Source organism: Diaporthe citri (genome assembly GCF_014595645.1).
Source record: "Diaporthe citri strain NFHF-8-4 chromosome Unknown scaffold_3, whole genome shotgun sequence".
Lineage (NCBI taxonomy): Eukaryota > Fungi > Ascomycota > Sordariomycetes > Diaporthales > Diaporthaceae > Diaporthe > Diaporthe citri.
The window spans coordinates 3261288-3367168 of NW_025064848.1; the positions used below are offsets into that span (position 1 = coordinate 3261288).

At 54.4% G+C, this 105881-nt stretch overlaps 31 protein-coding genes and 1 non-coding gene across 32 annotated transcripts; 17 read left to right on the forward strand and 15 right to left on the reverse strand.

Moving 5' to 3' along the window:
* Positions 1-6077: 6077 nt before the first annotated feature.
* INS49_008466 (uncharacterized protein) lies at positions 6078-8974 on the forward strand (the record flags this gene model as incomplete). Its single annotated transcript, XM_043169208.1, has 4 exons — positions 6078-6165; positions 6394-8311; positions 8360-8883; positions 8940-8974. The coding sequence occupies 4 exons, from the start codon at positions 6078-6080 to the stop codon at positions 8972-8974; spliced, it is 2565 nt and encodes an 854-aa protein (XP_043026888.1).
* A 1573-nt stretch (positions 8975-10547) lies between these two features.
* Positions 10548-12244, forward strand: INS49_008467 (uncharacterized protein; the record flags this gene model as incomplete). Its single annotated transcript, XM_043169209.1, has 4 exons — positions 10548-10726; positions 10842-10905; positions 10962-11374; positions 11572-12244. The coding sequence occupies 4 exons, from the start codon at positions 10548-10550 to the stop codon at positions 12242-12244; spliced, it is 1329 nt and encodes a 442-aa protein (XP_043026889.1).
* Positions 12245-13081: 837 nt separating this feature from the next.
* INS49_008468 (uncharacterized protein) lies at positions 13082-14767 on the forward strand (the record flags this gene model as incomplete). The annotated part of the gene is made up of 1 exon (XM_043169210.1): positions 13082-14767. One exon carries the CDS (start codon positions 13082-13084, stop codon positions 14765-14767), a length of 1686 nt encoding a protein of 561 aa, XP_043026890.1.
* An 829-nt stretch (positions 14768-15596) lies between these two features.
* INS49_008469 (uncharacterized protein) lies at positions 15597-17346 on the reverse strand (the record flags this gene model as incomplete). The annotated part of the gene is made up of 3 exons (XM_043169211.1): positions 15597-17000; positions 17106-17122; positions 17208-17346. The coding sequence occupies 3 exons, from the start codon at positions 17344-17346 to the stop codon at positions 15597-15599; spliced, it is 1560 nt and encodes a 519-aa protein (XP_043026891.1).
* A 713-nt stretch (positions 17347-18059) lies between these two features.
* INS49_008470 (uncharacterized protein) lies at positions 18060-19638 on the forward strand (the record flags this gene model as incomplete). Its single annotated transcript, XM_043169212.1, has 2 exons — positions 18060-18117; positions 18269-19638. 2 exons carry the CDS (start codon positions 18060-18062, stop codon positions 19636-19638), a joined length of 1428 nt encoding a protein of 475 aa, XP_043026892.1.
* A 188-nt stretch (positions 19639-19826) lies between these two features.
* Positions 19827-21206, reverse strand: INS49_008471 (uncharacterized protein; the record flags this gene model as incomplete). Its single annotated transcript, XM_043169213.1, has 1 exon — positions 19827-21206. The coding sequence occupies one exon, from the start codon at positions 21204-21206 to the stop codon at positions 19827-19829; it is 1380 nt and encodes a 459-aa protein (XP_043026893.1).
* Positions 21207-22776: 1570 nt separating this feature from the next.
* On the reverse strand, positions 22777-25072 carry INS49_008472 (uncharacterized protein; the record flags this gene model as incomplete). The annotated part of the gene is made up of 3 exons (XM_043169214.1): positions 22777-23362; positions 23419-24105; positions 24162-25072. The coding sequence occupies 3 exons, from the start codon at positions 25070-25072 to the stop codon at positions 22777-22779; spliced, it is 2184 nt and encodes a 727-aa protein (XP_043026894.1).
* A 1617-nt stretch (positions 25073-26689) lies between these two features.
* On the reverse strand, positions 26690-28689 carry INS49_008473 (uncharacterized protein; the record flags this gene model as incomplete). Its single annotated transcript, XM_043169215.1, has 3 exons — positions 26690-27235; positions 27318-27963; positions 28331-28689. 3 exons carry the CDS (start codon positions 28687-28689, stop codon positions 26690-26692), a joined length of 1551 nt encoding a protein of 516 aa, XP_043026895.1.
* A 690-nt stretch (positions 28690-29379) lies between these two features.
* Positions 29380-30964, forward strand: INS49_008474 (uncharacterized protein; the record flags this gene model as incomplete). The annotated part of the gene is made up of 5 exons (XM_043169216.1): positions 29380-29506; positions 29627-29701; positions 29766-29834; positions 29893-30251; positions 30311-30964. 5 exons carry the CDS (start codon positions 29380-29382, stop codon positions 30962-30964), a joined length of 1284 nt encoding a protein of 427 aa, XP_043026896.1.
* A 986-nt stretch (positions 30965-31950) lies between these two features.
* On the forward strand, positions 31951-33446 carry INS49_008475 (uncharacterized protein; the record flags this gene model as incomplete). Its single annotated transcript, XM_043169217.1, has 7 exons — positions 31951-32165; positions 32234-32348; positions 32420-32454; positions 32516-32547; positions 32606-32663; positions 32725-32791; positions 32841-33446. The coding sequence occupies 7 exons, from the start codon at positions 31951-31953 to the stop codon at positions 33444-33446; spliced, it is 1128 nt and encodes a 375-aa protein (XP_043026897.1).
* A 338-nt stretch (positions 33447-33784) lies between these two features.
* INS49_008476 (uncharacterized protein) lies at positions 33785-34738 on the reverse strand (the record flags this gene model as incomplete). The annotated part of the gene is made up of 1 exon (XM_043169218.1): positions 33785-34738. One exon carries the CDS (start codon positions 34736-34738, stop codon positions 33785-33787), a length of 954 nt encoding a protein of 317 aa, XP_043026898.1.
* Positions 34739-36639: 1901 nt separating this feature from the next.
* Positions 36640-37635, reverse strand: INS49_008477 (uncharacterized protein; the record flags this gene model as incomplete). The annotated part of the gene is made up of 1 exon (XM_043169219.1): positions 36640-37635. One exon carries the CDS (start codon positions 37633-37635, stop codon positions 36640-36642), a length of 996 nt encoding a protein of 331 aa, XP_043026899.1.
* A 381-nt stretch (positions 37636-38016) lies between these two features.
* INS49_008478 (uncharacterized protein) lies at positions 38017-39272 on the reverse strand (the record flags this gene model as incomplete). Its single annotated transcript, XM_043169220.1, has 2 exons — positions 38017-38552; positions 38675-39272. The coding sequence occupies 2 exons, from the start codon at positions 39270-39272 to the stop codon at positions 38017-38019; spliced, it is 1134 nt and encodes a 377-aa protein (XP_043026900.1).
* Positions 39273-40416: 1144 nt separating this feature from the next.
* On the forward strand, positions 40417-43903 carry INS49_008479 (uncharacterized protein; the record flags this gene model as incomplete). Its single annotated transcript, XM_043169221.1, has 4 exons — positions 40417-40445; positions 40511-41530; positions 41594-42787; positions 42844-43903. The coding sequence occupies 4 exons, from the start codon at positions 40417-40419 to the stop codon at positions 43901-43903; spliced, it is 3303 nt and encodes a 1100-aa protein (XP_043026901.1).
* Positions 43904-44754: 851 nt separating this feature from the next.
* INS49_008480 (uncharacterized protein) lies at positions 44755-47529 on the reverse strand (the record flags this gene model as incomplete). Its single annotated transcript, XM_043169222.1, has 3 exons — positions 44755-45228; positions 45284-47198; positions 47282-47529. 3 exons carry the CDS (start codon positions 47527-47529, stop codon positions 44755-44757), a joined length of 2637 nt encoding a protein of 878 aa, XP_043026902.1.
* Positions 47530-50416: 2887 nt separating this feature from the next.
* INS49_008481 (uncharacterized protein) lies at positions 50417-51802 on the forward strand (the record flags this gene model as incomplete). The annotated part of the gene is made up of 3 exons (XM_043169223.1): positions 50417-50540; positions 50609-51576; positions 51623-51802. The coding sequence occupies 3 exons, from the start codon at positions 50417-50419 to the stop codon at positions 51800-51802; spliced, it is 1272 nt and encodes a 423-aa protein (XP_043026903.1).
* Positions 51803-52429: 627 nt separating this feature from the next.
* On the forward strand, positions 52430-56186 carry INS49_008482 (uncharacterized protein; the record flags this gene model as incomplete). The annotated part of the gene is made up of 4 exons (XM_043169224.1): positions 52430-53443; positions 53544-53934; positions 53993-54143; positions 54266-56186. 4 exons carry the CDS (start codon positions 52430-52432, stop codon positions 56184-56186), a joined length of 3477 nt encoding a protein of 1158 aa, XP_043026904.1.
* Positions 56187-56291: 105 nt separating this feature from the next.
* Positions 56292-57984, reverse strand: INS49_008483 (uncharacterized protein; the record flags this gene model as incomplete). Its single annotated transcript, XM_043169225.1, has 3 exons — positions 56292-56346; positions 56532-57540; positions 57612-57984. 3 exons carry the CDS (start codon positions 57982-57984, stop codon positions 56292-56294), a joined length of 1437 nt encoding a protein of 478 aa, XP_043026905.1.
* Positions 57985-58766: 782 nt separating this feature from the next.
* INS49_008484 lies at positions 58767-58852 on the reverse strand. Its single transcript has one exon. It is a non-coding gene; the product is annotated as a tRNA-Arg (tRNA).
* Positions 58853-60811: 1959 nt separating this feature from the next.
* Positions 60812-61479, forward strand: INS49_008485 (uncharacterized protein; the record flags this gene model as incomplete). The annotated part of the gene is made up of 2 exons (XM_043169226.1): positions 60812-61320; positions 61374-61479. 2 exons carry the CDS (start codon positions 60812-60814, stop codon positions 61477-61479), a joined length of 615 nt encoding a protein of 204 aa, XP_043026906.1.
* Positions 61480-67428: 5949 nt separating this feature from the next.
* On the forward strand, positions 67429-71240 carry INS49_008486 (uncharacterized protein; the record flags this gene model as incomplete). The annotated part of the gene is made up of 3 exons (XM_043169227.1): positions 67429-67574; positions 67655-70143; positions 70735-71240. The coding sequence occupies 3 exons, from the start codon at positions 67429-67431 to the stop codon at positions 71238-71240; spliced, it is 3141 nt and encodes a 1046-aa protein (XP_043026907.1).
* Positions 71241-72086: 846 nt separating this feature from the next.
* On the forward strand, positions 72087-74212 carry INS49_008487 (uncharacterized protein; the record flags this gene model as incomplete). Its single annotated transcript, XM_043169228.1, has 2 exons — positions 72087-73573; positions 73624-74212. The coding sequence occupies 2 exons, from the start codon at positions 72087-72089 to the stop codon at positions 74210-74212; spliced, it is 2076 nt and encodes a 691-aa protein (XP_043026908.1).
* Positions 74213-75097: 885 nt separating this feature from the next.
* INS49_008488 (uncharacterized protein) lies at positions 75098-76634 on the forward strand (the record flags this gene model as incomplete). The annotated part of the gene is made up of 3 exons (XM_043169229.1): positions 75098-75230; positions 75296-76376; positions 76556-76634. The coding sequence occupies 3 exons, from the start codon at positions 75098-75100 to the stop codon at positions 76632-76634; spliced, it is 1293 nt and encodes a 430-aa protein (XP_043026909.1).
* Positions 76635-78195: 1561 nt separating this feature from the next.
* On the forward strand, positions 78196-78794 carry INS49_008489 (uncharacterized protein; the record flags this gene model as incomplete). The annotated part of the gene is made up of 3 exons (XM_043169230.1): positions 78196-78283; positions 78340-78424; positions 78488-78794. 3 exons carry the CDS (start codon positions 78196-78198, stop codon positions 78792-78794), a joined length of 480 nt encoding a protein of 159 aa, XP_043026910.1.
* A 995-nt stretch (positions 78795-79789) lies between these two features.
* INS49_008490 (uncharacterized protein) lies at positions 79790-80974 on the reverse strand (the record flags this gene model as incomplete). The annotated part of the gene is made up of 1 exon (XM_043169231.1): positions 79790-80974. The coding sequence occupies one exon, from the start codon at positions 80972-80974 to the stop codon at positions 79790-79792; it is 1185 nt and encodes a 394-aa protein (XP_043026911.1).
* Positions 80975-81349: 375 nt separating this feature from the next.
* INS49_008491 (uncharacterized protein) lies at positions 81350-81928 on the reverse strand (the record flags this gene model as incomplete). Its single annotated transcript, XM_043169232.1, has 3 exons — positions 81350-81439; positions 81603-81708; positions 81780-81928. 3 exons carry the CDS (start codon positions 81926-81928, stop codon positions 81350-81352), a joined length of 345 nt encoding a protein of 114 aa, XP_043026912.1.
* Positions 81929-83114: 1186 nt separating this feature from the next.
* Positions 83115-84740, reverse strand: INS49_008492 (uncharacterized protein; the record flags this gene model as incomplete). Its single annotated transcript, XM_043169233.1, has 3 exons — positions 83115-84267; positions 84335-84551; positions 84608-84740. 3 exons carry the CDS (start codon positions 84738-84740, stop codon positions 83115-83117), a joined length of 1503 nt encoding a protein of 500 aa, XP_043026913.1.
* Positions 84741-88136: 3396 nt separating this feature from the next.
* On the forward strand, positions 88137-91484 carry INS49_008493 (uncharacterized protein; the record flags this gene model as incomplete). The annotated part of the gene is made up of 3 exons (XM_043169234.1): positions 88137-88835; positions 88895-89923; positions 90021-91484. The coding sequence occupies 3 exons, from the start codon at positions 88137-88139 to the stop codon at positions 91482-91484; spliced, it is 3192 nt and encodes a 1063-aa protein (XP_043026914.1).
* A 1669-nt stretch (positions 91485-93153) lies between these two features.
* Positions 93154-93885, forward strand: INS49_008494 (uncharacterized protein; the record flags this gene model as incomplete). Its single annotated transcript, XM_043169235.1, has 2 exons — positions 93154-93192; positions 93262-93885. The coding sequence occupies 2 exons, from the start codon at positions 93154-93156 to the stop codon at positions 93883-93885; spliced, it is 663 nt and encodes a 220-aa protein (XP_043026915.1).
* Positions 93886-94318: 433 nt separating this feature from the next.
* INS49_008495 (uncharacterized protein) lies at positions 94319-96238 on the reverse strand (the record flags this gene model as incomplete). The annotated part of the gene is made up of 1 exon (XM_043169236.1): positions 94319-96238. One exon carries the CDS (start codon positions 96236-96238, stop codon positions 94319-94321), a length of 1920 nt encoding a protein of 639 aa, XP_043026916.1.
* A 408-nt stretch (positions 96239-96646) lies between these two features.
* Positions 96647-97304, reverse strand: INS49_008496 (uncharacterized protein; the record flags this gene model as incomplete). The annotated part of the gene is made up of 2 exons (XM_043169237.1): positions 96647-97039; positions 97068-97304. The coding sequence occupies 2 exons, from the start codon at positions 97302-97304 to the stop codon at positions 96647-96649; spliced, it is 630 nt and encodes a 209-aa protein (XP_043026917.1).
* Positions 97305-100059: 2755 nt separating this feature from the next.
* Positions 100060-102417, forward strand: INS49_008497 (uncharacterized protein; the record flags this gene model as incomplete). The annotated part of the gene is made up of 3 exons (XM_043169238.1): positions 100060-100333; positions 100884-101789; positions 101861-102417. The coding sequence occupies 3 exons, from the start codon at positions 100060-100062 to the stop codon at positions 102415-102417; spliced, it is 1737 nt and encodes a 578-aa protein (XP_043026918.1).
* Between the last annotated feature and the right edge of the window lie 3464 nt (positions 102418-105881).

A 105881-nucleotide genomic window follows, 5' to 3' on the forward strand; every position in this document is an offset into this window, starting at 1 on the left:
TGCGGCGAGGTGGTTGGAAGACACCGGGCAAGGATTTGGAACGTGCAGATGTGCGAGAGCGCCGCTGGGTCGGGGCGCAGGGTCACGGAGTGAAGGTATCCCAGCTGGGGCGAGAGATGGTGGTGATGGTTGTGGTGGTGGGATGGTCAAGGAAATAAAGGGCACAAGAGCAAGGAAGACCGGGTAGGAAGAGCCAAGGGTGGCAGTTGAATGACGGGCGGCGAGCAGTGCCGGGGATGAGGGCGTGAGGAGCAAACAAATCAACAAGGGAAATGGGGTGGGTGATGCAAGGTGGAAGTTGAAGGAAAGACGTTATATCGGGAGGGAATGGGAAGAGTGTGGAAAAGGGCGAGTCGAGGTATGGGTGTGGATGGGCATGGGTATGCATGGGTATGGGTATGGTATGGGTATGCGCGCAATGGGCCATGGGCCATGGACCATAGGCCAGCCCATGGGCCATGGGTTTGAGTATGGGACGTCTTAGGTAAGGCAGGCAGTCAGGCAGTCCGGATCTGTTAGCCTGGTCCTACGGGTACGGGCAAGGTGTACACGGAGCAGGCGATGCGATGGGCAGCGGGAAAGTCAAAAAATGATCGAGGAAGGCCGGGACAGCTACAGAAAGAACCGGTACGTGGGTAGCGTGGGTTGACAGCTGCGTGGTCCGGTCCCCTTGGCCGTCTGGGGTCAGGGAGATGGACATGTACATGCAATAGGTCTCGCAGGCTGCGGGAGAGGAGCTCCAAGTTCTACACGGTACGGCAGAGCCTATGCACAATAGATAGAGCAGCGGCCGTCGGGCAAGAGAGAGAGAGAGAGAGGGCGTGAGAGAGCGGATGCGTGTGGGTGTGGGTGTGTGAGAGTTAGTGCGCTTGTGTGTGCGTGTGGAACAGGCCCTCATTTGATGGCTTGCTATACCAAGTACTCAATTGTGTTGTGTTGTCCCGGCTTGTGTGGGATACTGGGAATCACGCAACGAACAACCTGGGCCGGACAGAGACGGAGTGGGAGCGCGAGCGAGCGAGTTGAGTGGAATGGAATGGAATGGTGGACGAGAGCGAGTGCAAGATGTCGCGGTGGACTGCTTGACATGGGAGGGAAGACGAAGGCCGTGACGCCTCCGCTGCACCAAGCCCACCTAGCCTGCAGGGGTCTGCAAAGTACAGCCCACGTAGCCGTGACTTCTCCGGCTTTGCTCAAACCTAGACTGGGCTTCCTGCGTTGGGCCACTTCGACGACATGTCGTTGCATTCAGCAGGACGTCCAACCATGTCCGGATATAACGAACCACCAGGGTCCCAACGAGTCTGAGGCTCCTGCAGTCGCAGTCGCAGTCGCAGTCGCCAGGCCTGTCTCTCGACTGACCAAATGCCACATGGCGACCTGGGGCCTCCTCACTTGATGCCGACACCGAAGCAGCGAAGCTGGCACTCATCCCCATGATGGTGGCCTTGAATGAGGCTTGGGGTCACCAAACATATCTGCCACCTTGGGTGAGTAGGCCCAGGGTGGCCCTCGCGGGTCTCTGGCGGGCAAGGATGCTGGGCGTGCTGGCCCGGCGCCGCCTCTCGTCACCTCTCGTCTGGCGCCGTCTGCCCATCTTGCCCATCTGGCTGGGACGGCCGAGATCTGACCTGCACGCGCAGAAACGATTGTGCCAGCCGTGCCTGGGTACCTGGGCGCGGAGGTACCGGCTACCTCACCTCTACTTGGCCAGATGAAGTGGACCCGCCCCAGGTAACTTCGGCATCCTCCCTCACCAGCCCAGCCCAGCCCGGCTTCAGGCTGCATACTGCTGCTACTGCAGAGCAGCAGCAGCAGCAGCAGCATCCAGTACTGTACTGTGGGTGAGATGAGGCGAGCCAAGGTGAGGTGCGGTGCGAGAGCATTGCAAACCCCGACCATGTTGGCTTCAAGATGCATGTTGAGGTCTCACTGGCGCTGCCTCTCTGCGTCTAGGCAATCCACTCGACAGCCCGACGGTTGACGCATGCCAGTGTTTTGACTCGCCGGCAGACGGGCAAATCTAGCCACGGCACCGTGGTACGTATGACCCTCGGAATCCTCGTTATGCTCCGCTAACTCGTGCACAGAACTACCTATGCATCTGGCAGGATGCCAGCAGTTAGTCTGTGGACGAGGAGGAACTGCGTGGCACCAGATACATTGGGGGGGGGGGGATCGACTCGCCGTGTCACTCACCCACGCACTCACACTCTGCCCGCCCATCGGCAGCAGCCAGATATGCAGCGTACCAACCAGTCAACTGCCCAGACTGCAGTAGCATCCAGACAGACTTCACTTCGGTTCTGGAGCTCGACAGCTCGGCCAACTTGGCCCGCGCCTCCCATCGTCACCATCCTCAGGTCGGCCCCGTGCACTACACCTACACTACGGCAACGCCCTGATCTCATCTCATCTTCTCACACTGTCCCCCCGAGTCCCCTGTCTGGCTGATATACATGTACTTGTGCCGCTGGGCATGAAACACCGCGGCCAAAGTTCTCGGAACAGAGGCAGATCCACGCTGCTCCCACTGTCCCAACGCTCCCCCAAGCTTTTGCATGCACGCAATCGCGTGGATCACGGTTGCTAATGATTGGGCTAGCCCACCCACACAAGTCAAAGTTGAGAATCCGTTCGGGTTAGCGTGTCATGTCCAACCACGGCCTTGCGTACCGATCGAGTCTCTCCACACGGCGCTCGCCTTGACTGTATTGTGCTTGAAAATGCCTGCCTCTGCGTTCAGAACTATCTACCATCAGGCAAAAATACCAAGACTCCGGGTTCAGGGCTCTCAAGAATTGCTGAGCGATGTCGCCGGACTCACGCACGAAGCCCGGCACTGCGATGCTGTCGTGTCGTCAACGGCACCGGGATCGCCACCCCGTTACCCACAGGAGCCAGGGCTCGAGCTCGCTAGATTTCAAATGTTCAATGTGGTCGCCAAGGCTCCCAAGGCAGCCCTTGTCGCCATTTGACCTCAACCTGCACTTCTGGACTGCCTGGCCTTGTGCCTGAGCCTCGCATCCAATTCGATGTCTCCCAGCTCGAGCCCAGCGACAATGAGAGACATCGGAAGCCTCCGAAGGCCAGACCATAGACGATAGTCGAAAGCAATGTGAGGACAGGATTCGCGCTTCTTATACATGAGTCCGTTGATACAGGTGAGACTGCCCCAGTCGGCATTGTTAGAAGGATCACCGGGGCTGAGGGTGAGAGGGCACGTCGTTGCGGCAGCCCCTTATTAACCACTGTAGAGAGGGGTTCGCTTTGCATGCCCTCCCTCCTGCGCAGCAGTCTCGAAGGCCATTTTGCTCCCGCACAGATTCGCCTCCCACGACAGCTCGGGTCTCGGGATGCCGCACTGTCGCAACACCCGCTCGCTCTAGTAGAAGCGCCGCCCTTCCCGCCCAACACCCAGGGAGAAGAGAAAAGAAGCAGCACGCTTCCCTACCTATACCAGAGCAGGTAGGATATTCACCTGAGCATCTTGTTCACGGCGGACTTGCAATTATTTTTGGACTGGCAATGGATGGACGGCAGGCTTTGTTTCAAAGGTCAAACCGGCCACTGGTCATCGCTTGGCAGCCTGGGGGTGGCTGGCCGCTGCCACGCTGCTTGCCAACGGACCCATGGTTCCAAGTTCTAACCACACACAGCCGCCGGATATCAAAATGCTAAGCCGGACCGGTCAAGCTTTAGGGCTTCAATGGGCTCCGTTTGGGGAACCGCAGGTAGCAATGGACTGCTTCTTGCTCACCGACAAAAGATGCACAAATTCAAGGGCGAAGGGCCGACATCGCCAGAGTAGTCGTGCTCGCCTGACTCAGCATGACGACCTGGGTCAGGGCCGACACCACCCAACGCCGTTCAAGGCGGTGCTTGTCGGCAGCCCGCGGGGACACTGGAGCTGGACTTGGGAGCGCGCCTGATGAGCCGCTGTCAGTTGGCGATCCTGGGCCATTGTCTCATGTGCCCTCTGGGCTAGAGATGACGCCGTCTGCAGCGATCAGCCGTGGCGGACCAGACGGGTCAAGCTACTGGGCCTAACGCCCCGTGAATAGCAGCGCCACCTACCCACCGCACACGTTGTGCTACTATCATGTGTTCCCTCACCGAAGCCCAGGGCACGCCCGAAAGCTCTTTCTCGTGAGATCACCACCGCGGGAGTCGCGGAAAGCCAGGCAACCCGGGCATACAAGTTCGGGGAGCCTTCCGCCCAGAAGCCGTCAAGCCTCTGGCAGAGCATTGCTGCGCCTTCACAGTAGTGGTCCCACCCTCTACATGCACCGGATATGATGGACATAGGAGAAAGGGACCAAATGTAGCAACCATATCCCGTCCGCCTTGACCAAGTTACACGGGCGAGGCTTCCATGCCATGCCGACTCCCAGACTGCCGAAGGGGACCTGCTGGCTTGTTCGGAAGGATAAGCTCGCGCGTCGAGCAAGCCTCGAAGCCAGAATGATGGTGAAGCCAATGAACAGTTGGGCACTATCTGGGTACCTAGGTAGGTACCATGCAATACCAGTGCCTGGCCCGGCAGTGTGGTCAAGGCCGTGAGAGGAGAGTTCCCCAGCACGGCAGCAAACGACAATGGTGTGGTGGTAGTCGTGGGGCATGCAAATCAAATACTGTGGAGGATCCATGGCGGTGCTAGTGGAAGGCGCCCAGCTGCAGTAATACGTGTAAGAAGCAGGCGCGCAGAGAAAGGAGGAATGAGGAATGCAACGGCCACAAGAATAACTTCAGGTTAGCACCATCGGGGCTTCGTCACAGGGGAGAGCCTGCCGTTCAGGGTTTCGCAGCCCAGGGCCGGTGATGTCGGCCTGCAATGCACGGGGGCCATGACTGGTCAAACGACATGACGGGGACATCATCACGCCAATCTCGCATCGCTGGGTACAAGAAATGCTCTGCATCCCACACGAAGTCATTTCAGAGAGTGGCGAACTCAGCAACAGGGCTGCAAATCTCGAGGAAGTGAGGATGTGTGATTTCTTAAACATGACATGACGTTTCGAGATGACCCCCGGGTCGGGGCTCTCGGCCGCCCTGGCCTCACAAGGCTAATAAAAGTAGCGAGCGGGTGGAAAGGCACCAGTATGGGCTGGCTGACTGGACGGCAGGGGAGCAGAGCACAAAGCATCGGGGCAAGGGCGGGGGATCCACCTTCCCGGAGCTTCCTGACCAATTGCGGGGGTGGCTGCCCTTTGTGGAAAATTTGCATCCCAGATTTGGCAGATTGGCAGATTCCAGCCGCAGCCCCAAGTGCAGCCGCAGTGCGCTTCTCACTCATCCGTCGGTCAAGATCAATCAATCACTCTCAGTCAATCAGCTTGGGGATGAGGGGGGAGGGGGGAGGTGGTCAGAGGGGGTCTGAGAGTCTGGGGGTCTTGGGGGCATTGGCCTGGATGGACTGGACTGGCCTGGATGGACTGGACTGGCCCGGCGGGCGGCTGCCGCAGGTGCAGGCACAGGTACAGGCACAGGTACAGGCACAGGCAGATGTGCACGTGTCGGCCAAGAACCTTGTCCCTCCATGCGCCACCCCTCCACCCTGCACCCTGCACCGCGGAGCCTGGGCAACCTCTCTTGCTCCTCCCACCACATCAGCCAGACCACCCTGGGCACCCCATGTTAGAATCTTGTCATTGTTAGGCAGGGCCCGGCAAACTAGGATGCAGAGGCATCCACCTTCCCTGCAGCTTACCTAAGTCAACATCAGATTCACAAGCCCTGGTTCAGCATCGCCACAGCCGCCAGAGGGACCATGCTCGTCCTTTTCCAGGCTCCGCCTGTACTATTGTGCGCATTGCTTTGCGCTTCCCAATCACTAGGGGTACTATAAATGCCATCATTTTCGCAACTCAAACGCCCAACCATTGCAGGTGACCCGCTCATTGCAAATACATTGTTGCCCTCCATCGTCAGCGCCATTGCCCCGAGTATCGTTTCCTTGGGTAGGAAAAAGGCAATGACTCGGCAGACAAGAGCTCAAATATGAGTAATATCGCTACATCTCTCATGCTGGCCCTACTCCTTGACTCTGAGAATAGGCCAATCCCAGAGTGATCATGGCTACGAACAATGGCACATGGCACAAAACAACATTGCAAGCGGCCAGAGAACAACAGGCCGAGTACCAGACAGCAACGGCCCACGGTAAGAAGCGTCAGGTTGATGCTTACCAAAACGGTGATATTGATCACAATTTACCCTCCGTTAAACGCGTCGCTCCATTTCAGTCTGCCGCTTCTCTCTCCAAAGGCCTGCCATCGCTTGCTGCGAGCCAGATAACAAGACATCTGCCGCGAATTTCCCAGAGCGGCACAATTAGTGGTCTTTCGGAATACTCCCAGAGAAGAGCTTTCCCGGCTACGCCAACCCCAGCTCACGATGCGTTGCTGAAGCTGTCACATCCTGCCTACAAAATCCCCAACCCTCTGGTTGCCAACTTCGAGGCCCTTGGCATACTCAGCATCTATCCTTGGCAAAAGCAGTGTCTCATGGGTCCAGGACTTCTCAAAGGCGAGAAGAACCTGGTCTATAGCGCACCTACGGGCGGAGGCAAGTCTCTGGTTGCAGATGTGTTGATGTTGAAAAGGGTCTTGGAAGACCGGGAGGCCAAAGCAATCCTCGTGCTGCCTTACGTGGCGCTCGTCCAGGAGAAAATTGGATGGCTGAGGAAACTGGTCAACGGTATTTCCAGAGAATCTATCACTGGACCCATCCAAGAATCTGACCAGAAGTTCTGGCGTAAACGGTCCGATGAGGACACGGTCAGAATTGTTGGGTTCTTCGGCGGCAGCAAGATCAAGCAGACGTGGGCTGATTTTGATGTCGGCGTTTGCACCATTGAGAAGGCAAACTCCCTCGTGAATACGGCCATTAACGATGGCTCAATCACCAGTCTGAAAGTTGTAGTTCTTGATGAGCTTCACATGGTCGACGACGATCACCGAGGCTACCTGCTGGAACTCATGGCCACGAAGCTTCTTGCTCTTGACGATCATGCCGTACAGATTATTGGCATGAGTGCAACCCTGACAAACATCAAGCTATTGGCGACATGGCTCCAGGGTCACTTTTACGAGACCCAGTACAGGCCAGTCCCGATCGAGGAGCACCTCGTCTACGACAGCCGAATCTACGCCGCCGGGACAACCAGCCGACTGGTCAAGGCCGCCGCAACTCAGGCAAACGGGACGCAGGTCTCCCAGGCTCCATCCACTGCGATAGGGACGATAGCGGCATCGGATGCCAAGGAACTTCAGGACCCTGTTCTCAATGCGGTCGTAGCCCTGGCGAACGAAACGGCGCGTGCTGGATATGGTGTGCTGGTATTTGCAAGTAGCCGCGCGGGCTGCGAGTCGGATGCGCTCATCATCAGTCGGGTAATGCCGCCTCTCCATGAGTGGGACACGGACATACAGGAGAAAAGAACAGACTTGCTTGGTGATCTCAGAAGCCTGCCAGGGGGGCTTGACCCGATCCTTGAGCAGACGATCACCAATGGTGTTGCTTTCCATCATGCAGGGCTCACTACTGAAGAGCGGGATCTCATCGCGAACGCCTACGATTCTGGCACCATCAAAGTTTGCGTAGCCACTTGCTCTCTTGCAGCCGGCATAAACCTCCCGGCAAGGCGGGTCATCCTACACAACGCACGCATGGGCCGCGATATTGTTGGACCGTCCATGCTCCGCCAGATGAGAGGCCGTGCCGGACGGAAAGGCAAGGACGAGGTTGGGGAGACGTATCTCTGCTGTCGCCAGAAAGACCTCGAGGAAGTAACCGAGCTCATGCAAGCAGAACTGCCCCAGCTCACAAGTTGTCTCACAAGCGACAAACACCGTATTCAAAGGGCGCTGCTTGAAGCTATAGCGGTGCGGCTGGCCACTAGTCGTGAATCACTCGATGAGTTTGTTCGGAAGACGCTGCTCTACCAGTCCACTGACATTGTGAAAATCAATGAGATCGTTGAAGCCAGTCTCTCAGATCTGGAAGCCAGAGGCTTTATCTCGATCGACCCGTTCTCAAGCTTCGAGGCCACTCAGCTGGGTAAAGCGATTGTAACCTCATCTCTTGACCCAGACGATGGAGTTTTCATACACAATGAGCTGAAGAGGGCTCTTCAAGCTTTTGTTATGGATGGCGAAATGCACATTCTCTATACCTTCACGCCTGTCCAGGAAATGTCGGTCAACATCAATTGGAAAATCTATGCAAACGAGATGGAAAGCCTGGATGAGAGCGGACTGAGGGTCCTCAGCTTCCTTGGCTTGAAGCCTACCGAGATCAACAGAATGTGAGTCTTCGAATCACCCACCGGGGAGACCTTTACTGACAGGTGTAGGATGCGTGGAGGGGCGATGAAAACAGAAACAACCACGGAGAAGGAAGTCGCCCGTGTCTACCACCGCTTTTATCTCGCTCTTCAGTTACGCGATCTGTGCAATGAGATGCCCGTACACCGCGTGGCGCAGAAATATACCATGCCACGAGGAACCGTTCAGACGCTAGCACAGTCCTGTCAAGGCTTCGCCGCCGGCATGATCAAGTTCTGCGAGCAAATGGGGTGGGGAGTCATGGCAGCTGCTTTGGATCACTTTTCAGACCGACTGAAGGCCGGAGCCAAGTTTGACCTGCTAGCCCTGGCGAAGATCACCTTTGTCAAGAGCCGGACTGCACGCGTCTTTTGGGACAATGGCTTCCGAAATGTCGCTGCGGTAGCGAATGCCGACCCACAGGAGCTCGTGCCCGTGCTCCTGCAAGCGCAGCCGAACAAGATCCGTCTGGAGGCCAAGGACGAGCAAAAGTACAAGGAGAAGTTGCTTCTGAAGGCGCAAGTGATCGCTAAATCGGCGAATAGGCTGTGGGGTGAGTAACTTGTGTGTGCGCTTGCAACTGAGCCGTTTTGCTGACTACGATTTTAGAGTTCGAGATGCAGCAAGATATGGACGAAGAGTAGCAGACACCGAATGAGACGGCGGTGATGCTGGTATCAAAAGAGCCGAGCAAAGTGAATGAGGTGCCTCTGTGGGTAACAATGCCCTAGGCATCACGGAAGAGTGATAGGAGCCTCTCAAAGACCTGTTCAGCTCAAGCAACCGAGCTGACCAGAGGCAAGTCGCGTCACTGGGAAACATTGCGATGAATATCCCAGTTTCCCTTCCGAGAGCCTGACCGCAAATGCCATCTCGAATAATGCTGCGAGAAGCAGCATGTTCGACCAGTACTGCTTTACTCCAGCTTTCGCCTTTGGTGACCCTCAGTTCGAGGTCGGCCAAGGCAAACAATGTGCCCGTTTAGACAACAGTGTGGCAAAGGGCAATCGAGACTGCCAATTACACCAGGGGATTTCTTGAGAGAAGGCCGCGTGTTTCTCGTACCTTCACTGGCGGGGCCGAGTGACACGCGGAGATGGCCGCCGCCCCGGGGCAGGAGATTGGACAGTCACGACGATATGCCTGTGGTTGATGAATTGGGCACAATTTTTACGTGGGGGCCATCCAAATGCCTCTGCTCCGTATGCTCCGTTAATCTGGGAGTTGATCGTTGGAATCGTGCAAAGTCTTGATTGACGGCATCTCGATTCGGTTACAGGACCCTGTCGATGGACTCGCTTGCAACGTAAAGGCACCATTCTCCCTTCAAGACATGGTAGCGGTGGCCCTATGGGGTCGGTCTCAACTTGTCCAACCTCGGTGGTCCCGCGCTGCCACACCACCCACACGTTTGGTCCAACCATCCAGTCAGCGTGACCCCAACCTTCCCAAGCGGCGGCAAGAAAGTGGCTGCATGCAGGCCTGGGCAGGATTTGTGCCATGCGGAGTTAATAAAAAAACATGCAGCTCTAAGGCCAGTGTGCCTGGTCGGTTACACAGACGACAAGAGGTTTTCATCTCTGGTGACCGGCCGTACGCACCAGCCGGCTCAGCTTCAGCAGGCCGGACGAAGTCGAGTCGCCCCCCGCGCCGCACTCTCTTCGTGCCTCTCATGCATCCAGAGCTCGTGGGAAGAATGTCTTCGAGCTATTGATTTTGCCTGATTCATAAGAAGGCCTTTGAACTGTCCGGGGCAGGCCTCTCTGCCTCATACTTGAGAGGGGTGCGAAATAAGTTTGGGTTGATACATGAGCCTGAAGCCCGTCTGAAGGGATACCAGACACACAATGAATGCAGAGCGACATCGATCGCACAATCCGCGCATTTTTCTACCGCCTCATGCCAATAGGATCTGGTCCGCATGCATGTCATCCGACAGTGATTCGGTGTGGGCTGCCTGGCTAGCTCCGTGTTCTACCACCACACCCTCTTCACCTGCTGCGTCTCAGCCTACTGCTGATTGCTTAGGCACGGCCGCCTTTGGCTCGTATGGCTCGCGTAAATCATATATATCTTTCAGCCTGCTCCCAGGGATTCCTGCGCAGGCTGCCATCAACCCCCGCTTCCCTTTCCTGTCGAAAGGGCGTTCGGATTTAAAAGCATTCTTTCCGAAAACATCGATAAGTCTCACCGTGACGACAGCATACAAGACTGGAAATGGCTTCGTCCTCTAGGACCAACGGCGAGGGAAGCTCCCAGAGGACACTCGGCGAAGCGATGCGCGCGCCATCGGTCAACACCCCAGGCATTGTTGTGTTGGATATTCTACCGGATGATTTGGACCGCAAGGAGGTGTTAGATCCAAGCCAAGACTTGTGGCTTTCTACGAGCGACGGGTAAGACCTCTATCTCTCGCCATGTCCGATCCTGTGTTCAAGTACTCCCCATTGTCTGTGTCACTCGACATCGACATGTCCAAGTCCCATTCCGCGATTGACACGCCCGCCACAGTCGATACAGCTCCGCTGTTATCCCTCTTCGCGTCGGCACTCCACCACATCAGGAGATTTTCCAGGTGGGCTCGGGAACCCTCCTTCGAAACCAACTGAAGTTGTGCTCACACGGAGCCAGGTACACAAGAGCGTCCTTCTGAAGGCCGAATGGTTTCGCAAAGCGCTGCTGGGCAGCTTCCTCGAGGCGGAGGCGCAGTCTCTCGACTTGCCAGAAGAAGACCCGGCGATCTTCCACTTTCTGGTCGCATATCTCTACGAAGAGCGATACTTACCAACTAAGCCGCTGTCAACCGTCTTGGTGCCGGACCCAGACAAGGGCAAAGGGAAGGACCTGGCCAACGACACAGCCCATTCAGACTCAGACTCGGATGGGCTCAGCTGGCACAGTGATTCTAGTGCCCAGTCGCGAAGGCGCCAGGAGCGCCGACGGCGCCGACGGGAGAGGCAACTCGAGCGCCTTCGTCAAAAACATCCAGGGGCGCACCGTCCAGACTGCATATGCCCACGATGTGTTAATTCTCATGGACCGCCGTAAGCAGCCTCCCGACACGATCAACACCTTCCTTTGCAGGGGTTCTTGACTGGCGAGCTATCTCATGGGCTTCAAAAAAGCCCATGATTGGCTACGGCTCGTGAGGTGATATACCGGCAGAAGTGAACGTTCCCGTCGCTTGCGAACATGAGATTGCTGTTCATGCTGCGTCCATAGCTAACATCAGATTTCGCAGGTGCTGGGCTTGCGCGGCACCACGATTCCCTCCTCCAATCGTCCCACCAGGCTACCCACCAGGTGTCGTGATGACCGGGCGAGACAGGTCGAGGAGGAACCAGCACAATCGGAGGCGGGGTCCGGACGGCGCACCTGTTCCTCCGCGGCCGGGGTCACCACCACCCATGGCGACGTCCCCGTCCGACACGGAGGCCCGCATCAAGGGCGAGGACATGCGAACATGGCTGATCGCTTACGAGCTGAACATCGATGTCTACATCTGTGCGGACAGGTATATGCTCGACGGCTTCAAGGACAAGATCTCGAGGGTGACTATCGATCAGCTTGAGAGTGCGGGTCTAGATGCGGCCCAGGTCGAGGTGCTCAGGCTCTGCCGGAAGATCTACGACGGCGTGGGCGACGAAGACCCGCTGCTGAGGATGGTGTTTGCGAGGGTCGGGTTCCTGCAGCCGACCTTGTGGAAGACGGCCCCGGAGGAGACGGGGGCGTTCCTGCTGGCCAACCCCGAGGTTGCCACGCTGATGCTGAAGGAGACGTCCATCAGGAGGGATGAAGACGTGCACGGCTCTCACCTACCAAGCATGGAGAGGGCGGCCTGGACTATGCCCCAGGGCCGACCTTTTGATCACCAGATCTACCCTCGTCCTTTTCCGAGGGGCGTGAGATATTAGGGCGTGGGCTGGCCTGGCGGTTCGGAGAGTTGGATGCCAGCACCCAAGGAGTCTTCTGCAGCGGGATCTCCTCGAAGCTAGTCCTCGCTGTTGCTGACTTCAAAATCGGCTTTGCGAGGCATGCCTGTCTTTCACCTGGGATTGTTAACGATTAATTTTTGGCCGAGGACAGGGTCCAGGATCCGGGTCGAAGATTCCCGTACTGTGATGTACGGGCACGATTGATGAAAGTCAACTTGTAGTGTTTTGTCAACGGAGCTATCGAAAGTGAATGGAAACGGGCCAAGCGGTGCTTCGTTGTTTATACCCCTCGGGCTATCATTGGAGACAGTTACCGAGCAACATCGGTCTGTTTTTAAAGCAGCACCATGACCCCCTGAGCGTGACTCGTCATTTATCATGACTAGGTAGCCAATTGGTGGAACAGTGATCCCTACTAAATGGATTATTAGTTGATTGTGGTTCTGCTCTGGATGGGCTCCCTTCTGCTGTTAGGCTGTCCCCCCCCCCCCAACAATCCCCGGATTCTAGCCTAATAACGCCAAAAAGTGCGGAGGAAATCCCCACTGTCGACAATACAGCCAGCGATCATGGACAACTTGGCCGATGTGACCACAATCCCGTTCTCGCCGGGGTTCCATGCCCACTAGTGACGCTGCTTTCCACGCCCTCGGGTTATCTAGTTGACATGCCTGACTAGATGAGCCGCTGACCCGGAAGGCCTATCCGAACGACATCAATAAGTAGGCAATACCCACCCTGGACCAAGATGGAGGACTGTTCCACCCGTGGGAGTGACGACAGTCGCCGTCTTGACTCTCTGCCTCAGCCGCCAGGATGACCTCCTTCCTCGCGACAGTCCTCCTCCTGCTGCTGTCGGGGCTCCTCGCGACAGGGGCCGTGGCCCAGGACCTCGTCGCCGAGCTCGACTACGGCACCTTTGAGGGCACCTACTCGGCGAGGTACAACATCTCGTACTGGCAGAAGATCCCATTCGCCCAGCCGCCGGTGGGCGACCTCAGGTTCCGGGGCCCGCAGCCGCCGCTCCCCATCACGAACGGCACCTTCAACTCCAGCCAGCCCTTCGACATGTGCGTCCAGCGCACAGTCAACGGCTCCGAGGACTGCCTGTATCTGGGGCTCTACTCGCGGCCGTGGACGAGGGGCCAGCCCCTCCGCCCCGTCGTCGTCGTCTTCTACGGCGGCGCGTTCATCCAGGGCAGCGCGTACTTCAGCATCCCGCCCCCGGCGTACCCGATCCTGAACGTCTCGTCCGAGACGGACCTGGTTTTTGTGTACCCAAACTACCGCACCAACGCCTTCGGCTTCCTGCCCGGCAGCGAGGTCGCCGGGGACGACGACGGGTCGGACCTCAACCCGGGCCTGCTCGACCAGGACGCCGCCATCCGGTGGGCAAAGAAGCACGCCAGCAGCTTCGGCGGCGACCCGGACTCAATCTCCATCTGGGGCCAGTCGGCGGGCGGCGGGTCGGTCGTGGCGCAGTCCATCGCGCGCGCCGGGGCAGCCGACCGGCCGCGGCTGTTCAGCAGGGCGCTGGCGAGCAGCCCCTTCTGGCCCAAGACGTACGGCGGCGACGCGCCCGAGGCGCAGGCCGTCTACGACATGTTCTCGTCGCTCGCGGGGTGCGGGACGGGCGCCGGCAGCCTGGCGTGCCTGAAGCAGGCGGACCTGCAGGTCCTCCGGAACGCGTCGCTCGCCGTCGCCGTGAGCCACACGTACAACTCGAGCAGCTACACGTGGGCGCCGGTGGTCGACGGGGCGTTCCTGACCAAGACGCTGAGCGAGGCCGCGGCGGCGGGCGAGGTCAACATGGAGTATGGTTGGGGCATGTATAACACCCAAGAGGGCGAGAACTTCATCCCTCCCGGCCTCGCCAACGTCCAGGACAGTGGCACGCCGCCCTTTAACGCCAGCACGGCGAGCTTTGATGGCTGGCTCGCGGGGTTCCTGCCCGGCCTGTCCCCGGAAGAACTGGACGAGGTGAGGTCGCTGTACCCGGAGTCGGGCACCGCCGAGGCCGTCCCCAGCTACAACGGCTCCTACACGCGCGCTGGGCTGGTGTATAGGGACACCGTCCTGGCCTGCCCGGCGTACTGGTTAGCCGGCGCGGCCCCGGAGGGAAACCACCTGGGGGAGTACTCCATCTCCCCAGCAAAGCACGGCAGCGACACCATCTATGTTGGTCCTCCGTCCCAATCTATTATCTTGAAGAAGCACACTGACACAGCCATCACTCAAAACCAGTGGAACCAAGTCAACGCCGCGCAGGTGTCTGACCCGCTCCACTACAAGGGCTACGCGGGGGCGTTCGCCTCCTTCTTCATGACGTCCGACCCGAACGAGCTGAAATTGACTGGCCTGGACGAGGCCGGCGTGCCGCCGCTGCTGTCCTCGGGGAAAGAGTTCAACATCGACGCGGCCGGCTTCGCCCAGCTCGAGCTCACGCAGCTCAGGGGGCGGTGTGATTTCTGGAAGAGCGTCGCACCCAAGATTCCTATATAGAAAGAGATGTCTCTGCAGAGTTAGTTCTGAGATGTACAATGAATGACACACACACATTAAAGCCAAGGTGAATATCAACCAGTCCAGGCAGCCCTGAGCCGTCTTATCGGGCCCAATGCCACGTTGCAAAATGTCCATGGCGTATCTATCAACGAGCGAATCTTGCCAGCTCTGATCCCCCTTGTGCTACCTCGCTTCGGTCGGGAAGCAGGATTGTCGCAAAGAGCTGCCAGCTCAAAAGCGGTGGAAGGATCGTTCAAGCTGCGAGGCTGCTTGAGACTGCGGGGGCGTCGCCACTGGCAACTTGTGATGCCCCACGAGGCGTCGCCAAGGTCGTCATGCGTGACACAGACGGCATTTCAGGACCACGCCGAGGTCGTACCGGCGCTGGGAGAGACCGGGATGTACTGTCCTGTCCAACCTCATGCGTGGCTGGCGAGACGTTGGGGATGGCGATGCTGTTGCCCCCTCCCTGTGTATCGTCGCTTGGTAGGCTACGCCCGATGCTCAGCAGCAATCAAGAAGATGGACAGCCGGGTGAAACGGCGTCAAAATCATGCTATTAATTAAGTGAGACGGTTATCATTCTCGTTTCCACATCTGATATATAATCCGTGAGTGCTCGGCGAATGTCGTCTCTCATTCTCATTGCGCGCCGTGTAGAGGATCATAACCTCTCCGTAGTCCTCGGATTTATGATCTGCCTTGCCATCCAGTCCAATGTCCATCTGAAATCAATCCAACGCCATGCCACTTGTACCAAACCATCACAAACGCCCTCGCTCGCTGAGATAGAACACATAAAAGAAGAAAGGAAAAGAAAATTTGATCATGACTGCCGCTGGAAATGCTGCATGAACTGAATCGCTTGCTCCATGGGGTAGCCGATAAATACCGGGCCGTTGAAGACCATCTGAGGGGCTGAGGCACCAACCGCAGATGTCTTTGCGATCTCCGTCGTGTTGATAAAGGCAGGCTGATTAGACGGAGGAGGACTATCTGGCACTGAAGGCTGTGCATGCTTCAGAGGCGTTGTGAAAGGCTGACTCGCAGCCGGCTTATGAGCGGTAGGTCGTGGAGGGCTTTGGATCTCCTCCATTTTCGGAAACTCGGCCAGGCCAGGTCCGTCTAATTTCTTCACCTTGGTGTGGTCAAACGGACACTTGGAGGGTCGAGCCTCAGGCGCCTTGGGCGCTGGGGCCGGGCTCAGCGAAGGCATACGAACAGGCGCAGGAGGGGAGGTAGGGCGCTCCACTGGTTCATCCGGTGGGAAAGGGACCGAGATGCCCCATGGCCTGCTGGGCGACTCGCCGACTCGGATCTCCTTCAGAGGTCGTTCGAAATGACCGGTCCGGTCGAGATAGTCTTCGGCTGTAGGCACCTCGCCATCCTTGACAGTTTCCTCGACCAGGCCGTCCGCGGTACTAGAGCTCACGTTCTGGGCCCAATCACTGACTCGGCGGTTCGAAGACCGGTCGGCCTCGGCTTCAGCTTGGGCCTCAACCTGGGACTCGGGCAGCATGGGAGCGTGGAGGTGACTGAGGTCTGTAATCATGGAGACGAGGTTGCCGTACTTGGCGTCGAGCTTCCTTATCTGCTCCTCGTTCTTCTGGTTTCTCTTGAGACAAACCTCGTGGCTCCGCGGCAACTCATGCTTGTGGGTCTCGACATAACGGGCGATCTCTTCGGGGGAGTGCTGATCGAGATATCTGATGGGACACTTCGAAGCCGAGGCATTAGGCGCCGGGGCCGACATGCTCTCCTCGAACATTGCCGCACATATCGGGTCTTTGGAATGGTGTGGTGTAGGGTCGGTATTCTCATTGTAATTCGCATCATGATCATCATGATCATCAACATCATCTACCTCAACTCGCTCGACGGCGTCCTTGTTCATTGCCGAGAATGGACAGCCCAGATGACCCTTCTTGCCCTCGACCGTGAAGTCTCTCTCCAGGAAGGTTGACTGGGAGGTCATGTTGGTGGAGAAGGTCTCGCGACTGGACCCGCTTTCCTTGCTCGCATCCGTCACCATTGCCAGCTGCCGGGCCACCTTTTTGCCTTCGCGGATGAACAGGGCCAGCTCGGCCTGGGAGCTGTCGGACTGTTGACGCTTGGGGAGGGGGACGTGGCCTGAGGTTGTCAGTGTCGGGGTTGGAGGCACTTGAAGCTTGGCCAGAGTTTCGGCAATGTGAGGAGCGGCCGGAGCGTATTTGTCGGCGAGAAGCTGGTACTGTTGCAGGTGCGACATTGGTCAGCATGTTTGGGTGCCCCACGCCGAGCCGGCGGCAAATCAGAGGGTTTGTTTGTTAGGTGGGGGCCAAGGGGAATATCAGACAAGTGGTAAAAGGTTGTCTACACGCTCGCCAAAATGGCGACTTGCAGATCTAGAGCTATGAAGTATCATCACGTAGGCAAAGAAAAACGAGAAGAAAACAACAATCACCGACCTGCTCATGGGCATAGCGAAGCTTGTGCTCCAAAATAGTCTTCCTGTCAACGAGGTTCTGCACCTCGTCGGCGAGGGCGTTGAAGGATTCAATCAAGGTCTGAATCAGTTGGGGCGAGTCCACGGCCATGATGCGGATGCGGACGCGAATCCGGGGCGGCCGACGTGTTGCCTTACATCTGGGCCTGCAGTTGAAATCCTGAGCTGTTGCCCAGTGAGAGCGCGACGGGTGTCGTTGGGCAGAGGAGGGAAAAGATGGTAGTGATGAGGCAGGTGAAGGAAATCACAAGTGAACGAGATTTGCCTTTTTATCCAGGCCGGAGATTTCATACCCGCCGATGCCGGGAGACCCGCCTAGCCAGGTACCCGAGTCTGTGCCTAAGTACCGGTGCCGCTAGGTGGTTAGGTGGGATGTCCGGGGCCTGAGGGTCTGCTGATCAGCCTGTGATTTAGGTATCTCACAGTACCCCGCAGGCCGTTATCACCTGTCAACGGGTCGACATGCACCCCAGGCTAACGACGGGGATGCCAGCAGTGGGCGGCGACGACGACGACGATTCCAGCCCAGACAAGACACCTGTGGGGATACACTTCTCCTTCCCGCCCGGTGCTGGGTCTATACCGTGCCCTCGTTTAGTCTTCCACGCGACCTGTGTCCTCGGAAAGGCCCCTTCCAGCCCATCTCGTATAGCAGACAAACAGACATCGCGGTGCTGTGCAGTACATGAGAGACGAGTGGACCCCAGCTGTGCCCTCTTACAGCAACCTACCGTTCGTCCCTCGCTCTTTGCCAGCTCCTAGCCCGCGTCTGTATATAGTCTGTGTTGCACTTCCTCTTGCGTCATGGCACTTGAGATCCCAAAAGCCAAGCTCAAGAGCTTTGTGAGGCACGTCGTCCCAGGTGAGTGCTGCACACCGTCGAAACAACCGGCCAGCGGGGGATCCATCAACGCCACCATCTCCTTTCCCAGTCGCATGACAGGCAGTACAGTACAGAATGTTGCTCTCAATGAACTGTGATGGACAATGCTGATGGCAAATTCTCGACCCAGGGGCCCTACTGGTGACAGAGTACCTATTCTCGGTGCCATTGGACTACAGAAACCCATCCGGCAAACAAATCCAGCTCTTCGCCAGGGGAGCTACTAAGTATGAGGTGCCTATCAACCCTCAACAGTCGCAATTCCAGTCGTCCCTCAACCGTCCCTGGTTTGTCTTCCTCCAGGGAGGTCCTGGCTTTGGCAATCCTGAGCCCCAGGACTCTTCCTTGACCCGTTTCCTCCTCAACAGAGGCTACCAGATCCTCTTCCTCGACTACAGAGGCGTCGGGCTCAGCACTCCAGTCACTGCCGATACCGCTCCTACGCCAGACGCCTCTCCTGAAGAGCAGTTTGAGTACCTCAAGTTCTTCCGTCAGGTCGACAATGTGCGGGACTGTGAGGCCGTCCGCAAATGCCTAACCGACAGCTTCGACGAGAGCAAGAGGAAATGGTCCATCTTCGGCCAGTCCTTTGGCGGCTTCGTCTGCCTCAGCTACCTCTCCCAGCACCCCGAGGGGCTCAATGAGGTCTTTATGACCGGCGGCCTCGCGCCCATCTCCAAGACCCCAGATCAGGTCTACCGGGCCACCTTCCAGAAGGTCTTTGAGAGAAACATGGCTTACTACAGGAAATTCCCAGAGGACGTCCTTGCCGTGCGGAGAGTCGCAGGCTTCCTGCACAGCCGCCCTGAAAAGGGCGTCCGGCTGCCCGGTGGAGGACTCGTGACGGCCAGGCGGCTCCTCACTCTCGGCCACATGTTTGGGTTGCACGGCGGCCTCGACAACGTGCACTCCATGATCCTGAGACTGAACATGGACCTGGAGCAGTTCGGCTTCCTGACGAGGCCAACCCTCCTACAGTTCGAGTCGTACCTCCCATTCGACACCGCGCCTGTCTACGCCGTCCTGCACGAGGCCATCTACTGCTACGAGAAGGGCATCAAGTCCGACTGGGCCGCGCAGCGGGTCGGCCAGCAGCTCGACAACTTCCGCTGGCTGGACCCGGAGTTCTCGGCCTTCGACAACGACGCCGAGCCGGCGGCGCCCCCGCTCTGCTTCTCGGGCGAGATGGTCTTCCCCTTCATGTTCGACGACTACCCGGAGTTGGCGAGGCTGAGGCCCGCCGCCGACGCGCTGGCCGAGCACGACGGCTGGGACAACCTCTACGACGAGTCCCGGCTGCGGCTGAACCAGGTCCCCGTTTACGCCGCCAGCTTCATCGAGGACATGTACGTCGAGTCCGAGCTCGCGCGGGACACGGCGCGCAGGATCAATCTTATCCGGGTCCTCGAGACGAACACCATGTACCACAACGCCCTTCGCGCCCGGCCTGACGAGGTCCTGCCGCAGCTGTTTAAGCTTCGGGACGATGCCATCGACTAGCGAAATGGTCTCACGTGAGAGGACTGTCCCATGCGTGTCAAGCTCGGAGGGGTGGTCGGATGTCAAAAGGGTCGTTGATAGAGATACATTGGCTTCGTTCGTGAATCATGACTGTCCGTGCCGTTTGCGCACTTTAATTCTATGACAAACACATCTATCTTGCACACAAAGACGGTGACCTCTTGACTCTAGGCCTGCGCGCCGCCTGGTCCACTCGCCTTGCCGTGGCCCTCGACAGCCTCCTCCTCATCCCGATACCTCGCGTGCTCGTCCTCGTCCTCAAACTGACTGTCGCCCGCGGCGTCCCACAGCGAGATGTCGTCGTCATCGACCATCAGCGCGGCGGCGTCGTTAGGATCCATCAGCCTTGCGTCCTCGCCGCCCTCGCCGACGTCGTCGTCCGCATACTCGGCGCCCGGCGTCCTGCCGCTTCCAAGCGGCCGCCCGGCCTGTGCCTCCTCCCTGGCCAGCTCCGCGGCCCTGGCCATGGTGCGGCGGTAGATGAAGTAGCCGACGCCCATGCCGACCAGGCCGCCGACGAGCATGGAGGCGTAGTTGACGAGGCGGTCGCCGAAGGTCATGTCGTTCTCGGCCAGCATGGCGAGGCGCGAGCCGATGAAGACGTGGACCAGCAGCTTGGGGCTGGAGAAGGCGGTGGCGATGGCGAAGCTGAGGGGCTGGATGCTGGGCACCGTGGCGAGGAAGCCGTTGCTCAGGCTGTAGGGGAGCGGGCAGAAGCGCACCAGCGCCAGCACCCCGAGGCCGTCGTGACGCAGCACCTGGCCCAGCGCCACGAAGCGCTTGTCCTTGCCGACCAGCCGGTCCACGTAGCCGCTGAGCACGGTCCGCGACGCCACGAACGCCGCCGCCGACCCGGCCACCGTCGCCGTCGCCACGATCGGCCACCCGAGGGGGAACCCGTACACGAACCCGGCCACCGTGCACGCCGTGCTGTAGCCGATCATGGGCGGGAACGCCACGAAGAAGGTCGCGGCCCAGATTATCAGCCACCCCGCGGGCAGCTCGCGCCACGAGACGGCAACTGGCCCGAGAAGGGTGAAGATCTTGTGGGAGAAGATGAGCAGAACGATGGTGAGCACGCCGAGGAGGTTGCCGCCGATGATGAATAGGACCTTCTGCGTGGGCGTCAGGCCGTTATACATGGTTATGGACTGCCTGTACAGGTTGTTTGCCGTCTTTGCCGACGAGGAAGCCAGCGCTGACAACTGGCCGCGGACAGAGCCGTCGCGGGTCGCCGAGGTGCGCGAGTTGAGGGAGTAGGGCGCCGACAGCCGGCGGGAGGACCGTGTATTGCCATGGGCATTGCTGCCACCGCCGCTGTGGCGGACCCACGGGAGCGGACGTTCGTCGCGGCCGAACGACGGGGGTGAGTCTGCGCGTTGATGCTCTTCGTGGTCGCTGTCATCGCGGAAGGGGGCGTCGTCGTGCTCGTCCCGGCTGGAGGAGTTGGCGAGCTGTGCGGCGGCGGATGCGGCGGAAGGGGTCTCGCTGTCCGGAGACGGGGGCACAGCCAGGCCTGCTGCCGCGGACTTGTAGTCGGCCGGCATGGTGTGTGTTGTTGAGGGTGCAGAGTGAACGGCGTTCTGTTGGACGGTCAGCAATGTCTGTCCTCAAAGAGACCGGCATGACGACGTCAGGGTGACTAGGGCGGACAAGTGCGGGTTGCTTACAGTAGGGAATGGTGAGGGCTTAGGGCTAGCTTGTTGTAGCCATTGAATCGATAAAGGAGCTTGCAACGTTGTGATATGTGGCTGGCCCTTTCGGTTGGGTACGATGATGTTCACGGACTCGGTGGTTGGAGTCTTGGGGAGGGACGTTCGTCAAGGAGGCGCAGCTCGTCAATGCCGGAAGCAGGTCAGGTCTGGCACACATCTACGAAGTACGTTAGACTGGACCAAGTAAGTACCTAGCTGGGTAGATAAACTATATTCATAGCCTGCAGTGCTACCCACCGAAAGCGTGTTCTTGGAGCTTGATTGGGCCAGTTCCTCGAATAGCCATGTAGTAAGCAAAGCTGTGACGCCAATGACGGCACGTCGGGTCTTGTTCAGGTGCTAGAACAACGAGTGGCAGCCCGGGGCCGTTTCATGCGCAGGTCCGAGGGTTGCAGCAGCTCAGGGCTGTTAGGCGGGATGAGGCAAGGATCCAGGGTCCTGTCATGGCAGCTGGCGACATACACTGTCTGTGGAAAACGAAACGCAGCCCCCCCCCTGTCATTTTGACTCGTGTTCCCCCCCTCCGCTCCCAAATCTCAAATCCTCCCAATATAAGCTATTTCCTATATAACTATTTTAATATAAATACTTATATTATAAATATATATATATTATTATAATCCTTATATTTTTAAGAATATATATAAAATATTTATAAAATTAAATACTTTATATTATTTACTTAAATTTAATATTTAAATTTAATAAAGTTTTAAAATTTTAAATAATTATATATTTAATATATAATTATAAGATTATATTTATTATATTTAAAGTTATATATTATAAACTTTAATATTATATATAATTTATATATAATATTAAATATTTTATAATTTTAACTTTAATATTTAAATATTATATAATTTACTTTTTATTTATATTAATTTATATTAATATTTTAAGAAGAAAATTTACTTATGTATTATTAATTATATTTTATATTATATTATAAAAATATTAAATATAATTTATTTATAATATTTAATATATAAATTAATTATAATAATATATATTATTATAAAATACTTTTTTAATATTATATTATATTTTATTAAATAATATATTTTAAATAAAGTATAATTATATATTTTAAATAAAGTATAATTATATATTTTATATTATAATAAATAATTCTTTAATAAAGATATAATAGAATATAGCTGGATTTTAGATTTGAGATTTTGCCGCCGAGGGGGGGAACATGAGTCAAAACGACAGGGGGGGGGCTGCGTTTCGTTTTCCACAGACAGCAGAGCAGTCCCTCGGGAATGCGAGCCGCATCATACGGCAAGAAGCAGCCTCTCTGGTATAATCATACCCTGCACATGTCGGCGTGATACGCTCGTCCTTATTTATATGAATTTGCTTTGATTTGTTTGCTTCATCTCCTCTCTACATGTCATCGGCCACCTCGAGGCCCCCTGGGCGGCTCTTTGCCAATCGTCGTATCCCTCACCAACAGCTTCATCTTGCCGTCCCCAATCTCGACCCCCTGGCTGAGGATGTCCACCGCCTCCTCGCCCCCTTCTGCTTTCCTCGTGCTACCACCGCCCTCCTTAGACGCTGACCTGTCGTAGCTCCGCGCGTCCACCCCCAGGATGCCCCCCATGTTGTTGCGGTCGCCCGGCACCGAGAACTCTCGGAACGCATACCGCCACTCGTTCAAGAAACCCCGCACCGCCTTGCCCACCTTGTCCTTCCCGTTCTTGCTGTGATGCCCCGTGCCTGTGATGGCATAGATCGGCCGGCTCTCATGCTCGTTCTCCAGGAGCACCCGCTCCAGATACTCGACAGCCTCCTCTGCGTGCAAGCCGTGCAGGTCCACGTAGATCTCCGGGCTCGACGAGCTCTTCTTATTGCGATCTTCGTACAGCTTTTCCGCCGCCTCCCTGTGTGCCTTCTTCATCAGGTCGTTCTCGCTCTGACCCCGCAGGCTGAATACCTTGGCCTGCCGGGCGTCCTGCCGGTTCCATGCCTGTGCCGCACTGTGGGTCTAGTTAGGATGAGTTTTGTACAGCTTGTTGACCAGGTCGAGACTCACTTCTGCAAAAACTTGTTCCTAAGAGCACTGTGCCGAATGGCCTCTTGGCGTGCCTTGAGATACGCCTTGTTGGAGCTGTCACCCGTCTCCAGCCAGGGGATATGCTTGGGGCTCGGGATTGCTTGAGCAGCTGCGCTGTTCTCGCCATTCTTTGATCCTTGTGAGCTTCCGTTTCGACTCATCTTCCTACTGTCGGGCCTTGAAGTCGGTCCTGGAGATGGCGACATCTTTACAATATCCGCGAGAGAGCTGGGCGTGTACGCTTCCTTTGGCCCATGGCCGTGTCCGCCTCTTTTCCCATGGTGCTTCTTCCCCGGCTTGGCTGCAGCAGAGCCAAGAGTCGGGAAAGCCTCATTGTCGTCGAGGGATGGCGCCGCCTGGGCGTTTTCTTTGCCCTGCTGGTGACGACTGCCGGGGCGGGAACGAGGGCGGTGATCATTTGGGTGTATGTTCTTGAAACCAGGGGGAGGAGTGACACCTAGTGAAGGTGTGAAGACAGGGATCGAGTCCGGCCCACCAGACCCCAGAGACGGGAAGCTGGAAAAGTCCTGGACCTGGATGTTTGCTGGGGACTTCTGTGTGGGCGGCGTGTCTGTGCCGTCAACGTTGAGTTTGTTCATGAGGTGCGCCGGATCATGCGAGAAAATGCACGTATCCCCGGCGAGGCAGTTGCCTGACATCCAATACCTGCATAAGGGGTTTAGTAAGTAACGGAGTGCGTGGCTAGAAGCGGCGAAACCTACTTGCAAATGTGGCTGCTCAAGTCATGGCTAAATCGACAATCTGCCCGCATACAGCTGCCCGATGCGAGGTAGAACTTGCAGATTACCCCGGACCTCTGATCGGCTGGCGTGGTTGGGCGTGCATCTGGAGTCATGGACTTTCCGACCAAGTAGCCATTGCCTTCGGCTGACGTGCTCGCCGTTGAAGCATCCTGGTTGTCCATCATTGATATAAGCACTGCCCCGAGGTCATAGCCATGGACCAGCAGTGCTTGACTAATCTCCTCGTCCGTTCTGGACTCGCCGAGAATCGATCGCAGGACATCGTGTGGTCTCATCGGGGTTTGTTGAGACGAGAACTCGGGCGCGTTTGCATTTAATCCACTGGACGTGCCAAAGGAGGATGCGACACTAACAGCATCATCGCCAACAAGCCAGTCCACGTTGTCGGAGGCGTAGTCCTCAAACGTTTCTTGCGACGGCTCTGGGTCATTCGCAAACTCGTAAGCGTTCAGATTGGGGCTGTGAGGTATGACTGGTGTCGAAAACGCCAGACGGGGCGAAGGGCGCGGAGACGAAAAGGGGGAGGCGGCCGACGACAGGGTGCGGTTGAACGAGGGCATGAAGCCGGGAGGTGCGAGCGGACTGACACCGAGACGGGGTGAGCCGGAGAGAGGGGTAGCCGTGGTCCTGAACGAGGCTGGCGAAGGTCTCCTGAGAATGGTCTGCCGGATGGCGGGAGGGGAGGCGTTATTACCACCCCCTTCTCGATAGCGCCAAAGCACGTCCAGCACAACATTCTCCAGGGACTGGCCGGTCAGAGCCGTCTCGTTTTTCAAGAGTTCTTCTAGCTTGTCCGTCTTGTCCTCCTCTTCTATGGCCGAGTCCTGGAGGACTGGCAGGCAGATCTCGTATGTCTCGTCGGAGACCATTATGACGCGCTCGTACGGGCTCTATCTTGGGCGCAAGTCGAATGAAGGCTGATACGGGGGGAGGAGAGAGCAGGGATTTTTTGCAAAGGCTGTCTCGAGATGCTGCAGATATTATGGATGATTGCCGAAGACTACAATAGGGCTGTCTCAGTCAGCCTCGAGTTACTGCAGACGCGCTCTTTGGGGCCGCAGGGGGCGCACCAAGGCTCGGGTGTGATATACAGCTAGCGCGAGAGACACAAACCGATCAAGATCAGGAGAGCCAATATTAGACGTGAACGAGACACCGCTCTCGGCGTCGTTTTATTCGGGGGTGGGCGGAGCTGAGTCTATAAGACGGTGGTGGCTTGGGCGGGAGGAGAGACAGGCCGGAGAGCATGATGCTATTTCAGAGCGTTGAAGTGCATTACGTATGCAGGCACCGGGCGTCGTGTAACGATCAAGGCTGCGCCTTGCCCTGCTGAGGGTTCGAACGGACGGTGTGGGCAGGTAGGAGTACCCAGATAGTGCGCAGGTGAATAGAGGTCGCAGGCTGGGGTTAGGAGGGGGGATAGGAGGCCGGCTCGGGTTGGGAAGTGACACGACCGATGCAGGTAGACCGGGTACCTAGATAGATATAGCTTCGTGCTGACAGGGAGAGCTCTCCTGAGTCAGCCAGCAAGGCCCCGTCGGTGTGCTGGAGGCGGTGTCCTTGGAGGTTTGACGAGGCTAGGGAAAGCCAACAAGAGTATGCATGTATGTATGTATGTGTTTATGTATGTACAGGTAGAGATGCGCGATATTGGGAAGTGGTGTTGCTGGGACGGGTGATAGAGCGCGGGTGACGGCTGAATGGGTGATACGACGTGATTGATCATGGGTTGCCGTCGGTCGGTCCAGCTGAGACGGGCACGGAACGGGGTGATGAGCTTGGGGGCGCGAGAGGGAGGGGGCGCGCGTTGTTTGGCTCTTGCTGGCCTAACAGTACCCTGAGGCACTACCTAGACAGACTATCCATCTACGTCCGTAGACAGGCTAGGTACCCGACCCGTGGACCTTGCCCAGATGAGGTCTCGTCCACCCAAGGAACCATGCAGCCATGCTGAGAGGTTCCTGGGAGACTAGAAGGGCTGAAGGGAGAGGCCGAGAGGAGAGCGTGGGGTCGCAAGGGGCTGCGGTGGACCATCCCTGTCATTGTCGGCCGGTCCACGGCTGACCTCTGCACGCCTACCGTGCTGTACAAGCGCCGTCCAGCTCAGCTACGGGAGCGCCCCCAACCTGAGATTTGACAACTGCGTTCATGCCACTCACCCAATCAATAGACGCTGCAAATGCTGTATACTAAATGCTTGCCCTTGGCAGGACGAAACCGGCTCCTGGGGCGTGTCATGCTGGCAGTTGAGATGAAAGCAAAGGATACATCTAAGTACCACTCTGCTGGTGCCCAGTTGGCAGGTCACCAAAGCTACCTCCCCGGTACGGTCCCGTGTGTGCATACATTCCTGCACCACCAAAGCTGTTTCTATGTTTCTATCGCATGAGTGCCATGATGAACGAGACAGGGCGATCTATTTCACGGCCTTTGACTCTTTACATTTTTCCACTATAGCAGACACAGAATGCCTGGTCGGCTCTTGCTCACGGTATCTCTTCATCGTCCCCGCCAAACCCAAACCCGAAGCTGAACCCTCCAGACCCTCCAGACCCTCCAGACCCTGAAGTCTGCGCCGTCTCTTCGACAGCGATGGCCTCGTCCCACTTCCTCTTCTTCTTGCTGTGCCTCTGATCCATCTCAACGAGCGCTGCATCCAAGAGTTCCGGAAATTGTGCCCTGAGGCGATCCACAAACAGGCTATAGGGATCGACGACGTCTCTCTTGAACCCCGTCACCTGGTCTGGTTTGTCCCTCAGAAATTCGAGAACGACGGCGAGGTGTGATTTGGGCACGAAGTTCTGTGTGAGCGCAATTCCACTCTCAAGATTGACAACCAGATGCCACCATCCACTAGGCACGTGGAGAATCTCGCCTTCCCTGCAGATGCCTTCTATGCATTCTGGTAACTTTCGCGCTTCTTCGTGGAACTCTAGAAGCCATTCCGCTATGCTCAGAGGGCTTGTGACTTCACTCTGGTCGGCCGATACGAAGACACCCGGCACCTCCACGGAAGGGGGGAACATGATCCACTTCAAAAACGCAGCTTAGCAGGTGTCCAGACTAGACGAACGGCCTCATGAGCCTAGTTTGGGGTTATGGGAAGCTACTCACATATTTGGCTCCTTGAAGAACAGCATTCCACGCCGACGTACCGTTCGGGTCCTTGTGGAACGTCGAGCCGGACCTCGCTGGCCCTACAATCAACCACCTGTGCGCTGGTCTTTCCGAATCCAGCACTTCAAAAAGATCGGGCCCGAAGCAGTCTGGTTTCCAATATGCCGCCCCTTCAACTTTCCCGATCGAGACATCCATTTTCTCGGCAAACTTTTTGTCGAACAGATAGAGGGGACTCTCGTCTTGATTGCTGCACATGTAGTGGCAATATGTTGAGAAGGGCCAGTCCACCGCCTCGGCGCGGAATTCCACGTCAGCGTATGTCCTCGACAGCTGGTGGATGTTCCATTCTTTGCAAGCCGGCCACGAACGGATACAATTCGTCAGAATGAAGGGTCTGTCGCTCCATTTGTCCGCAAATTCCTCGTATGTCATGTCCGGAAGCCGTTTGATCTCGTTCGCGCTGGGGATTCTGGAGCAGAAACGACCCAGAGGCACCTTGCTGCAGACAAACGGGCGATGAAGAACATCGGAGAAGACATTACAGCAATTGATCTTGGCCTCCTGGTCTGGTGACAATTCAAGTAAGGTTGACCTCCACGTCCCCTTCCACTGGAAGGGGCGCCTTTTCTCCTCATGACTCCTAAGGAAACCCGTCAATCAACAACTCGCTGTGAAAGTATGACCTCGAGACTCAGAAATTTGCCGCCAGCGGCAAACCCAAAGCAGACAAGAGCACGAAAGGCGTGCGTGAGTAGTGGGAATAGTGTGTGAGGGAAGACTTCCACCGCCGCAACATCACAGGCTCCTTGGCCCAACGAGGAGTCAATTGTGTTTCAAAACATTTAGAGACCAACTGCCCTGAAACGGGATACACATGATCAAGGGTACCGAACAATAAACAAAACCCTTGGCCGATATGGCCAGGGATTGTGCGTTTGACATGAAGGCTTACACCGGTAAACAACTGTCCAGGAATGGGCAACGACTGGTAAGGGGATGTCACTTACTCCAGGAACAAAGCCTTCCAGAGATCGTCAGCATGACAGAAAGCAAAGAGGAACTTGCAGGTGTAGCCCAGTTTGCGCAAAGACTGCGGTCCGAAATACTCGAACAGCTGGGCCAGCACCTCGTCGGGCAAAACCTGGAGGCGGCCTATGGAGCCACGAGCGTTGGCGGCGGACGACAAATACTGGTTGCCCAGGGGCTTGATTCCCAGGGGATGACTGGGGATCGGTGACTCAACGCTAGCTTGCGGTTCATCCATCCTGCCTGCGCCCAGACCGTCAGCAGTGACTCCCAGGCCATTGTGGTTGCGAAGGACAATGTCCTCCTGGTGGCCCGGGGCGGGAGCGGCTTTGAGGAGCATGGCCTCTGGGTGTGGATGGCAGTGGGGTGACTGAAGACTGGAGAAGGGGGGAAAGGTCAGGACAGGAGTAGTAGGGCCACTTTACAATTGGCCCCGTTGATCAACAATGGCCAGGTGTACAGTACAGTATGCAGGAGTGACAGGGCAGGGCAGGCAGCAGCAGCAGGAGTTGTACGAGACCAGAGAGTCACAAGAAGCGAGTCTTCAGCAATTCCATGAGCTCGCCTAGTCACCCTGGTGGGCTTTTTTCGGCCACGGCCCAGAGCGTGGGAAAATTGAAGCGCATTGAGACGGCCGAAGGACGTGGGTGAACTGACGGTGGTGCCCGCATGCCCCACTAAAAGTTTAGCGTGGCAAAAGCGAACAGGGCAACGCAGGCACTTCAACTTTTTTCCACCAGCAGACAAATTTTCTCTCTTGAGTCTGCTCTTACCCGACGACATCACCCATCTCCATACACCCAAGCAGCAGACCTTCCCCTCCACAACTAGATTCACTTGCTCTCAACATACCGAGAGCATCAGATCTGGTTCTTTTCCCAGTCTACAGACATCACCGCCGGATTCCACCGCCTCCCCGCGAGACTTGTGGATTTTCCTCGACCCTCAACAAACCCCACCTTCGATTCTTTGATTCTAGGTCTCAAGCAGTGCTTGTGATCTAGATCCATATCACCTGCAAACCGCAATCATGGCTACCGACAAGGGACTCGAGGATGTCCCCGAGGGTAAGAACTCCTTTCCTCGTCTCTCGCTGCGACTGAACCGCTACGATTTCGTCGACCTCGTCGGCCTCTGCGACCCCGCGCCAGAAGGCGGTCGGTCCACTCCCTGCGCACACAGACTTTTCTGCGGCTGCGCGGGAGCCTGGATCCGGGCACTGCATCCACCACCGAGACTGGCAGGACAATACGGCTAACATGCGACGACGAATACAGGTCAGATCGAGTCCAACTACGACGAGACCGTCGACTCTTTCGATGAGATGGCACTCAAGTCTGAGTTGCTCCGAGGTGAGAAAATCTGCGCCGCCGACTGCCGCCGCAACGAACGCCTTGGGCTAACGCGGGGATAAAGGCATCTACGCTTACGGTTTCGAGCGCCCCTCTGCCATCCAGCAGCGCGCTATCATGCCCGTCATCAAGGGTAAGATACACACCACTCCTCGCTCCGCAAACACATCGGCTAATTTTTGCCAACTCAGGCCACGACGTTATCGCTCAGGCCCAGTCTGGTACCGGCAAGACCGCCACCTTCTCCATCTCGGTCCTCCAGAAGATCGACCCCAGCCTGAAGCAGTGCCAGGCCCTGATTCTCGCTCCTACCCGTGAGCTGGCTCAGCAGATCCAGAAGGTCGTCGTCGCTATCGGTGACTTCATGAACATTGAGTGCCACGCCTGCATTGGTGGCACCAGTGTCCGTGATGACATGAAGGCTCTCCAGGACGGCCCCCAGGTCGTCGTCGGTACCCCCGGCCGTGTCCACGACATGATCCAGCGTCGTTTCCTCAAGACCGACGGCATGAAGATGTTCGTCCTCGACGAGGCCGACGAGATGCTTTCTGTGAGTCCCCAATTCGCCTTGTGGGTTTCCCTGTCTCCTGTGCTAACCCGTCTCCACAGCGTGGTTTCACCGAGCAAATCTACGACATCTTCCAGCTGCTGCCCCAGTCTACCCAGGTCGTCCTCCTGTCCGCCACCATGCCCCAGGACGTCCTCGAGGTCACCACCAAGTTCATGCGCGACCCCGTCAGGATTCTCGTCAAGAAGGACGAGCTTACCCTCGAGGGTATCAAGCAGTTCTACATCGCCGTCGAGAAGGAGGAGTGGAAGCTCGACACCCTCTCCGATCTGTACGAGACTGTGACCATCACCCAAGCCGTTATCTTCTGCAACACCCGCAGAAAGGTCGACTGGCTCACCGACAAGCTCACCGCCCGTGACTTCACCGTCTCCGCCATGCACGGTGACATGGACCAGGCTCAGCGTGACCTGATTATGAAGGAGTTCCGTTCCGGCTCCTCCCGTGTCCTGATCGCCACTGACCTGTTGGCCCGTGGTATCGATGTCCAGCAGGTCTCCCTGGTCATCAACTACGATCTCCCCGCCAACCGGGAGAACTACATCCACCGTATCGGTCGTGGTGGTCGTTTCGGCCGAAAGGGTGTCGCCATCAACTTTGTGACCGCCGACGACGTCCGCATGATGCGTGAGATTGAGCAATTCTACAGCACCCAGATCGAGGAGATGCCCATGAACGTTGCCGACCTCATCTAGACGCACCCACACCGAACTCGTCTTTTTACTCTTCCCTCTACAGACATCAACTTACGCCGCTTTCGCACACGTTGGAATCTCACCGCAACAGGGGGCAGAAGTGCCGAGTTGGTCGTTAGAGGGCAAGGGGCTGCTTTGCCACGGTTGACTGGCACGAGCGCAGCACAGGAAGGGGTTGCGCAACAAAAGTAGTTCTGATTTTCTTAAGGGGTGCGCGAATTCACTGCACTGATTGCTTTTCGATATCCGCCGGGAGGTTCTTGGGCCTGTGCCTACCGAGAGATATCTGGACGGATCTGCATGAAGTACTTTTCCAGTTTTGTACTTATTGGTCCGGTTCTGCAATGAGATTGTCATTTAGAAACCCGCCTCTTCAACTCCACGGCCGCCGACTTAGGGATACCATTTCGATTGAAGACCTCCCATAGACCTGCTTTGGCAAAAGGACGAGCGTTTCCAGACGCTTCAGATAGACAGAAGGGTAATGATAATGGACCATGACTTGATCTCTTTGGAATTTTCGCGCATATTGATATTCTTTGGCCCCAAGGTGGTCATTCTTACAGTCATCTTCCACATTGAGTTTGAATGAGGTAAAGAAGAACAAGGGTGACAGACAGATGAATATCCTGCCCAATAGGCGACCTTTTGACTTGGTGAGCTGGTCGAGGAGCCTACCATGTGTCCAAGCTGTGGTGGGGCAGCCGTTGAGGCGCACGGGCCCACAGTCATCTTCGAAGTACCTATCACCCTGGCACCCTGGCAGGCCTGGATTGCCCAGGTGCCGGAGCCCCTAAAAAAAAAGCTCCAGCAACCACCTGTCAGGCTAGCTGCCTCGTCTCACCTCGCTGGTGGACACTGTCCATACTTTATTGTCTGACCTTGAATCACGCGTCGCCGGGTCTTCAACAACCAACGCAACCCAATTCTGACCACCCGACTTGAGGAATCTCACAATTAAGAAGAATCCTTACAAGACAATCACAATGGATCGCAGTCTTGACGAAATCCTTGCCGCTCGTGACGACGTACGCCTCTTCCCCAGCTGCTTCTGCGGTACGTCCTCTCCACCTCGAGGCAACTTGCTAACCTGGATCCGCAACAACAGCGAAAGGGCGGCAGACCTCGCGGCCGTGGTGGTCACGGAGGCCAACGGCGACGAGAACCCCGCGAAGACTTCCCTCGTGATGGCGTCAGAAAGGTACGCATCAGCGATCCCCATGCACGTGGAAGATTTACAGCCTGACCAGAACCATGCCCGGCTCACAGGTGCCCTACCTCCTCCCCCTTCTCTGAACTGCGCCTGCCCACCTGTCCAACACCTCCCATTCGGTCTTCGATTGCCGTTGTAGCTGCCTTGGCCATGCGCGATGCTATCGCTCGGGTCGAACACCGGGGGAACAATTGACACAAGACGATCCGCAGAAGCTGACATTTCCCACTGCCACGGAACAGTCCTACCGCGACGATGCGCCCAGAAACCTCGACTCGTACGTATGAGCCTTGAAAACGAACCCGGAGGAGGCTCTAAATCCTGACGAGCTTCTGCAGTGAATGGGTCCACGATAGATTCGAAGACAATGGTGATGACCCCACGCACAGCTGTTCTTGATCCGGAGCGCCAAGCTGACTGCCTCGCAGGACGCAGACCACGCCAGTCACGAAGGGGTCCAGAACGGGACGAGCCCGAGGATCTGTCGTGAGTTGGATATATGTCACTCAATAGAATGGGGAATCAGCAGCCTGACAGGAGATTATAGTGAGCTGAATGGTACCAAGATCCGCGTCGAGAATGTCCACTACGAACTCAGCCGGGAGGACTTGGTGGTATGACGGCCCCTTGCGGAAGCATTGAATGAAAGGCTGACGGTTCCAGGGACTATTCAACCAAATTGGGCCAGTTCAGAAACTTGACGTCGGCTACGACCGCGCCGGCCGCTCTACGGGAGTGGCGTACGTCACATACGACTCATACCACGATGCTCGGGAGGCTATCCGGGAGTTTGACGGTGCTAATGCCCACGGCCAACCGATTCGGCTGTCTATTGTTCCTCCCCGACGTCAGCGCAACCCCTTCGACACCGCTGTTATGCCAGGCCGACCCCTAGCCGAGCGCGTTACTGTCCCGCCCGGGCGGAACCGCTCGCTGTCGCCGGACAGAGACCTGGAAGATGAGGCTGCCCGTAAAGGTATCGATCGTTACGTACCTGGTGGACGGAGCAACCGCTCTCGCAGTCCAATTCGTGGCCGGAGACGCGAGGGTGGGCGCCGTCCCGGCGCCCGCCGCGGAGGTGGGGTTGCAAGGGACGGCGGAGAACGTGCAGGCAGAGATGGACGTCCGAAGAAAACCCAGGAAGAGCTGGACGCCGAGATGGAGGATTACTTCGGCGGTGGTGGAGGGGACGCCCAGCCAGCGAGCAATAGCAACGGCCAAGCTGCGGCGGTCCAGCCCGCAGAAGACGATATCGACATGATCGAGTGATGGACAACCTCCATGGCGCCGAGAGTTCTTGGGAGGCTTAAATCTCAATTATAGCCAGCCGTGCGACCCGCCATTGCTGTACCAGCAATACGGTTTCGCAGAGCTTCAAAAAAGAGAATCACGATTTCTCGTGATGCAGGACGATTAAAACTCTATCATACCGCAAACGTGCCAACCTGCCCAGTCCGAACCGAACCATGCCTTTTATCATCATACCGCACAGAGGACCTCATGCGCTAGGGGGGGAATCAACCAGCCCCAAAGACAACCCTCCAGCCCCAATCTAGATCCTCGGATTAAAAAAGAGTATGATCCCACCCCCGAAAAAACGTACACCACTAGTTGAACAGCTCCAGCGTGACGTCGCCGTGGATACTAGCCTTCAGCTCGATCTCGATCTCCAGGTTGAGCTTCAGTTCCACCGCCAGCGCGGCCTTCTTGCCTCCCGCTGGCAGTCCCGGCGAGGAGGCCGGGCCCCTGGGCACGAACTCGACCTCATTATCCTCCTCCCCGTCGCCGTCGACGTCGCCACCCCCTTCCTCGTCTATCTTTGGCGCGGCGGCCACCGTCCTTGGCGCGCGGGGCACGATGGCCTGCGTCGGCTCGCGGGCCGGCTCGCGGACCGTCCTGCGCCTCGACGTGCCCGGCATTGACGGCCTGGCCGATGGCGTGCCGCGGCCGGACGACCCCGGTGCGTAGGGCTTCCAGGGCCCGGCGGAGGAGGCGGTCGAGGAGGAGGAGTAGGACGAGTCCTCCGCCGCGGGCCCGCTGCCGGGGAGGTCCATCACCGGCGCCGGCGGCGCGGTGCCTGTGCGCGGCCTTGCCGGCCTGGGTGGCCGGCCTGCTTGTTGTGGCGCCGGGTTGCGCCGTTGTTGTTGGCGGAGGGGCGAGGGCTGCCGCTGGGATGGTGGTGTGGGGAGGTAGGAGTAGCTGTTTTGCCGGTACGTGTTGTCCGCGGCGTCGGCGTCCTCGTAGCTTGGCGCTGATGAGCCTGTCGTTGCCCCTGACGACTTCTGGTTCGTCCTGCTCCTGTTTGTTTTTGGGTTCAGTGGCCTGGGCGGTGGTCTTTTGATGTTTTTGTTTCCGTTCTTGATATTGCTGTTGGTTTTGCTGCGCCGTGCTGGTAGTTCATCCTCACTGTCATCTTCAGACCCTTCTGAATCGCCGGATTCCTCGTCTGAAGAGCTCTCATCCTCGTCTTCGTCCTCGGCCGGTCGTTGTGGCCGTCTCCTCCTCGTGCGCTCAGTTTCTGGTTTCGCCGCCGGTGATGACGAAGGTGGTGTTGGAGCCATTTCCCCAGTTCTGGTGTAAGTGGTTGCGAGGGTTCGGGGTGGAGCATGTACATGTACCTCAGTATATGTAGGTACGTCCGTTATGATTCTGATTCAGGTCCAGATTTCCCCGTGTCCATATTATGGGGCTATGGTGCGAAAGGGTTGTTTGACTTGATATGATGGAGGAACTGTCGTCGTTCGAAAACGGCAATCTGCAGACTCTAATACCATCGCAGATCGACGGGATCAGCTTCCTTAAGGCTGCGTCTAGGGGACCTCGAGACAAGGGTGGAGGGGGGGCTCAAGGCAACGGGGCATTAGGGGCAGCTGCAGCATGCATGGATCAACTGGGCAGTGGGCGTGACCCAAAAACCGGCTTTGGGGTCGCCGCAGCGCAACCCGCAGGACCTTGGACCGGGCGCGACAGGGTGCGGCCTATGACATCGTTGCCAAACCTTGTTTTCTTACTCAACCACCCTAACGGTGGTACACTACACTTGTGCCTAGGAACAGTTACGCGGCACGTGGTGGTGTCGCAGACCCTACCCAGGATTCCAAGGTTCGCAGATGAGGGAGCCCTTCTCACACGAGGTTTTCTCCATTATCGGACATGCCTCGTCCCTGAACGGGAGCCGTTACTGATCTGGTCTTAATGCCATGCGTTATTGGATCTCGCTTGTCGTCTCCTACTAGTTGACAGGATATTAATGGTGGCTGGCTGATGCACTCAACGGCTGCTTGGGTGTCCCCTTGGAAGCAGTTGCGACTTGTTCCTGACAGCTTCTGCATCGGTATCCCTCCCTCGCCCGAATTCTGCCCGGTTTGCAAACAGCTGATTTGACTCGTGACTGGTGACGATCCTCCCATTCGGACGCGGTTATCGTAGTCTGCTACGTCTCTCTCCTCACCCAACTCCGTGCTTGGAACCTGCTTCCCGCCCGGCCTTGAGCCGAACATCTCTCCGGCCTGGCTTGCCACGCAGGGCCAAGAGTGGCCACACCGACGGGTATGCACGGGATGGCACGCAGTGCAGCCGGGCATGCTTTATTCCCCGAGCGTCGACGGTGAGGCAGTTCGTCCCAATGGGATTCTTCGTTGTCTTGGATGCTGTGGGCCGCCGTTGTCTTGCATGAATGATGTTCATGGCCTCGTGGCAGGAGAACCACCACGCAGTGTTACAGACTTCTCTGAAGACAGCCGACGTAGGGCATTTATGGACTGAAGGATTCGTGATCGTCTTGTCAACACGAGGTTGCTATGTGTATTACAGCCCAAGTGTCCGGGTTGTCGGCCATAGGCTCACATCTCAGATCCAAGCAGCAGCAACAAACAGGAAATAAATATCCACACCTTCAAGATCTTCGACCTACTAAGTGAATTCGTTCCATTAATTCCGGCTTTTAAATCGCTCAGAGTCATATCTGTCATCGTTTCGTCTGGTTATACTCCCTGTAGGCACCTCGATCCAAGGAGGGAAGCTGTCTGAATTTTGCTCGCCTCTCAGAGTTGAACAAATGTCTAGTATCTGTCCAGAAAGGGCGTTCTCATGGATTTAAGTAACCATCCTGCTAAAGGATGTCCCATTAGGAGGCTATCGCAGCCGAGATTGTTTGATCGGAGATGGGAGAGTGCATCCACTGGGCTGGGAAGGTATTCAGAGATCGCTCCTGCAGTCAATATATTCGAAGCAAGGTGTATGCGGACGACTCGCAGGTTCTATTACGAAATAGTGGAATGACCTTGTGTCGACGGGACGGATTTCCCGAATTCCAGGCCGAGAGTCGTTTCTTCGTTTGCTCGAGATCACGCGCTGCATAGCCTCTCTCCGCCAACGGTATGCAAATGTACGCCTGCGTATGTAGTCCTTCACCTGCGCGGGCCAGGCTGGGAGAGGAGGCGGGCCGGTCTCAATCCCACCCTCAGTCCATCTTCTTTCTCCTCTTTTCCATGCCCTCCGCCATCGCAGCAGCCACATCCTCGGCCGTGCGCCCCCTCTTCCTCTGCCCAACCTTCTCCTGCCCCAGGACTGTATCCTGGGCGACAGCCTTAAAGACCCCAGCCGCGCCCTTGAAAAGGTAATCCTCGAAGCCACCCTCCTCAGCGTGCGTCTTAGCTATCTCCTCCATCTCCCTCACCCACCTATAGGCCTTCGGCGGCATCCCTGTCAGTGCGTTCTCCGTCTGCTTCACCCGCCCGGGCACAGTCTCCTGCAGCGCCTCGCGCAGTGGCTCCAGAACGCCCATCCTCTGGGCGGTGGTGAAGGACTGTATCGCGATGGCGGCGTAGCCCTTCGAGAGCGACGCGTAGCACATCTTCAGCCCGGAGCTGGCGCCAATGCCGGGCGAAATGTGTCTCACGTTCAGTGTCTCGGCCAGCTTGGCCCCGTACCCCGGGATCTCTGCGACCTGCACCGGGCCTGACGTCGGCATGAGTGGCAGGTACCAGTCACCCCCGGCCGACGCGCTGGCTCCACCAGCATCAGCAGGAGAGCCCGCCTCCTTGGGCTTGGGTGGCCCTCCAAGAATCGAGCCGTCGATGAGGGTGATGGGCACCTGCGCCCTCTTGATGCTCCTTTCCATGGCCTTGATGGTGCTGGGGGCCACGGCGTTCATGTCCGCAAAGTACAGCTGCTGCTCCTTGTTGACGAACTGCATCGCGTCTATGACCCGCTGCGCCGTGTCCTCAGCATCGCGCGGCGGCACGATGGAGAGGATCACGTCGCACTGCTTGACGAGGTCCGTATCGGTTGCGAGGTTCGTGACGCGGGCGGCCTGCGCCCTCTCCAGTGTCTCCTTGCTGCGGCCCGACCCGTTGGTGGCCACCGAGAAGCCCTTGGCCACGAGAAGCTTGGCGATCCCCGTGCCCATGTCCCCGAGAGAGAGGATGCCAATGGTTGCGAGCTTAGACGAGGCCATTGTGGCTCGAATGTACGGACGGACTCCTTAGGCCCTTAGTATTGTCCACTGGGATCGGTACGAGGGATAATCTCCTGCTGGTCAAATGGGACCGGAAAGTGACCAGCCTCGATTCTCTGACGAGATGTTACACCACTCTTGCTCACAGAGGTCCGTTTCCGGTGGCTAGGTCTGAGACCAGAACAAGTTGCGTCAGCCTTTATCGCTTGCAATTGAAATGGTGAAGATGGCGACATTTGAACGTGTGGCAGCCGTTCTCATGAATTACAAATGGTAGGTTGTATGATTACATAAGGCGATACGCCGCCCGTTTTGGGTTGTACAGTAAGCCCAACCGAAGGATCATATGTGATCGCCAACCTCCCTGCAAGCTTCAGCGCCCTATTTGCGTGCGCCATTCCTACCCATTTCTTGGAGAGAAACTCTCACGTATGGGCGATAGGATGATTCGGAGCCCTTGACTGTTGTCATGGTCACCGTTGCTCCAGGCACGTCCATTTTGGTGTTTGGACCTAGCTCACCGGATGACACGTAGATGCCCTCCGCGCTATGGGCGCCAAAGTGATCGGAACAGAGGTATTCAGGGTGGGCCCGGTCACTTCGCTGCCTCGTGAGAATCCGATTGCTTTCGTCAATATCTCTCATGTGCATATCCCCGCACCCGAACCTGACGGGGGGGTAGTCTGATACTGTTTTGAGGTTGTGATGCTTGTCAAGAGGCATTTGTTTCGCATCTCTTTCCACGAAGAACTGCACAAAGTCCCCAGGCTGCGCGATGGCATCTTTGGCATCATGTTCGCCGTTGAAGGATCTCATAAATCTGTCCAGCTCATCTGCCTCGGACTGAGGTGTGTGGCTGGTCTTGGGATCTAGGGATAGAAGACTGGCTTTGGCGCCCCATTCGCCGCCGCCGCCCACTGCGAGAATGAAGAAAATGGGTCAGATATCAGGTTTCCGCGTGCCGTAAATATTACTCGCTTTTTGAATGTCCCACAGCGGCCACTCTCAATTTTGTCCTCCTGAAGGTGGTTTGACTTACAAATTTTGTGTAGCCGGGCCCCCTGAAAGAAAGCATTCCGGAGAACAGTCTCACGTTCCCATGCCAAACGCTCCAAGTCGGTTGACATATCAAAGGCCAGCTTGCCCAACGCCGTTCCCAGATACCGACCTTTCACCGAATAATAAAACCTGGCCACGTCTTCTCGAGGAAGAAACATGTGTTTGGGATATATCATAGCCCACACACCGATAGCCCCAGAAACAGGCTGTGAATGGGGCAGGGCTCGGCGAGCCTCTATCAAGCGGGGGATATTGGTCTGTAGCTCCATGGAGGCAGGGTACGGCTCTCCGTCGACTTCGACCTTTGCAATGATATTTCCCAGCCCCTCCAGGATCTTGCGTGGGTGCGTTATGGGCACCAGGGGCGCCTTCATGTCGACCTGGTCGAACATGACCGAAGGTGGAATGTCAATGAGCTGGTTGTGCTTCTCAGCGTTTCTGACCATCTCGACGCGTGTTTTGGAGAATCCTGTTGCAAGCCTCCACTCGGATGCCAGAAGAGTTGATCTCCTGCCGTTGGAAAACAGCGTGTTCGCAAGTGGCAATGTCAGTGTTATTCTGGCATATTCGCGAGTCATCTTTCTGGGAAGCAGTACAGACAGACTCGACGGCAGATCTGGGTCCGTGACCGAGTGAGACGGTGATTGTGCGGCATCCTCGGGACTCGTGCTGTCCCACAAACCGGGAAGTAGATTGTCCAGTTGACCAACATGGATCGAGAGACCCTCCTGTAGCTCACGGCTGGGTGATCGCGCACAGAGTCCGTCGACCACGGCAGACAGCAAGTGAAACCTCACGCCTTCCTCAAATGTTCCATGGAGCGCGTGGACCAGATGACTAGTGAAATCACTCTCGGTCAGCCACGAGGCGTGCCTGGGGCTTGCAAGGACGACAGCTGCGCGCGCCGGCTCGCCTGGTCTGGAGGGTTGGACTGATAGACTGCTGCGGATTTGATTCAGGACAGATCTCTGCGAGTGCAATTAGCGTTCGTGTGGCAGAATGAGCCAAGACAGCTGGTTTGGGGGATGGTGCTGCTGAGTGTCACAATACCTGAGTAGCACGGGGTTGAGTGAATACTGTCAGTCTATCCGCGGGCCTTTGGTTTCTTGGCAGCCCACGCTTCAAAGGAGTGTTTGTTGCATTTCTCTGTGCTCTGATGCCGGCTTTGACGATTCTGGTGGGAGTGGACTTGGATATCGGCGTCAGGCGCACCCGGAACGCAGATGAGACCGGCATCATCATCAAGGCGAGGAGCCACGATTGACTGGCTGCAAGTCTATAGGGTCCAGCAGGGAGAAAGGCGTCGGGCTATGACATTTCTTATTGAAACGTGAGGGAACAACACGGTGATGAGGGTGAGTGAACCGTCTAATGGATACTGAAATCATTGAAGTCGACTGAGGCTTGTGAAAATATCCAGGGTTTTCCCCTGGGACCCCGTCCCCCCCCCCCCCCAAAAAAAAATTCAATCCCAAGTCTCTAAGTGAGAGCTACCCCTCCATCTTCCGTCCATCTAAAATGCAGGTCGCGTTTTGAGATCCGATTGCCCTGTGAGTCAAGGAATTTTAAGACAGGTTCAACACCAAGCCTGACTCACTCTTTCCTTCTCGCAACATAGTCCTCCAAGTCGATATCGCCACGCTGTCGCGTCCAATTCTTCGTGCACTTCTGGTGCACTCGTCAGTACTGCGACGATATCCTACAAGCTTTCCCCGTGCGACAATGGCTACCAACTCTGGCCGCGGCAACCCGTGAGTCTGCAAGGGAACACTGACACAAACGTTAGTTGACGACGCTAACATTCCTCTGTCCTCAGTATTGCCACCTCCGACGGTCCCAATGTCGACAACCAGGCCCCACCTCCCGTCTCAGAAGATGCGAAGGCTACTATCCAGACGACATCTACCAGCGGTGCCACGGGAACCCATGCTGCCGGCCAGGATGCCGGTGCAGCGTCAATGGAGGGCACAGGCAAGGTGAAGTCCGCCAAGGAGCTCCAGAAGAAGCGCGAGAAGGCCGAGAAGCTCGCAAAGTTCCAGGCTAAGAAGGCTGCTAAACAAGCAGCGCCCGCCGAAGCTCCCACCAAGCAGAAAGAGAAGAAGGTCAAGGCTGCCGAGGAGACCATGCCGAAGTTTGTTGAGGACACGCCCCTCGGACAGAAGAAACGGCTCAAGTCCTTGGACGATCCTCACTACAAGGCCTACAACCCTGTTGCTGTCGAGAGTGCATGGTACGAATGGTGGGAGAAGGAAGGCTTTTTCAAGCCCGAGTTCACCGAGACCGGCGATGTGAAGCCCAAAGGTGCCTTCACGGTCGTCATACCTCCCCCGAACTGCACAGGCAGCTTGCACATGGGTCACGCCCTTGGCAACAGTCTGGAAGACATCATGAGCAGATGGCAGCGAATGCTTGGCAAGACCACCTTGTTCCTTCCTGGCTGCGACCACGCCGGTATTGCCACTCAGAGTGTCGTGGAGAAAATGCTTTGGAGGAGAAAACAGCAGACTCGCCATGATCTTGGCAGAGAGAAGTTCCTCGACCTCGTCTGGGAATGGAAGCAGGAGTACCACGACAAAATCAACAATGCGGAGCGGAAAATGGGTATTTCCGCGGATTGGTCAAGAGAGGCCTTCACCATGGACAAGAACTTGTCCGCGGCCGTCGCTGAGAATTTCGTGCGCCTTCACGAGGAGGGGATCATCTACAGAGCCAACCGACTTGTCAACTGGGACTGCACTTTGACTACCGCCTTGTCAAACTTGGAAGTTGACCAGAAGGAGCTCGCCGGCAGGACTCTTCTAGATGTACCAGGTTATGACAAGAAAGTCGAGTTTGGGTAAGTAAACCTCAACCAGTCTTCCCATGATGGAGAAAATGAAGCTGACTCGGCCTCTTCCAGTGTCATTGTTCATTTCAAGTATCCCATCGAGGGCTCAGACGAAACAATTGAGGTGGCTACGACCCGTATTGAGACGATGCTCGGAGACACTGGCATTGCCGTCAACCCCAAGGACAGCCGGTATACCAAGTTCGTTGGCAAGTTCGCCACTCATCCCTTCATTGAGGGCCGCCGACTGCCCATCGTCGCTGATGAGTATGTCGACATTGAGTTCGGTACCGGAGCTGTGAAGTTGACACCTGGACACGACCCTAACGATTTCAACCTGGGCAAGGCTCACAACTTGGAGTTCATCAACATCTTCACCGACGACGGCCTTCTGAACGAGAACGCTGGCCCATACGCCGGCCAGAGGCGTTTTGATGTACGGTACTCAATCCAAGATGCCCTAAAGGAGAAGGGGCTGTACGTCGACAAGAAGGACAACCCGATGAAGGTGCCTCTCTCTGAGCGGTCGAAGGATGTCATCGAACCGATTATGAAGCCGCAATGGTGGATGTCCATGCGAAGTATGGCTGATGAGGCCGTCAAATGTGTCCAGAACAATGAAATCAAGATCCGCCCAGAGTCGGCCGAGAAGAGCTTCTACAGATGGATGGAGAACATTCAAGATTGGTGCATCTCAAGACAGCTGTGGTGGGGACACCAATGCCCCGTCTGGTTTGCCAAGGTTGAGGGCGAGGAGCAGGACACATCGAATAACGACCGATGGTTCAGTGGCAGGACGCCAGAGGAAGCAGAGGCGAAGGCTAAGAAGGTTCTGGCTGGCAAGAAATACACGCTCGAGCGCGATCCTGACGTCTTGGACACCTGGTTTAGCAGCGGTCTTTGGCCCTTCTCAACCTTGGGTTGGCCGAATGCCGAAGCAGAAGACTTCAAGAAATTGTATCCCACGTCTATCCTTGAGACTGGCTGGGACATTCTCTTCTTCTGGGTCGCTCGAATGATCATGCTTGGCAAGAAGATGACAGGAGATGTGCCTTTCAGGGAGGTCTACTGCCACAGCTTGATCCGTGACAGTGATGGCCGAAAGATGAGCAAGAGCTTGGGCAACGTCATCGATCCACTTGACGTGATCAGTGGTATTGATCTCGAGGCCCTCCACGCCAAGCTTCTCACAGGCAATCTCGCCCCAACAGAGGTGAAGAAGGCCACCGCTTACCAGAAAAAGGCCTTCCCTAAAGGCATACCCGAGTAAGTTGAAAATGTCCTTAGAGACCTCCCACGGTATGATACTGACCAGACAACAGATGTGGTGCAGATGCCTTGAGGATGTGCCTTGCAGCTTACACAACTGGTGGTGGCGACATCAACTTTGACGTGCAGGTTATGCAGATGTACCGAAGATTCGCCAACAAGATGTACCAAGCAACGAAGTATGTCATCGGCAAAATCGACACGGTCGAAGGATTTGTTCCCGCAAAGACAAGGACGCTGCAGGGCAAAGAGTCTCTATCCGAGCTCTGGATCCTGAGCAAGATGAACGCAGCCTCAAAGACAATCAACGAAGCCCTGGAGGAGCGTGAGTTCATGAAGGCTGCCAACGCGGTATATCACTACATCTACGCCAACCTCTGCGACGTTTACATCGAGAACTCGAAAGGCTTGATTCAAGATGGCACGAAGGAACAGGCTGAGTCCGCTCTGCAAACCCTGTACTCCTCTCTGGAGGCCGGCCTGCTGTTGATACACCCCTTCATGCCCTTTGTGACTGAGGAGCTGTGGCAACGCCTGCCAAGGCGTCCCGATGACAAGACCAAGTCTGTCATGCTTGCCGAGTACCCCGTCCACCAACCAGAGCTGGACCAGCCGGCCGCCGAGAAGGCCTACGAGCTGGTCCTGAACAGCTCCAGCGGCATCCGCTCCCTCATGTCCGAGAACGCCCTCAAGGAGGACGCCCAGATCTTCATCCAGACCTACGACGCCGAGTCGCACAGGATTGCCACAGAGCAGGTTGGCAGCATCAAGTCGCTCTCAGGCAAGGGCGTCGGCAGCATCACCATCGTCGGGTCCGACGAGCCCCGCCCCGCCGGCTGCGTTGCCTACCCGATTGGTGCGAGCGCGGCCGTCTTCCTACACATCAAGGGCCGTGTGGACCTAGACGAGGCGATCCAGAGCGCGGCCAAGAAGCTGGAGAGGAAGAAGGGCGACGCTGACAAGCAGCGCAAGCTAGTTAACGACCCGGCCTACGCCGAGAAGGTGGCCGTCGCGACGCAGGAGGCGGACAAGCAGAAGCTGAGGGATATGGAGGGTGAGCTGAAGGGCTTCGAAACCACGATCGAGCAGCTGAAGCAGTTGAAGCTGGAGTGAAGAAGAGATGTAGTGGGATTGCTTTTACTTCCGAATTCGATCAAGACGGGAGCGATACAATCATTTGCTAGAGCATAGTAGGCCTAAATGGCGAGACAAAAGCATCACTGATTCCTGTATTTGACCAATGGGTTCCAAGTGTGACTGTTGTCCTTGTAGCTATAACATCACCGTACAGATCTTTGGGTTCAAACAGTATTAGAACGTGAACTGAGTTTCGAGAGAACGAGTATTAAGTTTGGCTTTTGCGTTGAACGCTGCAGACCGACATTAAACTAAATTCCCAAGAGACTTTCCCGTCTGTAGGTATTCACCTATTTCTGATACCCAGTTTAATGGAAAACATGGCATTTCTATGGTCATTGTGCCTCAAGAGGACTCTGGAAATTAGGCTAAAAGGAGAGAGCGCTGTCAATGTTATCTAGATAGTTGAGAGAGTCACAAAATCATCACTTTGACAACAAACAACACGCACGAGAAGGTCTTTGCAGGATGACGGTCGGCACTACATGCCATCGATTTTGGTGTCTAATAACGTATGCACAGGTATTGTGTCTGTCGCACCGCTGTCAACGTAGAGCGGAGAGCGGCGTCACGGTAAACTGCCCTCTTCAGGACGTAAGCCTCTGCGGCATCCTCAGTCCTGTCTTTATATATCCATCATCCACACTCTCTAAAGGTAGTCATTCGACTTATATCTTTAGTCAACGTCGACTCCAAGTCTCTCCAGCATCTTTCTATCTGGCTTCTGGAGGAAGTTCGCGATCTATGTTGCACTACAGAGGAAAATGGTTGCACCCACACCTCTGCGTGTGGTTTGGCCCTCATATGGTGCCCTTCCTGGAGTCCATCTACGCACCCCAGCCATTCTGAGCCAGCCAGGTTGCCACGTCAGAGCGGTCCCTCTCCAGCCACTGGATCTTGGACCTCACGCCATCCAGACTCTGGGCCAGAGACTGGTCATAGCCGCTGGTGTTCTTGTCCTTGAAGAACTTCTCGACCTCGGCCAGCTGCTCCGGCTTGGTGAAGCTCGAGGTCATAATCTGGACCATGGAGCCCAGCATGGAGAGAGCCGGTGGTAGGCGTTTGTAGAGCTCGTCCCAGTTCTCGTTCATCCACTTGAAGAGGGCATTGATACCCTCCGGGTGGGTGCGCAACCCACTCGTGGGGAGGTAAATGTCCTGGTCTTTGATCTCACCGCTGAAAAGCAAGTCCAGGGTCTTTTGAATTAGTTCTGGCTGCCTGGCGCGGCCGAGGGAGCGGAGCGCCGTATTGCGCTCGTCGCTGTTGGTAGAGTTGCGGTAGAAGTCAATGATTTTCTCGTACTTTGCACGGCGTTAGTATGGAAAATTCCCAGTATCTTAGTAAGAAAAGACGTACCTCATCCTTGCCACCGTACTTCAGAGCCATGGCGAAAACACTGCCGCGGATGTTGGGGTGGATGGCACTCCTGTCCCCAGCCATGTACTTGCCGAACATATCCTTGGCGGCACTGATGATCTTCTCATCTCCAGACAACCCGGCACTTCCAAACAGCAAAGCTTTGAACTGCTGTTCGACGTGCCCATCGTTTTCGGAGAAGATCCAGCCCTTCGCGTGAGCCTTTGAGCTGACAAGGAACCGCTGGAAGTTCTCCAGGCCCTCTCTCACACTCTCATCCTCGAAGATCCAGGCAGCCTGCACAGCGCTCAGACGGGCCACGATCTCACCCCAAACGACGAATTCCGTCTCGGTGTCAAAGCCTTTGAGCAAGCTCAGGACTCCAGAAGTCTTCTGGTAGCCTGACTGGGCAAGAGCTCCTGCATCGGCAATCATGCCTGCACGATCCTCGACACTCATCAAGCCCTTCTTGGCTGAGTCTCCGAGTTTGGCAAGGCGCTCAGGGGAGTAGGAGGTTCGGTAGGGGTTGGTGTGATCAGCATTCAGCTTGAAAAAGTCCGTGTTGGGGACGTAGAAGTCTGCTTCGCGCTGGTTAAGAATCAGACCCCTGTTGACGCCATCCTCAGTTCGCAGGCCAAGTAGAACGGGATACAAAGTCTCGTCTTCCTCGGGCTTCACGTCGCCTGTCCGCAGGAATCGGTTCTGCTTAATGTGTATCTTATCTGGGCCACTTTCTGAGACGGTCACAACTGGATATCCGATCTTCTTCGTCCAGGTATCCATGACTTCCTCAACTTCCTTACCACTGGCCTCGGCGAGAGAGGCCCAGAGATCACCAGTCTGCGTGTTGCCGTAGGCATGCTTCTTAAGGTACTTCCTCACGCCCTCGAGGAAGACATCCTCACCGAGGTAAGTAGAGACCATACGAAGGACGCATGAACCCTTCATGTACGAAATCGCATCGAAGATCTGGTTGATCTCGTCGGCCCGCTTGACAGGCACCTCAATAGGGTGACTGCTCCGGAGGGAGTCCAAAGATAGACCGCCCTGGAGCGTGTCTGTGACGAAGGTTTGCCAGACTTTCCACTCGGGATAGAATTCGTTGCAGCTGTACCAAGATGCCCAAGTGGCAAAACCTTCGTTGAGCCAGAGACCCTCCCACCAATCCATGGTGACAAGGTTGCCAAACCATTGGTGCGCAAGCTCGTGCTGCACAACCTCGGCGACTCGCTCTTTTGTAGCGGCACCGCTGGCCTTCTCGTCGAGAAGAAGGTCGACAACACGGTAGGTGACCAGGCCCCAGTTCTCCATGGCACCCTGCGCAAAGTCTGGGATTGCGACCTGGTCCATCTTTGGCAACGGGAACTCGATGCCGAAGACCTTTTCGTAGAACGCCAATGTCTTTGCCGCCAGGTTAAGAGAGAAACGGCCGTGCTCGATGTCCTGGCCGGGGGGTGCGTAGACACGAACGGGAACACGGAAATCCTTGGTCTCGATGTAGTTGAGCTCGCCAACAATGAATGCGATCAGGTATGTCGACATGAGTGGGGACTTGTTGAACTTGACAGCCTTCTTGCCAGACTGAACCTCGGTCTCTGATGCGACATCCATGTTGCTCAAGCAAGTCAGGTTCTTGTCGGCGACCAGGGTCACGGTGAACTCTGCCTTGAGCGAAGGCTCGTCGAAGCAAGGGAAGGACCTCCGTGCGTCAGTGGGCTCCATCTGGGATGTCGCCAGGACGCCTTCAGTGCCATCGGACTTCTTGTATGTCGAGCGGTAGAACCCCGCCATCTTGTCATTGAGCTGGCCAGTGAATTTGATCTCCACCTGGGCCTTGCTGCCCTTGGGTATGGCATCGGAGAAGTCGATCTTGGAAACTTGGGTCTTCTCGTCATACGAAACCTGGGGCGAAGAGCTGCATTGGCCAGTGAGCGTGGGTTCGCTGCGCTACAACAGCTCGAGAACCGAGGGGTGGGTGGAGGGGAGCTTTCGGCCTACCTAATGACCTTGCCGTCCGATGAGACCTTGACGGAGTGGATATCGAGCTCGAGAGTATGCAGGGAAATGGATTTTGACTCCTCGGCCACATCGAGGTCTACCACGACAGTACCGTCGAAGGTCAGGTTGGTGAAGTTGGGTTCCAGAGTTAGATCATAGTGCCTCGGGACGACGTTGGTGGGGAGGAGCTCCCTCCCATTGACTTTGAGCGAGCTCGAGGACTCGGGGGCGCCGGCGTGCCTGCACATGTTGTTTCTCCTGAATGAGCAGTGACGAAGTTGAGGTATGGTACGAGAGGGTGTTCTCCGGGCACGGGGCAGTGGGAAATGGTCTGAAGTCGAAGTCTTGATTATAGAGTATAACCTCTTGCTGAGGGTTGGAGGGGTTGCACCTCTGGGCGGGCGGGAGTCAGTGACGTTTCACAGGTGGGATGGGACGAATTGTGGGTAAAAGACAGGGCCCTTCCAGCAGGAGAGAGGGGACCTCGGTTGAAGGCGTGTTTACGTTTCAGCAGGCAGAGGGTGAGAAACAAGAGAGACAAGCCAGCCTCCTTTGGGTGAGGGGGTTCAAGAAGGCACGTACGATGGTCTAAAAGAGGATGGCGGCTGCAGTGTCCCGGGCAACCTCGAGGACAGCAACAGGGCAGAGGCGCTTGCGGATCTTGAAGTCAAAAGTCTCTGCGAGGCGGCTGATCTCAGCGATGAGGAGAGAGCTAGAGACATGACCCAGAGACCAACCGGAAGACCAAGCGAGGCTGCAGAGAGGACTGAAAGATGGACTATTAGCTCGAGCACTCTGTCTCTTCTCCTCACTCGCCGTTCCGCGCGTAGCCGACTGGCGATTGGGGATTCTGGTCTGGTGGTCCTGGCAGTCCAGTCGGTCGGTTTGTCTAGTTAGTCTTCAAATGTTGCTCTCGCCGCGTTGGAGGCCAGCGGCAGGCAGGGGTGAGACGACTGGGGGCCGGTCGAGCCTGCCGCTCGACTGACTGCCTCAGCAACAGCTCCCCTCGACCTCCCATCCATGCCCGGCCCCAGCTTCAGTGGTCCCTTCTGTCATTGTCATTTGATCCGGTTGATCGTTGCGGCCCCGCCATGCTCCCTCCCATCGCCTCTCGAGGCTACTACCACCTGCTGCTCAGGCCCGAGAGATAGGGACTGCTTTTCTCTGTCGTCTTGAGCTGCGTGTCATCTCGCAGGCCCGGGGAATTGAAGGATTGCCGTCCGGGCCATAGCAACACGAAGAGAGAGCTAAGACGCCGTCTGAGCTGCTAGGCACGGTGGTGTTCCAGGAGCCCTGCCCGCCAAGTCGCGGCGTGGCGGCTTCAACTCGGCGATTCAACGGTGATGCCTACGCGACGCGTTGGCCGAGGTCAGAACCCAGCACAGTCCATTGAGTAGACTTTACACTTCTTTGCTCGTCCTGTGTCAAGTGAGGCCGCGGCCGACACAGGCAGATGGATGGCTAGAAATCCGTCCTGTTCCAGGTAGACAGAGCTGTGGCGTCGAGGTCTCGGGACGCCCCAAGCTCGTGGGCTTGCACGGCGCACATGGCGTTTTGTCTGTCCCAATGGGTGCGAGTCGAGGCCGTCTAGCTGTTCATAAAGGTTCAAAACTCGTCCGTCATGGACTCGGGCAGGTGGTGTCATCACAAGGCAGGGAAGCAGAGAGCCGCATCGATCCCGAATTATAATTTAGGCGAGCAAAGCAACGCAGTCACGCCAATGCCATGTTTGAGCGGCCAAGCAACGGATACTCTCCACTGGGTAATGATGTGATGTTTTGTCTCGGTCCAGGCCGCACTGACGTTGAATCCACACGTGGTGTTGTTGGACCAAGAATTTGCAACGCCTGGCCGCAAAGCGGCACTCGAGACCAAAGGCCGTCCGCGGGATTTCTGGACATCCTGGGACTCCTGGGATTTTCTACGCCCTCTGGTCGTCAGGGGCTCCGACAGCGGGTCTGCGAGCGACAAGGCCAGGAAGCTGACGATGGCGGCTCAGAAACATGAGATTCCGGCTGGGGTGATGTGAGCTCCCGGCGGTCCGATCGAGCCTGACAGAGCCCAGAATAAAAGACATCACCCACGGACGATGTCCATGGCCTCGCCCAACTCAGGTGAGGAGCGAGCAGGCCCCGGCACTACACTACACGAGCCTGCGAGTCTAGAATGACCGCCAGTCTCCATCCAGCCCTGGCAGCAGCAGTGAGGCTGCCGAGAGCAATTCGGACTGGGTCCTGTTCCGCGTCCCCCGTCTTAGCTGTGCTGTGAGCTGTGCCAATTGGCAGGCGGGCCCCCTGCTTGTTGCAGGAGAGGTCGTACCGTACTGCGTGAGGTGCGTGTCCGGGTGGGCCTTCGCACGCCTTCCAAGGTTGTCCTCTCATGCACGCCCTGCGCCGGCATGCACGGTAGGCTACTGTGCGGACTACGGAGGGATGCGTCTGTATGTTGACCACACCTTACTAGTCAGCCCCTCAGCCCCTTGAGAGATGAGATCACCCCACTACCGCTGGGAGCTGGGAGCTGGGAGCTGGGACCCCTCCATCTCATCCCACCAAGACCCTAGACTCCCAGCTTGCCCTGCCCGACAGCAACCCCGCCGAGAGCTTTTTTAAAACGTTGAGGCTCCCTTCTTCCGTCCCTCTCGCCTTCTCGCCCTCTTGTCTCATCCTCAAATCCCTCACCTCATTGTCATCGTGAAGCTCGACATAGTCATTTTCACTTCAGGTATGCCGCCTCCCATCCTCCCCCTCGACCTCTGCCCAGCTCCCCAGAGCTTCCCCAGTTCCCGTCTTGCCTCACGTCACCGAGCTCCTCCTGAGGCATTATCACCTGCTGCCCGTGAGACTCAATTGAGGGTTTTTTTGCTCGGGATTACCAAGACCACCTCGGCGATGTTGCCTCTCGTCATACAACCCCGAAGCTTGATTCCACTGAGAGGTCATGAAGCCAATGGCTTGCTTTGCTTTCTCTCGTGGACAACCTCAAACCTACAGGCTCCGGGTTTCCCCAAACATGCCTTCACCTTGAAAACCTCCCCTCATGAGTTTCGCCGAGACCGCTCCAACAAAAGACCTGCATATATCCACGATTGGCCAGCTGACAGACTTGACCAAAATTCAGAAACACACATCCAACATGGGTATCTCCAAGATCCACGCTCGCTACGTCTACGACTCCCGTGGCAACCCCACCGTCGAGGTTGACGTCGTCACCGAGACCGGTCTCCACCGTGCCATTGTCCCCTCCGGTGCCTCGACTGGTTAGTCCAAATCTCCTACATACAGGTCTCTTGCAGCGTTCAATGCTGATACAGTCCCTCGCATACAGGTCAGCACGAGGCTTGCGAGCTCCGTGATGGTGACAAGTCCAAGTGGGGCGGCAAGGGTGTCCTGAAGGCAGTCGAGAACGTCAACACAGTCATCGCCCCCGAGCTGATCAAGGCCGGCCTGGACGTCAAGGACCAGACTGCTGTCGACAACTTCCTGGTCAAGCTGGATGGCACCCCCAACAAGACCAAGCTCGGCGCCAACGCCATCCTCGGTGTCTCCCTGGCTGTTGCTAAGGCCGGTGCTGCTGAGAAGGGCGTCCCTCTGTACGCTCACGTCTCCGACCTCGCCGGAACCAAGAAGCCCTACGTCCTGCCTGTTCCTTTCATGAACGTCTTGAACGGTGGCTCCCACGCCGGTGGCCGTCTGGCCTTCCAGGAGTTCATGATCGTCCCCTCCGACGCTCCTTCCTTCACCGAGGCCCTGCGCTGGGGCGCTGAGGTCTACCAGCAGCTCAAGAGCCTGGCCAAGAAGAAGTACGGCCAGTCCGCCGGCAACGTCGGAGACGAGGGTGGTGTTGCCCCCGATATCCAGACCGCCGAGGAGGCCCTCGAGCTCATCACCGACGCCATCGAGAAGGCTGGCTACACCGGCAAGATGAACATTGCCATGGACGTCGCCTCGTCCGAGTTCTACAAGGTCGACGAGAAGAAGTACGACCTGGACTTCAAGAACCCCGACTCTGACCCCACCAAGTGGATCACCTACGAGCAGCTCGCCGCCCTGTACGGCGACCTGTCCAAGAAGTACCCCATCGTCTCCATCGAGGACCCCTTCGCTGAGGATGACTGGGAGGCCTGGAGCTACTTCTACAAGACCCAGAACATCCAGATCGTCGGTGATGATCTGACTGTCACCAACCCCATCCGCATCAAGAAGGCCATCGAGCTCAAGGCTGCCAACGCCCTGCTGCTCAAGGTCAACCAGATCGGAACCCTGACCGAGTCCATCCAGGCCCGCCAAGGACTCGTACGCCGACGGCTGGGGTGTCATGGTCTCTCACCGTTCTGGTGAGACCGAGGATGTTACCATCTCCGACATCGTCGTCGGCATCCGGGCCGGACAGATCAAGACTGGTGCCCCCGCCCGGTCTGAGCGTCTCGCCAAGCTCAACCAGATCCTGCGTATCGAGGAGGAGCTTGGCTCCAACGCCGTCTACGCTGGCACCAACTTCCGCAAGTCTGTCAACCTGTAAGATGGCTGCGATGAGGCACGCCCAGTGCGTGTAGGCGGTTTTGAGCAATTGAGATATCCCATTGAGCGTCGACATATTGGAAAAGGACGCATTAGTGCTAGTTACGAGAGCCTAGCTCGATCATCTGCAGGACAACCAGCCTGCATTCTATGACCTGAGATGACCGAATAAAAGTTATGATGAACATACTCAACAACAGCCACATGCTATCAGCAGAAGTGAAACCGTTTGATCTGATGTGATGTCTTGTGTGCGGTAGATTGTTCTTGAATTGGTACCATTATTTTTACGCAAGCTTCAATCGGTCTGGACCACCCACCAGAGCTCTGGGGCGGTAGCTTTTTTTGTCTCTCCGGCTTGTTTCCAGGGCAACGACGACACACCATGTAACCAAGCAAGAGCACCCCTGTCCAAATCAACATCAACAACTTACAGAAAGCGGTCCCATGTTCATCGTAGCTTGTGACATTCACACACGCACTACACACAACATCCGAAACCCCGCCCATGCCGGCTTCAACCTAGATTTCCTACACATTCATGAGACCAACAGAGGACTCTTTTCCCTCATTTGAACCGACATTGATTTAATCAGCGTAAGGCTCAGCCTAGAGCAGCAGTAGCACGATGGCTGCATCAGACGATCTCATCAACTTTGATGTGATCGAAGCCCACAAAGAGAATATCCAGGCGCTCCCCAGCGGCCGATCCGCAAGGAAGCTCGCCGAGACATTCTCACCTTCGACAGCGCTCACATCAAAGTCAACACGACCAGCGCTGCAGAGCCTCGCCACGCCAACACCAACGGACACAAAGAACATAAATGACTGCATCCGCGCCGAGTACGAGTCCGAGATTGCCAACATTGCCGAGGCCGACGACCCTCTCGACGTGTATGACCGCTATGTCCATTGGATCTTCGACGCGTATCCCTCGGCCCAGGCGACACCTGCATCGCAGATCCACACCGTGCTTGAGCGTGCGACCAAGGCGTTCGTCAGCGCTCCCCAATACAAGAATGACCCTCGCTACTTGAAGCTGTGGCTTCTCTACATATCCTTCTTTGCCGACTCGCCGCGCGAGACTTTCTTATTCCTCGCCAGGCATGGCGTTGGTGAGACGCTCGCTCTGTTCTACGAGGAGTACGCGGCCTGGCTGGAGGGCGCAGGAAGGTGGGCCCAAGCCGAGGAAGTCTACAAGCTGGGCATCGAGAGGGAAGCGCGTCCGACAGCCAGGATTGTGAGGAAATTTGGCGAGTTCGAGCAGCGCCGGGCCGCACAACCCGAGGACGCTGGCCCCTCGAGCCCTGCTCTCCCCACGGTCAGACCCGCGCTGGCGGCCAAGGTTGATCCTTTTGCAGCCGTGGAGAGAGATCCTCAGGCACCGAGCCAGACAAGTGGCCTTGGTGGACAGAAACCCAAGTCCTCCAAATCGAAGCTGCAGATCTTCTCGGACGCGGATGCGCCGCCTCCTTCCGCCATGGGCTCGAAAGGGTCCGGTTCGAAGGGTTGGGATTCGATCGGATCACTGGCGGACAGGAAGAAGGAGAACGAGATGGAGCCCAAGCCATGGGCAGGCGAGACTTTGCAGGCAGGTGGCAAGAAGAGCAGCGGGCCGAAGATGTCTGTGTTCAGGGATCCGGTGAGTCTACCCGTCTCCAAACACTCCCCACCATAGCCGCTTGTTGATCGAATATCAGGACTAATTGTTTTCGGCCGCTTGGCCTGTTGTATTGTATCAGTTCAAGTCTCAACTTTCCAAATCACATATCACGATTGCTCCCTCACACTATCAAGTGACCGTGAACCCTTCTCACGGCAAGAAGGAGCGAGTATTTGTTGACCTGCAGGCCGTGTACCCAAGCCCTGAAGCTCCTGGTACTGAATTGAGCTTCGAGGAGATCTGGGCGACAAACCGTGGCTGGCTTGACCAGTCATGGCAAAGGAATGAAACAGTTGATGGAAGAGTTTCAAGAGGCGTCAAGGACGGCGCGTCAATTCAGCCGCAAAGAGAGGCAGCAAAGGTGCTCGTTCGTCAAGACATCATCACGCTGGATGAGAATGGCCGTCTCCCAGATCAACACCGCGCAGGGAGGAAAAAGAAATTAGCAGAAGTCAACGAGACCCAAATCAGTAGGTGGACACACGGTATAAGGTAAAGGCGTCACCAGCTAACTCAGAGCAGTCAAAGCGAAGCTGGACTCGCCAACCGGTCCCAAGACTTTGAAGAAGAAACACACATCCGAGCCCACGATGACCATGCACACCAGGGCTGCCACGGATGACATCTATGACATCTTCAACGCTCCACTGAACGCTCTTCTGATGAGGCAGATGAGAATGTAGATGACGAAGAATACGAGACAGACAGCAATTATACCGCGAGCGTCGGGGAGAGCACCTGCACCACTCGACAGATTACCACGAGCGAGGCGGGTGATGCTGAAGAAGACCAAGCAGTTAGAGACGACGAGACATCGGACGTCAAGAGTGTCAGTGGATGGTCCGACTTCCCAGCAGGGCGACACATTCCTAGCATTGACCGAGATGATGACGAAGACGACGAAGACCGGTCTGTTCTATCCGACTTGATCAACATCCGAGATGCAGACCCGTCTTTGGCATTCACCGAGCATACCATCACTGCGCCTGAATTCAACGACAACGACGACGACGACGACGACGACGACGAGGACCTCGACACTCCAATGTACGACGATATGTCCCCGCCTAGGACGAGGACGACATTCGTCCCTTTGCCTCCGGAAGACTATGTTGCCGTGACACGAACATATAGGGACCCTGTTGAGATGGCTAATAATCGTCTCCCCTTTATGACGCCCATCACGGAGAAGACCGAGTCGTCGCTGAAGGTCGATTCTGAAGACCACGACCGCTACGGCACCAACAAGACTCCTAGTAGGAAGTATGGCGCCTCACCGCGAGGGGTTGAGGATATCGATGACGAGCATATGAGCAGCAGCCCACTGGAGGAAGTGATTCATGAAGACTTTTCTCCCGTGAAGCACATATCATTGCCTCTACTGCCCAAGTCAAGGCCAGCCCTGGCGCCCAAGACGGACGCGAGAGCAGCACCTGCGAAAGGTCCCATCATCAGGGAAGCGCAGTGCAACCCCGTGGATGATGATGTTCGCAACAAGATCCTCGAGGAAACGCAACCGCCCTTGAGTTCTTGTCTTGGATTTTACGACCACCGATCCGAGAATTACGGGAGGGGAGGCGAGATCCGCAAGTTTGTCAAAGCATGCAGGAGCAGCAGGAACAGTACAGACAGGACAGCTAATCTTGGTGCCTCCCCTGTCATACGTCTCCCCGGAATAGAGACCGAGTACACGCTCAAGAAGGAGCTTGGGGCCGGGGCTTTTGCACCGGTCTACCTGGTCGAGAACTGCTTGCCTGACGAGGTTGAAGACGAGGAGGCGCCGGTGGCCATGGGCAGGGGGACTTTCTCAGTCGCACATAACCAACGCAGGCGCCTCGAGGCACTCAAGATGGAGACCCCTCCCAGCGCTTGGGAATTCCACATGATGCGGCTGGCCCACGCGCGTCTTGGCCCACAGCACCGAGCAACAGCTTCCCTCTCCTGCGCGCTTGAGATGCACCTCTACCAGGACGAGGGGTTCCTCCTCCTTCCGCTCCACCCTCACGGCACACTCCTCGACGTGGTCAATATCTTCCGCGCGGAATCCTCGGGCGTCATGGACGAGAACCTGGCGATGTTCTTCACCATCGAGCTGCTCCGCACCGTCGAGGCCCTGCACTCGAAGCAGATCCTCCACGGCGACCTGAAGGCCGACAACTGCCTGCTGCGCCTTGGCGGTGAGGCCCTGAGCGCGCAGTGGCGGGCGGACGGCGCCGGCGGCTGGGGCTCCCGCGGCGTGACCCTGATCGACTTCGGGCGGGCCATCGACATGCGGGCGTTCGTGCCCGAGGTGCAGTTCGTCGCAGACTGGAAGACGACGGCGCAGGACTGCGCCGAGATACGCGAGGGCCGCCCGTGGACGTGGCAGATTGACTACCACGGCCTGGCCGGCATCATCCACTGCCTCCTGTTCAGCAAGTACATCGAGACGGTCAGGTGCGACGCCGGCGGGCTCGGGACGCAGGCCGGCCGCAGGTACAAGATCCGGGAGGGCCTCAAGAGATACTGGCAGACGGACATCTGGGGCGAGTGCTTCGAGATGTTGCTCAACCCGGGCGGGCGCGTCGGGGATGAGGAGGGCACGCGGATGCCGCTGCTGAGGGGCATGAAGGCCGTGAGGGAGCGGATGGAGGCGTGGCTGGGGGGCAACTGCGAGAAGGGCGCGGGCTTGAGGGCTTTGCTTGGTAGGGTGGAGGCTGTTGCCAAGGCTAGGAGGGTGTAATGGCTCTCGTTCTGGGGGCTGTGACGCACACTTGTGGTTGGGCACGAGGATCACGACCTTGGCATGAGGAGTTCACATGGCGTCAGCGGCATTGGGATCGGACTTTCATTTTGTCTTCTTCATCCAGGTCTTCATGAAGTTTTGTTGGTTCTCATTGTCCCTGTCGCGCAGTGTTAACACACGCAAATATACCCTTTCCTAGCGTTCATACAAATTTTGACTGGCATACCAAAACCATTCTGCCGTCGTGTACACAAGCCGTCACAGCTGATTTACCTTTCCCGACCGAACGCCAATGCCGCCTAACATGGATCTCAGAGCAAGAAACGGACAGAACACACTTACTCGCTGTCCTCGTCATCCGAGGAGGCCTTCTTGCCCTTCTTCTTGGTCCCCTTCTTACTATCCTTGGCCACCTTCTTGTCGACCTGATCCTGGATCTTCTTCCGCTCGCCCTCGCCCTTGGCCGACAACTCGCGCTCCTTTTTCTTAAACTCGTCGCTCTCCGGGTCCGCACCGATGAGCCACTCAAGCAGCTTGATCTCGTCAGCCCAGACCTGCTTGTCCTCCACCGTCTTGCCGTCATCGCCCTTCCTGTCAATGGGCGTCTCCAGCACCATGGGCAGGTTCTGGAACCCCTCGTAGTTCATGACGTTGTGGAAAGCCCGCAGGCCCAGGAACCCGGTGCCGATGTTGGCGTGGAGGTCCCGGTGCGACCCGAAGGGCGCCTTGCTGTCGTTGAGGTGCAGCGCCCGCAGGTACTTGAGCCCGACGACCCGGTCGAACTCGGCCATGGTGGCGGCAAACGCCTCGGGCGTGCGCAGGTCGTAGCCCGCCGCGAAGGCGTGGCACGTGTCGATGCACACGCCCACGCGGGACTTGTCGTCCACGCCCGCGATGACGTCGCGCAGGTCCTCGAACTTCCCGCCGATGATGTTGCCGTGGCCGCACATGTTCTCGAGCACCGTGACGGCCGACTCGGTCGCCCCGTGCGCGCGGTTCAGCTGCGCGGCGATGCGCCCGCACGCCGAGGCCATGGTCTCGCCGCCGGTGGACCCCGGGTGGAAGTTATAGAGCCTTATGCCCAGCGCGTCGCACCGCTTGAGGTCGTCGACGAAGTTGTCGTAGGCCTGGTCCGCCTTGGCCTTGTCGGCCTGTGCGAGGTTTACCAGGTACGACCCGTGCGGGAGGACGTGCTGGCCCTGGTCGTACTTTTGCTCCTTGGCCGCGGCGTGGAAGGCGTCGCGGTCGTCGTCCTTGAGGGCCGGGGAGACCCATTTCCGCTGGGACTTGAGGAAGAGGGCGAACGAGTTGGCGCCGATGTGGGTGGCGTTTTGGATGGAGTTTTGGCAGCCTTTGGGGAGCAACAGATTAGCGGGCGGGAGCTCATGGAGGGAGGGTGGGCTGGAGACAATTATCACGGACCTCCTGCGCCACTGACGTGCGCGCCGATATACATTGCCCTCTTGAGGGAGCTGACGGCTGTCCTCTCGGCGAGCGGCATCGCCTCTGCCTCTTTCTCCTTCTTGGTCTTCCGCTTCTTGGGCTCAGGCTTCTCTTTCTCGCCTCGTTCTGCCTCGTTGTGGCTGTCGCACTCGTGATCCTCATCCTCGGTGTCGTCAGCTGCCTTGCGCTTCTTGCCTGCAGTCTTCTTCTTCGGGGTGACAGCCTCAGCTTTGGCCTTGGTGACCTTGGTCTTGGCCTTGGCTGCTGCACCGTTGACTTTCCGGACGACTTCCTTTTCGACTTTGACGGCTGTGGCGGTCGCCTTCTTCCGGGGCGATGTCCGTGGAGGCATTTTGACTTTAGATGATAAGCACTGATGAGATGTCGGAACAGTCGAAACCAATGTGACAAAGGTTCGTTTGGGATGGTTAGTATGTCGATTACGTCGAGGGTCAAGCTCGAGAATGTGAGACGAGCTAGATCCCTGTTGACGCGCACGACCAAGACGCGACTGCACGTGTTGCTGGGCGGGCAATCAAACTTGAGCTGACAACTTCAACCCAGGAAACTCGATCTTTAAGGCGTAATACCATACCGGCACTGCTCTTTTAAACATAAACTTGTGGGACTTGACAGGCTGTTCTGGAAGCGTACACGAATTCTCCAGCAGCAGTTTGGGTCCGCCATCTTCTGCCATCCATGTGAGGTCTCCACAACCAGTCGTCTTTCTCTGCCGGAGCTTGCATTCATGTATCTATGTGGTTACTGTTCACTGGACAAGAACGAATACATCCATTTCATCAATCAGATGGAATGAGGGCCGAGCAGACTGCCGAGGACACAAACATGCTGTTGAGCTGCTCCCGTGCAAGTCTGCATGGTGTGTACACACTGTGCCCAACGTTAAACAGATGAGCGTTGTGCCTTTCCTCTCAAGCACTATCTATGCAAATCATTACATGAGGAGTCTCAGTCGGAATACATCTAAAATATTGCCCAAAATTCAAGACCGCTAGCCATGAGGTGCGAAATCGTACATGTGGACAAACCCATGAAAAAAAAGATATCTCAATGATAACACGACCTCGGTGAATGTTAGGATATGGTGTGTTACAGCTGGATGACTGGAAACACTCACCACGAAGCGAGTCGAACGCTCAATCTTCAGAGAGGATGATTTCAACCGAAATCTGACGCCTTAGCCATTAGGCCACGCGGCCGGATAGAGGTGAAGTCTCTGGCGATTTAGTGAACTATAATGCAAACATTTGGAGGGGTCGTCTTGCAGAGCTTGCAGGCGGAGCCGAGCGGCAGGAATAGGCTGTGTGCACTGATTTGCCAATCGGAGTCGCGTGCGGGTGCCGGGAGAGGTGTGGGTGGACAGGGGAACCCGCTCTGGAAACCCAGTCTCGGAAACCCAGAGGCTGGGTGTCCAGAGTTCGCAATTACCACCTACGACATGCATTCTTTAACGCTTGGAAGACATTTCCAAAGTAGTCCTCCCTGTTTAAATCAGTTTCTCTCCAAAATTGAGCTTAACAGCCCATGTGAAATGCTCAGCGGACACATCTGAACATGGCGTGTTGTCATCATGGTCGACCTGAAACCCGGCTGTCGGAGTCGCCAAGTCCGTCCGCCGAGCGACGGCGAACAGTCCTACAGTGCAGCACTGCTTTGGCGTGACTTCGACAAGATAGAGCCCTGAGTCTTTTACGAAGCGCGGTATTGAGGAACATCTCATAGAATAATCTCCCCTGGAAATACCTCCAGTCCGATAAATTCTTCCAAGACAACCTCCCTTGGGAGGGCCTCCCGTGGGACAAGCTTTTGTGGATAGCCTCTTCTCTCCAGCGGGACAGTCTCCTCCATGACGGCCTTTGCTGCATGATGTCCTACAGAATAATCCTCATCATCAGTGTCAGCCACTTGTAGGCCCTGGTCTCACACATGATAACCAAGCGACTGAGCAATATCTGGGAGTGATTGATGCTTGGGGTTTACCGGTAACCTTCAACCAAGTTGTAATGCCGATGTTTTCAATTTTGTCCCCAGTGTTTGTCTGCATTCATTTCCGTTCAGAAGCACGGATGATTGGTCGCTTCTTGACCATGAGCTAAGCGTAATACCACTTCAAGACCAGTAATGAGGTATGCTAAGTTGCGAGTTTCCCATCTCAGCCAGCTCCATCTCGCAAACGAATCAGGATACATCGCCATTCCTTTTTCCTGTGGCTTAATGTCGGTCAGTTTACAGATATTGAAGTAATAGGAGTTCAATCTGTTCCTCGGATGACGGTGACGTTCTGGAGACAGCATTCATAAACAGCGCATGGGACACTGTGTGAGGACCTCACAAATGGAGAAATTATCAGTGTCCAAGTTGAATTTTCCTCGTATTGGTGAATTTGTGTTTCGAACTTTGGGTCCGTAATGTCTAGTTCCGTGTTGTGGCGAGAGCAGACTCGTCACATTCATCAAGCTCTCTACACGCGCTCTAGCACTTACTTGATCTGTGCGATCTAGGTGATCTCGTAAGTCGAGCTTATGCGGTTGCTATTGGAGTTTCGGTAGGCTCAGTTTGAAAGATCAGAAATTGGTGATCCCTAATTTTCAGAGCTCATTTCTCATACTAGTAGTGCTTTGGGCATTGAATAAAGTCTGCCAACTATTCATGAGCTTTTTATATGGACTGGTGTCTCTAGCCTGGTTAAAGTTTCCAACTATGATTTACAAATTTTCAAGCCCCTTATTCCCTAAGTGATGCTGAAGCATAAATAGTTGCTCACTTTGTAAGCCGGGAGTAGGAAGACATATGCTTAGCCCATGATCAAGCACAGACTAGCGTGCTGCTGTACCATTTCAGTCTATTTGCAAGTAGTTGTGTTTAGTCAACAACATTGTGAACCTCTATGAAAATGAACCTCTATGATCGCTCTAATATCAACCTTTGAGAACATTGATGAGCAGCTAGCCAGTCAGCTAGAATATATAAATAAACATCCAGCCCCGCTTCTCCAGAACATTGTCGGTCTCCCATTTCTCCCTCTCCGCTACCACCTCATACCATATCCCACCTCATCTGCCACACACTCAAAACATGAACCAAGGAAAAGAATTATGAACAACTGCTACAATAGCAGCACTGCAAATCCCTTTTTTCCCTTTCGTCAGCTTTTGACAATGAACAATCGAAGCTCAAGCCAGGCGAGCTCCGCCAACCGCATCTGGCAAGACGGCGAGATCGCATTTCTCAAAGGCTCCGAACATTTTTCCGCGAAAGACTACCAAGACCTCATTGCTTCAGGTCATCTACATCCCAAAGCCGCCAGACACCCAGTTATTATACTTACGGCTGGTCCCGGTCGTGCTATTGTTACGACCGTCACAGCCTTCAACTCTGGGCCCCAGAACAACTTCCTCCCGCCTTGGAGAATGCTTGCTCACCAAGAGAAGAATTTGGACGACTATCACGCTTTCATCGGAACGAAACTGCCACCACAAAGCCCCAACGCCCACCTCAAGCTCTCTGACTCGGCAGCCAAGATGAACAAGCCACGAGCATCTTGGGTCTATATCAAACACCTCTACACGGTACCATACACGGTCCTACTCCGGTGGGATAAGGTCATACAACAGCTGCGAGTCTCAGAGGGGAGCCTAGCGCAACTCAGAGCAGATATCGAGAGGAAGTATAGTCACCAGCTGCGTGATGCCAGGTCTAGGCTGACTACGTGTCCCAAAGCTACGGAGTCTACTCCATCTCACAGGACATTTCAGGTCCGTCAGACTCCTCAACGCCCTCAGCCACAGCAATGGTGCCCTACACCGTATCAACATCAGCGGTGTGAGTTCCCAATGGCCAGCGCGCCCACTCCCACGAAAAGACACTCAGCAAGGCCCCCTCAACACTCATCCTATGGAAGAGATGCGGCACACCGGCGTATCACCAGGAACTCGTGTTATCAAGCTGACTCAACGACTGCTCCATCTATTCATCCGGCCTTGTTACACTCATGGCGCCGACCTATAACCACGTGAAAAGTAACTCCCGGAAAACCCGCGGGCTCCAGGTATGTTGAGTTTGTGGCCCCATTATATACGTCATGGCTAATTAGAAATTACAGATAAACAAATGTACCGTAGACTTTGAGGATTCTGCAAAGCGCGATGGAGAGCCAGCTTGTCTGAGCGGGGGCCTGGAAGACGATGAGATTGGCAGGAGCAATATTCATCACTGCGGTGAAGAAGCGGAACTAAGGCTATTCTAGAACTTCATATGGGATTTGGCGCTGTCCCCCCCCCCTTTTTTTCGGTCATTCTTCCTTCTTTTTTTCCCTTCGCTTTTTTTTTTTTTTTTGTTTGAGCAGGGAAGGGATCTAGCATATGCATAACTTTATCTGTGGGTGCACAGCTGAAACATTCAAATAAACGAATACAACACAACTTTCGGGGAAGACAAAAGCAATCTCATATCGTCTTACTTTCTGGTTTACGTGAACAGTGTGGTGATGCGACTATATAATATATCCCTCTGTCTGGTGTACTCGCCTGCTTCATAAGTACAAGGGGCTCAAGCTGAACAAACCTTATGTGTACAATATGCAGGCTTTCCCGGAATCTTTCTGATCTGGAATAAGAACGGACTGGCTAAGTGGTCTCGTTTTTAATCTGTACATATATACTTCTTAAGCAATATGCATTCAGTCCCTTTATATAATAATGAACGCTTAAACACTCAGCATTAAAAAAATAATTTAATGTTAATAATAACAAGTTTTAAATATAATTATAGCTTATAGCTAAGAAATTAATAATAACCTTATAATAATTATAAAAATAAAGCTAATAAGAATAATTTTTTACAGCGTTATAAATTATCACCGTTAATATAAATAATATAACATTAATTTACTATAATGCTTTAAAGTAAAAGTTAAGCAATTAATTATATAATAAAAATTAAAATAATCTTCATAAAATAAATCTTATAAATATAATTTTAATTAAAAACTTAATTTTTTTATTTATATTAATATAATTTTCTTAAGGAATCTTTAAAGAAGTTATAAAAATAAGCTTTTAAAAAACTGTCAGGGCCGTGGGGCTGATCATGCGCAGGGGCCCCCTGGGCCCGTCTGGTTGGCTTATCTTATCAGCCCAACTGGCCTCCAAAACCACTCTGATCTGCCCTTTCGGCAATTCTTCCTTTTCCTTTCTTTTTTCTTAGGCAAACCTAGTTGTAAATCAACCATTCTTCACTGTCACATTGTGCCCTTGTTGCCATTTGGACGTGAGGACCGTCTTAAAAACCCTTATTAAGTAAGTTATTATTATACTTAATACTTAACCTTAAAGCTAACTTTAATAAAAGTTAAAATAAAAAATAATTTCCTTAATAATTATTTTATAATAGTTTTATAAAGTTATTATAAAATTTTTAAAGGAAAGTAAATAAAATATTTATAATAAAATCCATAATATTAAGGAGTATAATTTTATTATATTTGCTTTAAAGTTTTTATTATTATAAATAATTAAAAAATATTTAAAGCATTAAAAAGTAATAAAAATAAAGAATAAAAAGGGGGGTTTTAAGGTTTCTTTGCTAATGAAATATAAATAAATATATCAAGCTATATATAAATTTATACACTAGCTTAAGGCTGCTAAGGAATAGTTGGAAAGCTAAGCAGATAGCAGATAGATTAATAAACAGTTAATTCAAAAAAAAATATATAGTGTGGCCGAAGCCCGGACTGGCTAAAATGAGTAAAATGAACAAGTCGAAAGTTCTGACTAGCCCACGTCTTCATTATGTGCGGAGCACAGAGCATAGAAAGTGGAAACTAGATAACTATGCCAAGGAAGACAGATTTAGGCCACATCGTGACTGCGCAGTCAAACGAAAGTAAATAAAGTATGCTAAGGATATCTTGTCACTGGCCGTAACTCATGTTGGATATGCGAAGTCGTCGGAAAACTTGTGCTTCTGCCCCTGTACCCATCAGTGACCTCCCGACCCTTGAATGCGATGAGGACGCGAGGCAAAGGTCTTTTTTGGCTAGCCGTCTTTCGACTTCCTGGATGTTCTCTAGAGGCAAATGTATGCTACGATTGACAAGATTTCTACAAAAAAGGGAATGATTGAATTCTTCATTGACCTCTGGGTTACACACTTCGTTAAATGCTCGCTGAAAATTAACGCTCGGCTAACAGTGATTATGGCGAGGAGAAGGAAACTCCACGGACTGGTTATAGATGGTGTAACCATATCAAGAGTGTCTCCAGTATCCTGAACAAAATGAAAAAAGGCTACTCTAGTTATGGGAGCACGTGAAGCCTTAGCAGGCCACTGAAGTACTCTACTAAAATACATCTTGGTTTGGAAGGCCTGGTTGCTAAATGGTCATGCAATTCATGCGTACTGTGAAAATTTGGGTAGGCTACGTCTAGTTTAGTGTGTATAACGTGAGCCTGGGTATCACCTCCTATCAGTAGCAGCAGGGCCGTTGGCCAATATGCGGGATTGTGTCCTGGGCATGAAATGTGCTACTTGTAGGGGAAGGGAAGGCGAATGCGAAGGGACCACGTCAGGCTCTCGTACAGGGGACGGAGCGCCTACTCCGCGTCGAGTCTCCATCAAGGACAAGAAGCCGTACATGACTGTTATCCCTCACAAGGGAACGGACGGACATATATTTCTCGGGCTTGCCACTATTTTGATAATCGGCGGAGCGATCCCCACAGCAAGACCCTGGAAAATTCCGCTGACGCATTGTGAGATCCATCAGTGGGAGGCGCAAAGGGGGGACTAGACTGGTGTGTGATTTGCCCAATATGACCCTCTTGTGGGAAAACCTGACATGGGACAACCTGTCATGGGATTAACCAGCTACAGGCTGACGTTCGACTCATGTAGGATAATCTGTAATTTGTAATAATACTAAGACATCCATGCTTCGTGGATAGACCTGTCGACATTCTGTAGGACACAATGTAAGTCATCACTGGATGGTCGACCACGCGTGTGTAGAAATGTCTCTGTGGATCTTTACTGAATGATCAAGTGCTTGGCAACTCGTCAAGATCACCGCGATTCGTATATGCGGGCGTCGCCGGTACGCGGTCTTGGGGGCACCTAAGCGACCGTTCCCCATAGCGCGCGGCCCGAGTGCTCTGGAGGCTCTTGGGACAACTATCGCCTCGGTCTTGGGGTGGTCTGGATCTGTGGCTTAGCACATATGGGGGCGTGCATGGGCGACCATCTGCCGCGGAGGTGTCCACTGTGTAGTAGTCAGCAGCCCGAGGGCTCGGAAGCTCCTTGAGAGCCCAGGTGGGAATCCTCGTTGTAGAATCTCGAGTTCAAAAGTCTACTATTGTAAATGGATACCGTGCCCACTGGCCAAGATGTCGTTCCACGCGGTCGGGACCGCCGAGGCGGTGTACTTGGCAGAGGGCGGGACGGCGGGAACGAGGACAATGGCTCAACACGGCCTCCAAAAATGGCAGCTGGCAGGTTGGCGTCCTTCAGTCCGTGTCGAGGGAGGTGGTCGATCGGATCCAGCAGGAATGGGGCTAAAGCTATGTGCAACCTGTCTGAGAAGACTACAATAAACGTGGGCGGCAGGCGAAAGGAGAAGGACTCGGGGGCTAGGCATTGTGAGATGCCTCAGCTTGCAAAGGACCGGGCTCAGGTCAATATTTCAGCCCCGTCGTCAAGGTGAGAGCGAGACGAGGTGAGAGTTTTTCATGGGGAGCGAGCTGGGCTTGATTGCACAACAGATGGGATTAGACGAGCCTCACGTAATCGGGCTGGCTGTCCGGCAGCTGGATGGCAACCATGGAGGCGATACGCCGCGTGCGTGATGGATGGGGCTTGGGCGTGTTGGGCCAGGGCGTGTTGGGCCAGACTGCTTGAGCAGCACGGCGTCAGCAGCGGAGGGGGTGTGCGTGCGCACGGTGCTGCCTCCTGGGGTTCACTGTGCAGATGGGTTTGCCAAAAATAGAAACAGATATGGACGTGGGGCGAGGGAAGATTCCGAGATGGTTCGAGCTACGGTATGTAACAGTGTGTGAGTGCGGCGCCCTAGGGCGGATTGGGACACCGCGGGGGGCCACTACACTCGCACATTCCCAGACTACAGGCCGTCATGCAATCTAGACGGTGCAAGCAACAAGTGCTGCTTATTTGCAAACACAACTGAGGCTGTCGCTCAATTGCTGCCTTGCGGCTCCCCGATGGATTTCGGAGGGTGACTATGTTGAGGTGTGAGGGGGAGACTGGAGCCAGGAGATGGGAGATAAGACGGGGAACGGGGGGGACGGTTTCTCTGCCCAGGTGGGGAAGGAAAGCTAGAGAATCCTTCCGCATTCCTTCGACCGCATGGGGGACTAGCGGCGGCGTCTCCCAATTTACCGGTCGAGTACCGAGGTCCGCTGTATTCTTTCTGTTGGAGGTACAGTGTCGGAGTGTGTGGAAGAAAAAAAGAAAGATCAAAGTGAAAATATTGATCAAGCAATGGACGAACAGCTTTGGACGATCTGCACCACAAAACTATAGGCATGTGGGAGACGTTATACTACGTACTACTGACATGAGTATCAGCTCCAGATAAACTATTGACAGGACTACTGGGCCGGCGGGCAATGACGTCTTCCAAGGCTGTCGCCGTTCTTTTGGGTTTTTGGGTTTGCAGGGACATGCCGAAACAATTGCAACGCTCCAGTCAGGGTTCGAGGTTCGAGGGCCTCGAGGTTTCAAGGTTGTCCGAGAGGCAGATTGCCAGATGCAAGATTGGCGAGGCTTTGACATTGACAGCCTCGCTGGGGCAACATGTATATTGAATACAAACAGGATCACCGACTATACGAAAATGGCGTTTTAGATACCGTGTGGCATAGACTCGACTGCTTGAGACTCGATGGATGCACCTGCACCAACACCCGCCCAGCCGTAACTGCACTTGCTCACCTGAGTGCCTTCCTAGCCTAACTAGGTACATACCTACCTAGGTGCTCAGGTATGTGCAACGCTCATTGGACAGAGCGGTCCAACACAGTGGCAGCCCGCAGCCCACAGAACAAGACAGACGACCCCCTGCCGGGGCGCTTCCAGGGAACACCCCAGCGAGGAGGGTCTGCCCAATGGACGACGCCGTTCCATCACCCCTCCGCAGCCAACTGCGTCCGGCGTACTGCGTAGGCTCCCGGGCTAGTACCTCAGGTGTACCAACCATGCTGTGCACGCGGCCAGCAGTGACAAGATGGATTGCTGCTTGTTGCCGTCTGCCATCTCAGGCTCATCTTACTGCACGGCACATCCCATTCCTACCTCTGGAAACCAAACCAGACCGTGCCTGTGCCTGTGCCTGCATCCTCGTTGCCTTGCCTTGCTTTGCGTGTCTGTGCCGCTGAGCTGGACTGGATTGGACTGGACCGAACTAAACGGCCTTCTCGTCAAGCCCGCCTCCCTTCCGACCTTTGTGTGCCTCGACTTTCTTTCGCCTCTTGATCGCTCCTTGGCCACCTCATCACCCCGCCCTCAATAGACCAAACAGACCGTGCTGCGAGGTTACACAGCCGGTGTGCCTATTCTGTCTCCTCGCCGACCCTGCGTGCCACCAGACAGCACCCTCAAGGCCACCAGCCGAACCGGCATCCCCCTCCTCTTCCAAACAGTTCGCAAGGACAGGGTGCCACGAATCATGGACTGAACAGGACGCTACCCACCACAACATCTTTGCAACTTACACCCTCAACCCGGCCGGCCTCTGTTCTTCTCAACCATGTCACAGGCCATGGACGAGCCTCCTGTCGACGGCCAGCGCCAGCGGCGCTCCTCCATCGAGAAGCAGCCTATATTGTCCGACCGGGGCATGGGCGACTTCGACGATGACCCTGAGCCGTCCGCTCTCGACAGGCTGCCCGAGGAGATCATCCAGCAGTGAGCACATGCTCTTTCTGTTCTGTGCTTCAGCACCCGTCTGTCGCCTGCTTTCCTAACCACCTAGTGCCTTGTTTTAGAATTCTGGAAGCCGCCGACCCGAGCTCTTTCGCCTCCTTGATTCTCGTCAATTCAAAATGGCGCAGTGCTTCGCAGCAAGGTCGACTTTACGCTCTCCAGCTGATGAGATGTCCGTCATATTCCGCGAGTCATAAGAAGCCTCCCAACGGCGCACAGGACAATCTGCCCGCCTTGAGGACGTTGTTCGCGAGGGAGGTCAAGCGGAACCTCTTCGACGCTTACCTGCGCCCGAATCACACCATTGTCAAGATTGTGTCCAACTCCATTAGCTCTTCCTCGTGCCCTGGCGGCGATGGCATGTCCTTCAGCCCCTCGCCCAAGGGCCACTTCCTGCTTGCTTACAACTCTTCGCGCATCAACATCATTGACCTTCGCGGTCCCACTTTGAAAGTGGAGAGGGAGCTCAAGATACTCCGCAGACCCGCTGCGACATGTGTCAAGGATGACGGCTCTCTTTTGGCGGTGCTCTTGACTGAGATGCAGGTCGACTTATACGACCTCACCCAGAGCCCTCCGAAACGTACTCAGTCCATCATACTTGACCACAGCCCTCGCACCATCGCGCTGTCGCCATGCGGCACTGTCCTGGCTGCCGCCTACGAAGGCGGCATCGAAGTCCAGTCCCTCGGCTCGGGGGCCCTGCCTACTGATAGGAGGTCTGTCAAGTGCGACGCTGTGGACGCCCTCGCCTTCTCTTTTGATGGCACTCAAATCCTAGGCACCACCGTCCAGTCTGCCCAGCCAAACACAGTCATTCTGACGGCGCCTTATTATGATCCGGGCAGTCACCTGTCCAGTGACAATATCAGTGCTCTGTGGACCACCTCGATTCTTTTCCCAAATACCAGCCGTGATTGCAGCCATGCCGTGCTTATACAGGAATCCGCCCATGACGAGGCGGCCTACGCCTTTACTTATGACCGCAGTTTCGAGACTTTCCGCGCTGTGCGCATCGATGATTTACGGAATGGCACCACCTACTTCACCGGGCCCATCCCCAACACCCCATTACAGGCGAAGCTCATACCGTGCACTCTACCGGCAGCTTCTCTTTGCGGCGACCTGGTGTCTGCAGGTTTCCAGGGAAAAGAGGTCTGGCTGTACGGTGTGCCTGAAGACCTCGAGGCGGTCCCGGATTCTTCCAGCAACAATCTAGATGTTGCCGCCAACCCCGGTGGAGTCCATCGCCGGGTTAGCGGAGGCTCCATGCGCTCCAGGCCACAGGAAGCCGGGGAAGCAAGGGTACCACAATGGCAATTACTGTGCGACAAGCTCCGCAATACTTTTGTGGAAGGCTTCAAGGTGACCGAGCTCAGCGGCGTGAGCACTGTGAAGTGGGTGGCTGGATTCGGGGACTCATCGCTGAAGGAGCGTCTGGTCATTGCTGCCAAGGGCGCTGTTCCGGCCAAACCCATCACGGATGAAGACGGTATAGACTTTGAGGATGGTGGCAGGCTGACGCTGGTCGATTTCGATTACGGGATGGAAGACGGCCGTGTTGCCGAAATCACCATCGAGGTGGGGCTAGAAGAGCCGGAGGTTCTCGAGGAGGAGCACCGCGACTTGGCTACAGAGGTGGCCATCGTCAGAAGAAGGACTGTGGCGCAGAGGCGGGGCCCTCGCAGTGCGATCATGAGAGCGGCAACAACGGCCGCGCGACCCACACCCGCCTCGGCGACGGAGGAAGAGGACGATGATGACGATCCCCTTGTGCCTCGTCGGATTGGCGAAGCACCACCTCGCCCAGCGCAGCCTCCTGCGGCTACCGAAGAGACGGAGACAGCGACGATCATGGAGGAACAGGAGGCCTTGGACGCACCTTACTCGCACACGGGCCCTCGCTCCATTACCACTCTGCGTCGTGCCGCCACCGCGGCTGCCAACCACAGGCGACTCAACCCGACTACCACGGCGGGGACACCGGTTGAATATCGACGGGCTGATGGGCGGGCTGAGCACCCTCACGAGAGTGACGCCGACAACTGGGTACCTCCACCCCCGCCTTATCAAAAGGAGGACCCCGAGGAAGCACCCGCCTTCTTGCGTCACTCGATGGTACCGGTGCTAGCCACGACAGAATCCGAGTCTTCAGAACGGGACCTGCCCCCTGTTCCACCTATCCCACCAGTCCATCGAGTGCCAGGGCAAGAAGGCGCTGCATCAGGCAATTCACAGCCTCGGCCTTCCAGACGTCACACACTTGCTCCGAATCGGATGGAAGGCACGCACCAGCGCACTTCTCAAAACGCTGTTCTGCAGCAACAGCGATTTTCTATCACGAACCCGGCCACTCACATACCCACCAGGCAAGGGCCACATATTGAGTCTCCTACCAACTCTTATGAAGAGGAAGATATTTACAATGTCTCGCCCCCTGATACCCCACAACCACAGGCCACTCGATCCTCGAGCACACAGCAGACTGCCAGCCCAGCGACCCCCCAAAGCGTTGCGCGGTCGGGGTCGGAGCCATCTCCAGGGCTTACAAGTGCATCCCCTTATACTGGAACTCAACGTGTGATGCCACTGGTTCCTCGAATCCAGACGTCGCCTGCCCGCTCAAGTCAGCCTCCAGAGCAACAGTCGGGTGGCGAGAGACCACTGCCAGGAGCCTCACCGGCCAACTCTACTTGGAATCCTCACACAGGCGGTGGTTCGTATCCGACTGTGGTGCACTCGCAGACTTGGCCAATTCCGCCGCCACCCCACTCTGCAATGCCTGTGATGGCCTCCACGGGATATACCCAACAAGCGCCCTTGGCGGATTTCGTGGCCGAGAGGGTCACTCAGCAACATCCACCGCTCCCCGTGCAGGAGCAGTTGCCTATGGTATACGACAATGGCAGGCAATCAAGCCTGTCAAGGAGACTATCGACTGGTTTCCATCTGCCCAGAGTGCCTACAAGTCGGAATAGTGACAGGGCTAGGCCGATGTCTGTCCACCAACCCCCTCGTCATAGAGCTGCTCAGGCTGTGCCGGATCTTCAGCACCAGCCACTGCCTCAGTATCCATACTCACGCTCTCTCTCGGACCCGCCGAGTGTGACCCACGCAATCGACCACGCGTTGGTGACTCCAGACCAGCCCTTAATTATCAGCACCCCAACGGGCGTGTCGGGCGCATATGATGGCCCTGCTCGCCAGCCCTCAGAACGGCGCACTGAACCCACCATCTTCGCACCAGTACCCCGCCACCCACGGCCCTCCCGAAACCCAGGCGCGCCGCGACCCACGGCCGAGCAGCTTGAGGGACAGCTCAACCCATCCTTCGTCACATCAGCTGTCCCTGCGCCGGGTCTGAACTCGCGGCTGTCTTCTGTGAACCGCCGGTCGTCCCGGGCGGAACGCAGTGCCGCCAAGAACATCTCGGATGCAAAGAAAAAGGGTTGGCGGCCCGGCAGGAGCAAGAGCAAGAAAGACAAGGCGAGGAAGGGCAAGAAGAAGGAGCCTGACTTTGACGTGATGAGCCAGAGCGCGTGGACGGATGCCACATGGTCTACGGCTGGGAGGGGCCGGAATAGGAGGACATATAACTTTGGCGGCGCTGCCGAGTCAGAGAAGGACAAGAAATGTGTGGTCATGTGAGAGACTTGATTGCTCGGAGTTTAAGGCGGACGTTTACGTGACCATGCCATTATCATTTGGGGACCGACGGAAGGCATAATAGATGGGTTCAAGGAGTTGATGGGTTGGGGAGGCGTCTTTTTGCATCTGATTGGGTAAAATCGACGAATTTCATGAAGTGGAGAGTAAGTCATAGTTTGCGGGCATGGCGACACGTCCTTCAAACAACCATAAGCTGTTGAAAGCTGGTGCTGTGGACGCGGTGGCTTGTCCGTGGAGACAGCCATGAGATGAGCTGGTTAGAGCTAGTTAACTTGAGCTCGGGGATTTTCTTGGTACATATATACTTCAATTCTCGAAACTTCAAATCTCATCACTGCTCCTTTTGCCGTTAAAAATCTACTGCATAGCATCTGGTACCAGAATCGTAGAGCGATGACGTTTTCGCAGCAGTGCTGCTCTGCGAGTGGCTGCCCCTCCTTGCGAGCTCATTGAGAGTTGGCCGAGTGCTGTTGTGTGCAGTGCCCCTCCAAAACACCACAATTCAACCTCATCTTCAAGCTCTGTAAATCCCAAATACTGTGACTGTAGTCTGCTCCTTCTTATATACTATTGGGTTGATTGTACTTGATTTCCATTCTTGCTGTACAAATCAAGCACCTTATATATGCAGAACTGCATGGGCACGTGAACCAAAATGGGCAAAATTTCTGCTTGGTGAACTTCCCCGTCTTGACGCATTGCCCACTTTCCAATCTCATCGGCAGATTCTCAGCAACACAGCCTCGCTCAGGAGTCCACGCCGGCCCCTGATTGTTATTATAGAGAAGAATCTGTGGGGTACCCGGCTTTTCCTCATTCGACGTCATGGCTAAGAAGGACAAGAAGGGCGCCGACAAAAAGGCCAAGCTCGCTGAGAAGAAAGCAAAGCAGGAGAAGAAGGCCGACAAAAAGGCAAAGAACAAGGCCTCCAAGGCCGATGACAGCGATGCAGAGGACGTCGACCTGGACGAGGTCCTAGCTGAGTACCAGAGGCAGCAGGATCAATTCCTCAAAGTTACTGAGGTCGTCGCCGATGGCCCGCCGAAGCCCAGGACCGCATCGTGCTTCCTCGCCTCGCCAAGCAACTCCAAAGAGCTCCTCCTCTTTGGCGGCGAGTACTTCAACGGAGCGCTGGCAACTTTCTTCAACGATCTGCACATCTACAATATTGACAGGGACGTCTGGAAGACGGTCACGTCCCCCAATGCGCCGCTGCCGCGGTCAGGGCACGCCTGGTGCCGGGGTGGCAACCAGAGCCAGTACGTGTACTTGTTCGGCGGCGAGTTTAGCAGCCCCAAGCAGGGGACCTTCTACCACTACAACGACTTCTGGAGGCTGGAGCCCAACACGCGCGAGTGGACGCGGATCGAGTTCAAGGGCAAGTCGCCACCTGCGCGAAGCGGCCACCGCATGACGTACTACAAGCAGTACGTCGTTCTCTTCGGCGGCTTCCAGGACACATCAAACGCCACAAAGTACCTGGCGGACCTGTGGCTCTACGACACGGTCAACTTCTCCTGGATCTCCCCCGTGCTGCCGCCCGCGCAGCTCAAGCCCGACGCGAGGTCCAGCTTCACGCTGCTCCCGCACGAGCAGGGTGCGGTGCTGTTCGGGGGCTACTCGCGCGTCAAGGCGACGGCGGCGGCCAACAAGGGCGCGAAGGCCGGGGCCCAGGGCCAGCGCAACGTTCTGAAGCCCATGGTGCACCAGGACTGCTTCTTCCTGCGCATCACGGCGCCCGCCGCCGACGCGCCGCCCAATACGCCGCCGACCGTGCGGTGGGAGCGCCGCAAGAGGCCGGCCAACGCGCCCGAGCCCAAGCGCGCGGGGGCGACCATGGCGTACCACAAGGGCCGCGGCATCATGTTCGGCGGCGTGCACGACGTCGAGGAGAGCGAGGAGGGCATGGACAGCGAGTTCTTCAACGGGCTGTTCGCGTGGAACGTCGAGCGGAACCGCTTCTTCCCGCTCGCGCTGCGGAAGCCGCGGCAGCAGAAGAAGAAGGGTGGTGGCGAGGGCGACGAGAGGGTCGGCAGGAGGGGCCGCGCGGCGGCCAAGGAGGAGGAGCTCCTGAAGCAGCTCGCTGCGCTGGAGACCGGCAAGTCGGTCGAGGACGCGGGCGACATGGAGCTAGACGGGAAGGAGGGCGGCGGGGACAGCAGCGAGGGGGAGATGCCGGCGCGCGAGATGCCCGTGTCGCACGAGCTGCCGCACCCGCGGTTCAACGCCCAGCTCACGGTGCAGGACGACGTGCTCTACATCTACGGCGGGACGTTTGAGAAGGGGGACCGCGAGTTCACGTTTGACGACCTGTACGCCATCGACCTCGGCAAGATGGACGGGTGCAGGAGATCTTCAGCAGGAAGGCAGAGGAGGACTGGATCGAGTCGGAGGACGAGGAAGATGACGAGGATGAAGATGAGGACATGGGCGATGAGGACATGGGCGATGAGGAAGAGGATGAAGACGTCGAGATGGCCGACGAAGGCAGCACCAAGTTCACGGAGAGCAAGCGCAAGAAGAAGCAGCAGCAGGACGATGTTTCCAACGCCGGCACGGACTCCACAGCCCCATCGACGGCAGCATCGGCGGCGGACGAGGAAGAGTCCGAGGCGGACACGGTGGCGACGTCTGTCGACGACGGACTGCCGCACCCGCGGCCGTTCGAGTCGCGGCGCGACTTCTTCCAGCGGACGACGGCCGAGTGGCAGGAGGTGCTGATGACGAGCCTCCGGTGGAAGGGGATCCAGCCCGAGAGCCTGACGGTCAAGGAGATCAAGGCCAAGGCGTTCGAGCTGAGCGAGGAGAAGTGGTGGGACTGCCGCGAGGAGATCACCGCGCTCGAGGACGAGCAGGAGGCCGCCGGCATCGGCGAGGTCGTCTCGCTGGCCGACAAGGGAGAGGCCGGGGCTGGCGGTGGTGGTGGCGGCGGTGCTGGGAGACGGCGGTAAGTGCGTACATCTGTGGGCTCGGCGGCCTGACCAGATACTATATATACCGTTTCGTCGCTATCCCATACTGGGCCTTTCTGTCAGATGCAGCTATATGACTTTGGCGAGACACTCATGTCCGTGGTGGGCCACGAGAAAGAGAGCCGACCCGGCCCCTGACTGGTCCTCACGTCAACCCTGCTTCTTCGGTACCAAAAATGTAGTTTTGGAATAGGCAGTGGTGAGCAATTGTTGTGGGAGTGGAGTTCGCAGCCATTTCACCAACACTCAGGACAGAAGTGGTTGCATATATAGAACCGTCCATTTCACTGTCACATCTTTACAGATGCGGTGTGAGCAGACATGCGTTGCCCTTAACTAGACGTTTCCAATATCCATGCAATCATGTCACACTCATTTTGTGCAAATTCCATAAAACAAAGACTGGCGTATAATCTGTCCTAACTGAGTAGTCACTGGATGGAAAAGAAACATTTCCGTCTGTCAATACAGCAATTATATGCAGCCCGCTCCTCCAGAAGTATCGAAGGAACACTAAGAGAATGCACTGTGGCATATATTTGGGCGGATTATTACACTGCATGCAGGTGCGGAAAGGAGCATCCCAAGTTGGTGGTACTTCTTTTTTTTTTGGGGGGGGGGGGGTTGTTTTTGTAGGGTTAAGCAGGGTTTGCCACCAATGTTCCGTCCCTCCTTCAGCAAACCTCAAGACGCCTTGACTAAACATTATCAGCCTTTCACTTTCAATTCCTTCTTGTTGCGACTGAACGTTACAGTTTGCTGTCTGCAGTGGTCTTGTCATATTGGGTTGTACTTAAACATCTCCTGCAGACAATTATTGGCAACGTTCGGTGCAACAGTCGTGACGCAATCGCACCAGTCAGTATGCCTTTAGGCATCCAGCGCCTGAATGCAAAGAAGACCCAGCCGAACGACAGAGTGGTCTTCATCAAGCCTCTCAAGGGTAAGGATGAAGCTGTCGCGCAGGACTTTCTTGAACGGATTGCCGCACAATGTCGTACGTACTGCTCTCAAGTCTCTATAAGGGCCGATTCACAAGATGCTGACCGTCTCACATTCAAGTCCCCATAATGAAAGAACACCATCTGTCTATCACCACACTCGAAGAGTATGAACCCAATCCTGAATTTGTTGGGCGCAATTTCAACGCAGGCGAGATCATCCAGCTCGTGCTCAAGGCCCGGTCAGGCCACTGGCTGCCCTTCAACTACGTGCAGATGGTGATGATGCACGAGCTGGCGCACTGCCGTCAGATGAACCACAGCCGCGCCTTCTGGAAAGTCCGCAACGACTATGCGGAGCAAATGCGCGTGCTATGGTCTAGGGGCTACACAGGTGAGGGCTTATGGGGCCGTGGCGCACTGTTGCGCACCGGAGAGTTCGAGAAGAATACGATTACAGCTGGCGAGGACCTGCCGGAGCACCTCTGTGGCGGAACCTACAAATCGCGACGGAGAAAGAGGAAAGCAAAGCCGGATCTATCCTACCAGGAGAAAAAACAAAGGCGAATCGAGAAGAAGTTCGGCAAGAATGGCCTCGCTCTGGGTGCCGATGAAGAGGTCAAGCTGCAGCTGGAGAAGGGCCGCGCGACTCAAGCAGCTCCAAGAGTCGCGCAGAGTAAGAGAGGGAGGGAGTTGAGGGCCGCCGCTGCGCTGGCCAGATTTGACCAACAGAAGCAGGAGTCCGCCGGCGAAGGGAGGCCCGATGACGACGACGAAGGCACCGCCAGCGAGAGCGACTATGAAGATGCAGAAGGAGAGGCGGCTGATGCCGTCGACATCAACGGGCAGAAACTTCTAGACACGAAGGGCCACAGCATGGTTCGGGTCTGCGGTGACGAGAACCCCGACGATCGAGATGCGGCAAACGAGCTAAGGGAGTTACAAACGTCCATGACGAGATTTGTCACAAGCAACAAGAACCAGCCCAATCGCGACAACAGGAACCCCGGCTCGTCAGCTGAGCTCTCAGCTCCGAAAGGAGAATTAATAAGTCAGCCCTACCAGGCCGCTGAGAAGGTTGAGCCGAAAGCTAGAGACATGCAGACCCTGAGCATGAAAACGGCTGAGGCACAGCCTCGCGGCACCGAAATAGAGACGGTGGTGACTCAGGGCGCCGCCAAACATGCAGCAGCAGGTGAGACGTGCACGGCGTGCTCGCTCCAGAACGAGGCGTACGCTGTAACTTGCAGCATGTGCTCAAGTGTTTTGGATCCGGCCAACGTGCCTGGCACATGGAGTTGCAAGAGTGATTGGTGCAAGGACAGCACCTATCTCAACGCCGGTGACTGTGGCACATGTGGGATTTGTGGGCAGCGCAAAGGTGCATCCGGCTGAAAGGACCGGACGACGTGTCGGAAATCAACGACATCCCGGCGAGAGTGCCGAGCACGACCGCATGAAAACGAGCCGAGTCATGTTCCCACGGCGTCCCGAGAACACCTCGCTTGGTGCTCGATATGATCTTCGACATTCATAGCATGACCCGCTGGCGATCCTGTTCAGTGGTGCGTGCTTTTTGTTTCTGGGATCCACGGCGGGAGGGAAGCTTGGTGTGGTGGGATGTTCGAGGCCGCCCTTGAACCAGATGGGGGTTCCCAAACGAGTCAAGCACGCACTTCTTGGGCAGCTCATCGTCCCACGTTACGGCTTTGCCATCCGAAGCACCGGATGAAGTATTGCCGTTGCTCTTGACGGGGCGCAAGATATGCACGGACGAGCAGCCGGTAGAAATCGTGTCATGAAAGCCAAGTCCAACAGACCTGAGGCTCTAGTTATCTCAGCGGGTTGGCAAGACACCGCCACACAGCATGTCTGCGTCCACGGCCTCGATGGGAGAACACAGACATCCATTGCTACCACGGGTCGGAAATGATCGCCCTCCAGCCTGCAGCTTGCAGATTGCTGGTAGATCTACTGCATCCTAGTTGAATAATGAACACCTCCTCCCTCATCTCATCCCTTTGACCATCGTGTGATGCTAATTAATCAATGGAGAGAAGTAAGCGAGGCTGACGATATGTCTTGGGAAGACAACGAACCTGCCCAGTGTGGGCGCCCTTGCTTGCTGTTCAAAAAAAGAGAGAGGTCAATCTCGGGGTGCTAGTTCCCAAAGGGATTGGCTGGGATCTGCTGCCGACGCCCTCTCTGGTCTGTTTCATCTTTTTCTTCTGCTCCCTTTCCATCCTATCGCAACCCCACGCAATAACCAACGTGTGGGTGGGGTACCGCAACGCATAAGGTTTGCCAAAAGCATTAAGGTTACAGCGGCGTTCGCGCGCACGCCCCTTGTCTGGGGTTTGCCCTGACCGTCGACCGCCCCCGGGGCGCAGGCTCCCTTCCCAGACGGCAGAAGAGACGGGACCCAGGTCGTCTGATTCTTCGGGAAGGTTGGAAGGGTTGCGAGGATTACCGCGGGAGGATCACTCTTGCAGTCGATGCGGTGCAGATCCCTGGGCTTCGCTGGGCTTTGTTTGGAAGAGCCCCCGGCGCACGAGGTGCCAAGGTAGGGATAATATGGTGGGTGTGCCTGTTGAACCCGGTCGATATGTCTTGTGGCCTATTTTCGAACAATATCCATGAGACCCTATACTTGTTCGGTTTGTATAAGGGCGAGAGGGGGAACGCCAAACATCAACTCCACCGCGTGCCTGTTCAGACCTTCATCTTCGTTCACTTCACTGTCGACGGTATCTCGCTCGGATTACCGACACCATTCTCTTTCCTTGATTCACAGATCTGTGATCGTTCAGTCCTTTCTTCAACACATTGATCGAATTTGACACTTTCTACTTCGTGTGCTCTCGTCGTCCCGTCCGACCGAGTCGACGTCTTCCTCTCACTCCCATCACCTCGTTTCAACTTCGTCCCATTCTTGGCTCTCATTCGAAAGGACGAACCTTTCAGCAAAATCGAAGACACCATCACCTGCGTATCTCATCGCACTTTTCATATATCCTCACAATGCATTCGGCATCTGCAATTATCAAGGCCTTCGTGGTCCTGGCCGGCTTCAGCGCGGCTGCACCTGCTCCCTGGAGCGTCCCCCCAGGTATGTTCGAAGAAAATATTGTGCAAATAATGACAAGATGCTAATCAGACCAATAGAGCACCTTGAGATCCTAGCTCTCAGACGCGCCACTCCTTTGAACCCAGATTCTGTGACCGACGTGCGCTGCTGGAACACTGAGGAGTAAGTACATCACTCAAATTGCCCATCACCCACTTATAGAATCGTATCTGACAAGCATCACAGGAAGATCATCTTCCACGAGGAGAACGCAGCCCAGCTCGCCATATGTGACGGCATCTCAGGCTCCACGTCCCAGTGCGGCGGGTCGCCAGCCACGACCGTCGGTCGCAAGGGCAGCGCCAAGTTCACCCTTACCGCACTCAAGGAGGGCGCGAAGATCAACATCTCCAAGGTCCGGTGGGAGGAGTGCGTCCACGCCGCCCGCTCCGTCTGTCCCACGGGCAGCCTCTCAGCGACCTGCCGCGGCGGCGCGACCGCCGGGGACGTCGCCTTTGTCCTGGAGAACCCGGCGCTGGAGACCAAGCGCTGAAAGGGGCGGGCGCACCAGCGGGAGCGACACGAATAAAAACACCAATTTACGACCGAAAGAAGCCTTTCCATCATGGGAAGGCGCCTAGGGAGAGAGTGCTCTTCCGTCCCCGCCACACAGGCTGAGGCGGCGGAATCACACCAACCTGAACGGCCAACTTCACTTCTACCGACCTCATGGCAAGGCTCGACAGTGCGCTAGGGACAAGGCTATTGGGCGGCGTTCGGTGGGCAAAGGACGAGATTTGGCACTCTAACTTGATGCCTGCCCTTGTACTATCTTCCCAACGATGGGAAAGAAGGAGGCGGAACCAGGGTCAAGACAGGGGAGGGACTTGATGTACTACCACCTGTGATGATGCTAGATACGATAACCTATCAGATACCTGTCTCTGCGGAGGCTCAAGCTTTGTGATGTTGACAAACAGATCAGGGTCCTTTTTTCCGAGTGAGTGGCACGGATGCTACATTATGATTAAGAGCGAAACAATTGTTGCTTTTACGTTGCTATGCTTAATCTCATTGTTTCAAAGTACTTTCAAGGTTTGTTTTATTGCATGTGGGCGGCTGTCTTGGGCACTCCGTCCCTGCAAGGTCGAGAACAAGGCGCGCGGCACTTAGGTGCAAATTATTGATTAAGCAAGGGGCGTTGTACTCCGACCGCAAAATATGGTGTCCACCTACAATCTCCGGGCGTTGCAGTGGCCGATTTCATCACACCGGACACTAAAGCAGATACTTGTTCAGTCTGCTTTTACAATAATCTCGACGCGTGAGCGAGCACAGGTATCACTTTCAATGAATCGCCAGTGCCATGTAAATGTCGTCAGGGGAGAATTGCCCCGGTAAGAATCATAATAATATGGGTATCACAATAAACGCTCAAGCCTGCCCTGTCAAACCAAGCCAAATAACCAGGCCCGATCAACACCGGCACTCCCTCCATCTCGCGGCCCATCACGTCACAGCGTAAACCAAACTTCTCGCCGGCCCGATTCACAGCCCATACCGCGTGACGCACTCCTCGCGGTGCACGTCCAGGCAGTCGAGCGCGCACACCCTCGCCCCGCACTTCATGCACCTGACCCGGCCCCAGTACCCGCACACGTCGCAGAACTGCCGGGGCGGGTACCGCCTATCGTCCTCGGCCCACTCGCCCCGCGCCTGGTTGTAGTTGAGCGGCGGCGCCCGCAGCAGCTCGCGCAGCTCCTCGTCCGCGGGCAGGGGCGGCAGCCACGACTCCAGCAGCGGGTCGGTGTCGCCCGCGCACGGCGGCGGCTGGAAGCGCGTGCAGGGCGTGAGGATCTCCGACTCGGCCTCGGCGGGCGGGGCGGCGGGCTCGGGCTGGTCGGCGCCGCTCGTCGGTGCTGGCGGTGGCGCGTCCGTCATGGCGGCGTCGGCGTCGGCTGTTGGTGTTGATACCGGGGTGGCGGACTTCTTGCTGCCGCCGGCGGGTGTCTTGCTCTTTGAACTTGACGCGACTGCTTTCTTCGTCGCTGCTGCGGCAGCTGCCGCTGCCGGTCTCCTGCTGCCCCCGGCGGACGGGCCAGACGGCGCCGGTGTACCCTCGAGACTCTGTGCCTGGCTCCTCACGGGTGCCTCGCTCTGCGTCCGGGTCCAGGCCTCGAAGTCGTCCAGGTGATTCGCGAACGTCTTTTGGCTGGCCAGTATCTTCCTCACGTTGGGCGTGTGGCCCCTGATCTTGCCGTCCTTGTCCCTCCCGCCACTCGGTATCGGGATCTGGCCGTCGCGCCCGCCAAAGTAGTCCCGCTGCAACTCATCGAGCTCCTTCTGGATCTTGGCGTCGCGGCGCGCCGATATGCCCTTCTGCACGTTGGCGGTCGAGCCGGCGGCCTGGTTCGCAGTACGAGCGGCGCGCTTGTTCCGGTTGACGTGTAGGTGGACGGCGGAGACGGACTGGCTGGGGGTCGCGGTGGCACCTGTGTCCGGCACATAGGCCCAGCCCGGCGCGTTGGTGGTCTTGGCGCTCGCGACCTCGATGACGCCGAAGTTGTTCATGGTTGTGAGGGTTTGAGAGGTGTGGTTGTGTTTAGGTTGCCCGCAGGAAGGCTGAGTCCGGGCGAAGGTGGGTTTTTTGGACAGCGTCGGCCCGCGCTCGGCAAAGAGCTCGACCCACTGTGAGTTCCGACTGTACAAGCTCGAGCGCGGACGGGCTCTCATGACTGTGCCTACAAATGATCCACGGCGCAAAAAGCCACCGAGAACAGCCTTTTCAAGCAATCGGATGCCTGTTGCTCTGATAGACCTGCGAAAAGGTTATTCTGGGATTGCAGTCCACGTCGTCGCTTGGAAACGGACAGCAGACAATATCACATTGAAACACAACTCAGAACTCACACGTAAACCAACTCCGAAATGAAGACAGCTCAATTGGAGACACGCTCGTTTCTTGAATAGAATTGTTATGCGTGTTTTTTTTTGTGTTTTTTTTTGTAGAAGGGTGCTCGGTTATGAATAATACAGCCTCGTTGTCCACCGTCTCGCAACCAACCCGTGCTCGCCCGGGCGCCCCGATCCAGTCCGCCCGCACAACCCTCATTTCTTCTTCTTCTTCTCCATCGTGTCAATTTTCTCCTCGAGGGTGGTCAGGTAGTTGCTCATCCGATGCGTGGCTGCCTGCAGGGCCTGTATTGGTACGCCAAAGAGGGTCAGCGATCGTGCTCTGAGTCCGGGCCTCCTGGATCTGCGAGGCAGGCGCCGAGTGTGGTGTAGAATGAAGGGTATGCGTGTGCCTGATCCTTGGGAAGTTTGGGTATGGGAAGGGATAGAATCGGTCTCATAGACGCACATAGATGTCGTCCTGGAGCAGCTCGTTTGACGCCTTGTAGTCTTGCAGGACGTAGTAGTAGGTCCCAGAGCCAGCGAGAGTCGCACCGACCAGGAAACCAAACAGTCTGTTATCTCTGCGTATCAGCATACGATCCTGACATCATTGCCTGCAACAGGACGCTGTAGTTCGACTGACCCTCCGCGGAATGCGCCCAGGGGCTTGCTGGCCGGGAGCGGCGCGGCGTCGGCGTAGAGTCTCGGGGCGGAAGTTTGGAAGGATCGTCGCGTTGCGCTGCCCACTGAACGGAGAGCGAGAGCTCCGGATGAGAATAGTCTTGCAGCCATCTTGGCAGGCTGTCGTGAGGTCGCGAGGTGGAGGTCGGTCGGGAGAGGTGCGAGGAGTAGCTAGCCGTCTCCGCAAGCTTGCCTTTGGAGGAGCTCTGACGCCTGAGACGTCACCCCGGAAGCGACCGCGCCCCAGACGTGTGGGGCCGCCTGGCCAATGGCCGCCTTTTGGTTACTTGCAGGGCTCAATTGGATATCATGGGCATATAGCCACCTTCAGCATGCAGCCAAATCTGGCAGCCGGCTACTGTACAAATTGTCAATGGTCGGTTACCTTCCCACCACTACACTCAAACATAATCGATGATAACAGGTAGTTCACGATGTATGTTTCAGCCGCGAAATCCAAACCCAGTCATTTGTACAATCAAGGCCCCAAGTAGTACGGTACCTGTAAGTCCGTGAGGCGGGAATACGACCTTTTGGACCAGTGGTCCGTCCGCTGTTTGGAAGCCGCGCCATGGCCGCCGGCGGCCAACCAAGGGATCTCGGCTTGTGCAATGACCACGAGCCGTAAAGCCACGTCGGACCTCTATTTGGGCATCGCTAAAGGAGGCCGGTGTCCCCCTTTACCCTCGTGAGGACGTCAACTAGTATTGACCGGCCCAAAATTGTGTCACGCCTCAGGCCGCCCGTCAATTCTCCAGCTCCAGGAGGAGGGAGCACATTCTACTTGGTTACGTATACATATGCACGAGCTACTTGAGGGCGGCTACGGACAGCCAAGATGCATGGTAGTGGACCAGGCCAGCCTGCTGGGGAGCAAACTGGACCAGCCTACTGCTACGGACATGCATTTCCTTGCCCGGTCGAAGGTCAGTTGAGGACACGACACACGTAGAATACGAAGCCAGCAACAGAGAGATACTCGCCGTCGGCCTTCCAACAAATACTTGCTGGTGTCCGTTCACAGGCATGGAGATGCTGTGTGCAGACTGTGAAATGGCGACACACCAGTGGAATCATATCACCGAGCATTCGGGGTTGTGTTAAGAAGACACCATCACGTTGCGCGACGATGCTACTGTTCAGTACGTAAAAGATTCCACTATCCGCATTGCGCCAGAACGGGCTATTTTGACCGTGACCGTGAATCCCTAAAATCCTAACGAATCAGTCCTAAAACGAAATACCAAGCCGTCTGCATTTATTCTGGGGCATCAAATCACGATGGCTCATCACTATTCTACAGCTCATCGTGCTCCGTCTCCTTCTCCTTGGCCTCCTCAGTCTTCTCAGTAGCCGCAGGAGCCACAGGGGTCTCCTCCTCCTCAGCGACGGAAACCTTGGCCTTGTACTTGCCGTTCTCGGCGATGAACTCAATCAGGTCCTCAATTGTGCGAGAGCCGCTGTAGGTGGCAGGAGAGTCCTTGCCACCGGCCGCGTAGAGCTTGATGGTAGGGAAGCCCTGGATCTCGTCGGGGACGTCGTTGGCAGTGGCATCAACCTTGGCGATGGTGACCTTGTCCTTGAACTCGGAGTTGGCGTACAGCGCGGCCAGCTCCTCGTACTTGGGAGCAAGAGCCTTGCAGTGACCGCACCAGGGAGCGTAGAACTCGATCAGGACATCCTTGGTGTCGTCCTTGACGATCTCATCGTAGTTCTTGGCCACGACAACAGTCACGCCCTCCTGCTTCTCAGGGATGGGCTCGGACTTGATGCTGGGCTCGATCTTGCCAGCGACGAAGTCCTCAACGAACTTCTTAATGTCCTTGGCGACGATCTTCTTCTCCTGGTCGTAGGGGAACTTCTGGTTCTTGACAGTGTCCTGGATGGCGAAGGCAGGGAACTGGTCGGCCTTGAGGTTCAGGTTGCCGGCGTGAGCACCAAACTGCTTAGCGTCAATGGTGGCGAAGTTGACGGCACCACGTTGAGCCTCAGCGATGGACTTCAGCTCCTCGCTGAGCTCCTTGCGCTCCTCGGGGGTCTCGGCGAAGATGTAGGCCAGGGGCTTGCCGGAGGACATGTAGTCGGAGTAGGTCTCAGGGCCAACCTCACCAATCAAGGGGGTGGCGGCGGTCTTGGCGAAGCTCTCAATGGCCTCAACGTCAAACTTCTCCGAGAAGACAGTCTTGCCCTCGTCGAAATCCTTGTACAGAACAACAGCGGGAGCGGTGACGCCCTCAGCCTCAGCAAGCGCAGCATCGCTGCTTGCGCCGAAGGGGTAGTTGTCGCGGAGCTTCTCGGCGACCTTGGTGAAGGTCTCGTTGGAGGCCTTGTCAGAGGCATCGAAGTAGGCGACGAGGACGACCTTGTCAGCCTTCTTGAAGTCCTCGAGGGTATCGGCAGTGAGGACGGAGACTGCGGGAAGGCTCTGCTTGATCATGTAGGATGTGATGCTAAGGCGCACATGATTAGTAAACTGTTGCAGGACTGGGGAGAGAGGCCGAGAGAGGGTAAGCTTACGCAGACGCCTTGCGCTGGCCCTTGTAGGGGGTGATGTTCTCTGGGCCACGGAAGACCTTGAGGGTAGGGTATCCCTCAACACCGTATTGTTGGCAGAGCTCAGACTCCTCTGTGCAGTCAACCTTGATGAGCTTGATGTCCTTCTCCTTCAGAGTCGTGGCGGCCTCTTCGTATTCTGGGGCGAGGGCCTTGCAGTGGCCGCACCATGGTGCGAAGACTGAACCAGTCTTGTCAGCTGCCGAATCAATACAACGGGCGTCTGGGGGAGCATACACTCTGCAAGAACAATATCGTTCTCCTTGACGAACTCGTCGAAGGTGTCCTTCTTCAGCTGGGTGACATCTGAAGCGGAGGCAACTGCCGCAGCAGCGAGCAGGCCCCAGGCCATATTCCTGACGGAAGGCATTTTGGGGTGTGTGGTGTTTCTGAAGAGCAAGAGTATTAGCTGGTGTGTCACAAGTCTGCTGGCCTGTTGGATTGCAAATGCAATGCTTTGCGGGACGCTGTGCGAGAGGACAAAGCGATGTAAGGTGCGTAGAGCAAGTCATGGTGGCAGGCGACGTACCTTGGAAGCTGGCCTTTTGTATCCGTTGCTGGTGGCGGGGTAAGGGACGGCGGAGAGGTATGAAACAGCCCAGACAAAAAGATCACCAGTGAAAGTGATTTCCTAGTGAATGGCTAGAAGAGAAGAGTATACACAATCCTCTTCAGTTAAAGGTTGATGATGGGGGAATGAGAGGGAGGAAGGGAATGATGAATGCGTTGATGTTCCGACCTTTTGGATAAAAGACGTCGATAAAATGGGCCGGATGGGCAGGCCCCTGCGATTTCTAAGCCCACCAAAGGGCTACCTTGACTATTGAACAGGTGTCTTTTCCAATTCACCAGCTCCTTCAGCTCTTGGCGGGCCAGGAACCCCCCCCAATTTAGCCTTACCGGAGGGTCGACCTAGGACTCTAGTTGCCACCGTAAGCAGGGATTGTAGCCTGCCGAAGATCATGGGGAACCTTGGGAGACTAACAAGAGCATTACTGAATCGAGAAATCCCATGTTCTGGGCGCTGGGTGCTATTCTTGTGCTGCACCTTCCATGGCTCTGGTGGTTCTGCGAACGCATAACTCACTTGCACCTTATCTCTGACACACAAACCTCCTTGGCTGCGAAGCTAAGCATGACTCAAAACTTGTACTTATATAAGGCGTGGCCGGAGAGAACGGGCCAGCTTCGCGGCTAAGGAGGTTTGTGATCAAACTGCAATGCCTATAAAGACTAAGGGCCCCCCTAATAGCCCGGCGCCCTTTGAATTTAATTTTCTCCTTTATAAATTTTTTAAACTTAAGTAAGTACCCTTTTAAGATTTAAAAACTTTCATTAATTAATCCTTTATAAATTATACTTTATTTATTAAGGAAATAAGAAAATAAAATATAATTAATTAATTAAAGTACTTATAATTCTTAAGTTATATTTATTAATTAAATATATTGCGCTTTATAAAATAAAAGAAAATAAGAAAAAAGAAAGAAAAAATAGGAAGCTTGATTATTCCTTTTTTTTAGCATTTTATTTATATTAAAATTATTAGTTGGGAAGATAGTGTAATTAAGGAGTATTTAAAGGATATTCTTTAACATCCATAGGCTTTAGTTCCTGGGTTTTAAATTTTCTGCGTTTTAATTTTAGATGTTCATTTAATGCGTTTATGCTCGCCCCTACTAAGCCTGTTCTACACTGCCACCTCAGCCATTATGATTAATAAGGAAGCTTAGGCCCCCAGAACTGACGCGTTTAAATGGACACCTGAACCATGGAGATAACTTGCACCAGCTTCAGATCTACGGTGAATTTGCTTGGGACTGCTGGCTCTTCTGCTAATATCTGAGTGGGCACCTTGATCTGCTTACGACTGGTAGACAGCAGCTGTCGATGAGGCCACCAGTCAATTGTCCCAGGGCGCAAGTACCACACCCCACTCACAGGGGAGCTGCCTCATTCAATTAATGGACACGGCATGGGGCAGCAGCTAGCCAGATCAGGACAGAGGCTCTAAACGGAACCGCTGGCCCGCTACTGCTCGTGCCATTTCGGCCGACTGCCGCTATGTACTGCTCCGTTCCACCACAAGTACCCTTGCCCACATTGCTGAGTGAGCTCAAGAAGAGGATATCTGTCTTCAACGTCGGAGTACCTGTCCGCAAATCTCTTATCATTATTGTCTGGTCATGCACCCAGGTGTGCTTGGCCAGCGCCATGCCGCCGACGTGGCGTGACGGTCCGGGAAATATTCTTGCGGATTATGGCCCTTACTTCCAGCCACAATGATTACGAGGGCCAAAGATTTTGCTCGTTACTTGCGGCTTTGCCTTCTACCAAGAGAGGACATTGTGTCAATGACATCCACACTGCATGGTCAAGCAAAAGTGCATCGGTCTCTATGTACCTGCATTGGTCTGCTCTTATTTTCTCTCTTCCCTTTCCCTATTTCTTTCTCCTCTTAAGAAGAGGCACGCCGGAGGGAGGCGATGTGTGCACTTGTCAGGGACTGTCGAAAGAGCCTCTCAGGCATTAGGATGTCGAGCCGCATTTGCAGTATATCCTCCTCCTCCAAAAGCTGGCAGATTTGCCACAGGACGGACATTGGACGGGCAATTGTCTGCAAGTCTGTTTACAAAAGCCCAATTTGTAGATAGAAGCCTCGAGCCCTCAACAAAACCTGTACAATTCCCATAGCCTACCTGTGGCATGAATTATCAGTGCTCCGAACCTATCTGTCTTGTCATACGTCCCTATTCCCATGTCTTCGGTCTAGCCACTCCATGACATCTCTTGCCTGGGCTTGTAATCTGGGAGCTTACTGGCAGCTCCATTGTGATCTGAAGGGTCAATGACGACTGCGGTATGCCTCCCTCAAGAAGGTCTGCTCTTGGCTCAGGGAAAGATCGTGCCATAGTACATATGGGTGAGCTGCAAGGCTATACATACCGAGAAACTCCAAACAGAACCCTAACCTTCATCACGTACCAGCCCACCATGTAAGTGAGCCCATGAGTCTCTGCCACAGCACATACTAACTCATCAGTACAGTGGTCAGCACTCCCATTCTCTATCAGAACAAAAGACCAAAAAGCCCGGAAGGGGGCAGGCGGGGCAGGTGCTACCTGTGACAACATGGCAGGTAGGGGGCAGGCGATATGACTGCTGTGAGCAATTTCCTCGTGTGAGGGTGCACCGACCTTCGGCGGAGATGGACACCTTCGCATCGCTTAACGCCACTGCTACCTGGGGAACACCCGGTAAGTAAGCACAGAACAGCACTGTACGCTTTCTGGCTTTATTATTTAGGTACCCAGCGGTCAGTACCAAAGACGGTGGACGTGGAGGGGGGAAACCGCTGGAGTGTCGGCTTGGTGTCTATTGGGACTTGCTTAAGAGTACAAGTCAGTCGAGCCGCCCTTGCCGTTTTCTCAACACCAAGAGCAGCAGCAGGAGAAGGGGCGCCTCAACTGCTCATGCCTTCCCGTTCCGGCTTGATTCCAACGGACCTCACGCCCATCTTGGCGACGTGGATTCTCCTGAAGCACTTGTGCATCATGATTCTCTAGCTCCCATTCCCCCCACCCGCCGTCTCGTCGAGCCGCCGTCACGATCTTGGATTTTGATTACGAAGCCCGGAGGGACCATCCCACAACCATAGATCATACATATCTGCTCACGCATCGTCTTCGCGTGTTTCAGTATCTTTTGCCCATACTCGGTCAGTTGGAACGGCCACCTCTTCGAATGTCCGGCCCCGGCAGTCAGAATGAGCCAGCAGCGCGTCGCCAGGCGCTCAGCCAGTCATGGAGCGCTGAGTAGCTCATACGCCGCTCAGGGTCGAGCCGGATCCGATTCTGGTCATCAGCTGCCTCCTTTCAAGCCGCTTAGGAGCATCAGGGAGCACACTTTCCTGGACCCTGCCGCGTCAGCAGAGGGTATGCTCAGGAAAACGACAGAGACTGGCAACATCGGCATTTTCTCTATCAATGTCACCAGGACCCATGACCAGCTCTACCGAAGGCCCAGTGGTCTGCGTGCCCGAGCAAGCCTCAATGACTTGCGTCAACCGTCGCGACCTTGGTCAAGCAGCAGTGACAGGCTCGCGGGGCGGGACGACCGAAAGCAGCTTCCTTCCTACCGCGACAGCACCTCTGAGATAATATCGATGTATGGATCGGAGAACCACAGCAGCAAGTCTCTTTCCAGCTCACTCACCACCCCTTGTGATGAATATGGCCCGCGGTCCTACTCGATGACAAGTTGCGGCCCCAGAGGCTACTTCATGCAGAGGCACAACGGAGGCCAGCACTTGCAAGACTACCAGGGAAGAATACAGCGCCCGAGGTCTCCTTACCCTTATCCAACCCGATTGCCACGTCATGGAATCCGTCCTGCCTCTCCAGCCCTGACCGAGAGTGGAGACGTGGACTACAGCAGGATGGTCGAGATTGACAGAATCTCTTACGTGAGTCGCGCAGTGCCAGCTCATTGTTCGGACGTGGCCCAGAACTGACCGCACAACAGCGAACAACACATCACCCTCACAAGACCCTGTTTCCGTACAAGACGACAAGGAATCCACTGCCACTATCTCTGAAACAAGATGCCAATCTCTCGACGCGATCACTCTCTGATAACCACGTCACAGCCCGTCTTTACCCACCTCGACCGCGGAATCGGCCACCACTACCGAGTCACCTTCACGAATGGGGTGTGAGACCAAGGGAGAGGCTTGAAAGTGGCTCATCAGATCAAAGTTTGAGGACAATGAGCTTGAAATCAATGAGCGGCGGCTACGGCCAGGCCTCTTCACGAGCCCGCGGAATTGCAACAGTCCAAAAGAAGCCTCTATTTTACGACTACAGCGAGGACTTCGAGGATATCATAGAGCCGCCACCGGTCGTTCCAATAGCACCCATCCCACGACGTGTTTCAAATTCTTTTCGTCGTGTGGTCTTCCAGAACAACAGCGGTGAAGGTCCCGACAGCATGGAAGATGTACAGAACGAATTTGAGGCTTACCTTCAGGGAGGGGCGAACGCAAGGCACCATCCCGAAGAAGGCAACATTCCCATCGATGCCCCAGTCCAGCCAATATCTCTGCCACCTGGTGATGCTGGGGTCATCCCGCGGCAACCGGCGGACGACCATATCGACTCACATCCATCCACGCAAATGGCTGCGCCAGCTGTTGATTGTCGTGACTTGACTCCAGTTCTGGACGAGAGTGTGCAAGCAGAAAATACGAGCGCAGAAAAGGATATGGGCCAGGTGAAGGAATCGACGGTCGTCGAGATAACGTCAGACGCTTCTACTCTCGATGATCTATCTGAGCCCAAAACGCCTGCCTTCACTGCGGGCGGACCGTTTCATGAGGTGATGGGCCCAAATGAGGATGTCGACCCATGTAGAGACTCACACGATGGTCGTGTAACTGTTCGGAATTTCGTCCTGTCGCAAGGACACGACACGTTGCCGGTCTTGTCAAAGGCCACGCCTGCCAGTTCTCCGACGTCTCACCAAACTAACGACATCGTCTCGACACTTCCGAGGGTGAGCTGTCATCCACGGCATGAGCCGCTTTTATTCTTTGGGCTCAGGGTTGTCTGACTTGGCGTCCTTCGTCCAGCAAGTTGACCAACATTTTCAGACACCGGGCCCAGAAGATCCCGACATTGCCTGTAGTGAATCACAGGAATCCCATCCTCGAACTCAAACCGATGAAGCAGCCGCAACTGTCAAAAATAGTCCGTGCCTGAGGGAGGATGAGGAGCCAGGACCCGAAAAAGTCACCAATGCGGTGTCGCACCCCCCTCGAATGTCATCGCTCCGTGAAAATAGGAGGAAAGCCACAGCACTGAGGGTCAACACTGCAGTCGATGAGCCTCACCAGTACCAGGTTGTTTCGACTCGGGAAGGCCCAACGTTGACTCCGCAGCCAATCTCACCCGCAAAGTTGTTGCGGGTGAAAAATAGTATTCCTCAATTGATGAAGGCTCTACCACCCCTCCCTGGGTACGCACCCGCTCCGGAATCACCTTTTGGGCCAGCAGTCATGCCGATGGAATTCGAGCCCTTCGAGATATCTCAATTGACGGATGCCCGTTCTACACTGATCGATGCTTTCCAGGCGGATGAGGCTCCCAAAGGCTACGATGCCTTCATCTTTGACCGGGATGCCCGCAAGCCTCGACTGAAGTTGAAGCATGCTACTGCATTCGCGGTGGAGCACGAGCGCAGTTCCAGGCGTGAATACACTACCCCAAAAAGTGCCTCACGACCTGATACTTCTGTTAAGCGACCGACGACCTCGACTAGGACTTCGACGGCGGCGGCGGCGGCGACAGAGTACTCTACTGCCCCTGTGAAGCGAAGACTCCCGATCAAGGTCTCACGTCCCATGCTCACTCCACTGTTGCCTGACGACGCAGGGACTGTGAAACGACGGCCAGGCATCCAGAAATCTAGCACTGTGTCGGAGTTAGTTTCGCAAGAGCCAATTGATCTATTTAGTTCCGCAGTTGCCCTGCAAACTGCAGTGGCAAACAGCCATGTGTCCTCGACTCAACAAAGGATTCTGCACAATCGAGTCCACGTAGACACACCAATGGTCAAGGTCACGCCGGTGGCAAGGATTCGGCAAGTTCCTGCCGATGCTGAGACTAGAGGCACATCTCTCGACGCACACATGGATATGCTGCGCGTACCGAGTGTCGACTCGCAGCCAGGTGTGGAAAGTGAAATACAAAGCTTTTTCTCAGACAACAGCATTGTGAAGCCGCGGCAAGGGTTGAGAACCCGTATTTCCAATTTGAAATCGAAACTTGCAGAATCTCGAAACCTTCATCGGTCTCCTTTAAGCAAGCTCCCACAGGATGACCGTCTCGAGGACCAACATCGCAAGGATGACAATCGCGATGGTGTCGGCGCTTCCTTGTCTGCTGACAGCCAGCCAACAGGCACATACAAAGAGCTGTCCGCATCAACGAGCAACTCCAAAGCTCATCCGCAAGTCATAGCCAAGCGAGGAGTGAGAAGCAAGTTGGAAAAGTTCATGAAGGGCGCAAAGCATAAGCTTCGAACTTGGGGTAAAGCCAAACGCAGGATTGATTGATTGAAGCTCTGCCAATCTACTCGGTAAGACTTAATTCTGTTTGTGAAAGCTGACCAATCCTGGTCTTTGCAATCAACGCCCATGGTTCAGAATTTGGAGAAGACCGCAGTTGGAAGAGTTTGGTTCAGTGGAAGCTGAGTTTTCGGGCACCAGTCCCATAGTTGTTGGTGCGGAATGCGTCGTCGGTGTGTTGTCGTCCCGATGCTGTTCATCAAGGCATATGAAAGTGTGAGGAAAACAGCATACACAGAGAGGAACTCATGTGAGAGACTTGTATGATAGAGCGTGCGCCTTGTCTAGAGATTGTCACTCGTGGTCCGGTTCATGAAAGATGGAAGTCATAACACAATACGCAGAAAAATATACATACAGCTCGAACTACCCAAACGTTAGGACATTGACGCGATTGATCAGTTCCGCTGCCATTTCACTATACATGGCAAACACTGGAAATTTTGATGTTGAACTTTTCGCAGTATGGAGAAGCATGTCATGACAAAGTCCGTCATAGCACAGAGGCACGCGCAGAGGCGGCGGGGAAATCATCGATTGATCATTTAGTCATGCACCTGCCTGAGTGGCGGCGTACGCCAACATCTTTTTACACTAATCAGTTACATAGTGCGCATGTCTATGTATCACTGTAAGTTTTGTGCGTATGAGGTTGGTGAGCGAGTTGCAGATGCTGGGTATCCTTGGTGTCTGCGACGAGGTTTTCTTTGTTGTCAAGGTCCACTGTTTGGTATTTTACGACCAGAAGCCGGAAAGTTGATAGTATTGAGCAGAACGAATGCATCAAAGTCTTCTACATATTATGCTCGAAAAGGTTCTTGCATTTAGCGTGGCATAGCTGCACCAGAGCACGTTGATGGGTGAGGTAACATCTAAGTAAATTCAGAAATAATACTGTAGAACTCCAAATTTGGAACGATGGGCCGGCCGGTCTTGAAATATAACTACTAGTTGTTTTCTATGAATGACCACTTATTAGATCTGTAAGATGCTAGACTGAGAAGCTGCGTGTCCCATCTACGTAGGTGTTATGATCACCATACCAGCCACATCATCATCAACATCAACAACAACAACAAAAACAGCACTTCTGAGCTTTATGAAACCCGAAAATTGGGCCAAGTCTCACAGTCTATCGTTGAAGAGACACATTATATTCTCTTATATGCTAAGTGAGTTACAACACTCCCCATAGGAGCTGTAGCCGGGCTTCCATCAAAACAGTCACCTTGATGGGCGGTGCTCATAGAGGTTCAAGGCTAAGAAATTACCTGAGTTAACATGTTTTAGATGATCGACTAGCTTATAATGAAGCCTCCCCCCAAACTTCCCTTAGCCGGGATGGTTCTGCTCTGCACCCCCCAGGTTTCACCACCGCAAACCGTACATACTGGAATCCGATCCCTCCCACACTCAAAGCACACTAAACACATTCTTCAGCCTCAGCCAACACATTACGACATACATTAGAAATACATCAATCATATGCTCACGAGAAATACGAGACGGGGTCAACCCAGAAGCGCCACCGAGACCATGCTTCTTCAAGATTATTTGTGGCCTGCTCGGTTGCAGGCTCCTGGTTGTCTTGAAGAAACACACAGAGGATGGCCCTCGCAAGAAATATATAAAGGAGTGGAGGATATATCAGCAATACATGGACGACCAAGAGAAGCAGGTTCAACAAGAACAAAAGGTAAGTCCCCTCAAACCCATCAACCAGCCCCCACCCCTAAGAGGTACGAGATTCTCGTGCAAGACACAGAAATTCGGAGACCGCCTCCGCGAGGTGGCCAGTATCTCCAAAATTCGAGAAAGGCTCCGCAGACGCCAATACCGAGTCAAGCAAGGAAGCCCGCCGCCAAAGCCACCGCCGTACTGTCCGCACTGGCACAAGGCACGGCCTAAGCCGCAGAAGGCGTGGACAAAGGTCGGAACAGAGAGGCTCAGGGGCTACGAGGACGGGTTTGTAAGCCGTCTGGAGAGGTATGAGGAGCGCCTGCAGGATCCAACATCCAAGGAGGCGAGGCAGAAGGCCGCGCGCGGGGCCGGCTACAGCTCGACGGCGACTACGCTGTGCGGCGCGCCGGTGAATCCTGAGGCGGAGCTGGTGGACATGTTCGAGAGGCTGCGGGAGCTCGAGAGACTGTACGAGCTGTCGGATGATGATGATGATGATGAGGAGGAGGAGGAGGAGGAGGAGGAGGAGTGCGCCGGAGCGAGACAAGAGCAGTCAGAGGAGGATCGGGAAGAGTACTCTTCCACCGAGGCATGGATAAGCGGGGCCAGAAGTCTTGGGACTGGATCACTGAAGGGGAAAAATTCGAAGAAGTTCGTGCAGCGCGGATTCCATGGCACGCCGCAGTCACTCGCGTTTGGATGGGCATGAGACGGGCCGCCGCTGTCTGGCAGACATTCAGTCTAGTCCATCCACCAACATCAATCGACTGCGCGCTGAAGGGAAAGAAAGTGCGATGCGCTGGTCGATCGCACGGAGTACCAAGATTGCCTCTACCGACAAATAGGCATGGCAAAGAAGAGGTGAACGAGAACAGCCACCAAATCAACACGGATGAAAGCGGCCAACTTCACGGCAAGGGAGCGATGTGCACTGTTCCCTGGAGGAAAATCTGGGATTCTGTCAACGACTAGGGGCTTTTGAAAAAGGTATATTGGTGACGACGGCCGGGTATCTGGGTTTCGACTTGTTGCAATCCAGCAACTATTTATACCATCTATAGCAGCCTGCAATCCAGACCGTGGTTCCGACATTGAAACATGAATCTTGAAAACTCCTCGTAGTCCACCTTATGTGGCCATACTCAGAAGACGCCGCCACCGATAATGAACAACCGCTCCTCTTCCCTCTTAGCCCACTGAATGATCTTGTTTGCACCTTGTGTCATCACCGCCCGGGAGGCATTCGGGCCCGCAACGCAGTAAAACTCAAAAATCGGGGTGACCCACGCCAGACTAGTGGCATCCTGCCCGACGCAGTGCAGCACCTTCAGGTGCGAGTGGCGCGCGTGGACCGAGGCATGCAGCTGGTGGTAGAGCGTCATGAGGCGCCTGCGCGAGACGAGGCCGTCGGCGCTGCTTGCTTCTGCGTCGTCCTCATCATCGGCGCTGATTGGCGAGGATCCCTTTGATCTGATGAACAGGTCGAGCGACGACATGCAGAACTGCACGTTGGCGCGGGATTTGTACACGAAATGGCTGACTTGGCTGCCAGGTGCGATGTTTGCGACCTGAGGCCGGCCGGCCTTGGCCGCTGCTTTGATGATGTCGAGACTGCCATTCTTCTTAAGGCTACTCGCAACTTTGTCGCGCATCTCTTTCAGGTCGTAGAAGGACTCTTTATCTGGACTGATGAGGATGATAGCGATTTCGCCCTCGGGCTCGAGGGTAGCTTCTTTGGTCCCGTCTGCCGAGGCGTCGTCAAAGAAGCTGACGTACATGTAGAGATAACCGCTACTGTTGAATGCCGGGAGGCAGAGAGGAACCCAGTTCTCGCCGCCTCCGGCTTTGATCCCGCCTGACTCGAAGAGCATATTGAAAATCAACTGAAGGTCGCTAGGGTGAAGGGAATGGCGTCGTGGCCGGATGACGCTGACCAATTTCCCGCCAGCAACAATGAGGCCATAGAGCAGCTTCTCCGTCCGTGTCTTCAGGAACGCGTTGTTGACGGCATGCCTCTGTGATTTTCGTATTCTCAGGCACTCCAGAGCGCCCAGGAGAGAGGTTGCAGAGCCTTTGGTGAAGCTGTCCGCCAATGATGACAGGAGTGACTCTGTTCCTTGCAGTGGCGTCCGCAGATCTGTTGATGGCCGGTTCACAAAGATCTTTGTGAGTGTTGGGAGTGTCAGGGTTGAGAGGATTTGCATATATAATGCTTTCAGCTGATCCCGGAGCTGAGCCTCGCTCTCCCCGAGCTTGCTGATGGCAACGAAATAGAGAGGGCCTTCGGTCGCAACAACGAAACGGGCGTTTCCAGCCGTGAATCCCTGTAGCGGGTTCTTCATGCCCTCGTAGAATGATATTATGGTCTGCACCACTCCCATGGACGAGTTGATCAGACTCAGGTCTCCATGACGGCTCCATACTGGCTTTCCAGCAGAAGACAGGATCATGTAGTGTTTCAGCTTGGATCTCCACAGGGCCAGCCTCCCATCGTCGTTCAGGGCCCCTTCAGCCGGTATCTCTTCAAACTCTGTCTCGAACTTCCCAAACCTGTCGGCCAGACTAGCTCTCTGGAACGGCAGAATGGTAGCGGATTGTGACCTCAGCATTGCCCACGCCTTACTGTTCTTGTTCATTCCACCAGCCACGAGACTGGCGAGGTCGGCAGGTGGTCGGAGAGTCGGTGAGAAGCTCATGACGCTGACCGAGTCGTCGCCGAAATCGCTGCCGCGAGCGGGCAGCGCGGAGCCTGGGGCAAAGCCTCCAAGCTCGACTGGCGTCGCACTGCCGCTGGGTACCCTGGACGTGCCCTTAGAGTTGGGCGCCATAGCTGCGGCTTCGAAGGTGCCGCGTGAGCCATCGGGGAATGAAAGCGTCTGAACATCGATGGAGGTGAGAGCAGTGGTCGGTTTCGAGAGGTGACCGGCGTCGACCTGGACGGATGGTCGCCTCGGGGGCAGCGGCGGGGGCCGTTCGTCGTCCACGTCTGTGGCCATGTCTGTTGGGGAGCCTTTGGCAGCGGGCGGCTCAGTGCGGCCGGCGCCGTCGTCGGATTGAACCATGTTGGGGGTCACTGGGTAGATGTGTCATGTTTCGGTTGATGATTCAGCCTCCTGGACGGATGCGCGGCTGACAAGAAGCCCAAGAACATTCGTGACTTTGGAGCGCGTCCATGCTGGCTCCTGCTATGCGCCTTGCTGGAGCTTCCATGATTAGAGTTGACGTCGTCAGGGGAGGTCTCATTACAGGCAGCCCTCGGAACGGCGGTATACTGCTTTGATGCATACCTGCATGATGTATGCACAACAGTGCCAAGCTGGGGGGGGCGGGGGGGGGGGCTACCCTGCTGCCCACCTACCAGTGGGCGGTCATGCCATAAAAGATTCATGACAACGTTTGGGTGATCAGAAAAACAACGAGTGAGAAAAAGCTCTCATACGAATTGAATACTACGCCTGTCAATCGAAGATTCAGGCCCTGTACTGGTGTTTCTTTCGGAGCTTACCGAGCAGGACTTGCAGATGCACCGTTCCGTCCTCGCCTACAGACCCGCCGTTCTTGATGCTGACGTGGTAGGGGTCGAATTCTTCAGAGAAAAGGCGGTCGTTGAATAGCTTGGGAGCTTTTGGGTTCCCCAAGATGTAAGGAACGGTTGGCACATTGAGACGCTCAAAGAGTTTGAATGTGCGGTCCATGATGGCAATGAGAGGACACCGCAGAGCACCAACATCGTAATAGTCATGTCGCTGGTCACTGGAGCGATGAGTGTAGACGCGACCGCCAACCATGAAACTGGCCTCGAGGATGTCGCAAGTGAGATTGGGGATCTCCAGAGTGTCCAACATCATCGCAAATGTAGAGACCTGCGACACCAGCGCCTACAATGCACACCTTGCGTGGAGGTTGCTCGCCCTCGTCGCTACCGGGGGCTGTTCTTTTGCCGCCTTCGCATTCAGGGTTGCGAGGCAGCGTGTCGTGAGTGTATGGCTTCGAGCCTTGAAAACCAAGCGGCGACTGGTCATTTCTCTCTTGAAGAACGTTGAGTTCAGCGGCTAGCTTCTCGCGAATCAATGTCCCTGCCCAGCGGGCCCTGATGGATTTGTGCCGTGGAGCCTGAGAGCTGCGCATGATGGTGGAGGTTGGTTACGATAATGTTTGCAATTAGACATGCAAGTCCAATCACTGAAAGGTTCAAGGCCATGGCCAACTTCCGCAAAGATTCTAGTAAGCACTTTACAAACCTGATTCCCTAAACGCGGTCTATACGGTTTCAGCTGGATATACCTCAGGCCGAGGTCCATTGTGTAACACTTATTTGCGTGCTGGTACGTGAGTGAGATCATTCCATTTCTCCAGAGTTGAAACCGGCCAGGAGACTCTCACAGCCACTCCCCAGCCATTGAATCATGGCCCCAGCCATGTCTTTATTCGAATTAACAGATGCTTTGAGGATTTCAGTTCCTCCAAAGCCGAAAGCTGCGAGAAGACCTTGTCAAGATGAAAAGATCGTTCCCAAACTTTCAAAACATACAGCTCAGCTATGTCTTATATTAGATTGACCAGACTCTTCCAGGATTCTCATTCCGACGACAGATCTCACGATTGGTAGGTTGCCTTCACCGCCTCAATCACGATTGGACGAAGTTGCCTTCCAGCTAGCCACAGAGATGTCATTAATTTGAACTTACTAATTACTATAACAGCGTAATCCGAAGAGAAAATCCGCCAGGCTAAGCTTGTGCATAGCAACACAATCTCAACGATGCTGATTGGGCAAGAAAACAGTTTGGGACTGTACGCATACGAAACAGAAACTCTGCACAGAGACTTTTGAAGACCACAAAATTATGGTCATTGGGCCCTGGTTGCAAGCCAGGACTCTGTGCCACTATCTCCGTAGCGGGCCGAAAGACAGCGTCCCGCTATTCACGGCCAGATGGGCGATGAAGACCGCACCCTTGCTCGGCAAGGCACTAGCAGACATGGCCCTTCAGGATGGTTCTGACTGTGCACGCAAGGAGTTTTCAACCACCTGTTCGAGATGCCCAGACAGGCAGGCGAATCATCATGGAGGAGGTGGGTTCCGGGCTCCATGCCCAGGTATGAAGCTCTCCTTAAGCTGCAACCAGCCAACAGGCCTCGGGGTCATCAAGTAGAGGACATCGAAATCCAGCCTGTAAGATACTGATGAGCACAGCTGTTTGAATAAAGAATTATTGTGGCGACTCGCTCTGCTCTGCGCTATAGACCCCTGTCACTCTCAGGTTTCTGAGGGTGGTTACCATTTTGGGCTAGTGACTTGGTGCTGCTGGTCCTACCACGAACACAACGAGAAAGTCAGTCTTTGACGTTGGGGTTCTAGACAGAATTGCTAGCAGTAGTGGAGTGTGAAGACAATGACTGATGTGATCTGGCCACCACTAGTAGTCACGCTGACCCCATTTAGCCCAGCCCCAACTCGATTGAAAGGCATTGACCTAACAGGACTGATCGAAGGAAGCCGGCCATCCCAGTTCAAAGCACCGTTGGCTCTAGCAATGGCGCTTGCATTACTACACGTTCGCGCATCTGACTGCCGGCGTTAGTGGCACGGTAGGACGGGGCCGGCTTCTTCTGGTTTACCACACAGAGATTGAGTTTACCACACAGTCACCAGCCTACTCGCGGGAAAGCCGTGCTCCTCATCAAGACTATGCGCCCGAACTCGGACTGCGGGACTAGGAAGACTAGTCCAGATGTTTCTTCTGTGTTGCATTTCTTCTGCGGGCCTCGCCAGCTGATCGCTACTTGCCCTGCCGAAACAGGATGCCTTGGCTATCTGACTGACTCTACTGGACATCCTCCCTATGTACCAAGGCCTTTGAGAAGGGTTTTTCTCCATGGTAAACGCTTTAATGATCACTGCTTGGGCCGGCTGGCTCCATATCACATCGAAGCGGACAACGTCAACCGTAGACCGGTGGCATCTGAACATTCTTGAAAGCAGCCTTGTAAGCCCTGGTTTGTATCATGTACATACAAGTGAACTTTTATTGTGGCTCTGGTATCGGAATAAGTCCCACAATCCGGAGAGCGACTGTCGGTAGAGCCGGAAGGCTAGTCAGTAGATGGATCAGGTCTCTTCCACCAGGCCGGGCCCATCGGTCGCTAAAGGCGAGCCGTCACATGCATTCTCAGTATTTGGTTCTCACCTAGTTCAGGAACAAAGACGACGATCTATCCACAGAATGGGAACTGCGTCGAGACCGGTCTACGGGTAACTTGGGCCCGCACACGGACTGAAGACAGCACGATGGTTTGCTGGTGGCCTCGGAAACCCCCTTTGCCTTCCTCTGGTGTGTTGAAGTACGAAATAAGAGCCATGTATCCCCGGTTCGAGGATCCTCGAATCCTCGCACCCCTTTCCTCGCCCTTTGTTGTCTTGATTTGACTGCTATTCCTCAAATCCATCGTGCTCACCATGTACTCAACACATAGGAGGCGGTCCCAGACCCCAGTCAGCCAGATCATTGATGACTATGCCTCTATCATATCAGAGGATGAACCCGGGACGGCCAGGTCGGCACCGCAAAGCTACCAGCGGGTGAACATCCATCAGCCTGGCGGCAGCTCAACGACAATCAGACGCAGCCTGTCAACACGGGAAACGGGCGCGGAACGAAAAGCCGTGGCATTCGCCTCTACGCCCACAGCGGCAAAAGGAGCCTGCAGAACTGTTCTTGCCCGCACATCAGACGGCAGTTTCGTGAGAGTCCAAAGGCCCGTTCGTGACTCCGAACTCTTTATGAGAACACAGCCTGGAGCCTCGGACAGGGAACAAATGCGTCGAAGTGCATCGGTCAGGTCTGTGTCAATATATGATGACGATGCTAGCCGGGACACAATGATCTCGACCATGACACTTGTCGAGACCGCACTGGCTGAACAGCAGACTTACCAGAGGACGCGCGGCGTCCTTAGGCATGGGCATGCTGCAAATGGAGGCTCCACGACCGGGGCCAGCGGAACATCGGGGAACATTGAGATTGGCCATATCGACGAGAACGAGGAATACGAACGGAGTCGCAGATACTCGGCCAGTGATCATGGAGATGGTGGTGGCCATGCAGCAGAATTTGAACGGGATAACCGCCCGACACTCCGTCGCAGCATATCAGGTAAGCCTACATCCTGATTCTTGCACAGGCTGATGTTGACAGAGTTTAGCACACGAAACCTACAACACCTCGGATGCCAGAGCTGCATTCTGGGACTGTGAGCCGCCTGCTAACGCAGTGCTACCCAGCCCTTTACCTGCAGTACGATATTCGGATGACAGCAACACGTCTACCCTATATACGGATAAGCTACGGGACCAGACAAGAGAGGTTTATGTGGGGACTGTAACAGAGGAGACCTCCATGAGACCTTGGCTGCAGCGTCTCATCCGCTTGTGTTCCTTCGTCCTGGCAAGCTGTAGCGTTGTTCTACCTGTTGCCTTTGTTGCCCTGGGTATTGCTGCAATTCTCATGAGGGGGAAGCCAGTGTCCTCGAGCTGGTCTTCAGTCGCAGATCTCATCGAGATCGCCACCGTTATTTGGCCTATCGTCTTCGCTACTACAGTAGCGCAATGCTTCAAAGCCGGAATCATTTCTCGGATACAAAGTGGCACAAATGGACGTCTGAACGGATGCGCAAAGCGAGACTTGACCTTGCGTCGTCTCGAAGCGCTTTGCCTTCTCATTTTCCTGATTTGGTGCCTGTCGCCGATCGGACCGCAGGCTGCCCGACACATGTACGGAGTCACTCAGGAGACGCTTCAAGGCCATCGCGATGTTCTTTACGTTGAGAACACGGGACACAATCAAGTTTGGGCTCCAAAGTCGGCAAACACATTGTCATCTACAAGTCGCTCCCAGCTGATCCAGACCATCAGCGCCAAGTATATCCGCAGCCTCTCCCAGGACAACGTCAACAACCCCATGAACGAACCAATTTCCATTTACTTACCGCAAAAATCCACACTCGTCGACTCTATTGTGTCTACATATGGGTCAAAGAGTCATGCTGCTTTGCATCGACGCATACGTGCTCGCGATGAAACGGTCAGCAACACCCACCAAGGCGTGCCCATCTCAGCAGACTTCGAGGCTCTGAATTTCTCGATGACCGCGTCTGCCTACGACTTGAAATGTGGAGACTGGACTCTTATGACGAGGCAGCTTTCCAACGACACGTCGTCCGAGCAGATATTCTACAGCGCTTCTCAGACTCTGGGACTGAGCATGCCGGGCCATGATGATTCGGCAACTCCCCCAATGGTACGATTCGTTTCGTTGAACAGGAAATCAACTACCAACACCACCGTGTTGAGAAGGAGGCGTCGCGATAACACAACTCTGGCGGTCGACCAGTGGGAGTACTCTTCCATCACCTGCAGCTACGAGCAGGTCTTCTACAGTGTGCCCATGCGGTGCAGTCCAGACAACAGCACTGGCCTGAGCAATTGCGCCCAGTCAGGCGCTGCACATCTCATGCCTTTTAATGGTACTTTAAGCACACCCTTACGGGACTTCGCGCTGGATTTTGTCTGGTCTGGAAACCTGCCGACCACGGACAATACAGCAACAGCCAGTAAGTTCTCCAACTCTCTATTTGCCGGTTTAATTGCACAGTTACCGAGGTCAACACTAACAAGACTTTAGCCGAGCGATATATTCAACGTGGTGGGCCGTCCGATATAACCTCCCTCATCAGACCACGGCAAGTCAGCAATTCCAAGTTCAACCTCTCAGCAACCGTTTCCCCGGATGAATTCGCCCAGCGGTTCGGCTACTTGTTCAGCACCTGGGTCGGGCTAGGCTACTGTCCACAGTGCTCGTCAGGCATCGTGGTCAACAGCACCTCGGTCCCTACTAGCCTGCAGCCCCGCTACAAAACGGCACCCTCGACAGTGACCTGGCCCGGCGAGCGGGTGTTCACGGTCAACTGGGCCTGGATGGCCGTGTTCATAGTGTTCACGTCCATCATGCTCGTCGCTGCGGTCGGCGCCATCTTCGTCGAGATGATGGTCCTTTCCGAGGGCGCTAAGCAGAAGACGGCGAGACGTACTATCTCGAAAAGTGACATCGTCCCTCTGCGTCTTCCGACGATGTACTCGACCGTCAGCAATGATCAGAGGTCACCGCAGTGGGGCAAAACTGTGATACACGATATGGATACTGCGACGGGGGCTGGCTACTCTTGGCAGATGTATGGTTAATGGAAAGAATCCAATGTATCAAGTATAATGTACTAATAGAAAGTGATAAAGTAATGAACCAACGAAATCATGAACCACGCGTTGTTGAAAAGTTGCACTCGAACCAGTCCAGTACTTTCTCATTATAACGACTCCGGTCTGTCAGTGGTTCCGAATACGGTATCGTACCAAAAGAACGTACGCCGTGTGACAGTTATCGGAAATATCGGAGTGACCAACCGCCTCTTCCTGTCCCTCTTGCCAGTTGAAATCAAATCATCAAAGCTTTCGGAATAAACAGCATCATTACATGCTCGGAGATGTTTCGGCCAATCTGCTCTGAAACTGGTATATCCACAGAAGTCATGGTTATGGAAGCTGGCATCGAGCAAGGATGTCATTTCATTTCCAAGTTTTCCGGCCGATCTGATGGCTGCCTGGCAGCCAGGGATTTGGTGCTTGAGAATTTGAGAATAATGTACATCGCGTAGCAGGCTCCCCGCGAGACATCCTGTTCGGCACACTGCGATGTAACGAGTCCTTCGATCTCTCCGGGGCAGCGCGGAGTGATGAAGCGTGCTTACCCTCCACAGGAAGAAGGTTGCAAACTAAACTTTCTGGCCATCCCAGATATTCTGCTGCGGTTCTCGCGCCTTCAGTCCTCAGCGAACGGACCGGCTTGAGGCAGCACGGGATCAACCTGTCGAGCCCAGCGATTGGTAGAACATGTAGGACCTGGTGGGTCAGAGCCCATCTTCCTGCTTACAGGGACGGTCCAATTCTACACCGAATGGACGCACGCATCGATCAGGCATCCCGTCGATCGAAGGTCCGAGTAAGGTGAATTCCGTCGTCGTTAGACCAGATCCGTCTCGCTGCCTGACGATCACGGCGCTTGTCAGGAGAATTCGCCCGCATAGACACGGAGGACGAGCTGCCTTCATGTTAACGAGAAATCTGTACCTTTCACTAGACGGCAATAAATGCGAAATGTGAGCAATGTAATGCTCCATCTATCGCCGGACGAAGAGACAGGTAGATGTGGAAGGCTACAAGTGTCGTGAGGGGTTTGAAAGCATGATTGTAAAAGCATCTATCTCCTAAGAGTAGTTTAGAAGGAGGAAATAAAAGAAATTTAATTATTTAAGCATTTTAAAAAGTGGTTATAAATTAGGGTTAGGGATATATATGCAATATACTCCTTAGTTAAAAGGCAGTTCCTATCTTATTAACTGCCTTACTTTTTTAAATAGCTAATTTATACTTAAAAATATTAATTATAGCTTGCTAAGCAATTAATTATTTAATCTTTCTTATAATATATGCACTTTATTACTTAAATTTTAATTGCTTATAGCCTTATAATGCAGCTTATAATTAATAATTAAAGCTTTTTTTTAAACTTTTTAATTAAATTTATATTTAAAAATACTTATTTTTATTAATTTTAAGTATTTTTTTAATTGTATTAAAAATAGCTAAAAGCAGTAAAAAATAAGCTTTTAAGCTATAAGCTATTTTACCTCCTCTTATTTTTAAAATTTAAAAGAAAAAATATAAGCATAGCTAAATTAATAAGGAGCTTATTAATAAAAATAATAAAAGCTTTAATGCTTTAATTAAGATATTATTAAATAATATGCTTAAAAGTAAGTTTTTTAATTAATTTAAAAATTAATTTTAAAGCGTATATTAATTCTTAATATAGCTTTAAAAAATCTTTAGGCATACCTAAATAGCTTAAAGCTTAAAATAAAATGCCTTTTTAAAGAAAAGGTTAAAATAAAGTGTAAAAAAAAAAGAAGGATATAAAAGAGCTTAAGAAGATTAATAAGCATTACATTCCTTATTTCTCTTATATTAAAAGCTTTATATATAGCCATAATAATAATTTTTATATAAATTATAATAATAAAGGTAATTATTGCTATTATTATATTTAAAGCAATTCTTGCAAGCTGCTTTTAATATTCCTTTTATTATTTATACTTTATCTTTGCTATGCTTAATTTAATAATTTTTTAACATTTAAAAAGTTTTAATATGCTTAAAAGGAAGCCTTAAATATATATAAGCGCAAGAAGTTTAATTTAACCTATACTAATTGCATTCTTATAATTTCTTTTAATATTTAAAAAATCTTTACCTTATAACAATAGCTTTTAAAAGCTAAAAAAAATAAGTATAAAGATATAATAAAGCACTTTAAAGCTTAAATTATAATTACTTTAAAATAATATAATAAAGCTAATATTAAGGCTTAAAAGCTTTAAAATTAAGTTATTAATAACTTAAAAATTATAAAAGAATATTAAGATTGCATTATTATCTTAATTAAGCCTTTTAATTTAAGGATAATGCTAAAAAGTAAATATTATTAAATTTTAATTTAAAACCATAATTAAGAATTTAATTAAAGGTTAAGAAAGTTTTTTAAAAAAGTTAAAAGGTTATTATAATAATTAAAAAAAGGTTTTAAATTAATTAATATATTATTATAAAGGTTAAAAGGTAGTTTTTAATTATGGAATAATTTTTATATAAGGATTATATTATAGTTTTTAGGAAGTATAATTTTTAAGATTTTTAATAAAAATTTAATAATAAGAATAATTAATAAATAAATTAATCCCTTTTCATTACTTTCCTTATATTTTAAAGATTTAAAAAAGCTTTAAAATGTTTAAATTAAATGCGTAATAAAACTTTAATAAGTTTATTTATTAATATTTTCTTAGTTTTTAAGTATATAATATTAAAGGTACCCCTTTTAAATTCTTATTTTAATTATATTTATTAAATATTTATATATTTAAGCCTTATTTTTAGCTATTTATACTTATTAATAATTAAATATATAATTATTTAATTATTATAATAAATAATTTAAGGCTTACTTAAATTTAAGGTTATATCTTTAAATAAGCATTTTAAAGCCATTATTTCTTTAATTATAAGCTTTAAAATTAATAATTTAGCCTTAATAATTAAAGTAGAAATAATTATTTATTTATATGCTTTTTAATATATAAGGCTTTTAAAAAGGGTTATTATATATCCTTAAAAAGATCTTTAATTTTCCTTATTATTAATAAATAAAGCATTTTTAATTATTAAAAATGCTTAAACTTCTTAATTCCCTTTAAATTATAATTTAAGGAATTAAGTAATATATAAATATTAAATTACATAATTTACTGCCTTAAGATAACTTAAACTTAAGTTTATAAAGAATTTTAATAATATAAAATAAGGAAATGCTATATTTAGGTATATTATAATTATTATATAAAGAATAAAATTAACTTTTTCTTAAAACTTTTAAATTTTTTATTTTAAGGCTTATTTAAAAAAAGGCTTAAGCTTTTTTTTAAGCATTAAGATAAATAATAAAAAGTTTTCACTCCTTAATAAGTTATATTTATTTATTATCTTTTTAATATATAAGTTATAAAGGAATATTATAATATGCTTTTCTTAGTTTT